Here is a 144,179-nt window from a genome sequence, read left to right on the forward strand (position 1 = left end):
CAGTCCTACAACTAATGTAACATAGGTAATTACAATAGATCAATATTTAATTTATAGATTTCTTTAAGACTTCCCCAGCTATTTAAATATATTTTTTTCCTCTGGATAAGTTAATAGTAACTCCCTTCCCCTGTATAATAGTTTTTATATTCCTCCCTTAAAAACAGCATCCATTCTGGGTACTCTCTATGAGAGCTTTGAGTGACAATGAACAAGACACCTTCAGGGATCACACCCATCCCCTCAGAGTAGCTCTTCACTCACCCCTGGCCCTGAAGGCAAAGGTGGGCACCTTTTGCTGTGTACAGCACCACAAGGGTCAAAATTGTCACTGAAGTGTCTTTATGGATTGGGGAACAGGCCTCTGGGCTGCTTTATCTGAAACCAAAGCTGTTTCATACTGAGCTAAAATAGAGTCAACTTCTGTTATACAGAGACTTTTAATCTGCAAAACCTCTGTGAGCAGAACTTCAGACCACCTCCACAGCAATAGAAATGGCCAACTTTAAGAAAGTAACTTGTTTGGAATGACTGAATAATGTAGGGAATACACATAAATAGAGAAAACATGTGAAAATGAAAGCTAGGTAAAAACTAACTTGTGCTAATCCTAGGTTAAGATATTCTGGAGCGCTTTGATCAACGTAGTTTCAAGTCTTGCATACAAATTACCTATCAACCAAATCACTTGTATACATTTAATCATGAAATTAGTACTAGTCTTTGTACAACACATTTCTTTCCCATGGGCTCAGCATCAGGTATTGCCTACGCATTCAGGCTATACAATGTCCTACCACCAATTAGCACCCATAAATTCAAGTCATACAACTTAGTATTATGGCAGTACTTTTGTACTAGCATAAAGGTGCTTACAAAGGCATTTTGTTTATTCCTGTGTGGGAAGAAGGAGAATCTATTCTGGTATTGACAAGAGATTATCAAAGAATTGTTTAGAGTAAGTGCAACTAAACAAAATAATCTCTCTAATCAAAACAGTTTTACTGCTATAAAACCCATGTGTGGATCAAGACAAATTTTATAACTGTCCCATGAAAGAGAAGTATTTCTTATTTTAGAATGGGAAAAATGCAGTACAAAGGCTAGTACAGGAGCTAAGTATTGCAGGATTTTCCTATCTGGTTCCCTAGAAATGTGTTATATTCCTTCCACAACACACACTGAATACAGTGAATACCTCATCCATCTAGTATTAGAATGCTCTTCTATACCATATCCCAACACTGCTTATCACATGTATGATAGGTATATATATATATTTATTTGTGCATATACATTTTACATGTTTTTTCAGTCATTTCATCTGTTCCAGTCCTGATGTCAAACATTATGTCAGGAATTATTTTAACTAAAGTGTTTTAAGTGTTCCTATTTATATGAGTGACAGAAACCATTATATTTGGAGAGAACACTGTATTTTAGGAAATGTGGATTTCCAGTCAATTCATGCTGTGTAAAATAAAGACATACTGTGCTGATTTGGGATGTGAGATCCAATGCTGTCATATTACCTATTTGCAAAAATAACAGTTATTTCTTAATTAATAACAAGGAAAGGAAGATCTTTATCAAATAGCAGAACCAGTATGAGAGAATGACTTTTCATTTTGATTGTCTCATGGCGTTCATTCTAGTTATCATGAGTTTGGGTTCCAAACTCTTTAGTTTTTGCCGATGCCTGGATCAGCAAGTGGTGCAAACTTATTGGTTTCACTCTTAACTAACCTTATTCCCTTCAGAAGAATCTTCCAAGTGCCCACAACATTCTCTTCCCCTGTTTCTCTATGTAACACTGGAAGGACAGACCTCACTCCAGAAACAATCTTTATTTGCTTTTGAATGGGTGCTGGGGAGGACAACGATTATATATGGAGAGTAAGAGCGGTTCACATGGGACAACTGTACAGCTACCAGTTGTCTGCATGGGGACAGAGACTTTTTAATCTTCCTCCTTCATACTAGTCCCGTTCTAGTTTGTACAATTTAAATAGAAGGGGTCAGAGTTGGACTTTGGGAGGTGTAAGCTTCTTAATGCCAACAGACACACACTATGGAAACAGCAGACACATTCAGGGCTAAGGACCCAGTTATTTCCACTGGTATAAACAGTTTTGTCACAGACTCATTAAAAGGTTCAGGAGAAAGGAAGTCCATATTCCTGATACCTCTCTATAGCTGCATACATTTGCTATAGACCACTCCAGAAAAAAACTCACACTTTTACAGGAGAATGGACACGGTAAGTGCTGTAGTTCCAGAGCAATAGAGTCATTTGTAAGTTTAATGACATCAGGAAAAGCAGAGGCAATTATAAGTTTTGCATGGTCATTTTCAATCTGTGTAAAAAAAATGTAGTATTTGGCAGAGAGACTACAAGGCAATTTTTTTGGACAATGTTCATTAACATTTTAGTATAACATTATTAAAAATGTAGGGAATAAATTCACCTTTCCATTAAAATTGGTAAAGTTATGAAAGTAAAATACAATTTAGGCTGATAGTCACAGGCTGTGTTTAACTATCTGGAAACTACTTACAAAGCCCTTAGAAAAAAAAAAAAAAAAGTAAAATTGCAAAACAGTCATCGATTTCTCTTCACTGAGCTCCCATTTGGAAACAAGCCTTCTGGCAAGTTAAGCCCAGTCTGTATTTCACGTTTAAATCTGCCTCATTGGTATTAGTTTTGGCGAAACCTAGCAAAAGGAGGGAAAAAACACAACAGTTGGCATACAGATATAGCAGTACAACCCACTGTTCACTTCCACCTCTATCAACTATGTGCCACTGAAGATTAGAGACACTGTATTGATTTAAACTGATATATTTGCAGTATTTCAGAGATAAACACTCCCACAACTAAATTTTTTGATGCAGGAATACAACAGCATCCAGCCTCTAAACTTCATTTATTTTGAGATGGCTTATTGATTTAAGAATGCAAGCAGACTGAACTTGGACAGCTGAAACTGTACTTGCCCCTGCTAACTGCATGGTCTTCTCGGATGGCCTCCAATGCCCGCAGAAAGGATAGCTGAACTCAGGTGAAGCAGCTCCTCAATTATACAGCATATAGGATGGTGCATGTACATAACTCAAAAATAGGCTGTGGCTTAGTTAATGCACTGGCCTATAAATGGTCATAGTTTGTGTACAGTGGGGCTACACTCGCCATGAACAGCAATAGGAGAGATAGCTGCAGATGGGCAATGGCTTCAGCCATCACCTTGTAATCCACTTGCATTCATGCATCAATACACTGAATGATGTAGAAGCAACAAAACATTATATTCAATACATGATTGAATCACCACTGCAGTATTAAAACAAGCATGACAAGGAATCTTAAACTGATGATTTCCCTTCTTTGCTCAATAGCCAATTTCATTCTGCTTTTCCTCCCCACCCACCAGGAGATAGGGTCTGTGCAGAAGTAGTCAACTGACTTTTGGAATGTGCATATTAGCAGGGGATATACAATTAAATGTATATTATACACATACTGTACCTATAGTATATGTATACATTTGCTTTCATTATTTGTTTGATGATGATATAATTCTATACTTCTAATTTTACCTATTTTTTAAAAATTTGCCTTCTTCCATTCACATTCATCTGATTTGTTTGATGATGATACAGTTTAATACTTCTAATTTTACCTTTTTTTTCTTTAAACTTGCCTTTTTCCATTCACATTTATTTTTGTGTGAGGACACACTTATGTATTCTATTATTTTAATTCCATATAGTCGTAAAAATCAATTAGTGATATTAAAAGATATCCAGCAGACCAAAATTAAAACACAGTAAGTCTAAATAGGAAACTGGATGAGGAAAGAAGGTGTAAATGGGAACAATACAGAGAAGACTTTGAAGAGTAGCAATGGTTAACATTTGGTTGAACCCTGACTGCAGATCTACACAAATACCCTGAGGAAAAGCTCTCCACAGAAGATCCAAGCCTCTTTAAATATCTTGTTTCCAGCCCTATTTAAGTAGGTGCCCCAGGATAAAGATCAAAAATAACTCATGTGATCTTACTTGTTCAGGATGAAAAACAGTTCCACAGATAATCTGCCTCCTAGTTAATTCATGTGTCCCACTGAAACATCACATACTGCATTCTTTCTGCCTCTTTATCCCATCTTTTTCACTTAACAGTACTGAACAAGCTAACTCATGAAAGAAAGATATATAAGCATTAAAGCATTAACGCCTCTTTCTTTTAGAGGTACAGGGCTGTATTTCCTGTACCAGTTAGATTTCTACGTTATCCTTCCTCCAGCCACAATATATCATCATTTATAACCTTATGAGAATAGCCACCGAGGAAAGCTTAGTTCATGAAGCATGTGTTTACTGTATCAAATGCTAGTGAAATGTTTTCAGTGGATGGAAACTATTCATTGATTTTTCAATGTTCTGTGTGAACTAGGATAATAAATAGATGTAATAGGTACAAGTGTAGAGGAGCTGGAGAAACTCCCTGAGTGCACCAGCATTCCTGGACTAGTTCCAGAAATGTTTCAACATTTCTGACTCCAAGTGCCTATATGCCTTACATAATTTGGGCCCATTTCTGCCTCACCCATTGATGGTTCCATTGAAGTAAAGACAAAAACTGGAGGATGAAGATAGCACCATTAAATTTTGTATTCTGCAAATAATGACAAAAGGCAATTACTGGAGGACATTATTGTTTTTCCACTGTCGTAGATTTTGGTGCCATCAAAACTTCAAGTGTTTTACATTTGAATGAGCATATTACATTAAATGTAGAGTCTGCACATCTGATGCTAACAGCTGTCATTTGTGTGTACCACTATCCGCTTCAGAAAGGGTCTGATCCCCATGAGTGCTGAAGTGCCACAATGCCTGCTGAAGATAACAGAGGTGACGAGAACCCAGCACCACTCAGAACTGGACCCAAATACAACTGTTTGCTCTAAATAAAATGTGATTAAATAAGCAGAAAAATGCTAACATAAAAAAAGGGATAGTTTGGGCTTGGAAAACAAGGAGTAATCAAGTCTGAAATGCAGAAAGCCCCCTGAGTCCACTGCTTTAAATCCCGGTAGAGTCAGCCAATTCAGTAACACCCTGTGCTAACAGCTGTCCTGGTTTTGGCTGGGATAGAGTTAGTTTTCTTTTCAGTAGCTGATATAGTGCTGTGGTTTGGATTTAGTATGAGAATAATGTTGATAACACACTGATAATTTAGTTGTTGCTAAGCAGTGCTTACACTAGTCAAGGACTTTTCATCTTCCCATGTTCTGCCAGGTGCACAAGAAGCTGGGAGGGGGCACAGCCAGGACAGCTGACCCAAACTGCCCAAAGGGCTATTCCGTACCATATGGCGTCATGCTCAGTATAGAAACTGGGGGAGTTGCCCGGGGGGCAGCGATCGCTGCTCGGGGACTGGCTGCGTGTCAGTCAGCAGGTGGTGAGTGGTTGCATCACTTGGTTTTTTTCGTTTTTCCCTCGGTTTTGTTCCTCCTCTCTCCTTCCCTCTCTTGTTATTTCCCTTTTTGTTACAATTTATTCCTATTATTATTATTATTTTATTTTATTTCAATTATTAAACTGTTCTTATCTCAGCCCACAAGTTTTCTTACTTGTGCTCTTCAGATTCTCTCCCCCATCCCACCGGGAGGGGGGGGGCAGTGAGCAAGCGGCTGCGTGGTGCTTAGTTGCCAACGGGGGTTAAACCACGACACAGCACAGCATTTGGTAAGGGCTGAATGTGCTTAATGAAGACTATTTTACAGTACACAGCTGCAGAATTGCTACTTTCTTCCAGTACCTCCTAAGCAACACATTCTTAATATTCTTTCACTTACAGGAAGAACAGCTTATCTTGGAAACTTCATAATACTTTGCTAACATTGAATAGGTAAGAAGGTGTACTGGGAGTTTGCCTGGGCAGTCCTGTACGCAGCCTCTGAACTGGTAAGAGGACACGTGGCCTCAGCGACTCCATGCAATTCAAGATTGTTGCCTTTCTGATTTCCAAGCCCAAACCACCCTTGTCAGCTACACAAAGAGCCCTATGCTTATTTCATTATGTTTCTTTGTAGCAAGCAGTTCTTTCAAGGCCTTATTGTGAATAATGCTGAGCCTTAACAACTTCTAATGACCTTATCAGGTGTGCAAAAGCAAGTTATTGTTAAAAAATGTAAAAACAGCTCTTCAAAAAAAAAAAAAAGACGTCCAGTGTTAGCATATTTGTTAAAATAACAGAAGTTGCTCATCCCTTATTAACTCCTAATTATTTCAAATTGCAGATAAAAGCAAACCACAATTCCAGCATCAGCTTTTGTACAAAAATCTGTTCCTAATGTGACTTTTGCAGTGGGGGTGACTGATCAGGAAAAAACACAACATCCATTTAAAAAATGGACTCAATCCTGCAACAGTCTGTTTCCTCAAAGGGAAATGTACTTCCAGAAAATAAAACCATATCCTCTTTTATTTTGTACTTACTGGCTTGAACTTAGACAGTCAATTTCTTTTTAAACGTACGCTAGTCAATTGCTATTCAACTACCCAATGTTTCCTTGGCAGATGTTATCTTTTAAGATCATTTTGTAAAACTAAGCTTTTACATTAAGAAAAAAAAAAAGGTGGGGGGAGGGCATGGGGAATTTTTACCCAGACAGACTTATCCTGATTATTTTTATAACAAAATACACCTGCAAAAGTATGGTTCTCAGTCTGTTCTCTCATGGTCTCATCAGCAGCATAAGCCAGTACAAGCCCAAACAGATTACCTGCCAAAGTGATCTATATGCTAGGCTACAGCAAATCTGATTTAAGCATGCAAGATAAGCCAACGCTTTGTCTTCACAGCACAGTAAAATGGAGTGCAAATTGCTTATTTTTTATATGATGCCAGTCTATAATCAAGATTGTTGACTCTAAATCATGTTTTCTTTGGCATTTTGTTGTTGCAAATGTCCTTTAGGAGATGTTTTCCCAAATAAGTAAGCAGGCTGTGAAAATGGGACTGTATAATCAAATGTGTCTCAAAGAAAGCCATATAGGCTATAAAGCGCTCCTCTCCAAAAAGAAGTAGCCTGCATGGGGATAGATAGTTATATATAAAGGTACAGCAATCCCTCAAATTCTCACTTGTAATGAACCTAGAAAGATGTTTGGTTTAGTTCAGATCATTCTCTGCGTCCACTGAAAAAAGCTGCTAGAAAAGGGTCAACTCATTTTCCACCTGCTAGTTCTGTTTCAAACTAGCAAAACATATGATGTAAAAAACTGCTTTTACTGTAGCAATACAATATCACTAAAGTTCCTATCACTAATATAAACAAGATGTCTTATTCTGTGAACATAAATAATCACAACCACAACTGTTACTCTTGCAAGGGAGCCTGAGACAGAGTCTTGAAATGTGGAAAAAAGGATCGAAGATACTCCTTTCTGAACAACTGCCTATCACAGTGCTAAAATCTCTATTTTCTGAACTCCCAAACTAAGTGAAGGAGCTGTAGGTGTTCGCCGTGTATGAAAATCAGGCCATCAAGGGTCCAGTATTACGCGACAGTGACCTAGCCCTTCTGTCACAGATGCCAACAGAAGTTTTGGTAAGGACTTCAATGAGAGGAGGACTGGGTCACTGTGGCCCGGAAACATTATTGGGGGGGGTGGGGGGGTGGGGGTGGGAAGGAAGAGCTAGTGCTCTTCCATGCCACAGCTTTAATAAACAAATCATTGTGGTTCATGCTTTCCTCTGTAGTGCTGCAGATGATTTCAGGCACTTTTGGAACTACCAATCAGTAGGTAACGCTGACCCCTGCACATACCTTGGCAGAGATACATGCTTTGCAACCAAGCATTGCTTTGCAAGCATTTATGCAAGCCACATGCTTTCAAGGTAAGTTTATGAAAGTGCATAAACCAAGAAGCATCTACATTTTGCATGCCCACAGCTCCTTTAGTGCAGCTCATGATTTCATGCATGACCACAGCAGCTGTACAGAGCAGACTGTGCTGGAGTTTGCCTTCAGGAGAACTAGGAAATGGTGCCTGTGAAGTGTCCCTTCCTGATCCCAGTGAAAGAGATCCCAGGGACCTAGATGGTGGATTGTTGCAATACCTCTCATCAATTGCTAACTTCAGGCTATCCTAAAGATTCAAAATTTATACCCCTTCTTTGTAACATTTACAGGAAAGCACTAAGGGACAGTGAGTGGTGCTAATCTTTTCTTTGGTCCTAATAGTCTTGCCCTATCATATCCACCATGCTGCTGCAAAGCTTCAATGCATAGCCCATCATTTTAAGCTTATTACTTCTTTCTCTGAATTCTTTGGTTGCTTCTGCTTTCATTGCCTTGAGCATAGGCTGCTGGACTTTACTTGGGTAACACACACTCAATTAAATACATATATATTGGTCACCTGAAGCAAAAGGAAACCAGCTCCTTCCAAACAAGCAGGTTTGGAACACATAAAGACTGGTGTCTTCTGACAATAAAGTCCTTTCCTGTAGTTTCAGTCTATTTAAATGCTTACTAAACATGGCACCTTCAAATTCATCATGAAGTTAATCCCCAAATTAAATACACAAGAACAAAACAAAGTGACTGACTGCAATAGATACAAACCTACAAGGTCATTTTTATGTTTTAATTTTGGATGTTACTGTTTGACAGGCTGATCAGCTGAAGAAAAAAAAGTCCTGACATTATCGAAGTTTTAAAAAATTAATCATTTTTTCCTAAATCACAGTCAGAAGCTGAATGAATAATTTCTTTTGCACACAGAATTGCTGAATATGGAAAGTTGCTTCCACTGTAAATTAAAAAATAATAATGACTTCCATAAAATGTTACATGGAAAAATAATAATGGAGCAAAGCGATTTTGTAGCAGTTTCCTGCACTCTGCAGTTGCAAGTCACTCATCTTTAACCAAACAATTTTTCTCAGATAAAGGAATGTATTTTCAGAAGTGAACAGCTCTTTATTTAAAGTATTTAAAACTCCACAAGAAAAACATACACTATCATATTTGGTTATCAAAAATGCTCTCTTATGGACACAGGGAATGAATGAAATTCCACAGGCTCATTGCTCAGAATGTTTTACTTACTGCCAATAGTATGGTCAAAGCCTTAATAACAAACTCTTTCACATATTAACTCCTCTGCAACCTTTCAGTTACGTGCCCTAGCCCTGCCATGAAACTCTGCAGAGGAAGAGTACTGTACTTCATTACCATATATTCCCCAACTATTTTTACAGCACAATTTGTATACTGTCGTACTTGCTGTCCTCGCCAAAGGAGGGCTGACCTGCCCCAAAAGACTTCACAACACAGAAGAAAAAATTTTGTAATGTGCATGTAGGAGAAGGCCATGAAGAAACTATATGTTATCAACCACACATATGCAATCAATTACAATCTAGTGTGCTACAGGCTTTCCATTAGTAAGCCAGTTTTCTGTTACCATCAAGTAAGACTTAAGAATGAATGTGAAGGTCAAAAGGCAGTGGCTTTCTGGATTAATGCAGAGCATAAGTTTCATTCATACAAGGCAATGGGAGAGAAAAAGCAAAGATATCAACAGTAGAGCATTTAATTGATTGGCACTAGTTAACACAGAGTGGACACATGTAGTCACCCCTGTTGAGAAGACTCACAACCCCACCTAAAGATAGCATGAAAACTTAGCAACAGAGAGTTAGGTAAACTTATACAGTGGAAAAATAAATATTCATCCACCTCTCAGATATGAATCAGCTCCCCTCTTCAAAGCATCATAAAAGTTCCCTTTCCACACTGTCCTTTTACTCTTAGTCATTTTTCCACCTCTTCTGTTTTTCCTAGCTTCTAATGCTTCCAATATAATCATACTAGATTAGCCCTAAATTATCTTCTTATTTTCATTGTAAATCCCACAGGTAATCTACCCAGCCCTCACCTATGAGGAAACTTACTGCATCTACAAGTCTTAATGTGATGAGTATTCATGTAGAATATTTGTTCTGACACCAGACTAACTATATTTGTAAAATGACTTACTGTGAAGTCACAGCCAGTGCTTTTCTTGATATCATCCACTGTCAGTCCTTCCCAGATTTCCACAAGGGTCAACCCCTTCTTCTTGTCCACATCAAACACAGCCTGTCAAATAGCACACAATTAATTTTTTATTATCAAAGCAGAAAATGAGGATGTAATACTCTACAAAATGGTGTGCTGAAGTAGGTAGAGTTCCCTCAGTAACAAAAGATGCCATTATCAATTGGTTTCACTTTTCACTTTCCTGACTGACCAATAAAGATTTCTGCTACATTTATTTGTACCTGAAAGAATCTAAAATATGAGATGTGTTAGTTTTGTGGGAAAAATATGCAACTGTTCTTCATTGCATGAAATGAGGACCACGCCTCTTGCTCCAATCTGGTGAGAATTGGGAGGTCCAAAGGAAAGGGCTGTGATGTTCTTTGCTGCACAACAATGCTCACCAAGAGATCACGAAGGAAAACAGGAAAAGACAATGTCTCCCTTGTTCTTCTAGTTCATTTTGAGGCCAGTGGAGAGGTACAGAGTAGCTGATCACCTTCGTCAGACTATAAGCTTCTCCAACAGCTATTGCACACCCAGTGCAAATTTTAGTATTTTCAGAAACTAGCAATGAAAGACAAGATTTCCTGTTGTATTTTTAATCGAAAGCCTGGGAGGAATTGGCTAAAGGAGCAAAGGCTGTTCTTTCTGATGTCTTCATAAGACATGCTTTCCACTTCCAAAGCTCACAAGCGCATCAAATAAAAACACCTATAAACGATGTGCACTTTAATGGGGCCTACCAGAAGGAGATACACAGGTTGCAAGTTAGTTGCCAGGGAAACCATAAGGTCTATAGTAATTTTCCTTAAAAAAAAAAAAAGTCAGTAGAAAAAGACCAGTGAAGATTGAACTTGAAATGAAAGTGAAGTCTTAAGCTCATCACAGAAGCGTACTAAAGCTCAACTGTCCTCTGGGCACATGAGACTGATTTATGGGACTGAAAAACAATAGCTCCTCCGAGTCTTAAAAGAGAAGCTGGGCATAAGGAACATACACACTAGCTTCCTAGTGTGGAAACAGAATTTGCAACACTACCTAAGTACTGTTGTACATTTTTGTCATCTCCTAATAAAGCAACCAGATCTGACAAGTGGTGACTCAGAGAAATTTCTGCTTCTTGTTTACTTTCTATCAGTCCTTGTTCAGTCTAATTTTTTTGCACCTTACATTTGTACGTGGCCAGTTAGTAGAAGACTGGAAAAACTTCCACATTTTCATTTATTTTCCCTTACTTTGTGGAGGAAAAAACTTCTAAGTTACAGTAGCAATATACCACCAGGAGAAAGCAAATTCTACATCAGCACCTTTGATGCATTTTACTTAGTATGACAGATGGCTCACAGAGGGACTACTCTAAGCCCTTAAAAATGTAAACACTGATAATAAAAGGAGTATGATTACAGCAAAAACCTTAAGTCACTTATCCTTTGCTGAAAAGATCCACTAATGTACTTTGAGCAGCAGCAATATCAGATACTCACATGGACTTGCACTGGAGAGCAAATTGCTTCACAAATGGAATCAAGTAAGGACAGAAGAATTAAAGCCCTGCTACAGCTACAGGTTGTGTTTCTCTGAAAGTCTGTAGTATACACCAAGGATATCTTGTACCAGGATGCCAATTGTCTGACATATATCTGCTACACAGTTGTTGCTCTGCTGGAAAAAAAATGAGCTGTGGTTACAGCTGTATTTGAGGACTTGCATCTCACATGGCGAATTTTCAGAAATACTCTGGGAAAAATAAGGAGTTACACCCTTTGTATACTTCTCATGCATGGCATGTTTGTTCTGAAGGTGTCTCAGAGTACGGTCCAGTATGCTAGATGTCAATGGTGAAAGCTTTAAAAGGAAAAGTATGAGTTCCCAGACCTCTGGAACTGAACTCCAAGGGAATCTTTGCCCTTCATTGGCAACAGATACCGAATATATTCTTCATTTATACTAAGCTTTACTACTTTTACTGAGTGGCACTTCTTAGGGATAGAAGAGGAAAGCATTGACAAGGATTCAAGAAAAGTACTTTACCTTCTCTGTAATTATGTGGTTTACACATTGTTTCCCAGTAAGTGGTAAATTGCACTTTTCCAAGATTTTATGGACATTGCCCTGTGTTTAACAATATATAGACAAACATTAATTTTCAAAAACAACACAGCATACTCAGAATTCAAATATGTACATGAAAATCACAGCTGTAGCCATTCAGTGTTATTGAAACATTCACTGTACTCACAACACTCTTCAAATTCACTTCTATGGCAGATTACATCTCTGGCAATTTTGGACAGTTGTTACTTAAATCCCACATGTAGGGAGATGACTAATAAGAATCTCACTGTACCACTGAGTGGGCTCCTGGGTTTAGAAGTTCTGCATGCTTCTGCTCAATAATTTGTCTTTCCTGCTGCAATGTGAGGATAAGAGACACATGGGACCTCACTGATGACATGTAAAGGACAAAAATTAGAGAAAGACATTGTGGGAATGACATTTCTCTGTCTTATACTTTATCACAAACAGTATGTGCAGGATCAGCCATACAGACAGGCATTTCAAATCCCCAGGGCTCAAGTGCATAGTCATGCTTTGAAAATAGTAAATCCAGTTTCTTTACCCACATTCAATTTCCATTCCCTCCATCTCTCCAGGAAAGCCCAAAAGCAGACTGAGATGACTGCAACATACTCATCTTCAAGTGCTACACAGAAGTTATGTATCTCTGGTTTAGACAGAATAAATTAGCCTGCAAACATAGTAGAAAAGAATGTATATAAAGAAAATAGGATTTACTTTAAGGCACTTCCTTTTCTGGGACATCAAATGCCAGCTACTCTAAATCCTGGGAAAAATATTACCTAATGAGAAGACACAGCTTCTGACATAAAGCTGGGCAGGTAAGGTTTGGGTGGTGAGTTTTTCTGGTTTTTTCCTTCTCTTTTCCCCCCCCCCTTCTTTTTTTTCTTCAGTTTTTTTAATAGGAGTTCACAAATGGCTTTAAATCCTGCTAAATGAATGTAGGCTGCAAAAGCTCTGAATGGATATGAAAGAGATGGATCACTACATTTTTAGTGAGTATTTGTAGGCGTTTTACAGAGGTAGCATTAAGTGCACATTTCTCCCATTATCACATGCTTTTATTTTTTCTCTAATTATCAATTTTCAGTTATGCATTTCAAAACTCTCTAAGTGTTACTTGTCTCATTTAACCATCTGAATGCAATATTTTTTTAACTTACAATCATCAGTTTGCCTTAAGGCTTAATATAAACTCGGGAACTCTCTCTCAGACAGTTTGACTCCTGAGTGATAACAAAATGAGCAATCCATGTGCTTTTGAATTTATCTTTTTCTGTGAAGAACTATTTCTTCATTCTAATTCTAACTATACTGGCAAGATCCACATCTGGTATCAAGGCAACTGCTATGATGAAACTCACTCACTCAATGAAAATAATGACTTGTGACGGAGTGTTACTTTCAATTGATCTACTTATATCTTGTCCATCTCGAGGACCTTCCTGCACGCTTTGCCTAAGAGCCAAGATTAATCTGTGCTATTTGTAATACCTTCAGTAATAGATCAGGTATACTTTTCAGCCATATGAAATGAAGTGTCTCTTCTTGGTACCCAGTTGAGATTGAAATGCATGGGCTTGCAGAGGTGACAGCTTGAATGGCTCCTGTGACCCTGAGAACTGATACATTCCAGCTTCTTAACACTTGAGCTGAAGATTACTGTATTACCAGTTAGCATTAAAGGCAACTTTTGGAAGACATCCATCAGGGCACTATCAGAATAGGAATCCGAATGGAACTGCATGAATCATTACTGTCTGAGTTTATAAGGGATTTGTTCAGACAAAAGAAAATACTGTTGTGTAGATACATAAAATCCTAAGGTGTTTCAGTTTGTTTTAAGCAAAAAATTCTGTTGTTGAAGAACAAAAATGTCCTTAATCTTCCACGACACGTTAAAATCAAAACTATTCACAATGATAGAAAGGAGTTTTCAATTCATTGCTCCATGTTTCAGTCACGTCCAAATCAAGTGCTTAAAACTAGTTTCCATTCTATTTTTTTGAATGGTGTAGACAACTCATTTCACAACATGGAACAATTACCAGCCATTACTTTACTATGTTTTGCAAAACATGTCAATGATGGTATGGGGGTAAGAACTTGACTTTTATTTCTCTTAGGCAGTATTTAGCGGATTAGGCACAGATGCACGGTGACTAGAGATTAAATAACAACCTTTCATTCTATTATTTTTCCTCATGGTTATAAACAAAAAAGTAATTTAGCAAAAAATACATTAAGAAATACCATAACGAATTAGACTTAAGGTCCATTTGCCAAGTGTCTCACAGTGGCCTAAGCATATAGAGGAAAAATTGAGCCACCCTTCCACAGATATGCCCTCCTGGTTCCTGACATGCCGTGATGTATAGATTTCCTGAGCTAGAGACTACTTCTGGGCAATGCTATTTAATTGTCACTGATGAACTTAACCCCATAAAACAGTTTAGTCCCTTTCATATAGACTTAATTCTTTGAGCTCCTCCATCATCCTGCCGATCATCCACAACTTCATTAGCTGGCTGTGAAAAATGTTTCTTCTTGTTTTAAATGTGCTAATTTCAGTTGACTACCCCTAATTCTTTTATAAGGCAGTGACTAGCCATTCTGCATCCATCTTCTTCATGTCCTTATTATGTTGTGTATTTCTATGTTACCCTTCCTCAGTAGTGTTTCTTAAGCTGAAGAGTCTTCTACAAAACTCATTTCATGTTCTTTCATCTTTCTTCTGTACCTTTTGGTTTTCATTACATGTAACATTTTAAGTAATTAAAAATGTAAATAATTTGAGTCAGAGCATATTTAGTTTTATTTGTAATATACTGCATATCAGAGTTTAAAAAGAGGAAAATTCTTTCAGTATTTATTTGAGTGTTAAGACAGATACTAGTTTCACCCTCATAATTAAGTGTAAATTATATTTTGCCTGCACTCTAGGGACTCAGCCTATTGTTACGTTTAAAAACTGCAACATGCGTACTGAAAGGAGAAGGCGCTTTTAAATTCTTAGAAAACTTATTTTAATGTTCAACAAGCCATTACTATTATACAAAAAACTTGAAAAGGATTAAAAGTTTTATTCAGAGAATAAGAACAAAAATGTCCCCTATACTAAAAAGCCAGCAGACACAACAGACTGTCACAGTACAAGCAGACATTTCTTTCACTCAGTAGCACACTGGGCTTTGAGCAGGACAAAAGATTGCTCTTCTGTTGCATAAATACAGATGCAGTAAGTTTGTGAGAAAATCTTTGGTGTAACAAATTAAAAAGCTGTGAATATAAAATCGGCTCTGTAAGAAGCAGTCACCCCAATAAAAGCCTTCTGACTTTCAGAACTGGTCTCACGGGTGCTATATTTGCTTGTGTATAAAAAGAAAAAAAGAAAAAAAAAAAGAGGAGCACCTGAAAACTGTAACAGCAGCTTTTGATTTCCAAACATTAGATTTCTGTATTCATCATCTTCACTTTCAATAAACAAGAAGAAGCAGTATGAAGACGCCCAAAAGAGGCTACGTAACAGGAAAGACTGCCAAGAATACCCTCCATTTAAAAATAAGAATAAAATGAAAAATCATGCACATCGTTTAGTTTTGCAGTGCCTTCTCACAAAAGTAGAAGAAATAATTTATGGAAGCTTATAACTGGCTCTCTAGAAGTGCACAGCAGGCGTCTCATGTATGTAAAAGCCCAAATTATGTATACATATGCCAAAATAAATAAGTCTATGCCTGGACTGTTTGTAACAGTGAACCTATCTGTGTTTCCATCTTTTTCAGGTTTCAGTACTCCTACTGACAAAAAACAACAAGCAAAAAACTTCCAAATACTGTACTGAAAAAAGATTTTGGTAATAGTGCTTTTAAGACAAAAACTGGCATGAATAATTACACTGTGTGTAGATTCTGACCCTTAACCAAATTCCACAGTAACTAGAAATTTAGCATAAATATTTATTCAGATCACATTAATACCTGAAGTATGTGTCTGAACAAATGGATAATTACATATCTAGTTTTTGGGAGGCTGTGATAGGGATGTGAGTCATATAGATGAATTTGTTTTGCACTTTTGTTTACTTATTTACACATCTGCATATGAAAACTATTGGGTCAGATTCAGCCCTGTTACTGAAAATGTGCCCCTTGACATCACAGCTTAGTATAAATTGTGAAACTACTGTATTTTTCAACAATTTTTTTTAAAGTGAAAATTCATTCTTCAAATCACATTTTAAAAAACCACAACTGTTAATATATTTAGCTTTCATATTTACATATTTACTATAGTTTACCACGCAAATTCCTTATGCTTGCCCTTATGTATTGTGACAGGGATATTATCTTGAACAATACACAACTAATTCTTATTGCAGACATACAACAAATTCGGAATAATAGAAACACAGAAATTAAACAAAAAGTTCATTTTTAAACATTCGGTATAGTTCCCTATAGTTTTTAAACATTCTGACAGGGATATTATTTTGAACAATACCAAATAATTCTTATTGCAGACATACAACAAATTTGGAATAACAGAAACACAGAAATAAAACAAAAAGGTGTTTTTAAACATTCGGTACAGTTCCCTGAAAATAGAGATTTTTGTCCTTCAGTCCATTTTTCTCATACTTTGGACAGTCCCATTTTAGAAGTTTCAAATGACAAGTTTCCTATGACCTTCTATGGGAGACTGTTTATATCTATAAACCTCCCCCCACAAAGAATTCTCTAGCTTAACCTCTATCACATAATGATGTAAGCCAGCCTGCATCTCATCATGCAAAAAAGATCTATTCTATTAAGCTGTCAGTACCAATTTGGCAACTTTGAAAGTAAAGATCGTTCCATCATAACAAGTATTTAACCATGGGGAACCTCATTTTTCAAATTATTCTGAGGCAAAGAGTAAAATCTCTGGGGTAGCATCTACTGTAGCTCTGGCAATTGCCATTCTCATTAAATTTGCATGAAGTAACTAAAAAATGTGTGCAGCTTTTAAACATCAAGTTGATATTTTATTTTTTCCATGGTGAATGATTCACTTACAAGAGGAAAGGAACCATACTAACCTAGCTCCCTGTTGCATCTCCATCATAACTAACAGCAAAACTGTCAAATCCTCACAAAGTGGCAGAATGAAAGTAAGATGTCTTTTTTTTTTTCTTTTCTTCTGTTATTGGTACAGCACAAAACACTTATTTAGAAGGAAGCGGCAGAGCCTTACCTTGGCTGAGTGCTCCATGGTGACAACCACTTTGGTCTGCGCACTGGATACCAGGTCCATGGCACCCCCCATTCCTTTCACCATCTTACCCTAAAACGAAATTTTTAATGGAAATGCAACACTTCTACTATTTATATATATATATAAAAAAAGATAGAATATATTGGCTGCAAGGACAGCACAAGATATTCACCTTTTCCTGCCTAAAAAGCCCACCTATTTCATCACCACTGTATTCAAACACTAACAGAGCTTCACCACAGTGAAAACAGCTGTATCATTCTAGGCTCTATATGATGCAAATAGGAGAACAATGATGAGTAGAATAAGGATCCACTGCCATGGCTGGTGCCCTGGGGTGTAAATTAAATCTGAGTAGTACCATTGGCTTAATGGAAGCCCTGACACTGAGGAGCAATGAACTTAGTTCCAATGGTTCTGACAAAGCAAAATGTTCATTCTCCTGTTGATAGAAAATGTCATAACTTCCTCAAAAGAAATCTTTGCTTATGAAATGTAGCAACAAGAACATCGGAGCGCTCTCCACCTGCCAGTTTAGAAAGCCATGGCTCGTATCACTGTATCAGCACAAACCGATCTTTTTGTTCTATTCCAGATGTCTGTGGATGTCATTTCAGAACATGGGCAAATAAATGAACGTGGATTGGTATTCACTTCTGTTTGTCCCTCAAACCAAGCAATGCTTTCTGCCTCTCTGACTCATTCTTCTCTTAAAGAGTGTTAGAATTGCACCTGTTATCACAGCAGCTGTATTATGGCTTGGTGTTCAGCTACCTCTATTTTTACTTTCCGCAATGCTACAGCATTCAACCCCTGCCTGCTTCCACCACCTTAAACTGAACAGATCTAATCTTGGAAGGTAAGAGGTTCAGACTTGGCACACTTCTGACAGGAAATGACCATAAGTACAAAATTCTATCAGTATGAGCAGAGCAGTCATTTTTGGACAACAAGCAGTAGATCCCAAAAAACAAACAAGGCAACCACCTCATACACCACTCCAGCGCTGCTGAGGAGGGCAGAAAGGGGAGTGGAACATCAAGGCACCTGCATGATAGGGGACGTTAGTAGGAAACAAGAGGCAAGGAATTTTACAGATTAAAATAAATTAATTTCTGTCTCAAGTGTTTTGTATTTATTTGCTCTCTTTTGACTGGTTATTATCTGTAATTAAAATAAATTATGGACAGTAATACAATGTATGCTATTTTATATATGAAACCTAAAAGTATATGGTTAAACAACTGGAAAACTTCCTAGTTCTTTTTCTTATGCTTCCTTTTATTAGCTATGTGATTCAGTACCTTACTAGTTTCAGTACCTATGGTCCATGATATAAAATATATGGAAGAGACTTGCCTCATCAAGCTGCCAGGCCAGCAACTTATTGGTATCTTGATCATTATGGTCTCTTGATCATAATGAAGGGAATATACCCCCCCCCCCCCCATCCCCACAATCATATTTTCTTACTGTTTGCACAGTGAAGAATAAATCACATCTTCCTCTATCTACAAACAACCCTTCTGGAATTTCTCAGGTCAGATTAACATTTAATATTAATCACATTAATTAACATTACTACTAAATATTTCTTTGCAAATACAAACCTGAAAGGGATTAGAGGATTTATCTCTGTCCTTAACTTCCTGGCACTGCTCATATCATTCTCCATCCTACCTGGAACTACAGAGCTCTTACAGAGACTGCAGTGACCTCCCACCTGCCTGCCAGAGGCTTGCTGACAAGATAATGCAGAGTAGCTGAAGACGATGGATTACCTCCCCAGTAACTCAGAATATGTTTGCATTGAGGATTACGCTATCAATACACCTGTCCTGACAGTGGCATTAGCTCATTTTCCAGGCCTTCTAGTTCTATTAACTAGTAATGACCTACACCAACTAGGAAATATCTGAAGAAGCAAGTGCCGATGAAGGGCAATGACAAATCTATGGCTGGAGAAGCTGTCATACAGGACTGAGAGAAGAGACTTCATCCCTTTGTGTACGCAGAAGCAGGAAAATGCAAGTTAAGTTGAAGAGAAGGACTGAGGGTCCTTTAAATTGCACCATTTGCTCCTCCTCTTTAGGCAAACATACCCGTCACTGTAGGGTGCTTGGTAAAGCAAATCAATTAAGCATTAACTCCAACTAGCCAAGCAATTACATGCTTTCATTTTGAGGAATATCCAAAGCACAAGAGCCTTACATTGCTCCCAGTGCATCTACCAAACTCCCACAACTTGCACTTTCGCCCACACCATACTGGCATAGGGGACAGCTGCATCCTAAATTTGAATTAAAATGCTCAAGACTAAAAGGTGATTCCCAAAAGACATTTTGTTCCTTTTTGCCTAGGATAAGCACGCAGACCAAAACAGTTCTGATATTTATAAACACTGCACATTTACAAGCAACAAGCAATTTCTCTTCTTTTAAATTTTAATAGCTTATTTAATTGCATCTGACATAAGTCAGACTGTTTTATTTGAATACTTTGCATGTAATATGCAGTCTGTCATAAAAATAAACCTTTTCTCTTCCTGAAGACCGCTTGCAACAGCCACCTCTGCTGTGAAATCTCTGAAAAAATCTAGATTGCGTTTATAGTGCTGGATACTAGCTGAAATGGGAACTATACATTTCACTTCAATAAAATGTTAATTTTTATTTATTTTTGATTGAACAGGGCAAATTGCAGACAGTAAAACTGTTCACTCTTGGTTGCTTGATTAGGCATTTAAGTGTAATGTAATAACCTGTACAAAGCTCAATTGTTTTAAACAATTCAGAAAAAAAAGAAAAAAAAAAGGAGGTATTTCAAATAAGCAACTGCTAAAGTACATTGTCAGGTTTCCTGGTCTTAACATGTTGGTTTTCTTAACATGTTGGTAAGGTCCAGGGTTTGCATGCCCCCCCCAATAATTTATTTAAGATGATTTTTGTTAGTTCCCCATTACATTGGTGCTGCTAGCTTAAGAAACCAGAAGAAAAAACTTAGTTCAGTGCTAGAGCACTGGTAATTTGAAACACTATTATAAAGCCCACTTCATCAGCAAGAGCTTTAAGTGAGAAGAAAAGTTTTTTGAATTAGCCATGTGCTTCCTGGGAGGTCCAATGTTGGCAATATTTATACAGAGGGTTAGGTAGAGGACAGAAACAACCTGACAGTTTCCTTGTAGCTTCTCAGTTACCTTAAAAGATCCATATTGCAGGGAGGAATTCTGCTTTTCCCATTGTGCTTAATCAGCAGTTCTTGCCAAGCCTCAGTCCAAATAATCTCGGGATGCAAGAGGTGGAAATTTATGGACCTGATGGATTTTTTTTATTTTTTTTTAAATTACGATATTCAGCTCTTCTGCTTCTTCACAGCCATAAAACCACACAAAATTAGTGGAACTTCTTATAATGCCTACTTACTGCAAAATAATTTTGTTATGGTGGTGATGGGGCATCTTTAAGAAAATATGAGAGAAGGGTACATATTTTCTCATCTGATATGTTCATACCTGACCATCATTTGACTGGTCAAAATACAACAATAAAGAGCCTGAGAAAGTGATTTAGCCTAATAGTAATTCCTAAACAGAAACCTTCCTGTTGGTTTGGTCACTTGTGGCATCCAAGACAATCTGTGGCATACCAGCAGAAGCTTGTGAGTACCCCGAGGTGGGCAAAACAGTCAAGACATTTTTCAAGAGGATGTGAAGTTTTTCCACAATGGTATTGCAAGGTATAAAGCTGCTATAGCAAGCAGGAAACAATTTATAAGAAAGTCCAAACAGACTAAAAAGAGTTGGCTGAGAGAAAAGAGGAAAACTCAGGAACCTTCAAACACTATTAAGCTCTTGAATCCATGCTGGTGTCTTACACCTTTCCTCTATATTCCCAGGGGGAAGGACTTTTCTTCCATAACTGAATTTTATAGCTACTCCCAGCATCATAGGATAGAATGCATCTGAACTGATCTCCTTATGTTAAAAGAACATAATCTTTTGAGACAAACACATATCACATCAACAGTACAGCAAAGCAGATGCTAATGACATGTTAAAGAAACAGCAAAAACTTACCAGTGGTAAATGCAGAGTTTGAAGGGTTAGAATGCAGATGCAAATGAAAGCTTGAATAATTCCATTTAAAATTTAATATCAAGGGACAGCCAAGGTCAAAATGCATACCCATTTGAAAAGGAACCGAGCTACTTCCCTGTTAAGAGTCCTTGCCCGTCTTGCCAACTGCCCTAATACTGTATTAAATAAATAGCATTTAGTCTGAAATTTCTCTTTCCCTCCATTAAATAAAGAAAACATATGCCTCACACTATGGTCAAAGCTAGTAAAACTACTGCTTCAAAAACTCTTACAGAAGATAACGAATGCTTCTAGTTTACATACAAGCTTCCCATTCAATCTGAATTTTCAGGCATCCCCCTGGAAGACCTTGAACAAGCTACCTAGGATGAGGTAATAAAGATTTCAAGAATGTCAGTATGGTCTCTGAGGGCCACAGACACAGACTAGGTGGCAGGTACAGAATCCATCACCAGTCTTAGCTTCCTTATGAAAAGAAAGAATTATATCGTGCCAGGGACAACTACTAAAATTCAGAGCAACTGGAACAGTATGAACCTCACAGAGAAAAGCAGAAATGAAGGTAATGCAGTGGATACAAGAGACTTTCATCACCACCATTCTGTGATCAGTTGTGCTAATGCTGCAGTCAAAAGGATGATCTTAGGACCCCTTCAAAGTTTTCTGCTCTGCCCCTCTCTGCAGTGGTACATATGCACTACTAACATACATAAGTCACACAGGTCTCCCTCTCCGTATAGGTACTGTCTGTCTTCACAAATGTGCCAGCTTCAAATGACATGCACAGCAAAAGTAAGGAGGTCATCAGAGCCATATATAACTATTTAACAAAAATATCTCGTCAATTGTTGTGAGGTTAGATGTGGTTGGTTTGGGGTTTTTTTGTTTGTTTGGGGGTGTGCATATTAGCACAGACCTTAGCTTTGTACAAAAAAGATACCAATCAGAAAGTAACATTAAAAAAAATACATATACATAAACCTGCTCTAACTACATAAAAATGTAGATTGCAATCCTTTGCTCATTGCTAACTGTCCTGCCCAGTGTTTAAAGGAAAGCTACGTTTATAGTTGATTCTAAAATGAAAGCCACAACTCTTCCAGATTTCACTTTCCATTTCTTCAGTAAAGAAGACTGGATGAAGACTGTCTCAAAAAAGATGCATAAAGCTGAAGATTAAGTGTTGTGAAATATACTTCCTTGTCCCATTTTCCACTGACTGTATGTCCTTATATGGCACAATTACAGAATTATCGTAAGTATACTGTCAACTATAACAGCTAGATTAGATTTTACTCTGAGAATATGACTGAATAAACATTACCAAGAAACACTGGGAAATGGGACTTCTGAATCAGCAGAGTTGATAATGCAGCAAACAACAAAGAGTTAATACTGACTGAATGCAACAAAGCTGAGCACACTCTACATGCACAACAGGGTGAAGATATTTTTTTAAAGGATGTCCAAAATAAAGATGTAGCTGTATGGCTTAGCCATACAGAAAATTACCTGATTTTCAAGAATGCTAACCAGATATCTCCCAACACACACATAATGAAACGCAAAATTAAAAAGTAAATATAAATTTTGAAAGGATGGAACGTAAGTTCTTGAGTGACTGATATTTCTTGGCCAAATTTATTAATAACTCTTCCCTAAAATGCAGCATACACAAATATGTGCACTAACTATATTTATATTTTTACCTTCCATAACCAAAAAATTAAGGCAGCATAAAATATGTGCAAAGGAAGTTGGTCAAATTTTATTCCTTTATTCTCCCATAAAACTAACTTGAAATAACCATTGGCAACAGATTCGAATGACTGAGTGAAATTCAAATGAATACACTGAGAAAACTGCATCTCAGGAGCAACTCAAAACAGTCTGTGACATGCTCCATTGAAATGGATTTGCTTTACAGTGATGAATGTTATTTCAGTGTAATGGGACAGCTAGGCCTTCCATTTACCTTTGCATACCATTTCCAAAACACACAGCATAGCATGCAATAATCAAATATTACTGCCAGCATAATACTAGTCTCACTTGAAAGTGATGGTTCAATACTGTAGTCACAACTGTTACCAGTAATGCACAGATCAGGAGTCTTTTGACATACGCTTGTATTTTTGAGACAGGCAGAATTTCTTCAGCTGCTCTCATTATACAGATGCCTAATGCATAGCTGCCACTTCCCACATTGAAAATTTAAGAAAGTATGAATAAAATACCAACAGTGAGCTCCTACATCCCTTCCATGAAGTCTGAAGAGAAATAAACACAAACAAAATTGCTAGGAAAAGCTCTCAAAAAGGTGGAAGAAGTAGAGCTAACACAATACGCTCCCTTTCTCCTTTGAGGCTCTAGGACTCTTCCAATGGTGGCAATTATGTGCTGCAAGGGCTCTGCAGGGCTTCCAGGCACATTTTTGTTAGGAGAGAAGCACTAAGCTGATATACTACTGTAGGCTTCATTCCAAGACACGTGTCCACAAAATCCTAATATCTCTTCATATTAAAATAATATCCCATTGAAATGCAGATTTCCAAGGAGACTCTAGGTAACTGCAGGTCCCCTCCTCCTTTGTCCAACTACTGCTGTATAAGCCCTTCGCAGTAACGTCCTAGACATCAGACAACTTCACATTACTACTAAGAGAAACCCAGCCACTGAACATAATTAACCTGCATGTTTTCTATTCATATAGAATTTAGCTAATTTGTAGTGCTTAATTCATTCTACGGTTAATAATTAAAATATGTTTCTCAAAAGTTCTTGCAATGCTGTACAACTTGAAACAAAACACTGACAGTTTGATGCACTCAGTGCAACAGAAATACTCGAAGAGAGTTACTAGACAGTGTGTTTGGATTCAAAATTAAAATAAGCCTTGCGCAAAGACACTCCTGTTCAAGCGAAGTGGCAAATAGCCTGCAACAGGGCTCCTTGGAGAAGACCTATGCTCTCAGGTATTCAGGGATTTGTGTCCATTCTCCCATTATTAAAACGATAATTTCAAGTCAGAAAAGGTGTTGCTGTGGAGCCCTCTGCTCTCATGTTTGACACTACAAATAATAAATAAAAACAAAAACAAAAAACCATCCTGCAGTCACATACTCAGCTGGCCTCTGCCAGTTTACTTTCATTTTAAAAATGTCTCTACCAATGAACATGGAGTTCACCTCATGGTCAAAGTGTCCAAAACTGTGCAAAAGATGCACTTTGAAGCTCTACAGAAAAACTACCAATAATGTATAAAATTATATTTCTAATGCCTTAGGTTATACTGACCTCTACAGATGGTAAATTATATGATTTATTACTAAATTGGAATTGGGTTTCCTCATGTTGTCTTCTTTTCAGATAATCTTCTTTGATAAAGCTTAGAATTTTTGTATCATTTTCCTTCAATTTATTTCATTATTAACGCTTTAATCCTTTAGGTTTGGCTACTCCAAGTCAGAGCATTAAAAATTAAGGCTGCTGCTTCTAAAATTCAAGGATTATTTACTTATTTTTTCCAAGAACAATGCAGATTTATGTATCCAAACTGCATCACCCTGCACAAACTACATCACCCTCTTCCTCAGTCCCCTAACTGCATTACCTTCACTATCAAAACATGAATCTTTTCCAGCAGAAGAATATACAAAGCTAGACTTAATTTTCTTGCTCAAAATTGTATTTGGTTTATATTATTTGTAGGGAATAGAGATGTTAAATAGTATCAGTCCCGGTATCATCCCTGAGGCTGCTGCTTGTTAACTGAACTGCTGGCCACCAGGCTTTGAGCCTAGTGGTTTAGGAAATTGCCAGCTTCCTTGGCACCTTTGAACGTATACTGTCTGCTCTCGTGGACTTACACATGTCCAGTTTACTTAATCAGTCCTCAGTCCTCTTCTACGGTGAGTAGTACCCACCCTCCCCCAAATTCTACCACTAAACATAGAGACCATGCCACTAAAGTCTAAGGCAAAGATGTTGAGTACCTCAGCCTTCATCCAGAATCATAGAATCATAGAAACATTTAGGTTGGAAAAGACCTTTAAGATCATTAAGTCCAACCGTAAACCTAACACTGCCAAGTCCACCACTATACCATGTCCCTAAGCACCTCATCCAAACGTCTTTTAAATACTTCCAGGGTTGGTGACTCAACCACTTCCCTGGGCAGCCTGTTCCAATGCTTGATAACCCTTTCAGTGAAGAAATTTTTCTTAACATCCAATCTAAACCTCCCCTGGCACAACTTGAGGCTGTTTCCTCTTGTCCTATGGCTTGCTACTTGGGAGAAGAGACCGACCCCCACCTCTCTACAACCTCCTTTCAGGCAGTTGTAGAGAGCAATAAGGTCTCCCCTCAGCCTCCTTTTCTCCAGGTTAAACAACCCCAGTTCCCTCAGCCGCTCCTCATCAGACTTGTGCTCTAGACCCTTCACCAGCTTCGTTGCCCTTCTCTGGACATGCTCCAGCACCTCAATGTCTTTCTTGTAGTGAGGGGCCCAAAACTGAACACAGTATTCGAGGTGCGGCCTCACCAGTGCCAAGTACAGGGGCACGATCACTTCCCTAGTCCTGCTGGCCACACTATTTCTGATACAAGCCAGGATGCCATTGGCCTTCTTGGCCACCTGAGCACACTGCTGGCTCATATTCAGCCAGCTGTCAACCAACACCCCCAGGTCCTTTTCCACCAGCCAGCTTTCCAGCCACTCTTCCCCAAGCCTGAAGGGTTGCATGGGGTTGTTGTGACTCAAGTGCAGGACCCAACACAGCCTTGTTGAACCTCATACAATTGGGTTCAGCCCATCAATCCAGCCTGTCCAGGTCCCTCTGCAGAGCCTTCCTACCCTCAAGTAGATCAACACTCCCACCCAACTTGGTGTCATCTGCAAACTTACTGAGGGCACATTCGATTTCCTCGTCCAGAACATTGATAAAGATATTAAACAGAACTGGCCCCAATACTGAGCCCTGGGGAACACCACTTGTGACTGGCCACCAACTGGAGTGAACTCCATTCACCACCACTCTTTGGGCCCAGCCATCCAGCCAGTTTTTTTACCCAGCGAAGAATACACTCGTCCAAGCCATGAGCAGCCCGTTTCTCCAGAAGAATGCTGTGGGAAACCATGTCAAAGGCTTTACTGAAATCTAGATAGACAACATCCACAGCCTTTCCCTCATCCACTAAGCAGGTCACCTTGTCATAGAAGGAGATCAGGTTGGTCAAGCAGGACCTGCCTTTCATAAACGCATGCTGGCTGGGCGTGATCACCTGGTTGTCCTGTACATGCCACGTGATGGCACTCAAGATGATCTGCTCCATAACCTTCCCCTACACCGAGGTCAGACTGGCAGGCCTGTAGCTCCCCGGGTCCTCCTTCCGGCCCTTCTTGTAGATGGGCGTCACATTTGCTAACCTCCAGTCAACTGGGACCTCCCCAGTTAGCCAGGACTGCTGATAAAGGACTGAAAGTGGCTTGGTGAGCACTTCTGCCAGCTCCTTCGGTACCCTTGGGTGGATCCCATCCAGCCCCATAGACTTGTGTGTGTCTAAGTGGTGTAGCAGGTCACTAACCATTTCCCCTTGGGTTATGAGGGCTTCATTCTGCTCCCTGTCCCTGTCTTGCAGCTCAGGGGGATGGGTACCCCAAGAACAACTGGTCTTACTAGTAAAGACTGAGGCAAAGAAGGCATGAAGTACCTCAGCCTTTTCCTCACCCTTTGTCACTATGTTTCCACCCGCATCCAATAAAGGATGGAGATTGTCCTTAGCCCTCCTTCTGTTGTTAATCTGTTTATAGAAACATTTTTAATTGTCTTTTACGGCAGTAGCCAGATTAAGTTCTAGTTGGGGTTTGGCTTTTCTAATTTTCTCCCTTCACAACCTCATGACATCCTTGTAGTCCTCCTGAGTATGTTGCCCTCTCATTAATTATATGCTTCATAGTTATATTTTTCACCTGTAATAAGTTTCTGCCTACTGAATGTCTTTCATTCTTTCATTCATGCTGTCATTCAGCACCTTAATGTCTTTCTTGTAGTGAGGGGCCCAAAACTGAACACAGTATTCGAGGTGCAGCCTCACCAGTGCCAAGTGCAGGGGCACGACCACTTCCCTAGTCCTGCTGGCCACACTATTCCTGATACAAGCCAGGATGCCATTGGCTTTCTTGGCCACCTGGGCACACTGCCGGCTCATATTCAGGTGGCTGTCAACCAACACCCCCAGGTCCTTCTCTGCTGGGCAGCTTTCCAGCCACTCTTCCCCAAGCCTGCAGGGTTGCATGGGGTTGTTGTGGCCCATATGCAGGACCTTGCACTTAGCCTTGTTGAACCTCATACAATGTACCTTCCATTAGGAAGGTACCTTCCATTAGGAAGATCTGTAGGTCATGACAGAATCACTGTCATGTACCTTCCATTAGGAAGGCTGTAGAAAATAAAGCAGTACTTCGTAGTAAGGTGTAGCCACCAGAAGGGCAGCAGAAACTGTTTCATAAAATGCTTCTATTCTGAGGTAGAAAAGTCACCGGTAGAAAGGAACGACAAACAAAGCAAGTACAGGCAAGGAGATGTGCAGTCAGTCCCACAACTTTTAAAATCCTAAGTGAGACAATTTAAACTGCCACAGGAGCCAGGACTGCTGCGACAGTGCATGCTTGTGCTGCTGCTCTGTAGATGCAGTGAAGCTGCGCTGCTAGCAGCAATTTCTGTCAGTAGCTTGAGAGACACTGATAGGTCAGATACTGTGTCCTTCACTCACAAAGTGAAACATGGCTCCATCCAGTAGCTCCCAGCATCCATGGGCTCCCATCTGGTCTGGCCTGTCTGCCCTACTCCATGGCAGTGTCCTCACCATTTCTCTTCCACCTCTCTTGCCTACCTTCTCCCAGCTGCACTGTGTTCCCAGGGGCTCCTCAGAAATTTGCCACCTCCTTCTCCTTTCCCTCCCCAGAAACTCTCTTCTTAGTTGGAGAAATACCAAAGGGAAGAAGACAAAAAGCCATTAAGTAGTAGTGCTTAATGGAATAAAACTACCAATAAATGCCAGTGTTTAGGAAGTAACTTCTGCCTAAGCAAACAGCATTGTTTACTGCATGTGCTTAAAATATTCTCACCCTCTTCTTCCTTTACTCACGGGATTTTCCTCTCCATTAGAAATTAGCAGATAAGAGTGAAGAAAGAGCTGTAATTATTGCAATGAGCCTTCCTTAGCTCAGTTATAATTCGGAATATATTCTGAATTATATATATATATTATTATATACATAAATATATAAATGATTTTTCTATATGATATATAACAATATAGTATGAACTATATATAATAAATATATATATAATAGAACAATAACTCAGTTATTATTCCAAGTTAGAATTCAGAATAAGTGCAAGTACATACACACATGCACGCACTAGGTCTCAAGTGTTATCAAGCTCTTATGAGACAGAAAGGATAGCTTCATGATGGTACTTATTCAAAACATGAAATTTAGAGTTATTACTTGCCTCTGAAACAATGGCAAATACCATCAACCCAAGAACCCAAAAGCTACAGCATATAAGAAATACTTAAACCAAACCTAAATGCAAAGCTAAGTGAAAAACGTTACAATAAAATACAGCTTAAAGTTTCCTTACAACATGAGCTTTCAGCAAAGCCGATCTTTGTATGACCCCACACAAAACTTGTGACTAAAAAAAGACGCACGTCGCTCATAATTCAACTTAACTGACGATAACACATCATCTTATTTACAGGAAAAGCAGGAAGATCTGAATGCCTACATGCTGGTTAACACCATTTTAAAAATCTGTACTGTAGAATAGTAATAACACATCAGTAAAGCAGATTAAGAATCATCTGACCAACGGATCTCAAAACAAAGTAACCAAAGGGAAACAATTGCTGATTAGAAAGGCTGCTGGCTGGATTTATGGAGTGACATCAGGCATATTTACTTACAAGTAAATACAAACTCACTGCAAAATAAATTTGTAGACAGCCAAAGGTTAGTAAGAGCAGCAAATGAAGACAGCAAAAAGTCACAGGGGCCCATGTGGTGTATGCTAGTAAAAAGGTACACCTCAAAGGTAACAACAAGACAAATAAAAGCTACCCAAAGTTGTATTTTATACATTGCTGTTTTGAAAATGTACCTGTTATTCATAAATTTGGGGCTGAACAGAATGGAGAGGCATCTTCATAAGCAAAATAAGCAATTCCAGATAAGGAAAATAATGCCCTTGATATGGATGCAAAACTAAAATCAGCATCTTCTAGAGAACATAAGGCACCGAAGGAAGGAATATGTAAGTCTGCACAGTTTTGAGAAAAAACTTAAAATACAATCTAAGCTTCAATGTGTAAGAAATATGTTTGTAAATGAATCTGGTTTATTAATGCAAAATGCTGGTTTCATCTTTTAATAGTTCAGATCTTGAAAGGCAAGTCACAAAAACTGTCAGTGAAAGAATGTCAACTTCAGAAACTTCAGAACTTTCAATTTCAGAAAAATGAGTTTAATTTCTACATGGCAAAAAGTGTTCTGAAAGAAAGGAAAAAGTGCACAAAGCTGATAGAAAAGTTAATATACTTAGTCCCTGAAAGCATTGTGTGGTATTGCAAGTATCATTTGTGCCTGCAGTGTCTGTGAATGCTGTGCTTTTGTTCAGTCTAAGTCTAGGACAAAAGCTAAAGTTGAGTTTTTAAAAGCAGTTTAGACTGTTAAATGTTTTGCTTCAACACAGATGTTACTAGCAAGTTGAAAATACCATAAAAATAACTCTGATAGTCTCCAATTGTGACATATCTTTGGAAACTGATGCTAACAGAAATCAAACAAGTGCTGGGAATATTGGGAATATATCTGTGGAATATATTGGGAAAATATCTGTGGAAAATATCTTGATTTTGAAGTTTGTCTAAATACAGAAAAAGTTGAATTTTCACCTTTTTCTCTAAAGATAACTGTATACATACCCTAAGCAAAAATGTCAATTTTGATTCAATACTTAAACAACATTGAAACATACTTTGTTGTATGAAATACAAATACATATAGTTTATAAAGTTTAGAAAATGCTTGCTAAGCATGACTAATTTTGCCAAACATAGAAAAGACAGAACTGTAAAAAACAACAAAAGTTGGCATGAGAAAATGGCAATACATGTTGATTTTAACTGCAAGCTTTAATTTAAAAAGAAGAAGTCCTGTAACTCTATTTACAAGTACTATAATGAACAGCAACCCCGAACACTGCTTGCTAAAAAGCTTTGGAACATAGCAGGAAAACCCTAGGAAAAGCCAATGGGAGTGGAGGTCAAAATAAAAATAAAAATAAAACTGGAAATATAGCACAATGGGCTATTTTGTAAAAAATGAAAACAAAAAACCCACCCCAAGTAAAATGAAACCAAGCAAGAAAACAAGTGGTGAATTGCTCCGGCTCATGACATTGCTCTTCAAGAATCAATGCTCTAGTGAACAGCTTTTAGATTCAGCACTGCATGAAACTGTATATCCTGAGATACCAATATGGTCAGTTGAAATTACTGGGATTTTTTGGCATTAAAATCTAGCCACTGATGATTCAGAAGTGCCTTTTTTCAAACATTTCAGCTTCGTGAGCTGTCACTAGAGGTGCATTTTTGCTGGTTTACTAGGAATACTTTAGAGCAGGTGCCTTTATTTATTACTTGTTCACTTGGGTATTTTGAAGAATACCTCTCTTGCCGCTTCAATTTACAAAAACAACGAAAAAGCAAACAAAGCAATTCTTCCTACCTGAAATTCAACCCACCCCCTTCTGTTTTTTAATAGGCTTTTCAGAAACAGCTTGAGTAAACAGAAGGCTTTACCAGGTGCAGGAACATTTAACACTGCTTTTGCAGGACCAAAGGATTGTCAAAGAAGAAAATCTCAGGAGTTAAGTAATGTTGAATATAAAGGATAGTCTAGGAACACATTTATATAGTGACTTTCATTTTGCAAAAGTATAAGGAGAATGTCAGTCTAAGGCAACCCAGCTAAACAAAACCTAGAATTTAACTGACAATTGAAATAAAAAGATGTATAGATTAAAATCATCTTGAACTGCGCCTATAAGAAAATATCTAAATACTATTTACAAAAAAAATTGAGTTTATACTATAACAACTTACCTTTAAATATTTTTTCTAGTCTATCTTCAAAATTTTGACAGAGAATGTAATAATCAGAATAATTTTTTAAAGCCACTATGTAAGCAAGTAATTTCTACTTGTATAAGACATCACAGCCACCACAAGTTAATATGAAGGAAATGCTTTCACAAAACCAGAGCTACTTCATCCAGTAAAAGAAAACAGTAGTCCTTAGACTGACATGAAGGAAAAAATATCCCACTCGGCTTCTCAGTGACATATAACTGCAGTACTGGACTGACAGTGTAGTTTCCTTACATTTATTTACGTCAATCATCTCAAAAAAATACAGTTTACTAAAGGTAAGTTTTTTAAGGTTAACTATTTAAAATACATAATTAGAGTTTGGGTAAGTTATCATACCTGTGAGATACAGAGCCAGAGATAAATCAGGTGAACTCCAATTTTAGTTACCTGAGGTTTCAACTCCTTGAAAAATTACACTATCATACTTTTGCCTTGGCTCAAACAACAAACCTAAGGTTAAAAATGTAATTTGATTGATCCCTTATATTTCAAAGTGTGTGTGGTTTCCTCCATCAAGGCTGGTTTCATTATTTTGGATTCTAGTGACAAGTTCTTGTAACTCAAGACAAAAAAAGAAATTGGAATTGGACAACGCAAAGCTAACCAGTATTACCTTAATGCACATCATAATTGGACTCCTACAGTGTATCTGACCATCAGATTATGTTTAAAACACAGAGTTCCATCAAAAGACACAAAACAGCAATAGAAGAGCACACACAGGATCTGAGTGATGCACTAACAGCAGCATTAATTTTCACATTATTAACTGGATGACACCGCAAGTTGAAAAGAGTCTTGATTACGCTAGCACTTTTATCAGTGGGGTCTGAAAAGATCTAGCCAGCACTAGTCCATCTGTTCTCAGTTGTGTGACCATAAAACCAGGTTGTGCAATGAGAACATCTAAGGAAGACTTTTCTTATGGATTTATCTCCTATGTGCCATATTCCAACCTAGCCATAACCCCTTCACATCCCCTACAATCGCTCACACAGACACCTTGAATAGCCCTTCAGATAGCCCTTTCTCCCATGTCTGCCTGTCCAGACCCTGTCTTTGTCCCCTCTCGCTAAAAGCAACTTATGCTCCAGCCACTGCTCCACGACTTGTGCACTCACAGGGCTGCTGGAGAAGTCACGCAAACTGCTGGGCTCAACTAATGCTTCTCCAAGAGGCAGGACATTCATTTGGGTTTTTTTCCTCCTCTACCCATCTTTCAGTTTTCAAAGACTTTCCTGAGACCTTTAGCATTGCTCAGCCAGATAGAAATATGTCTCACTACCTTAAACCAGGCTAAAAAGAAAATTTATTTCTAGACATCTCTGATACAAACCATATCAGAAAGTACCATATTGAAAGCCGTTGAAAATATCAAACTTGTAAACCATGTGAAAGATATGTATGTTGTTTAATGTTAAAACATAAACTGTGTTCAAAGAATGGCTTAATGTTATCAGCTGCTGAAATAATACTGGGATTAGCTTATATTTCTATGGTTGAAACCTGTAGCACTATTCGGGTAAATATAATGCTATTGCTTCCTTCTAGATGTATTCAAAATGGCAATGCTGTGATCCTTTGACAGGAACACTGAGAAAAATAATACAGACTTTTTAAATATTTTTTTTATGAGCTACATGCTATTTTACACCTTCCTTCAAGTTCTTGCTCCAGGTAGAACTATACAAGGGTTCTCACTCTCAAGAAAAAGCATCAGTCCTCAGCAAAAAAAGGTGACATTTGAAAGGCATAGACCCAAGAGGAAGGAAAAAGGCTTACATAAATGATGTTTTGTTTTTCACAACGCTTAGCACAAGCATAATTTTAGAGGGCTGACTCCTGATAATTGATTGCTTGGTGCCAGCAGTATGCAAGAAAACCTGTTAACCTTAAAGCTGCACATATCCCAGTGCTTTGCGCTTCACAACCCCCATTCTGCTTCAGCCCTTTTCTCCTTTGCCTGACCCTCAGCTACATTTATATTTTCCTAAATACAGAGCACTGACAGTAGTACAAACACCTACTTACAGGAATCATCCAGTTGGCCAGGTCACCGTACTTAGACACCTGCATAGCTCCAAGCATTGTCAAATCAACATGGCCTCTGGCAACAGAAAGCGTGTAATTAGCATATCATGTTCAAGTAACAGCCCACAAATCTTAACAAGCTTTTGTTCACATTCTCATTACATCAATATAAAAACAGTGGCATACCACAGAGGTAGCAACCATTTTGTCACACACGTAGTTGGTTTTTTTTCCCCTCTAGATGTATCACTGATGCAAATTTTTCTGTCTGCCTACTGAGCCTCAAAAATGTTATTACTTTTGTCTGGTTTTGGTTAATTGCATGCACAGAGTCAATCAGCTCTGAACTCATACTTTTAAGTGCACTCCTTCACATATTTACGTACACTCATTATCTTTTCAGAGCCATTAGGATTTAGTGTTTGTTTGCATCCAACCTCCTTCCTGAAAAACAAACAAAAACCAGGTGCAGATGGTGAATTTCCATTAGGGAGGTGGAATGAGGATCACAGTTGCAAGCTGAGCAAAGAGAATATACAGAGTGCAAGTACAGATTAGGTACTTGGAAATGACCAAAAAGTAGTTGTTAAAACATAGTTATAAATGTGTTTATATATGGCCAGGTGGTGGTAGACATGAACATCACTATGGTATCTATTAGTTACAGTGGTTTTCTATTTCCAATAGCTATACCTAGTCCTCTGTAAACCATGACTGATTAAGTACATGATCATTCTACAGGTTGTTAAATGCTACCCACATTTCAAATAAATACTAATGAATTCAGTCACTGACTCAGTTCATTCTTTTAATGTTTCAAAAGATCAGGGTTTGTGTTGTTACGTACCCTCTTATCATTGCAAATGATTCATCACTAGAGAAATAGGAAGAACCTGGAAGAACTGTGACTGTCTCCTTACCTGTAAAAGAAATAAGCTATAGTGTGTACATATTTTGTCTCTGACAAATGAAGTCACAGCTATTAAACAAGAAATAAGGTTTTTTTATCAAATTCCTTTGGATTCTGTGCAGCTATGGACCTGATTACACTTACTATTTCACATGTAAACCTAATCAAGCATAATGAATTGTGAAGCAGTTTGTTACAGTTTTTAATGATAGGATTGCCTGCTCTTTGACCACCAGCAGTTCCAGGCAATACATCACTGACACCAGAGGCTAAGAAATATCTGTGGACTTCACCTTTCTGCTCTGCTCACAGAAAAAGTGAGAGGTAACTCTCTTTTGAAACAAAGAAAGAACATCTTCAGGAGACAGGGAGGTTGCAAGGAAGAGTGAGCAGACCAGACTGAACAGTCGAGAGTGATAATGATCTAGAAGACAGAAAAATAAATGACAGATCTAGACTACTCTTGCTTTGTTAAACTGAACAAGAGAATGTGCTTCTATGTGCTGTACTGTTCTCTGCACAGTGCTTGGGTCAAGCAATGGAGCACACATGGAAGCGTCTTATTTTGACTCTGTCCAGAGCCCTCTCTTTCCTCTCCTGCCAGCACTTTGAATCAGTTCAAGCAACAACTATGTGTACAGAGTGCCTCTGGAAAGGCATAAGAAACACAGCCAAAGGTGAAATTATAAACCAAGCATGGGAAAATTCAGAGGGAAAAAAAAACACCAAACTTTAGCACCAGCTGACATTGTGAAGAAAAAGTTAGTGTAACAACTAAGGGAAAGAGGCATGAGACATCATTAAACAATTCCAGAAAACAGGGAAAAAGAGACAATGAGATTAACTAAGATGATGGGAAAAGGCAAGGAAACACTGTAGGAAAGTTAAAATAGAGACCTAAGTTACCTGCTTTAATTTATTGAGTTCACTTCATCTATATTATATGCCAAGACACTGTATGGAAATTAAAAAGTTTGACACACAAAATAGCATAGAAATAAGGTCATACAAGCGGTCTTGCAGTCAGATCACAAGAATTCACCATGCTAACACCCAGATCTGCTGAGACTGCCTGAATTGTCTTTCCCTACCAGGCACCCACCCAAGGCAGTGGGAAAGACAACACGGCCTGCAAGCAGCAACATGGAGCAAGAACCCTGGGATAAAGTGACAAGCTAATGCAATGCTGAGAAGAAAGAGACACAGGCTGGGGACCACAGAATAATGTAACAAGAGCACCATATTACCCACTTCTTGAAAATGCTCTCGGGAAGTCAGTACTTGTAAATATTTCTGCTGTAAGACAGAAGTCTACCGACCAGTGAAGATAAACTTCATGTGAGACATTCAAAAAATGGGACAAACAAAAAAACCCATATGTATTTCAGAGAAATACAATTACATTTGCAGATAAAAATTTGGCAACAGCCCAAACCGAGAGTGTATTTTGAAAATGTGGACTTTGGGGGCTGATATGGGACCATTCCAGCTGATGAACGCTAACAGAATTAAATCCCATTCCTTTGTCATTTAGCTTCTACTTTCTTCACATGGTTCTATAAATTTGGCTGGAAATCATCTAGAATGGTCTTGATCCAATTTAAGTGTCAGTGGGATTTAGCAGCTTCTGAATGTTTCAGGAATGATAACAATAATAATTTTGGTGATAGAGCTGAGGTTCATCTATCCTGTGTCCTGTCTACTGCAGCTTCAGAGGAAGATGTGAAGGTGCTTAACACTGAATTACCAATACTAGACTAATCTGATTTCCATGTTGCATTCTGACCTCTTAAATTAGCTTCATCCTTGCAAGATTATCTCTTCAAAAATATTTATCAACCATAAATAACAATTCAAGATCATCTTGACATCCATATAAAAGCACAATGATTTTGCAGAGTATGTATCAAGTTCTTTGATATTTTTTTCCATCACCACTCTGTTAATGTGTTCATTTCTAATGCATCCATATTAGAACTTAAGTTCTAATGTGCTTGCATATAATTTCACCTTTTTTAGTAAAGGTTTTTTATTCTAAATAATTTTTCCTTCCAGTGACACCTTCAATTTTTTATTTTTATTTTTTTAAAACACATCAATTTCAGTTCAAGCATTAACACAGCTCTCATGTGCCTCTGACATCTTCCTTCATACAGTGTATCACAACAGTTACCTAGCTACTAGTGAAATGCTGGACTCAATTCCGCAATAATTTCTTATTTCAAATCAGAAGACGGCCTTAAATCACTTCTTATTTAAAAGACAATACTGAAACAGGGGCAATAACATAGAAGTATGATAATGGTATCAATTAGTTAAGTCAGGTAGCAAATGCTTCAAGTCAGTGAACAATTGCTGGACTGCACCCTGATATTAAATTAAAAGCTTGTTCGGTGTCAGTGCTTTATCTCCTTTGACTTTTCAGAGTTTAATTGTACTTGCTAACAGCCACTGAGAAAGGTACTGTCTATATAGATATGTACACGCCCCTACATATATGAGTATGTATAGATAAATAAAAAAGATAAAATGGATAGGTTTTCCATATGAAGAAACAACTCTAAGATGTCAGCCATGGGTCTATAACCTATACCATTAAAATCAATGAGAATTTATAAGGTGCCAAGGCCTACTTCTATTTGTCACAATGCAATATATAGGTGTAACTTTACATGGAAACTGGTAATGGACACAGGCACAACTTTCCATGAAGGAAACAGAAATCAGACCAATGCACTAAACTGTAAAAAGCTTAAGTTTTTACATTGCATGGCTGCTTCTGAGGTGAAATGCTCCAAAACAGCTGGGCAAAAACGGTACATGAGGACTGGCATTCCCTCCCTAAAGTGGCAAAAGCAGCTGCCCGTAGCAGAGCCCTCCAGTGTGCCAGGTCTGTCAGTGTGTGTCTGGGGAACTCTTTCCCCCAGACCTGGCTACTGGTCCCTCTCCAAAGGCAAATGAGTTGCATTCCTGGCAACCCACTAGCCAGGAATAAACCAGGCCATTAGACACAGGACGTTTTAAAACATGTGCCAGACATAAATCATTGAAAACCCTTTTCTAGAAGACACAAGGTGAAAAGTAGCAGGAAAACAAATCCATATTCGCATATAGGCTTCACAAAACAATCTCACTTCTGAAAAGGAAGAGTTGACCCTTTACTGCCTGGCCTGGAACAGAGTTTCCTTCAGTAGCTACTAAAATGCCTCAACGCATAAGCTCTCTAACTAGAATATTAAACACCTCCATTGATCAAAACCAACCTTCACTTACAAGAAGACAAATATATTAATAAGTAAATAAAACAGGAGTCTGGGTTCAAATACCAACTCAAAAGAAAATTTTTAGATTAACAATGACTAACCATTTTCCACAAATTAAATTTATTTAAAAGATTTTACCTGCATTAATCAGGTCTGGATCTACTTCATTTTCAAGTGGATAAGGACCCTGACAACAACACAGACATACGTCAGCTTTATATTACAATACCTTTGAGATACAATTCATAACTGCTTTATTATTTCTAAAGTTTATGACTGAAAACAGATCATCACAGACATGTATTTTTTTATCTTTAGCAGAACAACATCACTGATGACATAAGCCAGAATTTACATCAACTAACATATCAGGACTGATGGACATATTGTTAGAGGCTGTTTGAATTATTAAATAACCACGAAGTGGGGGGGGTTGTTTGGTTTGGGTTTTGGGGTTTTTTTTTGTTTTAACCAAAGTGACAGACATTTTTCAGAAAAAGGTATGTAGGTGTAACTTCATAAAGCCATACAACAGTGAAAATAATATTCACTTTAAGCCTTATATAAAATTACATTTGACAAGGCTTACAAGGTTTGGTCTTGCAAACTACTGAAGGTTCTGACTCCTTCCAGCAAAACATGTACTTAAGAACATACTTAACAAAGTAGCACTATAATCCTGAAATAAGCATTTCCTTAAAAACGTCCCTGCACTACAATGAGAATTTTATGATCATGCAATATGGCATATATTTGAATATGATTTTTAGTAAAATTATAATCAAGTTGGGTGTGGGTGAGGAATAAAACCCAGTGTACACTGCAGTAAGTGACCAAGACACACTCTTACCAAACCCAGGACTCCATTTTCACTCTGTAAGTGAACAGTTATGTCTGGACTGATGAAGTTACTGGCCAACAGTGGGATTCCAATACCCAGATTAGCTGAAGAGAATTGGTTAAGGCACAAACAGGAACACACTGACTGCAAACTAGTAAATTAAAAAAAGATATAATTGTACTATGATTAGATTAGAACTGTTCTCTTCACAAACACTTTCATTTTTAGTTAGATGCCTCACATTTGCAATGAATTATTTTGCCATTTGGACTGTCTAATTGCATTCTGTCAAATGCGTTACATGATAAAAAACCCACCATGCAAGTAAGCTTCATTTCCAACATACGTAACTTTTTCAATAAATTCTTGCAAAACATTCAGCTGCTAACAAACTCTCCAGATTTGCCTGGATGAAAACTTCAGGTACCCTATGTCTTAACATCCCATCTATTTCAATAGGGTGTTAACAAATTGAGAGAATCCCAGGCTCTGGGAAAGACAATGAGCATGGTAATTAATATGTCTTAAACAAAACAGCTGTGGTTGTTACTCTAGTGAGTCCAGTCATCACTTTAACCTATAGCACAGCTGAAGGATACCATACATGCCATCCTCAAACTCTAAAGCAGCCCGTCTGATGATCCTCTCCCTCACATTGTCTCCTTGTTTTTGTTTGGCTTTTGAGTCTTCAGGCTTTCGGATTGATAAGCGCTGCAAAAGAAGAAGTAATCATAAGTAAAGATTAGAATCCAGATTCTTGCTTCTCAAGACACAAAAGCCTGATTTGTGATTGCACTGAGATACTTGTCTAAGAATAATGTTATTTATCCATCTTCTACAAAAAATGACCTTTTATTCTATCAGTTCAAGCTTATCTAAGCCAATGCAGTCATCAAATATCCCCAGTGATAGCCTTAGAGCAAAATGTTATTTCTTTGTCTGTACTGCCAAGGCTGAGAGAGTACATGATACATAGACAACTGGTTAAGAAGGCACCAAGCATTAGTGCAGATACTAGCAAGTCTGAGATTCATTACCCCAGAGATACCTAAATAGATTTGTAAAATGTCAGCCTAAAATACAAATGCTGCTCTCCTTCTGCATTCATTCAATTCAGTGGTACTATTCTAGATTTATATGCATGAGACAGACAAATACCAGTCATCTAAAGATACTGGGAGCTAAGCAACTAAGTTTTCAAACATAAATTTGTATAATCTTGCATATATCTGCGTGAAGTTGTTTCCCGAGATTTCCTGGCCTTCAGTTGAAGCTTTCTAAATCACATGTAGGTAAAAATGTCATGACATTCAAGAAGTTTGTAAGACCTTTTCTGTAAATTATTGGGGTTTTTTTGTTTACTTAGATTATGTTCTTTGCATATCTCTCCCATGCATATAAAACTGCTCTGGGCAACAACATGTCCTGCACCCCCACACATCTTCAGATCCTTTCCTCCTTCAGGCCACAATGAACACATCAGGCAAAATTATCTTATGTTCCTTTTTATCACCACAAAAGAATTTTTGCAGTGTCTTTTTTCCCCATGTTGGGAGTCACTTTCCTCTTAGGCAGCCAGAAACAGTCAGTATCAATCCTCTTGAATTTCCCAGCAACTTTCTTTTTATGCCTTGGCTATTTTCTCTAGAATTGCTTTATTTGCGAGTTATGGAAAAAGTAAGAACAATCACAGAGGGTTTCTCTGCAGCTAAGGGAAGGCTGGATAGAAAGTATGACTTGCACTACAGGGACCATGTCTGAGCCAAATTAGGCAGGAACTGCTATTTAAAGTCAGTAAGAATTATGACAGACTAGCTTCTCTTTATTGTCTTTCCTCCTCATCTCTCCTCTTACCACTCATCATACTCAATGCTTTGAAATGTACAGCCACTTCCTTCATATATAATCTTTTAAGGAAGAGTAAATAAATCTGCCATTTCCTTCCTATACTTCCATTAATGAGAGGCACCACTGCCAGAATTACAAAATTACACAAACAAAATTAATCTCAGTTACAACTTTGCTGTGCAGTTTATAGTAGCTTCTCCTCCCCCACCCCCCCTTCCTTTTTTTCTTAAGCATATAGGGAAGGGGGCAGTTGACTAGGTAGGTGTTGAATACACTTATGCAGCCAAGCCAAAGAAAATCAGGTGTTTGTATAAAGGTCTTCCCTGGACAGAGAGTCACCTCTTCATCCACTGCCAAGCTGCAATAAGAACAGCAGTTTAATAAATGCAAAATGGATTTCTCTCATGAAAGGTAAAAGTTTTTCTCTGAGATATTGCATCCATTCAGGACAAGGAAACAGGCCATTAATTGCAGTCTAACACAACATGCCCAGAGAAAGAAAAAATAAGAAAAAAAAAGAAAAAAAAAAGAGGTTTGACACATCTGTTTCCAGTCAACTACTCAACAACATGCAATATGCTTTTGCAGAATGAACAGATGGAAGGGAAAAAAAAAGCTTTTTAACCTTAACTTTCATAAAAGAGTTTACTCAGAAAAAGGGCCTTGTATGACTTTCTAGGACTTTGTGACTTGATTTTAATATTAAAAGTTTATTACAATTTCTTTCAGCACTTTCTTTTTTTAAGATTTTTTTTTCCTGGTGTCATATAGCTCCCCCTCCACCAGCTCTTCTGATGACATTTTGAATAATTCCCACCTCCAGAGTATGGAGACACAGGAGAAATACAGAATTTTCAATTGCACTTTAAGAGCATTGTCACGTCACCAAAATGAATATAGGGACATAGCTTGAGTGAGGCAAAGCCACAGAAACAAAGAACAACAATTACATAATCATCATTTTCTTGGATGTTTTCAGTGATGGAATATTATTGCTGCAATTTTTAATAGCTATTGACATCTTTTATTCAGACCAGAAATGCCACTGGCTAAAAAAGTTCCTGATTAAACAAAAGGTAAGAAAGGTTCCAGGACCTTTGCCATGTAACATAATTCAATACATGGCACAAAAGGGGCTGAGACTGGCCCTACGTGCCCATGTCAAAAGTCTCCAGTAGAAAAGAAAGTATCTAATTGTCAACGTCAGCTCTTAGTCTAGGTGTTCCCCTCGTTGTATCTACAGAAGGTGAACTGAGAGAAAGGAGAATGAAGTAGCATTTTCCATCAAATTTTCAACTGTGTTAAAGCCATCCAGGACTACAGGCAGTTGCTCTAAATTATTCAGGGACTGAATCAGAGAGGCTGAGGTAAAAGAAACAAGGCTCAATTCTCAGGCCCCTGCCTAACTACTAACTACCTAAGTACCTACCTAAGCTCCAGTACTTGGCAAAACTTGACAGGTCTTTCTCACAGTATTTTCTCAGTGCTAAGACTTGGTGGCTAAAGTAAAAACCCTGTAAATCCTAAAATACAGTCCAAGCTGAAATATGTTGTGACCAAGAAGCTCATCTACTTACTTCAATTCTCTTCTCAAACTTCTCTCCTTGTATCAGACGATCAACATAGATTTTGGGAACATGAATGTCTTCTGGGGCAAATGCTCCTATATCAACAATTTCTTCCACCTACACAGAGAGAAGAGGGAAAGTGAAAATATCTAGAAAAAAGTATTCAACAAGAGATTTTATTAGCAATGAAGTTCCAAGTATTAAATATACAGTGGATCAAATCAAGAAAACTAAGGAATGGGACAAAAGAGATATACCCTTTAAAATAGACTATTTTAGATGCTTATCTTTCCTCTTCTCTCAAATAATATTTCTACATACAAATTGAAAGTAGTTTATGTTTTAACAGCCCAATTTGTATGACCACCTTGAAGAAATGTACCATGTACAGTCACATCAGAGTTGTCTGTACCTACAAATAATTTCCATCCAAACAGAAGGAAACAATATGCTGTTAACAAAATGTCAAAGTACAAAGCAGAAGTATGAATTTTAAGGATACAAACACAGAAGCTGTCTTGAAGCTTCTCCATAGTGTACTCAAACATAAAATTGAAAACATTTGAACTGTAAGAATTGATTGCAAGAAAGACGTGAAGATCTAGAAGTCTCTACAGTTAGTGAAACAGATATTCAGCACAAAATGGCACTGATCCACACATAGTACATTTCAAATGTCACCTATTTGGAGCACTACAGACAACAGGGTTTTCCCTCCTTCTACATCTGAGTTGAGAATGGTCTAGCTGGAGACCTCTGCTATGGCCAGATGCCTGCAGCACAGACCCTCAGCCATGTCTGGTGCTTTCCCTGACAAGTCTCAGGTGCAGAGAGTGCACTCACTCTGCTACAAAACAGACACTACTGTTAGAGCTGTACCTGCATCCGACCACAGAGAAAACATATAATGTTAAAGCAACAGGTCAAAGATAACATCTGCAACAATCTACTCAAAAACAAAATAAATAATTTTCCAAACTGCTTTATCACCAGGAACTAGGTAAACTTTCAGGAATGTCCAAAGTCTAAGAACCCCAAAACAAGACCCAGGGTATGACATATCAGTAGGGGTACATCACTTGGCAGCCATCACCAGTGAATAAACATTAAAGAGCTTAAAATTCAGTTTGACATCCTACTGTTACTGCATGATGTGATCAATAACAAAATCTATAGTACATCTGATAGACAATTACCTTCCTACTGTGCCTTGCAGGGTGACAATAAACAAACAAACAAATCCACCCTAAAAGCAGCAGAGGAAGAGGAAAAATTAACAAACTAAAGACCACAGGATCAGTTTCAGATGATCCCTAAAAAAAGCCACCCTGGGGTAAACAGACAGGGAGAGACAAGTTGTGAAATCTGTAAGGCAAAGGTGGTAAGGAAGAGGCAGTAACAGCCACAGCGACACCAACCTCAGTGTTCACAGAGCTGAATGACACATCCAGAAAGTCCTTATCCACAAGATAAGGAGAGACAATCAAATCAATATTTTAAAAATTCAGACTACTGTATTAATGAAAAAACGGTGCAATCACATCCAAGCCCTATCTCACTTGCAGTTTATTATTTTATACATGAATTTTAAAATTAATATGGAGACCAAATCAAACACAGGGTAAAATGAAAAAATCCTGAAGCACACAGCTGAAGAACAATGCACTCGGTGCAGTGACTACTATTAGAACACACTCAAAAGGGAGGAGAAGCAGCAGACAAGACTTTTCAATGAAGCCATACGCAAGCAGATGATCTGCTACCAGCAGAATTCCCAAATTCACCTTTTCTAATTAAATTTGTCTTCACTTATCAGATGGAAAATTAGGCCTGGGGAATACTAATTGCTACCGATTTGAACTTTCTTATAAAAGAACTACATTTATTTGCTGCAGTGAGATTATAAAATCAAAATCCTTGCTGGCACAATTCAACCAACTTCAACAGAATTATGCTGTCAGAAAACTTGACACACTGTATCTCTCCCTCCATAGAATACATAGAATAAATAATTTATCCAACAATAAATTGTTGGATTTTGTTATTAGTCACCCCATTCCCTTAATTGGTTAGTATTTTGTCTCTTTGGAAACAGCAGTCAGCATGATAGCTTTTCCTCACAAGAACCATCAACATAATTATTTATTATTTCCATATATTATCTTAAATGAACCTAACACAGGCAAACTATATTTTGTCCTAGGGATTTCAAATGAGCCTAAGGATCCCTGCAGACTGGAACACCTTTGTGTTCATAGGCAGCCCCCCACTATTCTTACTGGTGTTTCACTATTTCCATGTTCTACCATTATGTGAAATAAGCATCAAAAGTAATTAAGTATGTTAAAATATCCATATAGCAATAAAACGGCATTTTGAACAGGGATTAAAAACATGCATGTAATGTCTGCAAGAATACATATCATCCAGTTCTGCAAGTGAAATTAATCATCATGTTTATATGAAAAAGAAAGAATACGCGCAGGGGAAGTACAAATGTCATCTGATTGCTCCAACTCTCTCTCCCAACCCTGCTCACAGGGAACTGGATGATACTCCAGCTGAGACACCGTAGATGGGCTGCCAGCAGCTTCCATCAGTATTGCCAGCACTGCCACCACAGATGAAGCTGTGCCAACGGAAGTGAAACCGGGAAATCTGATGGCTACGGGAATCAGCAACTTAACTTTCTGTGACCACTGTAAGACATAACCCAAGCATCTTTCCAGATAAGAATGATAATGCAAAAATAAATAGTTCCATAGCTGGGCATATTCACTTCCCTTTCAGGTTTCATATTCCTTTATGAGTCTTTTCTGTAACACGTCCACAGCCTAAGCCTCCATGAGACATGCATGAGAGCATTCATATTAATAATTAAAAGGACATGTGTGAGTTTTCTTCTTGTTCTGCTCTCTGTCTTATTTATCCTTCTGTTCTTTCTTCTCTCTGCTTACCTTGCCTCAGGCTTTATTTTGTCATGTACAGAAGAATCCCTGTAAACATCAAAAAACATGATATGGCATCCCATCCAAAAGACACAAAGTCTAGCAAAGCATAAGGAGGGAACTAATCAGGGCAGACCACCTTCTGCACTTTTTTTAATTAGCAAACCAAAATACTCTGGTGTCATTTAGACTGCCTTGATCACATGTGTTCATTTTAAATCTTGACTTCATCAATGTGCTAGAAGATAGAAAATGTTTACGTCTTTGCTATGCAGGTAAAGAGTAACTTCAAGAGACCATATGGTCTGAGTTCCCTCTTCTGGGAAGGCTCTGATGCATGATTCAAAAATCCTTTCATTGTTTCAAGAGTTTCACACTATTAGTTTTCTTCCTGGGTATAAATGTTCTTGCAAATCTTGTCTGATTGCTGACAATGGCAGCAGAATGAGTAAATTCAATCATTTCTGAATACTGGTTTATCTGCAAGTATGCCCAGAACATAAAAGCTGTTCTCTGCTATGATTCACAAGAGCCTTCTGCCATTCCTTTTGGTATCAGCACTCATAGAATCAATGGTCATTTGTTTCACTTCCTTCTGTAATTTACATCTACTTTTCCCTTTTTAAAGTAGTTTGATTTATTTTTGCTTATGGAAATTCAGCTACTCTTCTATAGTTTTATCTCAGAATTTCTGAAGGCTCCACAGAGAGAAAAGGAACCTCACAGGTTATGGACTTCCAGTAAGAAAGATAAAGAATTCTGGTTCTTGACCAAAAATTGGCAAGGAAATTAGAATGACACAACTATTCATGCCAAAACACTTGAAACTAAAAAAGCCTTTCCTTTGAGTATGTACCCTTTAACCTATTTCTGCAGCCTAATTAGGTCCTTTATGATATGTGAAATGTTTTCTGCTGTTTTAGTTTTAAATCTCAGTTTTCATAAAACTAAGCTATAACCAGAAATGACAATATAATTCCTTATTATGGGAAAAAAAATCAAAAATGTACACGTGTGGGTGGGTGAGAAAGAGACTCAGGGGGAGAGAAAGCTTAAGAAAACCTATGCATTTTTAAGTAGCTTATTTTTACACTGGCTTTATTAAATCTCTCTATCACTATCTTAATTATCTTAGTACACTTCAGTTCTTCAAACTGAAATACTAAAAATACCCAGCAGAAGATAAGTAGAATAAAACGTTACAACTGGTCAAATGTCCAAAACAACAGAAGAATGAAATCAAATTTAGCCCCTTAGATGCTCAAAATAAACTCATTAGAGCACTTCTTCACTTCACTGCTGGAAGAGTCAGGATGTCACTGCAAAATTCATTGTAACATTTATAAAATCATAGGAAGTTTAAAAAATTTAAAAAACACAATAAGGGCTACGAGGAAAAGTTACATGTGTCTGGTTCACTCAAGATCACAGAAACTGTGATCAACCATTTCCCATGGCTAATAACAAAAAAAAAGTCAGTCTTAATTTTAATTGTTTAGACTGAATTTCACAAAAAGCTTTGACATTGTAAAACAGTGGAATACACTCTGAAAACAGGTCACGGGAAATTAAAAACACACCATACAAACTTATTGGCCTACAGGAAAGAGCAAAGCAGGTTACAATTTACTCAGTTCTGCCTGCATGCAGGGGGATGAAACAGACCATCTTCTGAATTCAGTTCTGTCCTTTTCTGACTCTAAGATCAGCCAGACCATGACATTTCTACTCCTGCCAAACTCCTATGGTAATGAAATGACAGTCAGTCAACAGCCATCCTGAAGAAGGGACTTTTACAACAACTTCAAAAAGCAAGCAACTACCAAGTAATCTGATAAAGCCACATCTTGGTCAATAATCACCATGTTATGCTCCCATTAGACTTGGAATAAATGTCTTCATAAGCATACTGAGGGTCAGGGGAACCATAAAAATCTCTAAAGTTCAGATCTGTTAGAGAACCTTTAGCCTAGTGAGACTAATCTGGGTCACACTGAAGGTCCATTTAGTCCAGTAACCCTTCTTCTTGGCAAAGAATAGGAGCTTAAAAGACAGCGTGGTACTTCTGGTTATATTCTCCCAGCTTCTAGCAATGTGCAGTTTTATGATGTCCTCAGTCAGAGGTTGAACATAGACCACCTTGCTTCATAGCTTCTGATGGAACATGAACTTGTCTAATAGTTTTCTTGGAACCCAAAAGACTCTATCATTGCATTTCTACAATTTAACTAGTATGAAAACCATTTTTCATTATCTCTTGTAATTTTGCTGTGTGTTTCTTTCTCTTTGCAATACAGGAATAGCACGCAGCTGTTCTTTATTTGCCCGTTCCATACCAATGAAGATCCTATGTATCTTCGTATTTTTCCCTGGTTTCTAGTAGACTGTTATCCTCTGTGAACACCACAGAGAAAAACAGTGAGGTGTGTTGCCAATATGTCATATCTGATCATTAGGGAAGCAAAGCTGACATAAATATCCTAGGTTTGCCTCCAGGTTTTTCACCATGTGGCTACAGATACTTATAAATTAGGAGCCCCTGCTAGATTACACTCATTTCACTTTTGTTTTCTCTGTTCTAAATCTCAATTACCTCCACTTCTAGTTGCCTCAAGCTTTATCTGTTCTCTCACACTTCTCTGCACCTGCTGCCTGTTTCCTCCAACCACCCCTTTCCATTCCACACATTCAACCTCTTCCTCCATGCTGCATGGTTGGCAGCAAAGAAGAAAACAGACTGCACTAGATTACCTGCTCTAGGTACTCATGCATAGCAGTTCTGGGATAACAACTGCAAAGAAAAGAGGAAGCATACTTGGTTATCTTCAAAAACTATCTATATGTAAAGCTGTGTGCATGCATTAAAGAATATGAGAAATTTAACCACCAGCCTCTGAAAAAGTTCTACCACATACATAGAACTACACTTCTTCAGACATTTTTAAGCTAGTCACATTTTAGCACAGCCAGGATACACGATATTCTTAAGTTTCAAGAACATATTCAAAGTCAGAAGATACTGAAATTTCTCAAAGGAATAATCCTAAGAAAATAACATTCTCAAAACAATGTATTTTCACCTTTTTAAATTTTTTCTGATAACTGGGCAGTCTTACCCAAAATAAAAACTCATTTAGGCAGACTCACTTAAATCACAATAGAAGTGATTTTACGAAAGAGTACCTACTTCAACAATAAATGCCTGCTACAGCTGTGCCTATAACTACATACTGTAAAAATGTATTCTGTAAGTATAAACTGAAACTTGCAGGTTTTTCCTCAAGACATTCGCAAAGTAGATAATGAAGAAAAAAGCAAAGTCTGCTAACTATTATTGGTTACTGAAGTTACTCCATTAACTTGATGGAATTGCTTGTTCGATGATTTGCACAAATATGTCTATATAATTCTGTATGCACCAAAAACTGAAAGTGCTAAATGATAGCTGTTTTCTTGCTTCCTTAAATTCATTCATTTGGATTTTACACTATTTTTCTACTGTGAAATTACCTGAGTTAAAAGTAGGAGAGATTACTTTAAGATCCAGCAACCTACCAGTCCCACTATTACCAATGAACCTCCTGCAGCAGGGACACCTAAGGAGTGATTTCTTCCTAAATCCTTCTTAAAATGTGGTTGTTTTGATATAAGCCATCAGTGAACTCATGCTGGTCATGATCACGTTTTGTGACTTGTGCTTTCTTGATGAAATGAGGTGATTTCATAGTGCTCAGTGCTTATTTTTACTATACTCAACTGGATGATAGTAGTGACAACAAAAATGGGCGCATAATTATGGTCTTACCTTTTAATTATAAAGTGCTCAATTTGTATTCTGTACCTAAGTTTTTAACACAAAATGAAACATAACCACCCAGACGGAATACAATATAAAATTGCCTTATCAGATCTGGAAAAGGGAATTTTGGAAAACATTTTTTTAGATTACATTACATAATTATTTTTCAATCAAATAATTAAAATAATGGGAGAGCCAGAAGAAAACAAACAAAAGCCCCGCAATCAATGAACATAGTCTTCATTTGTTAAGGGCTAGCTAATGGCAAAAGAACCTGCTTAACCTGTACTAGGTACTTCTGCTGAATAAGGTAACTGACCACATCCCAAACCCTTCCACTCCAGAACAGAATAGCTGCTAACTATGTTAACCCTACTGGAATGATATCATTTAACATTTTTGCAAACAAAATGTACATTGCTTTAAATATATTATTCCATACTTCATTGCTTATTTTCAACATACATTAGATTGAAAGCCTTTGAACTGATTAGACGGTAAAAATAAGTAACTGACTTTTTTATTAAAATTATTCACATATTATCAAGAAGAATCGAAATCTAAAAAAAAATTAGCTTTAATCTCAACAAAAGATTTTATTTTCTTACTCATATCAGAGAAATGACAAAAGAAAAGAGACTGAAAGAGATCTCATCTCCTATGCATTCAAAGAAATGTAACTTAAATGTCTAGAGATAAATTTAAGCTTTACTTTCAGAAATTAACTAAGAGGAATTTAAGTACTGAAGGTAGAGGTAGAAAAGTTAAAAAAAAAAATTAAAAAAAAAAAAATCAGAGATTTAATTGCACCATCCAAAAAGGAATTCTTTGTATTTTCTAGGCTATGCAAGTCCAACTAAACCACCCTCAAATTCAAGGAATACCTGTAACTAAGGATCAGACCAGAGCATGCTAAGCAGGAGACATATAGGAAGGTAATCAGGGTAAAACAATATATTAGCAGCTATTTTGTAACAAATTATGTTGCTAGTTCTTTCTGGTAAGAAAAAGAAACCCCGCAAGTATCTCAATAAAGGGGACGAAAAGACACATAATCTTGAAATGGCACTTTATGTGCACACATGTATTAGTTATCCTCCTTCTTTCAGAAGTTCATTGCAGACAGTGGTAATTTACAAAGATTTCTGGAAGCTACTTTACATGCTACCACTTTCTTTCTCAACGAGGGATCAGTGTGGTCCATTTCACCTTCAAAATTATAGCAGATATCCCCAAACCCCAAAATATTCAAGGTCAATAAAACTTCTCCACAGTGTTAAGGAAGAAGGTAGTCAGAGTTTTTTTCAAGGAAAGGATTGAAAGAAAGAAAACAACTGATGGCAGTAAGTCATGTGGCTTAGAGACTTTCAACAGATTAATCAGAAACCACAGGAATGTGGGTATCAAGAGATTTTAAGTAAAAAAGTTAAAGAAAAATAAAACTTTTCTTACACTTAATCATTATCCTTCCTGAAAGCTGCCTGGAAAGGAGAGCACTAGACATGCATGGAAATAAAAAATAAGAATAAAGTGCTCCACAGCCTAATGAGAAAATTCTGATTTCCTTCCCTCTAGCAACAGTGAAAAATTGTCTTTAGCACACCTGATATTCAAGGTCATAACAAGTATGACCGCTAATCTCCTGATCATACCAGGTTTTCTATTCTCTCTGTATTTATTAATCAGGAGGAATAATCACTGAAGCACATCAAGCCAATACCAATTGGCTTAAAATTCCCAATAGAACTCTTACACAACTTATTTAAACTGTTTTTTATATAAACTGTTTGTTTGGTTTTTTACCCCTTCACTTCCCAGCCCCTTCAAAATAGAAATACGTTAATAATAGGTTTCTTTGCTGTCTCTGATTCCTCTGAATTGTTGAAAGAAAAATTCAGTGCTCTCATAAACCTTCACAGTCATTCAGCAATTTTTGTTCTTCTTGTGTCTGAAAGTCTAGACGATGTCTTGAAGTGGGTGGTTCAGTGGCCAACTTCATATAACTCATCTGGTTCTCCCCTTTCCCATAAGCCTCCTGGCAGATGTCTAAATCGGATACATTTGGTTAGCGTATGTTCAACCTTGATGGAATCTGATGGAATCCGTCACAAGCAGCAATTCATTTGTACTTGTATGATGACTCAATTTAGTCCCTTAAATCTGGAGTTTCTTAAAATTCCAAATTATTTCTAATTTTGAATGAATGAAGCACATCTACCATCACATTTCTGTAAAATTTAAGACCAAAACCATGTAAAAATAGCTTTTCTCAATGAAGGAGAAACTGAGTGCATACATAGCTCAGGAAAATCAAGGGATAATCTACTTCGGTGTGCATGAAGGGACAGGAGTCTTTTCTGGTGGCAACGGCAAACAAAATGCACATAACCCTTCCTAAATGCCTTACAGGAGGTGACCAAATACCACAGCATCAAGAAGGTGCTGCTGTCCAAGCTAGGAAGCCTGTTTCTCAGCTGGCCTCATCCCAAGATATTATAAAAGCTACAAGACTTTTCAAAATACACACACACGAAAAAAAAACAACCAAAAAAAAACAACCAAAAAAACCAACAAAAAAAACCCCAACAGCACAAAGTAACAGAAACAAAGGTGCATAAGAACTCACCTAATTCACTTAAAAGAACAAGGGAGAACCATGAGACATCAGTATAACTTCCATAAGCCTGGAATTCAAATAGGCAAAAATTCTGGCATAAAAATGCAAGTATCTATTTTGAAGGTATTGTGGGGAAAAATGGTACCTGAAACTATTTTTATTGAGAAATTTAGTTTCCTTAAAAAATTAATTCCTAGATGTGTTTGTATCTTCATTTGCTGCTCTTGATGCTCAGAGTGTCTGAGAAATTCGGCACGTTGAGAGCCTGGGGGCACAAGTGCTCCTTAGTGCATTGCTTACACAGCCAGTTGGCTACATACCTCCCCCGTTTTGATCAGGAATATATCCCAGCTCTCCTCTTTGCTTTTCCCTGCTTCTTTCAACAAGAAGAAAAAACTGATATAATACATTTGACTTATTCCAAAGGTTAACAAAAAAGAGTAATGTGCCTGTTTTTCTATAATAAAAAAACCAAAACACCTGTTTAAACATGAAGTTGTTTTAAGATTTGTTTAGCTATCGCTTTCTCCAGCTTAATCACAAGTGGCAAACTAAGGAATTTAGTATCTAATTCATGGGAATATCAATGGGACTGCATTTCCACACACCGGACTTCATGAGCGTGGGTTTTCTATAAAGCAATTTAACACCATTTTGGAAAAAAACAGAAGACTAGGCAACTTTCAAAAAAACTCCAGGAAACTGTTTGGGAGACAGAAATAGAAAACTACTCTGTGGTCTTCATCCATTCTTTTACCATCTTCTGCAGCCTGAAAAATCAGCACGATTTGAAGTCAAGACAGTCTGGGTGTCTCAGTCCTTTACTTCTCTTTAAATCCTCACTTTCTTCACTGAATAATTCTATCCTATAGCATTTTCAGGGAAGGATGCTGCAAGAGAAAACTAAAATCTGAGCTATTGATTCAAATGATTACTCCAAAACTCTCACTGCAGCAATACTTACAAGGCTGCAGCTTTTCAAATCTCAGTATTTTGACCACCTGAAAAAATGCATTTGTTTCATGTCAGTAGGCAATTACTCACATTGTGAACTTTTTGTAAGATTCTCAGTCTGAATGTCAAATCTTTCTCATTTTGTACTAGAAATCTCCATCAGACATGTTAATAGCACAGAAAACAAATTATTGCTTTAAGACACATAAATAAAAGTATATATGCATATAAATTCCTTGAATCGTGGCTAAAAATCTCTCTGTACCATCTTTTCAGTGATATAATAATCATGTGTAATTTAAAATGCAAAGACTGATAAATCATTGATTGATTGATTAACACATCTTACACACAAAGCAGGGCATAAGAATTATCATTAATTTATTGTACATATTAGTACATACAATGAAAAGTTAAATCTAGAGTATTTTAAATTCAATTAATTTTCAAATTCTCATGACACAGGACATGAGTACTGTTAATGAAATATACTTCAAAAGCACAGTATATCAGGCTTTCTACAAATTGTTAAGAAAAAAACTAAATTTAGCTTTAGGAGCAAACAGAGGCTTTCCATCAGTTTCCCCAGCACACTGACTTCCTGGCAATCTGCAGTATCTACTGCTCAATCATGGACTTGCTTTAGCTTGTTCTTTTTGAATGTCATATTTGTTCTTAACATATGTGACAAGGATAAAAGGATTTTTTTTCATTGAAGATTATATTCACATCTGCAATGAATTTCTGAAGCTGAATGCTGACAAAGCTAATGATACTCATTCAAGAAAGTATCAGTTTAGAAAAGAATAAAATATAGGAGACAGATAAAAGAAAAACAAATTCAAATCTTCCAGCACAATGTTGTGTGTAGGTCAAACTATCTGAACAGCAGTCAGCAACAGTTTGATCTGATATTAATTTTAACCACTTAACATTCACTACTCCAGCAATGAAGTGCCAAATCTGAACCCACATAATTAGGGGTTATATATATATTTTTATATAAATATATAAATATATATAATAAATAAATAAATAAATAAAATAAAATATAAATATAAAAGAAAAGCAACCATAGGAAAAAAAAGCCACAAAACCACATTGCTAAATTAACAATTAAAGAAGTTTATTCCCCTGAAAATCAGGAGCAAGTTAACTAAAAAGAACTACCTTATGAACTCCCTTCTTGTCCAGTCTATTCCAGTGCTTCTCAAATCATCATAAGATGGTCCGCACAACAGCTGTAAAAATGTTTTGGTTTTCTGTTCTGTCTTTTAATAAATGCACACACAGAAGCAAGGAATCAAATACAATGAAAGGAAATAAAAACAACAAAAGAGCATTCAAGTCTGGGGGTGGGCTTCTTTTTGGCAAACTAAAATTACTGTGGCAATGGTGTGCAAATGTTTCTAGGAGTTGCTTTTCCAAATCAGTACTAATAGTCCCTGGATTTCAGTTCCAATCCTTCTCTGACTTGTTCTTTAACCTTCTATGACTGGTGCCGTAATAGCCACCAAACTGCTTTTTAACATTGCTGAATACTGAAGCAGAAAAGTCACTTCAGCCTTCTTTGTACTCTGCATTGGTAATTTTACTTTCTTCATTGAGTGGTCAAGTATCAACGTTCTTGGTCTCCCAGCCCACTATGTATGTACCTTTAGAAAGATTTCTTGATACTTTCAAGTCTTCTTTATTTTGTACTGGGCTGGAGATTTCTGAGTTTGCTCCTATGAGCTTAAGCTTTTTTGTTTGTTTGAGGGTTGTAATGCTTAGCCTCAGACATCTGACCTTGGTCTCACTTTCCATCACTTTTCTTTTCTGTGTTTGAGATTGCAATGATTGTGATCAAGGTCAAACTCCTACTGCTCTTCCAATGCTTTTTCCATGTTGGAAAAGTTTATTCTCAAGCTCTTAACGCAGTCTTTCCCTAACTTCATTTCTTCTTAGCTATACCTCCCAGAAGCCTTCATCTACCAAGTCTTTGAGCTCATGAAATCAGTCTTCCTAAGAGGCATTCCTGATATTTTGCCATTTTGCCTTCTATGCTTTCTAAGGATTATGAGCTTGCATTTTATAGTTACTCTCCCACAAGTGTTCACTCAAATCTTTCATCTAAGGTTCCTTTGGGAAAGGATATTGTAATGTCTATACTCTATAATTGGGTTATCTAAATTCAGATCCACAAGCATCTCTGATTCAGGATTTCGCCAAAACCTAGGCATGTCAATCCAATCATGCAGTCAAAAGCCCTGACTAACCACCTAGATGTTTAAGATGCAAAGACTGCCATACTTATACTAATAATATATAACATATATATTTTGCATCTTTTATACTAACATATTATGGCAGCTAGAATTCTACTGTCACTTGTGCCAAAAGATGCTGATAAGGTGGCAGGACTAAGCAGCTCAGTGTCCATCTTTTGCCAAATGGCATTCTCAAACAAAACATTCCCCCACTGCAGATCCTTGGGACACCCCCTCAGCAACCATCCCCTGAACGCACATGGAGTGATCACTGAGCATTAAACAACACTGAAAAAGGCTACAGCAACACAACAGCTCAGTGGTTACAGCATTTGCACAGAAGGACCTCAATTCTGTATACTTCTTGGCCTCAAATCCTGATCTGTGGTTTCCCTGAAACACATCCTAATGCAAAGTCTGTGCCCATCCCAAACCCAGAACCACTTCCTGTACCAGGGTTCAGTTTAGAGTTCCATGGCTGGGGCATGCAGGTAAGGAAAAAGATTCTTTTAGATTATTTTTCCACTTTAAAATAGTACTTACGGGCTTTTTCCAGTAAACTGTCACTGTGCAAAAACCTTGAAGAATTCCTCAGAACAGAGCTATGCATCTGAGGAAAGTTTTGCCGTTGTTAAAGCACTTGGAAGAATAGACACCAAAAAAAAAAGGTTCATTTTCCAGTTTCCTCAATAAAACACAATGCCATGATTTAGCACAGATAACAGGATACAAATAGCTTATTTCAGTCTGTTTCTGTCCCTTAGTGCAGTGCAGTTCATTGTACCTGAGATAATGGTGCTCACTGACGTGGCTGTGTTGTTACTAGGCAACCAGAGATAAAATGCAGGGTTTAATGATTTTTATTGAATGCATTTTTATGAGAAAGTACACTCTCTTTTTCCCTCCCTTGATATTATTTGAGGTGGAAATGCTGTTTACACAGGGAGTTATATTTAGCCATCCTCTGCAACCTGAACAAGAAAATTATTCAAACTGGATATTCAGAACAGCCAGTCAATAAATATTTCTAAGCATATTGGCTATTACCACTATCAATCTCTTACATCATGGCAGTGGCTGAGATCTCTAACCACTTCACCAGGGACAAGTATTCAGTAGGTCTCACAGCAGAGAATAACAATGGCAAGAAAACAGACAACAGCTCAGGGACGTTTGGGGCTGTTACGGATGTTTATGTACTCCTCCATGGCAGAGAGCAAGAGCCCAAACCTATATCACCCTTCACGTCTCCCATGCTGTCATGACACCCACACCTGGCAAGGTCACACCATGTTTTTTCCTGTGGCTTTGGGTTTCCTCGATACTCTCCAAAAAAGAGGGGTCATCATGAAAAGCTGTCCCTCCTGGTGGGGTTCTGCTCACAGGAGCCTCTACAGGAGGATGCACATCTTAGGAAGTGTCCTAATACTACAGCCCTTCCCCTAGCAGTCTAGGTACACACTCAGGAGGCCACCATGTAACTTCAAGCTGCTACACATTTCATTTCCCATTACACAATTCAATAGGTCTGTTGAGGGGCCTGACAGCAGTGCTGCCTGCTGAATTCAGCAGACGTGTCCTTCATTCAACAGAGAGTGTTGGAAATGTTGCCACATATATAAGATCACACAAGGCTTCAAGTTTCTTCACATGCCAAGCCCTTCCTCTGCACTGTTACAAGGGCTGGTGGCTCGTATATAACTTGTGACCACTGAGTTCCTTTTAGATCGGCTCATTTCCCAACTCTCCCTCTTTGCAATAGGAGCAGGAAAGTGTTTATAGATCTGAAAATCAACTGAAAGCCTCAGGCTGAGTGCATGTGTGAGGGCTCAGGTCCAAACAAAGCTACAGCTCTGACTGCATAGTTAACTCCTGCAAGTTCTGCACAATGAAGTGAGAAGCAGATGAACAGAGAACTTTTTTTAAATGCAACACTGCAGAAGAACTAAAAAACAAATAAACTCCTGCATCATTTTGCTTTCACATACAGATAAAGCCAAACTAACTAATGCTGCCAATACTGGATTATTTAACATTTTTCTCTGCAAAGGTTACCTTCCAAATAACAGGAATCATGCAATTCAGTTGAAAACTTCTTTTTGACCCTTAATACTGGTCATCTTTAAATTAAAGTAGAAATTCCACTGGACTCAGCACAGTTGGATCTTTACAGGCAGTTATCTGCGCCCCAGCATACATCCTTATTATCATGAATGTTAGCAGGTTCTACTTCCTATCACTTAGATAAACAAAAGAAATGCATGTAACAGTCCAATATAATTGTTCAGGTCAGTAAACACCTCTCGCATTTCATTAGAAGTTTACAATCAATGTATTTCTGATCCCAAAAAGGGTACTGAACAGCTACTCCTGACCATTTGCCTAATCAAAATAAGCAAGACTGAGGGTCAGATGCTTTAATCTGAAATTCGTTCTAGGGGAATTTTAAAAACAAATAACTCTCTGCTGTGTGCCACAGACAGAACTGGTAATGGTACAGGCTGACTTCCTCCTCCTTCAGAAGCCTCTCTATGCACAGCCAGCCATGCCTCTCACAACATGCAACAGCTATCAGTTTGTGGGTTTGTGAGATGGGGTTTTTTTGTCTCTACTCTTATTCTCCACATCCGCAAATGCTGCGAAGTTCTCCCACCTCTGAATTGTTACAAAAATTATGTGTCTGTCTGTACTTCAGCTAAGAGAGTATAAAATGCCACACTGAGTTAAACTAGAGAACAGCAGCTTTAATACATTAAAGAAAAAAGTGTCTTTTACTGTGTATGCATGTCAAGAGATTTCACAGCTCCTTGGGTTAACTCAGAAGGACAAGTTAACAAATGCAGTTGATTCCCAGTGCACTTCCCACTTTCACCAAATTCACAGATACATTCAGATTGGATTTCCAGTAGTTTATATTACCTTTGGTATGGATCTTATTATGCCAAGTGCCATTCTATATTTTTATCAATGATCAGAAACGAAAATAAATCTGGGGAAAGATTTGTGAAATAATAAATCCTAAGAAGGAAGCGGCAGTACCAGACACAACAAGTAAACTGGGTCTATTCAACCATAAAGTTTCATAAGAAAACACAGAGTTAGACATCTGTGATCAATAAGTACCTGCCATACTTACAGAATGCCTGTGGGAAAACACTGATTACACTTTTCCTGAAGTATTCCAGAAATGGATCAACAACGTGTAAGTAACTAACACTGTAGGACCCCCTGTATAACAATCAGCAAAGAGTAAAGGTATGCAAACAAGGAAGTAGCAGGACCAAAGAGTAAATCTACTTTTCAGGTAACATTAATGGCAGCAGTGTTACAATGCTGAAGACACTCCAGTTGGTCACATTTGTAAAGTTTCAGAAAAAAACAGAGCGAGAAGGAGATGGTCATAAAAAGCATAGCAGAGCTGAAGAAAATGTTTTACAGTTAGGATCATTAAGACCTCAATCTGTTCATCATATCAACAGCACTGAGAAGTCACTCGGTGGGAAGGAAATGCCAGCTTCAGAAAGGTTTTTAATTTAGCAGAAGAGGGTAAAAGCATTCGATGGAACCTAAAGCCAAACTAATTACAGGAAAAAGACATATTTATACCAGTAAGGGTGATTAACCACTGGAACAAGCATAAACAGAAGGACAGGTTTTCCATCTCTTGTTTTGTTTGCATCAAGGCAGGATAACTTTCTGATTAAACCTATCTTCCAAAATTCAAGTTGTACTCTGATTGAATGTACGTACTGATCTTAATAGGGATGTAAGTGAACGGCCTGGAACAACAACTCTCTTTTCTCTGTATTTAAAGCATTGGTTTTAAAGGACAAATTTCAGCAACTCAAAAATCAGAAACACAGAGGGATATGCCTCTAATTTTTGCTAGTTACCTGCCTCATCTTGGTGCTTTGTGCTAGACAAGCAGATATTGGCAGCATAAGTCTGGCTGCATAACAGGTACAAAGCTCCATATTCAAAATCAGGATGGGAGCGCCAGACTGAGAAACTACAATCCTGCTAATCCCAATTAATCACTGCATGACCCTGAAGACAAATCTGACCTGTAGCTAGTTTGATGGAAAGGAGCAGGGATGGCGTCAAATCTCTACTTCTAGGACTGTCTGCTTAAATTAAGTTAAATGGTCAGTGGGTGAAAAACAGAAACAGACCTGGGAACAGATACCAGAATTCAGAAATTGCTGCTGCCAAGACAGTATCCAAACTACTACCCTACACAAACTTTTTTCTTCTCCTTGTAAGTGGGATCCAGAATTTCACCCTTCAGCCTTGAACAACGTTAACTAAGGAGTCAGGGAAAACTCTTTTCAGTTGCCTCAGTTCCCTAGTGATTAGCTCTGGACAGCTGCAGGCTGACAATGCTCAGTACTGAGGATGTACTAGACACCATATTGAGATATCTCCTTCCGATTCCCTGTGTTTGAACTCTTAAATCCAAACACAACATTCTGATTTCCACTTTGGAAGAAAGACACTTAAAAGTTCAGCCAATGAGGCATTGCATTTGGCTTAAAATATCTATTTGTCCTAAATCTCTGGTTATGCCTCTTCACCCATTAATTTGTCCATAAAAGACTCGAGTTGTAAAGTAATATTCATGTGCCATCTTGCAAAAAGCTTGTCAGTTTTTAAATGGTATTGAAAATGCAACAAGACTCACGGTGGACACAGTTCACAGCAGATCTACTAAAGACTGTTAAGTGGAATTATAGCAAGAAGGATGTCATATAATTGCAGCTCACTGACAAGAAAATTCTACCTTATCACATGTGGATAGAAGAGCAGAAAGAGAGAATGAGATGGAACGTAGGTGGAAGGCTTTGATCTACTGAAATTCTCTAAACACTAGACTGAAAAAAGTATGAAGGGCAAGTGACTAGAAGGAAAGGGAATGATGAAAGATTCTTTATTTCATTTTTAAATGGAAAAATACTTTAAACCTTTCTTGAAAACCAACTGTGAAAATTCATGTACTTTTGCTGAATTGTTACTGTAAGTCATGTGACAAATTCTATTGTATTTTTTGCCATAGTTCTGTAAAACAAAAAAAACCCCTCAAGTTCCCAAATGTATTATCCAAGATGTTTATATAACAAATATATTTTCCAGATAAGATTTTACAAAAAAAAAAAAAGAACAAAACAAAACCAAACTCCCAAACAAAGAAACAAAACAAAACAAAAACCCTGAAGAAACACAAGCCTCTTCAAGTTATAATATACTAGAAATAGTCTAGAAGAGTTTGTCTTGATCTTACTGTCAAACCATATCTAGCTTTTATTAGACATATGGAAAAACTTACCGGAGAGTGATGAAAAAGCTAATAGAGCAGGCTATCTTTTAGCTATTGCTATGCCTTAGCAATGCTCCAGTCAGAAATATATTTCCAGTGTAGGCTGCTCCATGTTTTTAAACATTATCGTTTCAGGCATCAAGGAAAAAGGACAAAAAGATTGCAAGAAACTTCTAGATCATCTAGTCCATCCTCTTTCTCAAGACATAACCAAATGTCTGTATCTCATTCTGGACTGATATTTATGTAATTTATTAAATTTTAGAGACCACAACTGTGATAGCTCCATGATTTGCCTAATCTATGTTGTTATGTACTTATTATCAGGAAGTTTTGCATAAGGTCTTACATTAATCTTTTCAACCACAGTCTAAGCCTACTGTTTCTTCTTTCATACACATATTATTCTGTTTAACAAATTTGAAGGCTGATCACAGCCAACATGAAGTCCTGGCCAGGATCAGATGAACAGTAATAAACTGAGGAACCATGGTGAACTAACCACTAAAACAGAGCATAGTGTTAGGAGTAGGCAATCCAAGGAGACAGGTTAGACCACTGTCCCTGGTATGAAATCCCCCAATAAGTCAAAAAAAGGAGAACTCTGTCCCCAGAATACCACACAACACAAGGGGGTTTGTTGACTACAGGGGTATAGGGCTTACTATGTTTCGGTTCCCTACCTCTACCACAGTTGTCTTGGCAGCTTTGCACATAGGTTGGTTGAAGTTTCTTGCAGTTTTCCTGCAAAAGAAAAGAAAATTACAATGAAAGACTTTTCAGAGATAAGCTACTACAACTATCTCTGTAATATAAACATCACAAATCTTTTTGCCAAATAGCTAGAGGACTAATAAAAAAATAAGAGGGAGGAAAAAGTATTATGGAATTGTGTAAGATGCATATGAAATGAAATCACATTTTGCTACATTAGAAAATATTTATTACAGTTCTTTTGACTTTTAATCAGCATATTGTTTAATTGAAATTGGGTATGCTACTGATATCTTCATTTATTAGATCCAAGAGCAGCAGCAAGCTGGGCTTTGTACAATGTACCTTCCCATCATTTCATTGCACAAAGAATGAAATTAATCTCCACAGGGGAGCCGGCACAGGGCCTAACAACCTCTCAAGGTCCACATATGCCTTCATAATTCAGACTAGGACTTGGGATAGCACTTTGCACAGGCGTAAATTTAATCCAGTTCTCTTGATTAAAAAAGCTGTGCCAGTTTTGGCACTCACTGCAAGACTCTGGCATTCGTCCTAAGTATTCCCACACAGTATTTCTGTAACAAGGAAAAAGAACCTCTAAGGAATAAAAGTAACACATTACATGTATAACCATGCTGGGATCTGCACCAAGATCCTAGTAGGCACAAGGAAAAACAAGTGACCTGTGTCAGCCCCTCTCTGTATTTTTCATAAAGCAAACAAAACTGTGTGGCATAATATTTAAGAAAAATTATGTATATTTTAGTGGGATTCCACTGAAAGCTTCTCAGCATTTTTCTCTTTTAAAAAGTAAAATTCTTGAACCTTTTTAACCTAAATGCATGAAACTAGGGTTCGAAACAAGTCAAAACCTCCTTCCCCCATCCCCTTTCCACAGAAGCATTTTTTTTCTGACCATTCGTATTTCCCAACGCCTTCTCCTCCTTTCTTCACCCCTTTGCACAATGACTATGCCTACTGCTATAGCCATGCTGAACTCTGGGATGCTGCTGCCACCTCGTGGGTTTGGGGGAGGAAGGGACTTGAAATGGCAAAATCCTGAGACTACCATGCGGTTTTAATAGGATTTCCAGTGCAGACACTTACAGAATCAAACCTATACATGTCTTGGGGAAATCCCTGCTTTACTGCAATATGCAGCAGCTGTGAAGTCTCTAACAGAGGCTACAGAAGGGACAATATCTTTTCTCTGTGGTTCTCCTCTGAGAAAACCATAAAAAAAAAAAAAGACTTGAATTTATATTCTTGTCTTGGTGCACGAATACAATACTAGCTAGTAGTGATTTAGGGAAAATGAGAGGAAAAATAGAGTTACAAAAGCTGAATTAAAATAGCAGGGGAATGGGTACAGATAGCAGATGTGGAAACAAAGAATTCAGTATTTCATCCCAAGCAACTACTTTTCTGAGCCGAAGACTTCCTCAAGATCATAGAGGCTGGTCTGCTAGTAAAGGAAACTGATATAAAATTGGTTTTACATAGGGGAAAAAGTTACAAAAAAACATTTCAATGTCAAAGAAAGAAGAGTTAAAGGGCTTGATACTGACCCTATTTATAAAAGCTTATGCAATTTAGAGTGTTCCTGGATTAGTAAAGTTGTTTCAGAAGCAGCAGTCTTTTACAAGATGGAAGGTCTTATTTCTAAAGAACACATCATCCAGAAGAAGTCAAAACAGAAACACTATACTTATTTTCCAACACAGAATAATGTTCAGGGTTTTGGAGTATGAAATCCAGAAACAAGCTAGCCAAGCTGGACTTTTTATTTTAAGATAGCTTTCTGGACATCTAGACTCAGCACTGTCTACAAAGTCCATTGTTCCAGCGATGGATTCCTAAGCTGACACAAACACCTGACAACAGCTTTTCTCCCAAAGGCAAAAGATAGCTAACTAGTTCACAGTGGACTAAACCAACAAACTACATCCACTACATACCTAATGGTGCAGAGATGAAGGGAAACCTCAGATGAGAGCTGAATTTACATACTGCAGAACCACTTGAAACACGAAGAGATGACCTGACATGACTGTCTGTGACAGCAGGGGCCCTGACTCAGGTTATCCCTCCCAACATTTCTGTTCCTTTGTCAAGAGTGTACTTTCATTGGCACCAAACCACACCTCCGCTTGTAAAGTGGAAGTATATTGGGCTAGAACAATTCCAAAGCAGAACGCGTACCGAATGAAAAGGGGAGGGGAGACAAAGGAGGTAGAATATCCACAAAATCAGTGGCACTCCCTGCTGTTGTCCCTAACGAGCAAAGCTCCAAGGGAGCTTAAGACCTGGAAACACTCTGTTCTGCTAAGTAGAACCAGTACCTGCGTCAGACTAACAAAGTGAAATGCCCATATACGCATCCTTTCAGCTAGCACAGGAACAAGGTGGGGATTATTTCATTATGTTTGAGGGAGTCTTGGATTATTTGTCTTGGTAATGGTGCACTATATCCAAGAAGTATTATGTACTGGGCCAGACACAGGTCTTGTTAGGTAAAAGCTGTGGTGCGGAATAGTCCTCTCAGCATAAAGATGCCCAAAAGAAAAGCAGCCACAGCATGCTGTATGGAACAAAAGAGCTAGGAGACACGAAGTATAATGCAGAAAACCCTGTTTAAAAAAATTGCTTGCTAAAGGTGCTGGTGCCATTCTAGATCCCCAAGAAAACAGTATAGCTTCGTGTATGAGAATAGATTAAAAAAATCTCATGCTGGCCTGCGGTACCAATAAGTCTACCTAAAGTACATCCTTTAGATGTAAAACAGCTCTTAGCTGGAGGGTGATTAACAGTTTGGCAGACACTTACTCCATTCCTATTGGCTCCACAGATAGCAGAGTCATGGGAAACACATTATAAGTAGTACCACACTGCTATGAAAGCAGTGGCAGATGTGAGTAAACACAGACCCTATGTCTATCTAGGCATACCTCAGCAAACAAAACCAGATATCACACAATAAAAGAGTACGGAAGGATCCCACTGGCAGTGAATACATACTCAGTATGGAGCACGATGTCAAAAATACATTTTCCTTTTCATCCTGTAGATCACAGAAATATTGCTGTTATATTCTAATCTATTACAATTTCCTCCTCTGTTGTCTCCCACAGGCTGTGAGATGAGCCTATGTTTCTCTGTTGTAGGCCATGAGGTACTCTGTGTCTCATCCAAAACCAGAATGCATCACTGCTTATTATGAGCAAATTTTTTTAAGCTAGCAATACTCTACATGGAATAAGACACTGGATAATAATGTTTCGATCTTTGATTAGTTACACTTGAAAGAAGGAGTCAAGATTTTTAGGTCTCTACTCCAGATGGAAGTAGTATCTGCTATCAACTGTATTGTGTGAATGTGGGAGACATATTAAGACTTCCGAAAGAAACAGGAGGGAGAGGGCAAGGCATAAAGAGAGATCACAGGACATAAAGGAAGAGGGGGGAAAAGGGAGAACACAACCAGTCTGTTTCCATGGAGAATGAAAGAATTTTTCAGAAGTAAGCAAGCATCAGTAGATAGATACGGGGTAAAAGCACAGAGAGTAGAGGCTCAAGGTCAAACAAAGACAAGCCCAAAGGGGAAGACTGTTTCCTGTATTCCATGTCCCAAAGCCTAAAGAAAGCAGTTTAGCAGCCATCAAATTCATGTGCACACACACAGGCAAGTTCAGTTTTCAATGAGAAACCATCTTGTCTTGCCAGTGGGCAAGCCAGGATGTCAAGAGTTGGGTAAAATAAAAAATTATTTCTCAATTTTCAAGTATTTTAATTTAATATTATTATTATATCTCTAAGATAGATAAAAACTTATCGGAATACATGTGTATATATACACACATACACAAAGAAAAGCATTACTTTACCAGTGTTATTTTATACGCATATTTTTCAGTTGCTTTTTCAACTCCTTGTTTGTTTTAATACACACAAAGACAGACTGCATCATTCAGCATCTTCTTGCAGTAAACTGCAACTGATTACCATAACACTTACCTTTTCATCTGATAGCCATAAAATAAACAAATAAAAACCAACTGTTAAACATAAGCAAACCTCTCCTGCTTCAGTTCAGGACAAACCAGAGCACAAATATAGCAACTCAAATAAATGATGTTATCACTAGTGCAAAGCCCAAACTTTTCACTGCAAAAAATGTTTAAATTCATATGATGCCTCTCCCTGAGATCAAATCGACTTTAAACATACTTTTCTGGGGACAGAATCAAGTTTTCCCATCACTGACTGCCCAGGAGACTGACTCAGCTCCCTTCTGTTCTGACATACATGAACCTGCACTTCTTGGGTCAGCCTTCAATTGTCCAAGGAAAAGGACCCAAACTAACAGGAAAATTGAACAGAATGTCACTACCTTTCTCCACAGTCATCATAATGACTTTGGTCTGTTTTTTAACTACCAATATTTTATGTCACAGCTATGTTTGAATTCTCAAAAGTCATTAGAAAAAGCAATTATATTTTGTTTTTCATACCAGTATAATTTGACAGTAGGGAAAGGCAATATGAAAGAAAGTTAAATCAGTAAAACATTATTTTGCCATCACACAGGAGACAGGATTCTCCTTCTCTTTCATTATCTAAACCATTAAAGAATCTTTTCCCACTGGTAAACAAGTCATACCTGAAAATGATATTTCCTGCACGATCAGCCTTCCATGCCTTCACAAGAGCAAAATCTCCTGTAATCGACTTCTCCAGAATAAAGTGACGGCCATCAAACTCTCTCACCTACAGAGAAAAGTACACTATTGAGATGTAGGTTTCTTCAAACAGATTTCCCACGTAATATTTATTTTACGGGTTTAATTTTACAGACTATTATATTTAGACTTCTTTTTGTACTACATAAAGTTTTATCCAAAAAAATGTAGCTCAACTGTATAATAACAGAGAAGCATTGAAAGGCTGTAAACCCCAGTTTCATCATAGCATCTCTGTTCAGTGAAACAGAATGAGAATCAGATCCATACTCCTGCTGCTCCATCTACTGGTAATAGGCATGCTTTCTCCTGCACATCTACCAGCTAACCAAAAACTGAAGTGCTAAAGCAGAACTGTTGAAAAAGTTCATAATCACTGTCCACTACCAGAAAACCCAAATCTAAAATGAAGTGGATTTGAGACACAGTACTCAAATCACATAATCTGACAGGCTGAATTTCATTTGGTTTTCTCTGCATTTATGATCAATATTTGTAATGATATTGAAGCCAGAATATGTAACTGACAAACAGCTAGTATTTTAATCCTACAGAGAAACATGAAACAGCATTTCTCTTAACAATGTAGAAGGTTAGAGTATACACAAATACTACTTGAGAGCTATTTAAAATTTCTGAGAGGGGGAGGAAGTCCAACAAATGTGTATCAGAAGTCAGTTTTTCGGTCCTGTAAAAGGAAATCTAAGCTTTTATAAAATGACACTTGCATTTGAAATGGATTTGGAGAATGGATTTGATCAAATCATACTAGTCATGCTATTAACCCCCCAAAAGACTGAGAAGAGTAAGAAAGACTTTTCCACAAATGTTAAAATTAGAAGAAAAATGCTATCAAAATTATAAGCTATTTAATAAACAAAACATTCCTTCAAATGGTAAAACATCATAATGACATATTCAGTAAGAAAATTAAGGAAAAAAAAGGCTAAGTTAATGATTAGATACTGAAAATAGCCATGTATAAAATACATTAAAACCATGGGCGGAAGAAATTACCTTTACCCCAGAGACATTCTTGAGGTAGAATTTAATGCTATTTACAGCCTAATTGGAACATACAGCATTAGCCCCATCCATTTCTTCAAGTAGAGTTATGGCACTGAGAACTCTCTTCCCTTCTCCGATTTCTACATCCAATTTCAATATGAAGCCCTGTTTCTCACTCAAAAGCCACACTCTTTTTATTTCTTTGCAATTTCAAATACTCAGACTAAATTGCATTTCAACTGTTGGCAAATGCGTTTCCTAAAAGTTTGTGTCAACTTAGCTCTTCCCTGTTTAACAGCAAAACATTCCAACTCTTCTAATGCTAAAGCTTCATGTATAGCTGCAGAGCTGCTTACTCCATACCACAGTATTTAAGGAGCACCTACCCCACTAATAGGAGGTTGTTCTCAATCCGTACTGTGCAGTGCACTGGCCTGGTACAAGATTTAGTTTGAATACACAGTGAACCTGATCAGAGAACTGTCAAGTGCAAAGCAACTCAGCAAGGTAGGTTTTCACTTGGAGCAGTTCTTGATGCTAAGTCATCCTAAATCTGTAAAAACTTTTCTAACACATCACAGACGACAGAAGTGAGCAGTGGGAGGAAAATTAATGTGTCTGGTTACACAACCATCCTGTTAATCCAATATACCAAGGTTAAACTTGGCCAGGAGATGCTTAAACTACTGTTTATCTGGGAAATATGTAAGAAATCCAGTTTTCAAAGCAGAAGGTTTCCTAATAACAAATTGACATATTACCTCTCTTGGCTGGCTGGCAATGGCAATGGTGCCATCTGTGTTGTATTTGATAGGCGCACCCCCTTCCTGCACCAGCGTCCCATAGCCAGTACTGGTGTAAAATGCTGGGATTCCTGCTCCTCCTGCTCTGATACGTTCAGCAAGCGTACCCTATGGGAAAACACATTTAAGAAGTAGTCATTTGGGAACAACAAATCAAACTTTGATGAATGGCTTCCATGAACTTATTTTTATATCCTGTCATTTGGAGCTTTTCCTTCTGAACTCAGCAGACCATCACATCTATTTCTTCCTCCCTTTTTAGCTCTCCTTTGTGGGATTGGTACTGGATATGGCAAGAAATGCTTCACACACAGCCATAAATTTCTCAAGAGCACACCGTCACTCAACTCACTGTCAACGCCCAAGCCCCAGCACTTTGCTGTGCCTCCCCTCCTTCAGCTTGTTTCCCAATCCATTACTCTGAGAAGAGTACAGAGTTCTTTTTCTCTTTCCCACCTGGCTACATATGCTAGAATGTTTTTCTTTTATATCAGTCCTACATATTTATGTTTCATTCTCCAACATCTTAAGAAAAACTTCATACCTCACTCCAAGTGGAAACAGCCACACATGGCAGATCGAGAAAGGAAGAGGTGGTCCAGTGATCTGGGTTGCCTGTGCTAAGAATACCAAGAAGCTGACAGAACAGCATTTCTATTCTATTTGACCACCCCATCTGCACTCCGCTCTATGTTCAGCTATACCACGGATATTAACAGCCCAAATTCCTCATCAGCCTTAATTATGGACTTATGGCCAAAGACATGTCTGCCTGCTTTTCATTACCATACTTTCCCCTATTTTTTTTGTATTTTTCTGGATTGAAAGCAAGACAAGATCATCATAGTCAATCATCTAGCTTGACAGCCTCCAAAACATAGGTTGCATTTTCCCCAGTTATCCTGGAAGAAACACAATGACTTTTGGTAGGTTTACAAAATGGTAGCAAGAGGCAGATGCAAACCATGCAATGATACGAAGTCCTGTGTTCCAAGCAGCCTTACCATTTCAAGATCTCACCATGACCTCTGTGTAACAAGGACACAATAGTCCCCCATTTTGCCTAAAGTCATACTAAACTTGAAGAGCATTTTCCAAAAGGCTATTTTATCTTGACACAAATATTTCAACTCCCTGCATCTCCTAGCAAATCATTCATTCACCCTACTGTTTACCATTGCACACTGTAAACCCAGTATTTTCATGGCAGATCTACACAGCTTGTCTGTGCAATCCACAAAGCCAATTACATGACTAAGGAGTTCAATGTCTTCTAGATGAAAGCACTGAACATTAAGTAAGAAGAAGGAAAAAACGAATTGTGAGATTTGCAACTTTTGAAACATGAGAAGTGACAAGTGCATGGTTATTTTCATGTCAGCTGACTGGGTATAAAAGGAGCTTTTCTGCCCACTTCTGGGATTCTACAAGACATGCCCAAGACTCTCTTCTCCATAAAAACTTACGACTGTCGCTTTTCCCAGAGACTTAAATGAATAGCTGTTTAAAGCCTAAAGGTTATGTATCACCTTTGGAAATGCCACACACTAACATGCTGTAAGCTTTAAAGTTAGAGTACTAATTTTACAAAACTAGATCTCGATAGAATGCGACTGACGCTCATGATTTTAGGATTTCATTGCATTCAGGCTATTTGGGTAGCTTGGCAGTGCTAAAATAATTTAAAATATGGTGTTAAAAAGTAAAGTTGTAAATATTGGCTCATAACACTATGCAGAGATTAATTTAGTTAAGATTTAATGAACAAGACCAAAAGATTGTGTCTCACAATGAACTGCAATCTCCTAATTTGATTCCTACCCACTAGATGGCAGACACTGCACACGCAACATCCCCAAAAGCACACACGAGCTGCCACCAATACAGGAATTCAGCAAATCCCTGTCTTTTTTCCCCTTATATGGGCCACAGTAGTGAGCATACTTTGTGTGTTTTTCTACAGTCTGAGAGGAACTACCAAAAATCAAACATTGTACAACAAAATATACGTATGTGTATATATACATATATACACACACACACATATATACATTTGAAATGAATACAATGTAACAAACCCTAAAAGGCATTCACATAATACGACCAGTCGGTTCTTAACAGACAAGTTGCAGCCTACAGCCCATGGTCCTAAGAGGGCAAGTGCCATCTGCCTTTATTGCACATCTGCACACAGGCAAAACATTTGGATTGCAATTATAAGAGCACTTAAGCATTATTCTATTCAGTATTTTAGATTAAAAGAAATCCCCAGTCTCCTAGAGACACTCCTTACCTGTGGTGTAAGCTCAACTTCAAGCTCACCAGATAAATACTGGCGTTCAAATTCAGCGTTCTCTCCAACATATGATGACACCATGCGTTTTATCTGCTTAGTCTGAAGCAGAAGACCAAGTCCAAAATTGTCAACACTGTGTAGAAAAAGCCAGAAAATACTCAGCATTTATAACAAAGTTTTGTTGTATTCAAAGCACTTGAGAAACTTCAATGACTTAACAAGGTAGGACAAAGTTATCTTCCCCCACTTTAGACATAAGGAATTGGAGACAAAAATCAAATTCCAGCTTTTAGGAGGGAGAACATCAAAGCTACAATTAAAATTTAGGAGTCCAGTGCTCAGACCTCATCTCTTCCAAGGCACTGAATATATCCAAAACTCCATTTTAAAGACTTTTCACATGTAACAGCTACAGAGACCAGCTTAACAAGTGGTGTTATTTTACAAATCTGCTCCTTTAAAACGCCTTACTAATTAACAAAAAATCACAAATGGCCAACCTGGCTTTGAGTGAACAAAGACTTATTTATTGTTTAAACTCTTGCTCCCCAGGAAAAAGGCGAGTGATTGCTTAGCAGCTCAAGGAGAAAGGCATATTCACAGTTATAGTGCTGGTTTGTATATAAGGTAAGAGAATATCTGTATTTAAATTTTCTTATTACAGTAAATAATTAACTTTCTTATTAAGAAATTGCCTACTCCAGCAAAAGATATTAACACTGTAGTCAAGATTTTCTTGTCTGTGTCATAATATCAGCTTAAACTGAATGCCAAAGATAATATACAACATTTTTCTTGTGCCAGTGCTTCTAAATTCTGATATCCTAAAGACATTACTCTCTATTAGTCTTCAGCATTTTTGTGATGTTTGTCACCCTATATTGTGTACTGATGGGACGTGAACATATTTCAAGAGTTCCTGCAACAAAAGGGCTCTGTACAAAAAGCTATTTCAATTTGAAAAAACATGAGGTTAAAACAAAAAAATGGAAATAAACAGGGATGATACTACAAGGGCATGTTTCTTTCACATTTCCAACACAGTATGCAGGATATTGGCTGACTGGTACACGTGTGCAAAGTTCCTCTACATTTATGTTGGTCTCTGCAACGTATGAGTGCTGAACTCAGACGTTCCACTCCCGCTATGGGAAAGATGCCATGATCCAGAAGCACCTCACAAAAAGTGATGTATATCTGCTACTAGTTGTCTCAATTCAGTATGACTTAATTATCCACACAATGGCTTGAGATTTCAGGGTAAGAAATATTGAAAAATATTAAAAGAATCCTTCAGGAAACCAAACCCAGTATCCAGCATGCTGTAATTAACAAGCAAATGTGCTTACAATATATGCATCCTATTGAAAACACCACTCCTGAAGAAGAGCTCCAAAAACATTGTCTGTATTTTCTAATTCTATTAATTGCTTTAACAAAACATATCCCTTTCCTATATAAATCTCATCCTCTTGGTATTCTTACACCACCATGCCTACAATACTGCTTCCTCCTCTAGGTACTGTCAGAAATGAACTCTCTTTCCCCTAACGACCAGATGGGGAAAGTCATGCATCAGACTGCTTTCCCTCTATTCTCCCTTCTTATACCTTACCCAAATTATTGGTAAGTATATCCCCTAACCCTGGCTTTATAAGCTATGGTGATGGGGAAAAAAAGAATGTAAAGGAGAGGTGTATAAGTACTGTAATATAAATCCATACTCCCCATACAAAAAATACTATCTTACTCAAAAAAGGGGGAAAAAAACAACTTAAAAATCAAGATACGATGTCGAGTGACCTGAGAGGTATCTGTTTTGCACAATAAATCAGTGTAGATCAGAGGAAAGAACCCACTGAGCCCACAACCAAACCTCATTTAAAGTACATTAATACTCCACTACTTCAGGATCCATGTCAGACAACCCAGCTCCGAACTCCTGGCATCCTTTCAAAAGGCCAGATTCAAAAAGTTTACTATCACACAGTATTCATTTTCAAATATAAAAGTGGTAACAATTAACCCACTTTTACAACAGCACCACTATCCTCTTGCTTGCCAGCACCAACATCCCATAGCACATGCTGCGGTGCTGCGAGTGAAGGGAGAGGGGCTGAGCAGGGCAGTACCAGCACCAGCTCTTCGCCTCCCACCACAATACTCACAATAGCTGCATAGACAGACGTGCAGTCAGAAAGACTTCTCAGCTGCATGCATAATGAAGACTACTTTAAGGTTAGCACTATTTTAAGAAGATAGCCCACTTCTGTGCATACCCAGGTGCTTTGGAAACTGCATGATAGGAAGTGAAACAAGCTCCTCTGCTCTGGTTCTCTGAATTTATTCTATGTTCTCTAGATGTAAAGAACTTGACTTACTATAAAAGCTTTCTCCACTCCCCAACTCTGACCTATTAAAAAAAAATTAAAAATCTAACTCTGATGCAATGTTAAAAGTGTTGCAGTGCTAAAGCCTTGCGAACAAAATGTGTGCTGCCTGGAAACAACCTATATTTCTAACTCCCCACAGGAAAAAATTCCAGCAGTTTGAAACTAGAAGAGCTGGGAATAGAGCAGAAAGAGGAGTCCTGTGGGCAAAGAAAGGGATTAAAAAAAAGAATAAAAATACAAATGCCAGAATTTCCTGTATAGGGTCACTCAAAGCAGGACAATCCCTCTCACAAGAAAACCATCAAACCCTGACCTCTTGTTACAAAAGATAATAAGCAAATGTAACAGACCAGCCAATATCTGATGGTAGTTTAATGGGTTTCTATAACTAGAGTACTGTGTAGCAAAAGTATAGAAGTTAAACAAAACTGTGCAGTGCTTTGTAGTGCAAAAGCAAGCAGGGGCAGCTTGAACTGCTTACAAACCAGAGTTTGCTACTTCTGTGTATCGTTCAGGTGGTTAAGACTGCTCTTACCATTGCAAAACTTGCAAGTTATCAAATAGAAACAGGCAGACACAAGATTTTTGCATGCAGACAACAAAATTCTGAGTGCACACTCACATGAGAAAGGGCTGGCAACAGAGGGTCAACAGCAGATTTGTAATTTTTTTCTTCAACAGCAGAAAAGAAATTTCTGCCTCACTTCTCTAAGATCTATAATCCTTCCTCCTACAATCTCAGAAGCTGGACTGGAGCACATTGTCCTTAACAGGATCTTGCATATCAACCTGCAGGATCCCATGCAGGATCCCACAGGAATACACTTGATTCCCTTATCTACTACAGGAAGGCATCTTCTCTCAAACAAAACTTCGTAGTTACAAAGTCCCCTATAGAAATTTAACAGAAAATTGCACATTATTCTCTGTCACACTTATCCTAAGTTGCTCCTCACTTCTTAAGTCCCTCCTTCTCAACTCAAAGGCAGTCAATTTATTCAAAAATAAAACTGCAGTGAGGAACAGTCACTGAGGACACAGGTCATACAATCTTATTTCCCTAGCACAATGAGAAGAGGAATTTTACCTTCAGAAAGTCATGTACCAAGAGGCTCTGCCTGCCTGATAACACAAAATTACTTCAATTAATTTCTTCTTCAGAGCAGCATCACAAAATCCAATTGCTGTTACTCACCTAATATGTTTATTTTAGATGTAAATTTCTTAAAAGAAATATAGTGCTATACATCTTTTTTTAAGGATGAAATCTGCATTCAGGTTTCCAGCTGAAATAACCCTCTTGCTTTCCATGCACATCAGTTTTCATTTCATCTCCCTCCAAAGACTCATTTTGAGCACTTCAGCCTATTCTACTTTTCCTGTGTTTTTTTTCTTATATTTCAATGTCCTAAGAAACCAACATTTCACACAGCAGAGAAAATGCTGTTCTCACTCCTATCCTCCCTGCCTTTTGCTCTTCACTTGGTATGTCTATCCCAGAATAAATAAAAATAAAAAACAACTTCTGGTTTACAGAAATTTCTTTCAATATAATATTTCAATATAACATTTTTAATGTTACTTACTTGTTCTCCCTTTCTATATTTTGCTGCTTTCTTGTTTGTTTTGGTTTAGGTGCAAAAGTTTCCTTGAACTTTTCAGCTTACATTATGTCTATGTTGAAAATGTTAATCCTACAATATCTGTCTTGCAGGCAATGCCCTTCCTATCAAACAGTAACCATAAAAAGAAAAAAAGATCCTTTACTGAGTGTATGGAAAGAATACATCCTGTATACCTATTTTAAAAGCTACGTTCAGTCCTTTAAAAATACAAACAAAGGTGAGCACAATAAAAATGTGTTGCCCTAGATAGGAAAGAAAAAGGCATGGTGGAACTTGGTATAGTTGTTATGTATGCTGTTGGAAAAGTACACATTAGTGCTAGACAAAGAATGCATTCTTTTGCCCTCAAAATTGTTAAGATTTCTAGAAGTTTCCCCGTTCTGTATTAGGGTGAAATCTGAATCAAAAGAATACATGAAACACATATAGGAAAAGAGATCTAACCTGGCAGTCATCAAGAATGTAGGTGACACAAGTTCCCCATTCTACTGATGCAGACAAGAAAAAGTAGTCACAATTAAGGAGGTCTGGTTGTTTAGCAATCATACTCCTTCCTATTGTTTTGTCCCTCTCAGACCTGCAAAACCTTCCTGTCAAAAACTAATGTCTGCCTTTTCTAATTAAAAAATTAGACAATGACTACTCCTAGCCAGATCTAGCCCACGTATCTCAAGTATACTGGAAGCAGTCAAAGGCAACATTTCAGTGTTGCACTCCAGATGAACAGTAATTTGCAGCTCTCAAACCTTTCTCTTTGGTGGCTCAAGCAAAACACATTCTACAGTATCACAGGGAAGAAGAGATTACCTAAATTTCCAAGCTGATAAAAGCTTCACATGCACTAACAAGCCCTACACAGCCTGATGAAGTAGGGCATAGAAATTTGCGTTCTTATGCAGAAAAAGGAGACTTGGAATGTCACACTACTCTGGCAAGAGACGTAAGACAGCTTTTTGGGGTTTTTTTTTAGTAAAAGGAGATAATTACACTCTTATCTCTCTCTGCCTTTGTAAAGACATTTATAGGTGTCTAAGAAAAGTAGGGGTGGTCAGGACAGACTGTCTGCCCTTACTGGGAACACTGGAAACCACTGGTAAGCAGCATCAGTTAGCATGAAGGCTTCATTCTACATCTCTTAAAGAGAAGTCTTCCTCTATACTTGTTCAAAGATTTTCCAGGACCTGCGGTACATATTCCTGGGAGATCCCACCAAGACCACAAGTCACTGGTTATGAAAGATTAACACGAATATTTGAGTTGTGGAGAATTAAAACATGTTGGCCCAAGAGGAGCTAACATGATGCCCTACCTGACCTTTCTCCTCCCATAATTTGGGGACTGGAAGCATGGGAGGGTAACGACATCACCCCTGAAGACTATGGCCTGAGAAAGAAAAGCTTGTAGTAAGAATCCTGGGGCAAGGCTCCACCTCAGGCAGAAACTAGAGTTTCCTACAACTTGCTACTGCTGCAAAAAAGCCTATTTATGGTTGGTCCTACTCCTGGAGAATGCTTTATGTAAAGACATTAGTCAGCTTCTGGAGATACATGAGCAGTCTCTCTAGGCATTTGGCAGGTCCAAGCATTGCACAACTATACATGAAACTTGGTAACAGATGGACTTGTTCCAGAGATAGAAATTTTCCTGGCAAGAAGCTAGGAGTGGGAGGGGGAAAAAATTTCCTCTATCATTCTCCACTTAAAAGAGGCTTCATCTCCTCTGTTTTACTTTAGAACATCAGCTTTTCAGTCCTCAAAATGATCTACTACAAGTTACATGCAATTACGTCTACCGATAGGTCCACACTCCCTAGGGAAGTCCAGATATGCTCCCCAACTAAAAGGAATGCATCAATCACTACCTGTTTGGCACCTCCTAGTAACACAGCCTTAAGCTTTCAGGCTCACAGGGGTGCCTGACTATAGCATGAAACTTTACCAACATGAAAGAAGGTATCTGGTTGAAGATACCATCCGAGTTCTTAGTGATGCACATTCATAGGTCCACAAAAATAATCATGAAGTATAAACCTGGCAGCACCAGAAAGTAATCCTTTACAGCTTTTTTGCAGAAAATTAGTACATGCCTACTAGATGGCGCTTGCCAGAAGACACCAAACAAAACTGCAGGCACACCAAGGGTAAAATAAATGTGGACAATCACTCACATAACAGTTCTTTATCACTCATCTTCTCCAGTCATCTAGCTGGCTCTTAACACTGAGACTACATCCTACAATAATCCCCCATGTGTTACACTGGAAGATTACTAAGGAGCCAGCTCAGATGATATTCTGTTTCTCCTCCTTTTCTGTCTCCCACTTCCAGCAGGGTACACAGAATGAGGGCAAGATGACGAATGGGAGTCAACTAACAGGGAGAGAAGAACAGATTCATCTTATAGGAAGGTAAGTTAGAGAGAGGAATAACATTTATTTGCCCTATTGATTCTTCAGACACTGTCTTCAGCCACCTTTTTTCTTTCCTTTTTCCTAGGACATTTTCCCATCTACCCTAATGGGAACTGCTTAATGGAAAGCAGAAACGAGATGTAGAAGCTCTCTGAGGGAAGGTGACTGAGAAAAGAGAAAGAAGTATAGGTGCTGCCATATGCTAAGGCAGTCCTGGTCAGGAGAAGGAAGAGGTAGGACAGAAAACAGGGCAGTGGGTCACAGCTCCCAGAAACCACAGAAACTGTCTCACTACTTTTTCAGCCCATGGAAAAGGACAAAGGAAACACTGCACTGACTCTCTCTCAGCTCTGCAGCCTGGGACTTCTTCTGCTTTGAGGGGAGGAAGAAGAGAGAAAACAAAGGAGTCCATGGTTGCCAGGAATCACGAAGCCCTCATGCAAGTTGGCATGACTGAGCTGTAAACTCCCTCTGCTCCTTCTCTGCAGTGTTTGCACTGCACTCTTCTCCCTCCACTATTAAAGCCTTCTTAGGGGAACTCTGTCCTCTCTGCTCCAGTAACTTCATCTCAACTCCAGCCTCACAGCAAAATGGCAGTATTCTTCCTCTGCCATCCTCCTCCAAAAACAATGCTCCACTCCTGTAAGAATGACGGCAGCAGGCACATAGCCAAGTCCATCAAAAGACTGTGAAGGCAGATAAGTTTTGAAGAGGACAAGTCTTGTGTATTGCATGGTCACATCAGCAGCAAAGTCTCCTCTTTCCACATTCCCTTCTGCTATTAAATGGCATATTGTGTTTTTATTACAACAAATAAAACAACTATATTCAGAATTTCTAAAATTTACCATATTTTTCCTTCACAGTGAAGTTATACGGTATAGACTTAATCTGATAAATATTCTAATTTCATCATGAATGCATCATGCTTCAAAAGTCTCCTGGCTGAAAGCTAAGTTTAACTTTTATTATCGCTTTTCTAAAACCAGGTTGACACAGTTCCTCGACCACACTGAGTTCTATACCAATTTTGCCTTCCTCATGTGTAATCACAATCAGAAAGCCATCTACACAGCTGATTTCTCAGTAGTTCCATGTAGTGCAAAGTTTAGTACAATTCACCCTGCCAAAATCCTAAATAACCTCCACACTAAAATTAGCAAGATGACCTGGTCAGATTTTCAGGGATTTGCGGATCATACAGTGTCACCAATTTAACAGCTGTAATAAAGCACCTGATTAGATTCTTCACAAAGAATGGAGATGATAAAAAAAAAAAGTAAACTGCTTCAAATAACCACCTTAACACTGAAAATATCTTATATACTTTGCCTCATTATTTTGGCAACTTGCCATGCGCAGAATACCTAACTCCACTCTTATCTCTACACCAAGAGATGAGAGTCATTGGTGACCCTTGTGTTTCACTTCTGAAAGCGTATTTAATTTGGGATGTTTAAAGAATTTCTTATACATATACAAAAATGACACACACAATGTAAGATACTCTGAGCATCACCTTAATCACAGAATCACAGAATCAGAGAATCACAGAATCGTATAGGTTGGAAAAGACCTTTAAGATCATTAAGTCCAACCGTAAACCTAACACTACCAAGTCCACCACTACACCCTGTCCCTCAGCACCTCATCCAAACGTCTTTTAAATACCTCCAGGGATGGTGACTCAACCACTTCCCTGGGCAGCCTGTTCCAGTGCTTGATAACCCTTTCAGTGAAGTAAAATTTCCTAATATCCAATCTGAACCTCCCCTGGCACAACTTGAGGCCATTTCCTCTTGTCCTATCACTTGTTACCTGGGAGAAGAGACCGACCCCCACCTCGATACAACCTCCTTTCAGGTAGTTGTAGAGAGCCATAAGGTCTCCCCTCAGCCTCCTTTTCTCCAGGCTGAACAACCCCACTTCCCTCAGCCGCTCCTCATCAGACTTGTGCTCTAGGCCCTTCACCAGCTTTGTTGCCCTTCTCTGGACACGTTCCAGCACCTCAATGTCTTTCTTGTAGTGAGGGGCCCAAAACTGAACACAGTATTCGAGGTGCAGCTTAATCATACCTTTGTGTACATACAAGCTTTCTTCCCAGTCCCTCATAGACTTTTTCAGTTACATTTTAGCTCTCTGAATCAAGGGATTGTCAAATTCATGCCATTAAAACCACCTGACACCTTATACTATGTGAAAAAATTGCTCAACTTTCTATGAATTTGGAATGCAAATTCCACCCGATGGTATTTTTTAATATATTTTAATATATTTTAATATATATAAGTAATACGAATATATACACAATTATATATAACATACTTATATATATAAAAGTAATAATAAGGATGGAATTAATCCATAGCAGTTACATATGCAAGAACAAACAGGGAGTCTGTGGCAGAGATGGCAGACACATTTTGTTTTTAACAGAAACATAGTTCAAAGCAATGACTGAAAAATGTGATAACCTTAAACTTTAACATACATAACATTTATCAATCCTGCCCTAAATTAAAAATATTTAATTGCTAAGAACATAAAAATACCTTTTGTGCTTTAGAACATGGGATGCAGTAAGTTTACCATTGCATCTGATGCTATAGAGTAGTGCCTTATCCAGAGATTTGGCAACTGCAAATAACCCAGTAGGAAAACAAAGGGTATTATGTTCAACAGAACTAAATAACAGTGCACTCAGGCATCATGACCAACAGTTCAAACGTTTATCTCAAAGCTATTTTCTCCTCACTAATGCGTAACACTGTAACATAAGAACTTCAAAAAGAGCACAGAGACCAAAGGTTTACAAAGCTGGTAATACCTTTTAAGCAGACAGTCTGAATCTGTGATAACCTGACAGCATGCTGTCAATCTCCTTTTAGATGATCACCCAGGTGATAGTAAGTAAGATATTAACTATGACTTCTCTATTTTTACTGTAAGTGAAACCCTACTGTTCAAGACTAATGCATTCAAAAAGAATGCATATTTAAGCCACAGAAGCAGACAAAGCCCAGAGGGAAGTAGCTCATTTGATACAACAATCAGACCACACGTGCAGCTACTACAAGTAACGGACTTCATTTTTACCAAGTACAAATTCAGCCTATTGAGGGGGTAGAGACAGAACGAAAGTGTTGATCTTGGAATGTGATTATACCCAAAATTAGTTATCCACTTTATTAAGCAAAATTAATTAAAAATAATAATAATTTGGTGCCAATTTCTTAAACTTTCATTTTAAATATTTGGCTGTGTTGACAAGAACATAGTTTCTGTGGCAACACAGATCCTGAAACAATAGGTCTGATAGCCTGCATTAGGGAAGTTTTAGCATTAACTGACCTGAAACTTCCAAGTCCACTGTAACTTGAAATCAGTATGCAACGAGATACCACAAAGTCACAAGCAGATGAAAGAATAGCCATGTGCAACAAGGTACTGTATACTAATCACAACTGTTGTGAATGTTGGGAATTTACTGAATCAAGCTTTAAAATAAGGACCTACTGACGTATGTGGAATGAACCAAATTTAAACAATAATGCTGCAAAAGTTTAATAAGATGGATTTTAGTAGCTTAGTGAGACAGAATCCTCTAAATTTAAAGGGCTTATGATAACACAGTGTAAAGAAATACTTAAAATATGAACAACATAGGCAAGACAAGTTATAAGGGAAGGTGTGAGAGGTTGTATTTTAGAAGCACACCCACCCACCATGGTATCTTTCGCTATCTCCCTGGTTCACAAGCTCCAGTTTCCCCCACAGCAAGCTGTGTAAATACCAGAGATACTGGATATTTGTACTGCTTCCCTTTCAAACACTTTGCCTGTTTAGCTTGGCAAAAGACTAACTACTCTTAAAGGCGCCATTTCACCAGCTAGCGCACAGTGTACGCACTAGCATAATGCACAGTAAGTTTAGCAATATGATGTTTCTAACTAGGACACCCCATACACTACTGTACAACCTGTCCTTGGCAAGCCTGTCAAAAGCCAAAACAAGGACTTTACCTGCCAACAACTACGTGATTTGAACAAGGATTTGCAGGAGGAATCTCCTCCCTCTTACACTGCAGCACAGAACAGTAGGGTGTGAACTTGCAAACATCCTACTCCTTTAAAGTTGTTTCCAGACATTGCCAAGCATTTCTGTGCTTTGCTGAACCTTCTTTCCAGCTAAAAGAGAGTTGGTAAGAGTGCTTCAGGACTTCCTAATTACTGCTTTCCCCTGGATGCAAGTGAAGCGCTGTCTCCATTGCTGCTATGTTAGTTATAAACAGATAGCTTTTTTGTGGTTCATGCATATTGAAAGACATGTGACTTAATCCATGTAGCTGCACTGTTCTCCAGAATAGGTTGTATGTCTATGTACTTGGCTCCTTCCCTGCTCCAATTACAAGTTGCTTGCTAACTCCACTGCAGGATAGAAAACCTAACCGCAGCCAATTACCTCCTGTTTGCTGGAAGAGCTGGTGAAGAGAAAGCAGCAGCAGTCAGGAAAATAAACACAGCAGGGCATCAACTGCAGCACAACAGCGCCAAAGCAAAACACACTGAATCCTGAGGCATCTTGGAAAGTGGCAAATTACTCATCCCACAAACTACCTGACATCTCGCGATTACAGGAACAATTCACCCTTTCAATACTATTGCTGCAGAGTACATGACTGCTGTGCTGCTTCAGTTTCCAAATCCATTTATTAGTACTGCAATACTTGATAATATCACTATACTTTTTGACATGGTATCAGAAGATGCTTAAATGGTATCAATCACTGTGATGAGGATTCTGACTTTATTAATGACGACATGTGTGCTTTAACCTGGTTCACAAACCCTACTGAACTATAGCAGGCTAAGTTCCATACAATAATAATACAATAAATAGAAACAATAGATAAGACTGTATTTTACTATGAATTTAATTTCAAATTAAATTGTACTGTTCAAGATGAGAGCAAAACCAGGATTTTTACAACCTAGACTTTATCAAAAGCCTAGATGTCCTCGGACATTTTCAAATCATTACACTGTTCTGTGAGGAGCTTACCAGACTTCCATGAACGTTCATGGAAAACTAGTTTCAAAAAAAAAAAAGGAATTAAATTTTTCTTTCCCACCAGCAACCAAATTTTTACAGTAATCACTCCAGCCTCAAAGAATTTTCAGGGAAGTTAGCATTATTTCAAGCAAAATTAATTCTAACCTGTAACACCATCAACTATATTCAGAATACAATACAAAATATCTCCTTCTCCATTCTATTCCACAATGCTTCTCTTTTCACTTTTCCTCACATTCAAACCTTCATCTCCCTCCCAGGAGCAGCTGTGCAATCTCTTTATCTACATATATGTGTGTCATTCAGAAATAAGAGTAGGAGGAAAGTGAATGATCTCTATTCTAAGTGATTGATCCTTCCACTCAAAATGATTTCTGTCTCTTTCTCTCTCCTTTTTATCATCCAGCAGAAATTGTTTCCCACAAGAGTCTAAAGAGCTTGAGTTTGACTGTGTATGTGCCAAATCCCAATACAAATGGTATCTGTTATCCAATGAATGTGCAACGGCAAGCATGAAGCACTGAAAACAAATGAAGATCAACATATTGTGAACTTCAACCTCAGAAGCCTGGACTACATATATATAGAAAGAGAAACTAAATCTGTGTTTTTTGAATGGTATTCTGGTTTTAACTTATGTTAAATACAGTCAGGGATAAAAACAGATTGGGATACAAATCTATGGACAGAGTATTTGGGAGATGTAATGATGCAGCTGAAAAATCCCACCTAATTCACTTCTTTTGCAAGGCTGGAGGAATTGAAGGAGCAAGGTTTGACATCTATTTTCATTTTGTCTGAAGAACAAAGTTCTTTATACCCAAACAACCTTTCTGGCTCACATAAACTTGTCTCTCTTTTATTCTAACATAGGTACAGAAGAAAACAGTTTCACAGTGATTTTTCTTTTCCTCTACAGCCCTTATTCTGCAATTGGATAACAGCTGAGCTTCCACAGAACAGATGGCAGACTTCCGACCAAGGAAAGGGCTCATAATTGCAAGCATTAATGAAATTCCATTAAAACAATACAAAATTCTCATTATTTCACCTACAGCATTCAAAAGTAAAAAGTTCACAGAAAATGTAGTAACACAGATATTACCACTTGCTGAAAGTAAGCAACATTATAAAAAACGGGAAAAAAAACCAAACCCCAAACTGAAAGAATGCTCACAAACTATCTTCCTTACCAGCTGGGATGTGTAACCCCCGTATATCTAGCTGTAAGAAGACTCTTATTTCACAAGACAATAGAGTTTAGGATGAGCTCCCTAATCAAATAAAATTTACTAAAGAAAGTATAATGCCACTAGGAGACATCAGTCTTGCAAAATTCTTTAAATCTACAACGAACTAAATTACACTGGAACTATTATGTTGCTGAAGGTGACATTTGATAGGATAAGTCACTGCACCAAGGTTAGGGCCCCCTGCAGATGCTAGTCATCCAACAACACTGCAAGGAACAGAGTATCAGTCTTATTGACCAGGCTGATTTCAAATACAAGTCATTATATTCTGCATATCAAGATTTGTATTTAATTTCATTTCTATTTTATCAATGCATTTCAACAGAAGTAGCTGTAGTTATTTCTCTATATGAAGATCATTAGGTATTGTGGAGTCTACTACAACAAACAGCTTGTGTAAAAATTAGCCCTAATGAGAAGCTGAGAAATTGTATGTAAAAGAATTATTCTGTCAACCCCACATGAATTTCTTAATGAGTAAACACTTAAAAAAAAAAATCAAAAATTCCAAGACCCATTAAAGAGGCTCTCCATTCTTTCGTCATAAATATTCTCCACTGTTGTTGTGTTGTTTGGGGTTTTTTTCAAGTAACAGAATTATAATAAGAAGGTCAGAAAGCACTGAACTGTGGTTAAAAAAAAATCCCTATTTAGAACTTCACACACACACACAAAAAAAGTCACTGATACTACATTTAAAGTATCTAAGTCAGAATTTTCAGTTACAGTCAACCATTTAAATATATATAAATATACATAATTGCAACTGTCTACAACAGTGACAAACCTGAGTATACATACAGTACTGTACTTCCTGGGCTCATTCCAAAAATAACACTTTCAAACAAAGCTGTGTGGTTAATATGAAAATTCTTATGATGAAAAGTAAGACCTTTTCATATATATCAGCCTTTTCACATGAACAGAATATTTAGTCTGTATTTATTAAACCACAGACATATGAATACCTACCCTGCATTATTACTGACTGCTGTTATTCCCTTTACTCCAGTCTTCAGTAAACCCCCAATGAGGTTTTCAGGAATCCCACACAATCCAAAACCTATATAAAATAAAATAAAATTGAATATGTAATAAGTGTTTGAAAAAACACAGATTAACCAGAAGTCTGAGAATGTGTACTGTTTAATTAAAAATCTTTTCTGAGTAGAACAAGCTCTTCAGTTGACTAAATAAACCAACACTTCTGGAAAGAGTTGCACCCTAGTACTGTAGTCTCCCAGTCACTAGATGCTTCCCAGTTTGGATTAAAGCCTTTTAACCATGAGAGATCTGCTCACACACAAATGGCCTTTGGAGAAGGGCTCCAGGACCTTGGCTCTCCTGATGTGTGTCCTAACCACTGTATTCATTATTCCTCCTTCTCTTTCTACCCAACTAACCTGCAGTTCTTTGCTGCACATAACAATGTCAAACAGGAGGAGCGAGGAGTTCTCCCATACAGCTTAGCCTATAATTAGGTGATAAAAATCTGGGAATCTTAATGCTCTGCGAAGATGCATCTGGGAAGATGTGTAACTGGAAGCACAGTAACCCAGATCTCTACCCACGCTGAGGTGCCTCGCACTCCTACCTATTATGCACGAGCCCAGTATTCCTAAAATGAAATACCATGCCGCATTTGAGGTGCCTAAGTCTTAGACCAGGCTCTAACACTACAACTGCTACCATTCCCTTCCCAGCCACTTAGCCTCAGATCTTCTTTTGTTCCAACAACAACAAAAAAATACAGTGATTCTTCCTAGAAGGCATTTTGTCTCATTACACGTCTCCAGTGAGGTTTCCCATGTTTTGCAACATTACATTCATTACTTCTTCAATACTAAAAATCTCTTATAACCTAATAGAGAGATCACTTTTATTTCAGTAGATTGAACAGCATGAAATTGTGGAAATCATCTAAAATATTCAAAAGCTCAAGTCACAGTGAATGTCAGTATGACACAACTTCTTGACTCTTCTGGAAATGCTACACATAACCATTTCGTGTAACGTAGGTAAGTATTATCTTCATTTCCTACAGCCAGAAACAGGTTAGGAGATTTGTTCAAGGTCACAGAGACCCAGCGACTAGGCATATACAGAATACAGAGAACGCTACCGTAAATAATCAAACCAAATTTTATTTCTTCACCCTCTGAAATAACAATGCTAACTTGAAAAAGCCCGAGTTGATTTTCTGCATTCAAACTGGTACAAGTAAAGTCTAACACTTCACTAACGGGGGAAAAAAATGAATGATTTTTCTGAGGCTTTCTCCCTCCCCTAAGAAACAAACTGGAATTTTCTCACTGAAAGAGTTTGCCCTCATTAGCAGAGTAGGAAATCACTTGTTTAAAATACCCATACAAGTATATGGATTCTCAAATTAGTTATATATGGATTCTCAAATTAGTTAATATTAAAAGAAACATGGTAAAATGGTAAAAAGTATCTCATTAATAGAACATGTGATTGCATCCATAAAGAATTTAAATATTTACCACCAACAAGTATAGTTGCCCCATTGGGTATATCTTTTACAGCTTCAACAGGATCAGTATAAAATTTGGTGTTGCGATGACAGCTGGTAGAAAAATAGCATCCACAAAGCTGAAACAACATTAAAAGAAACAAGTGAATGAATAAAATGCATTACATAGTAGCTTTATAATGATGACCAACCCTCTGGCTAGATAAGGGAGAAAATATGTAAAAAAAAAGATATTGCTACTGTAAACACTAAACATTGTGGGGGTGGAGGGGAGGAGAGAATGGTTTGGGTCTCCAAAACAAGGACTCTGTTGTCTTTCTATCCCCCACATCACCCATATTTTACGACATTCATACGTATTATGAAGGCTTTAGGCTTAATATGAGCTGCATCAGTTTGACAATATCCAAACAGATTTTAAATTTCTTAAGTCCATCCTAAACTGCTGACAAATTGTGACTTACTGTGAACAGATTCACAAATGCAATTCCTCAACATGAGTTAGAGCAACCCAAAGACTGCTCTCACCTATATGTTGCTACTTGTAGCTTCAAAGATATCCAGACACTAAACATAACCAGAAATTGCTGAAGCAGAGAGCCACAAAATTTGAGTGGAGGCCAAAGAACAATATGAAGTACAGCGCTGTGCTGGCAGTATAGTAAGCAGGGACTCCCTTCAACAGAGTGAAACTTCCCCCAGCTTCCTAACACAGCCCTAGAGCTTTTTGTGTTGTTGAAGAACAGCCCAGAATCAGGGGTACTCCAACAAACTGATGAAACACAGACGGCAAGAGGGAAATCAATACAAATCCCACACCCAAAACTAGACTTCACAGTGCAAAGCCATTACACAGTAACCATTGTAACTCATCTGTTATGAAAATATTTTAAAGAGGCCACATGGTACCTCTTCTTTAGTCTTCACAACTGCCTGTAAGTGGGGAACAACAGAGCAGCATGTGTAACATATACATGCATTCCCAGCTTGGATGTCCTAATGAGGGTATCTGCGCTTCTATACTAAATATGTTCTTTTCAGTCCTTTTCCCACCCACTCTGCCATTTGAGAGCAATGGGCTTTCAGGGAGCCGAGGTGCCAGTTATCACCCACCCTCCCCTGCACACCGGGGCAGTAAGCTAAGACCTCAGGAGCTGGCTGCAATTCTGGCAGCCCACAGTTAAGAGAGAAGTAACATGGGGAGAGATGAGCTCCCAGAATGAATTACAAAACTGAAGTAAATTTTACAGAAGGGCAAAATACAACTTTGCAAAACAAAGACAGAAAGAGCTATGCTTATTTGTCCATAAAGACATCAGGAAGAGTAAGCATAGGCATGAGAGAGAGTAGATGATCTGTTTCAACTAAAATAAAATGAGAAAAGCCACAGAAACAATCCTGGCTGAAGAGACAAAAAAATAACTTGGCTATGGCTACACGTGGGCTGGAAACCATTCCATCAGTGAGGTTTGGCAGAAGCTTCCCCCAGGAAGAGCAAAGGAAGCAAGCGAGCTAGCTGCACTGCTGAACTCCACAGGCTGATGAATGGCAATACACGGCAGGGCTGCGAGGGAGCTGTGCTCACTGACCTGGACTCCCCCTGCCTACACCTGCAGCCTACCTCTAGCAAAGACCGACGTGGTGAGAGCAAGACTGAAACATACAGTGACACACTGTAACTGTGCTGCGATTTCAGATGCAGGGGAAATAAAAAAAATTACACCTCAAAGCCAAACCTCCGGGCCGGTGCCCCAAGGTCACCGCATCCCAACGCGCCGCCGGGGCCAGGCCTGCCCTCCTTCCCGCCGCCCTCCTTCCGCAGCGCCCGCGGGCCTCCCTCGGGCCAAAACCGTCACGTTAACGGCAAACGCAAAACAAAGCCCATCACTTCCTCGCGGGCGCGGGCAACGCCGCCCTCGGGGCAGCGAGGCGGCCGCCTACCCCCGGGGCTCCGGCCTCGCCCGGCTCGCCCGCCCGCAGGAGACGGCCCCGGCAGAGGCGGCCCCGCCGCGGCGGGTACCCCGCCAAGGTCACCGCCGCCCGGGCGAGCGCGGCGGCGGCGAAGGCCCGGCGGGCAGGGGGACGCGGAGGGGGCGCGGGCCGCCGGCGGGGCCGGCCGCTGCGGGGGAGCGCGGCCGTGCGGCGGTCCGGGGGTCTGTCTGCCCCCGCCGCCTCGCCTTACCTCAGCCGCGGCGCCCCGCGCCCGCGCGGCGGGAAGGAGGATGCGGCGGCTGAGCGGCGGCAGGAGGAATTTGTACGCCGCCATCTTCGCGCTGCGCGGCTCTCGGGAAGGGGTGCGGAGGGGCGGCGGGCTGGGCCGAGGCGGCGGCCGCTGCTGTCCAACGCCGGGCGAGGGGAGCGGGAGCGGGCAGGAGGGCGGATCCCGCGGGCGGAGGGAAGGTGGGGGGCTCGGCCCTGACGCCCACTGACGTCGGCTGCGCCCGAGGCGGGGCCGCGGGGAGACGAGGGCCGGCGCCTGAGGGGAGCCGCCAGCCGCCGGGGCCCCGGCGGCTGGCGGCTCCCCTCAGGCGCCGGCCCCCCGCGGCGGCGGCCGAGGCCGGGGCGCGGGGAGAGCTGTCCAGCCGCCCCGCGGCTGCCGAGCCCAGGGAGCCCGGCCCGGGCGCTGTCCCACGGTGGGGCGGCGGCAGGACCAGGCAGGGGGAGCACCCCTGGAGCCTCGGGGAGCTTCTAGAAGCAACCCCCACGTGCTACAGCCCACTGATGCCCCCGACGCAGCAGGCAGCGGCTGTGTTCTTAAAAACCCTCAGACCCACGGAAAACACACGTGGACAAACCTATCAATGTTACAATCGCTTCAGTTGTAAAGGGTGGGGGTTTTCCTGCTTTTCTTCTGATGCTCCACTACTTCCACAGATGGACAACTCAGATGCGCCATCGCAGATGTCTCCCTGTGAAGTTAAGGCGGCTTAAATTTCTCTCCTATCACTTTGTGACCAAGGACTCACATCACGAGAATTAAAGTAAGGACAGAGGCTTTGAAGGGTTAAGTTTCCAATACGTAGCCCTCAGGGTGAGCCAGGCTCCAGTAAGCACATGGTCTCCACAGGGCGCTTGGATGCTATGTTTGGGTGGGAAAATGTTACTAGAATAGATGTATACTTGTTTAAGCAGCCACGTGATGTTAACTGCTGGCATTTCTGCTGCTGCTAGAAGGAAAATTCAAAGCATGCCTCCGCAATTATTTACACTTTCTAAAAATACCCCAAATGATCAGTGCATGCCCTAATAATGCCCAATGGAATAGAAGAATTCACACAAAAAAATGTAAGAAGCTGTTTAGATGCAGGAAAAGAGAAATTCCCCTCATGCACATGACAGGAGTCACACTTCTTGCAGGTCACACTGCTCCTCATCTTGTTTCCAGGGCTGTCTCCAATGCAGCTGCTGGCCTCACTGTACTCAGCCATCGTGGTATGAACACACAGCAGGATAATTTACAACAAGGAAGACAAGGTTTTAAGGGCATGCTGCCAGTCTCCAAAGTGGTTGTGCACACCCAGTCCATTTAGTCAGGGTGCTAGTCCAGCCTTGCAGGTGCTGGTGTGGGGCCCCTGCCATGCCACTCTCTTACGCATTTTGAAAGGTGGTGGTACCTGTAGTTACAGTTCACATAACAGACAAACCTTGCAGATGCCAGTGAAGCGTGGTGGAGACACCTTCACTGTTGGGAAGGTTTTGGGTTGTTTGGTTTTTTTTTTCTAGATATTTACCATATTTAGCTAGTCACTTAAGTCTGAGGCAGTTCCAGGTGTAAACAGCTACAAATTACAGGGGCTTAGTGAACTGAAGAACAAAGTAAAAGCGCAGCTTGTGTTCTTCCAGGGCTAAGCATCAGCAGGAAAGTTTTACAGGACTGGATTTCTGAACCTCGGTTCTACCTAAATTTCATAGACATGTAAATTCCTTAAGTCACGTTTCCTTTCATGAAAAAATTTCCCTAAGCATTGAAAAACTTGTATAAAAGAAGTTTATTCTCTTAAATTCAATAAATATCTTCCTTTAAGCCAACAGTGTGCATTCTCGAACTTATCAAAGTGTTCACACTTGAGTACTTGTTACATACCCAGCTAGCATTTATTTTGCCTGGGGTTTGGACTCTTTGGGACTCCAATAGTGTTCCTCCTTGCAAGCTGGAGGAAGGGGGCTAACTGCATGCAGTAGGTATAATGCATGAGGATTAATACCTCCTTGGAACATCTATTATGCAAAGCTGGTAATTCTGCTTATACAAATTACAGTTTCGGAACTAGGAAACTAGGGGGATATAACTTTTCCTTATCAGGTGCTATGGATTATCCAAAACCAAATTTATTAAAAAAAAATTGTGCAAAGTCCACATGCTTTGGGCTGAAAGCCTCTTATTCTGGCTTAGAAAAGCTCCAAACATAACTGAATGAGTAGATAAAAGAATTTGTTCTGGAGTAGTTTATAAAGGATAGTAGATCATCTGCTTCATCTTAATTTTTAACATGTCTTAAAGCTCTTCACACAACAAGGACTACAACTAAGCAGCCAACATGAAACAAGTCTCTAACATGATCAAGAATATTTTTAATATTATCTTATTTTGTTCATTGAAGGAAATCATGTAACAGTGGTAGCATGCAAGTGAAACTCTTTTCAAGTTCAACAGCATTTACAAAGGAGTAGTGGGAGAGTTTTGAGCCCTTGGTGCCAAAAACAAGTCAGCAGGTAGGCATTCTGGACCTACCACAGGTTAATCATTATATACACTGTATAACACCAGCTCATTTATACTACTACCAACCATAATAAGACATCAAAGTCAGCACTCCAATACACTGAAATAGTATTTCCCAAAGAAGCCACCAAAGAGTTAGCAGATAGGCAGGCTATTTTCATACGTTTGATTTACCTGTACAGGGGGAAGAACCAGAACTCTGAGATGAATAACTTTGTTTCTAGACAAACTTCTTAAAATTTTTTTATACCTGACCCAGATTTTAGCTAATTAAAATTTAGCAATTTACCTTTCTTTCAGATCCATTGGAATTTGGCAAAAAAAATTCAGTTATTGAGGCATGAAAATCAGATATGGAGCCACACAGAAGGGAAAGCCCATTAAACTGTGCAGCAACACACACAAAGAACACCTAAACTTACCTCCGGCATGTTAATGGGTCCCAGTTCTGAAACAAGAGGTTGGTATTCAAGTATTTTTGAGTATTACTCAAAATACTAAAGTATTTTTTTATATTAATCATTTAAGAGCACTTGAAACTCATCTTTGGATAAAGTGGAATGAACCTGATTCCCTTGACATGGGATGGAAAGTCAAAGAAAATTGAAAGATTATTTCATGGCACCTACATCTTCCTGCAAGAATGGGGTACTACAGGGAAAACAAATAAAGGATATAAAACTTCTGATACAGACTTAGACATTAGATAATTATAAATATATTCCAGCTGAGAACATAAAAATAATTACAAGCTCCTGTGCAATACGTTCAACAATTTTAAGATCAACTCATAGCGTTTACAGGAAATATATTTAACTAGGGGAAGACAAAAGGGCTGCCACCTGCATCACCAATAATTACACTAGTAAGCCATGTAAACTTAAATATTCAACTTATTAACAAGGTTCAGGTGAAAGGAAGGTCATTACAAAGAAAAAAATATATTTACAGGTCTAGTGAAAACTATACATGTTAAAAATCAGCAGGGATTTGGCAAATGAAAGTTCATACATAATTAAACATAAATACCGAAGGCAAAATTAATTGGAAAACAAACAAAAAAATCCCAAAAAGCATCTTCTAGACAGCTATGGAAATGTAAAGCAAATGAGAGAACCACAGAGCCAAGATTTTTGAAGGAAACAACCTGTGGAGCTGTTGAGGAATCCCTTTGCTGACTAACTCTGGCAGCATTTTCTCTTCACAGTCCTAAGCTTAAGATCAAAGGGGATACCAAACTATGAAAGGATCCTGAAGATACATAATAAGGAAGAGTTAACAACTCTTTGGCAAGAGCAGTTCTTTATCCCTGAAGGACCTCTTGAGCAGGCAATAGAAAGTCAATAAATATTTTTGTTACAATGAATATCACAGTAGAATACAGGAGCTCACCTAATTAAGAAAATAAAAAAACCTAATTGGATGAGGAAGTTCATATAGTGAAAAACAATCTGGGGGAATTTTTTTTGTTTGTTTCATACTAGTCCAGTTTCCATTACAGCAGTCTCCTATTTTAGGCAGGATGCCCTACTTTCATATAAACAATACAGAAGTTTCTCTATCATGTCAGACTATCATATCGTTATTACAAGCTAAGATAAGAACTATGCAGAACTTCTTAGAAGCCACTGATCATTTTATACTTCATCAAAATTGGAGAATTAAAGTTACCGCAGCAAGTTATTCACTTATTAACCTCAACAGCACTGAGAAATAGCCACTGAAATATCAGCAGTTAAATCAACAGTTTAAAAGTTACTTCAGTTCAGTAGTCTTAGAAATACAAAACTTCAAACTTTCTGACCACTGCAAATGCCATGCCTCAATTCAAAACCACAGTACTTAAAATTAAGGTGTCATTTTTGTTTAAATAGAACCACAAAGTCTGTTACTTAGCATGATCCTTGGCACTTCTATTCATGTTCATATATTGCATATTTAGTAACTGTCATCAACACTATCTAAATTAGTTATGTGTAATAACCTTCAACAGTGACAGTCAGTATGTCGACTAGTTCTGTAGAAAGGATAAGTGACTTATCATTCCTTTACAGCAGCAGTGAGGAAAAAACAAAATGTCTATTCAGCAGATATTTGCAGACATCAGCTGCACAAGTTCCATATGTTTGTGTATTGATATTTATGGAAGCTGGTTTAAATTCTTATTCAGAAAACACTACTAATCTCTTACTCCTCATTTTTGCCAGGAATTTTTTGCTGCAAGAATGCAACAGAACAGGCAAGTCTTTTTTTTCCCCCCTCTGGCCAAGTGGAAAGAATGGGGTTATTTTACACTCCATACCAATAGAGTTGTAAAAGAGTAAAGGTAAACATAAGAAAAGGGGCTACAGAAACAATAAACTGTAAACAGGAATCCTGAGCAGCTGTCACACTGCGAGTCAGTTCATGTTTGGTAGCACTACTGTAACAGGCTTTTCCAGATTCTGCAATGCAGCGTTACATTAATAAGCTGCACAGGGTACTTCCAAACAAACCTCATCAGCAACAGAATGTACTTTAAACTCAGAACCTAGGAGGACTTTGTAAAGCTACTAGTGAAGAAATCTTTTCCTTGTATTTGATACACAACTTACAAAAACAAATATAGAGCCGTAAGACGACAATGCAAAACTTTGTTTGCAGAGGTTGTACACAGTAAACAGATCACACACACACACTGCCCACCCCAAACCTCACTGCAGCTAGTGCTGTACAGTAAGACTACAGGACAGCCACCAGCGTTGGAAATGAAGAAAAGCAACACCTGCCTGGTCTGCAAGTTTTGCCTGTAATTCTGGTTTCCTCTTTGAAAGTTGGACTTTGCCATCCATTTCATGGGTGTGGAGCTTAATTGGCAAGTGCCATTTCTTGGCTAGAAGAGTCTAGCATGCAAACTCACGCATGCAATCCAAGCCCTTGTAATTATTTTATCATCCACTGCCTAGGGAGCCAGTTCCCTGTGTGTGCTGACAAAACCAAGTGCCAATCCATTCTCATCTGAACGGTTTTGCCTAATTCTTCTAGTCCATCAGCGGCTGGAGGAACAGCTGTCTGGAGTTCCGAGCAGCTTCCCCCCTACAGTGGGCAGCTCATCAATGGCTTGGTTAATATTCTCAATGGTCCAAAACTTACACATCTAATAAGGAAAGCAGACAGTAATTTCCTGTGACATTTCATTTCTCAGTCACAATCAAATGAACAGAAGAATTAGTAAGGAAGGTAACTTAACTTTCACATGGAATATATGGCAAAATCTGAAACTTTTGTTGTTAAATTTTTTATAAGGTGATTTAAATTAACCCCTACCATTCACTCGTCCATCTTTTTCAAAGGCCTCTTAGAATCAGTCAGTCTTAGAAGATCAGGTTTTCCTTCAGCTCTCCCCAGGTTTTGGTAAAGTGTATCTGTCTGATTTTAAACCTGGTTCTACAAATACACACTCAAAAGGACCCTGGAAGCCTGCTAAGCCTAAGCAGCAGGTTCCCTGCATTTACAAGCACACAGCTGCTTGTTGCAAAGCTCTTGGGCCTCTTGCTCTCAATTTCACCAGCTCCAAACACCTCGTCAAAAATCTGGATGGTTTGTTTCAGGGGCCAGTTCCCTAACAGTTCACTGAAGACTTCCGTACTCTGCTTTTGGGGTTTTGCAGAGTTTCAGGAAACACAATCATTTCAGATTGACATCACTACCACAAAACAGCCCCGTTAAAAGCTGGACTATTCTGAGCATGCTGGTGACACCCCGTGGCATCCTGCTGAACTCTCAAACAGAAAGGGCTTCAAAGGTATTTGACATTTGTCTTCCTCCAGCACCAGCGCCTGTCCTCACATAAGACTAGCAGGCCCCAGTGAGGTACTACTTCTGTAGCAAGTTTGGCATAGAGATCTTTAAGTACCAAAGGTAACCAGAAAGGCTGGGTTGAAACTAACTACTGTGGGAATGGCAAAAAGGGTCTCAGACTCCCACGTTATTTTAAAGCACCTTTAGAATGTGTAATTCACATGACTCTAAATTATTTAGCCAAGTGATAAATATGATGCTTTTTGGTTGTAGTGCATTTAAATTATTGACAAATTCAAGCAAGCACTTCCAGAATTTCACTCAGGTTGCAATTTATCGACAACAGGAATCAGAAAATTTGCCAACAATCTTGGATTTCCCATTTACCTCACAGGGTAAATCCGTGATTACCATTATCATGATTTGCCACCCCAGCAGTTGTGCATCATAACAGAATAATTACCTGTGACAGGAACAGGTCTTCAAAATCAGTATGCTTACATTTATTTTCTTATGCCTTTGAAACACAGGGTATTTGGTCGGACATAGGTTCAAAAGGGTACTCTTGGCAGTCCCATTCCCAGGCAGCAGCATTCCAGCAAGCCAACCAGAACATCGCAGACACTTCACATTGTACTCCACGCTTAACATACAAGAAACATGGACTTCTTGCCCTAGCAAGGGCAGTACATGCATTTGCATGGTTGAACATTCAACTGTAGTACAGTTGAAAAGGGGTGGGGAGGCTTTTAACACTGATGACCTTCCCAGTCATGTTCATCTGGAAGACACAATTACATGACCACAACTTAAAAGCAGCATCATAAAGAGTGGGAAGAAGGGGCAAGAGAGCAGAGCAGCTGTTTAAACCAGTACTCTTCCAAGAGAAATGCTTCCCAAACTAAGGCATGACACTTCTGTCTTGCATTCTCAAGTACAGGTTGCTTCTATCCATCCCATGATCCTTTCAGGAATGTGAGGTTTTTTTCCTCAAGAGAAACCCCAGAAGAACCAGAAAAGCTTTAATGCTAACTGCTACATAGATTAAAACAATACCCCAATTAGTAGATTTAATTTTGCTATGATCCAAGGGAATTAACTGTATAAAACCTCTTATGGTGGCACAGAGCTTTACGAAAAGCCAGATGAAGGTTCTCTGACAGTATGTTACACATTACAGTTTTAGAAGGAAGTCACAGTCTCAGCTTATAACCATCCAGATCAGCTTGATGATCCAACTGCACACTAGGTCTGTGGAAAAAATGGGCAGCATCCAGTCAGATAAGTGAGCTGACCTTACACACCAAACAGTCACATGACTCTAGGATTAATACAATTAAAGACGGGAACATGCAGTTAGGGACATGAGGCTGGTCACTTGTTTGACCAAATGACATTACTTCTGCGATAGCTAGAAGTCGACTGTGAAGTAATACCCTGAATTACATACACAGTAATCTGTAACAGTTGGAGACTGGGGTGAAGATTGCTGTAAGCAAGTTCTCCCAGACTGACACGTACAGGAGCCCATAAATGAGATGTGGCAGGCAAAAGCATTCTTGTGGATGAAGGCATCTGCAGTCGACACCATTCTTTGATCATTAACCATATAATAGAAAAATGCAGGTTTCCTTGCTTGTTGCAAGTAAAGTGTTTTATTCCATTATAGAAGATTGTATACTTTATACTTGCTTTTTTAAAAATAAACTCCTTCAGCTCTCTCTCAAGCAGCAAGAAGCGGTTCCTATTTGTCAGCCTCTAATGCTCCCTTCTTCTAGGGAGGTCACTTTAGAAGAAAGCTGTCCCAACATCAAGTTCAGTGCATGCCACTTCTAAAAACCAAAAATCAAACTGCTAAATCATCTTGTATGTTCAGAACTTATTTAAATGCAAATCAGGTACTATGTTGTCCCGGTTGCAGGTGACCACATTGTAAGAAAGCAGCTGGTTTATATTTTGTCAGAGCACCACCTGAACTATACACAGAGTAGAAAGCAGGTAGAACAAAGAACAGTCATGCAAGGTTAGGCAAACAAAAATATGACACACCTACAATGTCTACTAATAGTTGACACTCCCATGCATCTCCAGCATGAATATATTTCACATCTATTTACAGAAAGGTAACATTGCATTACAGATCACCCTTATGCCCTGATTTCATGTTTGGCATCAACAGTATGAATATTAAATGCTCTGACTTTGATATATTTCAGACTGAATACACAGCCTTATTTTAAGACAACTGACTGAATTTGATACTTCCTTATTCAATGCCATAACATTAACCACTATGACACAAATTCTGGAAGTCATTTCACAGTGCTTAATCCCATGAACATGGAGGAAATCTTTGGTAACTACCTTCCACTTAGCATTATTCTGAATAAATTCCAGTTTTACACCCCTTCCTTGGTAATTGCAAAGCCACGCAGTGAAAGAGAGAGAGAATGTGCATCTGCTTTTGTGCATCCGAGGAACATTTGAAAGGTGATACCATAATATTGAGCAACTTTCTTACAGATATTATTAGATACAACAAACTCATGAAGCTCACATACAATAAATAAAGACCCACGTTTAATAGTTTCTATGCATAAATACAATTTTTTTTTCTTATTTTCAAGAGCAGAAATATTTGCTTCAAAGAATACAGTGATGAAAGACATGTGAAGGACCAAATATTCTATAACACATTTTAATAAATTCAGTTTCTCTCAAGTATTTATATAAACATTTCTTATAATCCTCAACTAACACAGTTTATGATGCAAGTCCAACATCTAAGACTGAGTGCAACAATCCAGTTGTTACTGAGGCAGCTCTGACCAGGTGAGCAACAAAACAGACTGTGAAGCTGGCACATCCTATCAGTTCACCTTTTTGCTCACTAAAGCTCATCAGCTGTTGCAAAATTAAACAAGATGGACCTGAAGCAAACTTCAGACTTATTTTGAGCAAACTTCAATTACTCAAATCCAAAGGAGACAAGTATGGCTAAATGTCATTAATACATATACATAAGTAAAAATAGCAAGTACCTTGGATTAATTTTAGTAAGGTGCTCCTTAGTTACTTGAGGTACACCATAACAGCAAAGCCTCATTTCTAAGACAGCTAAACCAGCATAATGCCCACCACACGCACACAAATTCTGATTAAATCCTGAATTCACACCCAATAAAATAGAATTTGTCCCTAATTTAGGTAGTTATGCTTTTGTACACTATCAAAGTTTGTAATTTTCTCAAACAAAAAACAACAAAGAAAATAAGTCAGTTCTCATTTCTTTGCTAACAAAAATATACCATTACTACTTAACATTTTACAAATATATCCCTAATTTAAGTAATTTACCAGAGATCAAATACATTTGCGAAATCTATTGCACAGCTGAATAAGCCTATCTCGTCTTTCATAAGTCAATGCACATCTGTCTTAGTTATAATTACTGTATTAAATTCAGAGACAGCTGTCTAACACTTAAATTACCAATAAAAATTTACGAGGAACACACATTATTAGTGCTTTCAAAATAAGGGCATAAATTTATTCTTGAAATCATAGTAATTTAGTGTCATTCTAAGATGCTGTACCAAATACAGTATTATAATTTCTCCCAGGTTCTACAGGACTTGAAGCATGCTGCTATAAACTCAAATTAGCCAAGTACATCTGTATTACTATCCATGATGTCTTCCCTGTTCATTTTGAAGACAAATTTTGACCACAGACTCTAAAACTGTTAGGATCTGGTAGATAAGGGACAATGTCTGACATCTTTAGAGTCTTGTTTGATCAGGTCTAATCTAGTTTTTCCATCTGTCTTTCCATTCAATTTTTCCATTAATAACTACTTCCACCTCCACACATACCCTTTTTTTCCTTTCTTTTTCCCTTTTTTTTTCCTCTTTTTTTACAAACTTTTTTTTTTAAACATTAAGAGTCAGTTCATAACCAAAGCAAGCGATAAGTAATCCAGTAATCATCCCCAGGCTTAGTAACCTCTGGTCAGAGGACTAATTTGCTGAAAGGAAAGCCTCTTTCTTCCAGCTTGCTTTCTAGAGATCAAACCAGAACATAGTCAGGGGGCTGAGGGGTGCCCTCATGGCAGTCTGCACCTTCCTCAGGGGGGCAGCGGAGGGGAGGTGCTGATCTCCTCTCTCTGGTGACCAGCGACAGGACACGAGGAGATGGAGTGGAGCAGCGTGAGGGGAAGTTCAGGTTGGACATTGGAAAAGGTTCTTCACTGAGAGGGTGGCTGGTCACTGGAACAGGCTCCCCAGGGAAGTGGTCATGGCACTAAGCCTGTCAGAGTTCAAGGAGCATCTGGATGACGCTCTTAGTCATGCAGTTTAGTTTTAGGTGGTCCTGCGAGGAACAGGGAGTTGGACTTGATGATCCTGATGGGTCCCTTCCAACTTGAGATATTCTGTGATTCTATAAACATATACAGTTCACTGGAACCCAACAAAATTTCTCTCTTGGCTACTTTCTCCACGAATTAGTATGCGTTCATTATCACCCCACTTAGGTGCCACAGTTCAAAAAAATTGGTGCAAGTTCATTATCACCCCACTTAGGTGCCATAGTTCAAGAAAACTTGCACAACCTGCACACCTTAGAAGTTCTTGAAGCTGCTCATAATGATAAAAGTGTATCAATGATTGCTGTGCAAAGCTGCTTTCTCTAGACAATTCTGTATTTTTAATTAAGGCTAAAAACATTTTCCTAGTTTTGATAATACTAAATATACAGAGGAACAACACACTTGTGTTTAAGTATTGTTTATTTAACTTTCAGAAATAAAATATGTCACAGAACTAAAGCAAGGTAGATTATGTGTATCCATGACAGTAGTTGTTCTAATATGTTCAAAGTTTTCCAGTATTCAGAGATGTCAGGCTAGCCCAGTCTCACAGTTACATATATCAGGACAGTCAGTAAGTGTTGACGGAATACCACAGGACAAAAATAATTCCAAAGTGTATAGTTACAACCAGTCTGTCCTCTAGCAGCATATACATTTACACACACAGATCTCAGAAGGACAGAAAGAGTATGTGGTTTGGAAGGAAAGAAGCAGCAGAATCTACTGCAGCAATCCACAGAATCTACTTTACATTCACACTATATAGACATACATGCACATACACACACAGATATAAATAAGCCCAAAATAACAGGAGAACAGTTGTGGTGATGCCATATTCTTGGCTCTGAAGGACAAAATCGTAACAGCTTTCCCTCTTCCATCAACCACAACTGTTTACACACCACACCACTTTTCCTGTTGTGCTTCCACCAATTTAGGAGCACAGCCTGTCTCTAACGAGCCAACACCTTACGCCTTCCCTTATTAGTAACAGTAGCCTTAAAAACAGGTAGTGCTAGGCACTGAAAGATCACAAATCTCGCACAATCCCTTCACCTGAGCTCATTTTACTGTACTGTAACTATTCCCCAAAGTAACTCTGTGGAGTTAAATGTTTTTTTGCTTCAACATAATTTATGATGTGTCACCCAGAAAGAGTTTTTCTTAAGCACGGAAAATTATCAGAAAAATACTGGATGCAACTTTATCTTTGTGTGAAGCTCTGAGAATTTGAATTTTAAGACTTCCCAGCCCTGAAAAGAACGGTGAGAGGCAGCAAACCCCAAATCAGGTAATTCTCTTTCAAATATCTGGCAGGGATTTTATCTGAATAGGTTCTAAGCAAAAACAAAATATAAGGCAAATTGAGGTCACTGTTCTCTCAAATAATCAGACACCTTGTCTTTCACCAGTCTTCAGACCCAAGCACTTTGCAAGGTGTGAAGAGAAGACTAGCACAGTAGCTACACAAACTACAACATGCACCTTGGGGGTTCAGTGCCAGAGGGAATATGGCTTGAGGAAGGGATGGATGCGGGGCTGTTCAGAGGCCACTCCAGCCAGGAGCGAGGCAGAGCCCAGGGGGAGGCGAGGGCTTGCCCACTGCAGTGAGGCGCAGCACCCCCTCTTCCAGGCTCTGCAGGCTCTCAGGTGTTTGACCAGAAGTCCTGCCACCTCTGCTCCTCACAAACCAGCTCCCAACAGGGAGTATGTAGGGTACAAGACAAGAAAAACACTTGAAAGCCACTAGAGATGTCTTCTGCTCCCTCACACATTTCATGGCAAAATCAGGTGGGGGGGGATAAATAAAAAAAAAACCAAACCACTAAAAATCTTCCAGGTCCTCTTTTCCTCAGAGAAGTGGACATCACCCCCTTTTTTTAACATTTGTAGCAGCTTCTATTTTACCAGCTTGGTATTAACAGAAACGCACCTCTTCCATCTCAGCTGCTGATGGGAAAGGTCAAAACCAGATTTCACTGTATATTTAAAGAAAGAGTGGATAACAATTTCTGGAAAAAAGTAATTGCATCTACATCTAGCTTTCAAAACAGATACAGCTAAAGTAAGCTGCAGCAGCGCCTGAAGCACAGAAGAAAAAAAGATACCACTTCCTTTATCAGATGAGTCAGCACACAACTATTTTGGTTTTGTTTTGGTTTGGTTTTTTTCCTTGGGTTTTTTGGTTTTTTTTGTTTTTTTTTTTACAAGAGACATCTTGAAAGCTGGATGACATCTCCTTCACTATTAAGGGCTGACTCACCTGCCCACTTGACTAGTTATGAAGAAAGCAACTAAGAAAGCAACACAAAATCATAGCTGGGTATTGAAACAGAGAAGTAAGGGCAGGACCAAGCACGCAAAGGACCTCAAGAAGGGAACTTATCAATGCACAGCCATTCTTCAGTCCCAAAACTGACACACAGGAAGTGCTGTATTTCTCTTATGAAGCACCACCTCCTCTCACGTATCATATGGTTAACCACCATAATACTTTTGCTATTGTTAACACAACTGTTCCTTAGATAAAAAATTGTGTCTGGCTATGGACTATGCAGGAATAAATGACAATGCATACCCAACCAAAACATTAAGAGATTTCTTCTAAACAGTGAGCCATTTCTAGAAGCAAACACAATTTTGCCTTTTAGGGGTTTTTTTTTGGTTGTATTCGATCTGTTTGGCAATTCTTTCATAAGACATAACACAGGCAACAGCAAAAACATCTGTGTCTGTAAGTAGACAGTTTTTCATTACCTAAAGTACCCCAGTAAATGGCACTTTTTTCTGGTTTTTTTTTTAAGTACTTCTGTGGGACACAGGCACTAACAGAATGAACGCTGTATACTTGAAAAGGGGAAAATGTCTTCAGTCAATTATTCTTTTAAAATATTCAAGCTAACAAAATGCAGAATATTGTGTGAGCTCATGACACATTACTCCAATGGACACTGAGGTATTAGCTTTTTCCAGCAGGTAGAGAGATGGAGAAAGCTAGAGAAGCAATATAGTGAAATACAGCATTTTTATAACTGCACAACATAAAATATTTCATTTACTGCAGGGTAGTAGCAAGAATTTGTTAAAAATAAAAGGAAAACTTAACTGCTTTCCCCTCATAACACAGAAGCTATTTAGCAGTTCTTAAGTTCATGACGTGTGCTATTTAAAAAATTGGAGCAGAAGTCTCATTCCTCTAACCACAGGTATGCAGTCTGAAGATGGTTTAACTGTACTCGTACAGCTGTACCTCTATGTGTTAAGTAACACAACACTAAAATATAAGTAAAATACCACCAATAAAAATGGGTTTATTGACAAAAAATGTGGGTTTGGTCTTAAAAAACCTTCGCTTATGGGCGAGACCTATTCCGCCGCGAGGCTGGAGAGCACCATTTGACGGGGGCAACGCAGGGACAGGCCAAGGAGTCTCCCTGGGGACCCTGGCGCAGCTCTGCAGAAGCCACGGATGTCCCTTATGAAAGAGCTTTGAAGTCCGCATAAAAATAAACCCGAAGTCCCTGCCTTCAGGGCGCACAAGGGTTGCCCAGCAGGCCCGGCTGCCGTTTCACGGCCTGTCCGCTCAGCCTGAGGCAGTACCGGGGAGGCCGGAGGTGCCCCGGTCCCCCCGCGGCCTCGGCCTGGAGGTCAGACAGGGCCAATTAAGCCCCACCGCCGCTGGGACTGGCAGGCCCAGCCGGCAGCAGAGGGCCGGCGAGCCGCGGCGCCGGCATGCAGCGGCCGCCGCTCCCGCCCCGCCTGCCCCGCGCAGCCTCCCCAGCAGCAGCCGCCCGGCCTCCCGCCCCCGCCCCCGCCCCGGCGGGGCAGGCGCCGCGCACCAGCGGGGAGGCGCGGCCCCTCGGCCCCCGCGGCCCCGGCGCTGCTGCGCCTGCGCGCCTCCCCCCGCCCGCACGGCGCCCCCCCCCGCGCCCCGCCGGAGGCGCCGCGGGCTGGGCCCGTCCTCGCGGCCGCCCCCAGCCGCCGGCGCCTTGCGCGTAGCGGGGCGCAGTGCCGGGCCGGGCCGGGCCGGGCCGGGCGGCGGGGATGGCGGAGGCGGGGGGTGCCGAGGCGGGGGGTGCGGTGTCCGCGCTGCGGCCGCGGCTGGCGGCGCTGGGCCGGCGGCTGGCGGCGCCCAGGGGAGCGGGCGGCGACGGTGAGAGGCCGGAGGAGGGAGGGGACGGGGCTAGGCCCTGCCCGGCGTTCCTGCGGGCCCGCTCCGCCCTCTGCTGCCGTCGCGCGGTGCGGCATCCCGCAGCGCGGGGGGAGCGGGCCGGGGGCGCGGAGCCCTGGCTGCGGGGCAGCTGCTGAGGGCTCCGCTTCTCCCTCCTACGAAAAGAGGCTCGGCCCGGGAGCAGTGCGGCTGGTGCCGGCCCAGGCCTCCGTCTGCAGACGTTCCTGTGGAGCAGGGCTGCCGAGGCCTAAAATGTGTCCCTGCACGTTAGCAAGTTGTGCTTTTGGTGTATGACTTCTTTGCAAATGGAGTGTGTGGAATTGGTTTTGAACATCAGACCGTAACCATGGATGCCCTTAATTTAGTCCTGTACCCTTAGACCAGAGTCTAAGACTCTAGAGTCGTGAACTCTAGAACGTAGCCTAAGAGGACAACAGGCCTGTTTAAATGCTGTGTTATTCAGCTGCTGTTATAGATGGGGCAAGGTGGGATAAAACCATATGACGTGAAAAGGGAGAGTACACAAGGCGCTTGCTGAGTGCTTTTCCGTGCTAAGGAAGCGTTGTGTTCTTCCTTTAGATACCTTCTTAGCAAAGGGCTCTGCTACTCTCGACAAACTGAAGGACCTCTGTAACGAAGGGAAAGAACATCCTTCCACGCTTTTGCAGCTCTATACGCAGGTAGTATATCTAAAGCATTAAGAAGTCCCTTTCAAGAAAATCTACTGTGTAGATTTGGTATGGGAGAGGGTAGGGTGTAGAAAAGAGGTACAGCAGAAAGGGATCTCTCTTGCTTGGTGTGTGAGGTGAACATCCATGAAGTGCAGGGCTGCTTTTGCTTGGATAAGAAGATAACTTAGAGTTGATAATAATTGTGCTGGTACTGTAAGGACAGAAAGGGTTTTGAGTTTATGTTCACTGTCAACAGTCTTACAATACTTTTAACTTGCAGCTTTTGTAAACTAAATGTTAAAAATTACCTTAAAATTGTCATGTGTCATAAACTGTAACAAGTTTGTATGTTACTGCACACCACCATCCGATTATTTTGCTGGTAGTATTTTTACATTGTGTATCTTCTTATTTTTATAGGCTGTCTTAGACATTACATATTTTGAGGAAAACCAGCTTGTGGATGAAGATTTTCCAGAAGAATCTTCCTTGCAAAAAGTTAAAGAACTTATTTGTATTCTTTCAGAACCAGAAGCCCTAGTAAGGGAATGCAACATAAATGAAGAAGTGAGTACTAACGGTATTCAGCCAGAGAATTAATTATTTCATGATTTAAAAATAAAAAATCTGAAACAGGATAGTAGTATTTGTATTTTTGATGGGCAGAATTTAAGATATTTTGAAAAATTTTCAAGTCTTATTTGTATTTAAATAATGATTCCTGAAAATATTTTTTCAAATAACTTGTTGCGTGCTCAGAATTTTTCTTGCTAACATTTCATTTTCCATGTGCTTTTGGCAGTTTAAATCCAAAGTATTAGGCTTATGTCTGTGACTTTATTTCAGCCCATCAACATCCATGGTGCAGAGTTGTTAGAATGCCTTTACTGGAGAAAAGGAGCCCTGATTTACATGTATTGTCATACAGCAAAAGAAAGGAGCGAATGGCTACGAGAAAACATTGCCACATTTAAAAAGGTAAAGGAGATTAAAAAGTTCTATGAACATGTGAATACAGTTTTAAAGTTTTGACTCTTTGCTTTTTAAATACAGCTGCTTTTTTTGTTTCCTTTTAAATAGGGTTTTGGGCAATTCACAGAAGTATTTCTGGCTATCACTAAATTAATCAGAACTTACCTAAAAGTTTTTTTTTTCCTCATTTTTTTAACTGTACTCAGTGTCTTAATGATGGAGTCCATTACTTGATGAAGATGCTTAGCTTTAGATGCCCTCTTCAGCTAAATGAAGATGTCTCACTTCAAGATAAAGACACAGCTAGATTACTTAGTGAAGGTAAAAAAAAAAAAAAACCTCCAAAAACCCCACAACCCACTCCTCTTAATAACTGTTGCACTTTATGAAATGCTTAATTATGCATTTTTGTTGTTTGACCTTGTTTGTATTCAAAAACTGTCACTTTTTAGAACAAAAAAAAAAGATAGATGAGACAGATAAGCAGACAGCAGTGCTCTCCCTTTTCCCCCCTTCTTTTTGACTCGGGGATTGTAGGAGGTGGCAGTGCTCATTTTCTCTATGTTTTTGAGTGCACTGGAGGAAAAGGAACTGAGGCAATTTGTGTTTTATACACAGCATGTGTGTTTTACAACCATCCAATTGTCAGTTGACAAATGGTGAAATCACAAATATGACTGCAGAGGGTGCTATATGTTCCCATGTTGGTCTTCCTGTTTAGATCTAGGACAACACAGATATGAACACAGAATTACTGACTTCACACAGGTAGAAAGTACATGCAGAATTGGTTAGAGTTAGGAAACTTTTATCCTCTCTCTCCACTTTCTGTAGCTTTATGTAAGTTGCATTACTATAGTGCCTTTACATGAGCATCTGAGGCTGCATTAGTGTGATACAGGTAGGGTGATGCAGCAGGAGGAGATTTGTAAGGTAAAACAGCTGATGCTGAGGACATGGTGTCCACATTGTACACACTCAAAACTAGCTGTACTCTGGCTGTGGGGGGATGGAGCACCTTCTTGCTTGGTTTAATCTCAAAGCGGCATTGCTCCAATTCAGCTCCACAATGCAAAGCCAAGTTCAGTAACAGATTTTGTAGATTTATTTAGCAGGATTTTTTTTTTTAATGACCATGGACACGTATGTGACTTTCTATTCAAATACTAAAGCTGCTGCTGGTTAACCTGAGTTAAGATGATGCTCAAACAGCATCTTCTTTTAGGCTTAAATTGTGGGAGCCGCAGAAGTATTCTAAAGTAAATAAGCATAATCATCATGCCTGTGATAGATGGATTGTAAAGAAGTACTGAAATTCTCAAAGTTAAATAGGCAAACACAATTATCAGAATGATATTTATATGGCAGTCTTAAAAAATTTAGTGTTATGGAGGGGCAAAATGGATAGAGTAATGAGCAAGGCCTTGATCCAGGTTATCTTCTGGGTAGTGTCAGTCATCTCATGGTTAAAATTTGTTTTTTTATGTACCTCTTTAATAGGCTTATGCTGCCCTTTTTCTAATTTTTTTCCAGTGTTACTGAAAAAAAACAAAATTGAAGTTAACAAGCTGTGTGCTTGCTTAGAACAATGAAGTATTTGATCTAAATTATCTTTGCAGGTATATTTAGTGACACTCACTTACTGGCGATGATGTACAGTGGAGAAATGTGCTACTGGGGACTGCAACACTGTGGAGAAGGGAAGCAGGAAAGCCTTGAGACGATGGATCCTGTCTCTAACAGTGACCTGGGCTGCAGATCACAGAGCGTGTCGCTGGATTTCCGAGAAACAGGCAAAAACATGTTAACGAAGTATGTGGCTGTATGTGAGGGTCCTTTAAAAGGCCAAGGGTGGAACACAACAACTGCAAAACAAATGTTGTGTTACTTTGTGAAATCCCACAACTAAAACAGGCTGCTTTGGCCGTGCTGGAAGAAACCTCGCATCCGAAGAGTGCGCTTAGGGAGGTGGTCTCTGCTTCAGCGTCTGATCGTTCTTACCAAAATGTATACTTCCGTTGCATTAAAAACGTGCATTGAAAGAACTCCAGGAACACAGGGCTGAAGTCTAATCCGCTATTTCTAGACAAAACTGGCTGTGTCGTAAGCTGGCAGCCAAGGATGACGACATCTCCGCCACGCTGCCACAGCTGCCTGTCCCTCTGCTCTGGCGCCGGCGCTCTAGGGCCGAGGGGCGGTGGCGGGGCTGAGCGGCATGGCGGCCGGCGGAGCGGAGGAGCGGGGCGGCTTGGAGGCCGCTGTGCGGGGTCGCCTCCGCGTCCTCCGGGAGCGCTGGAGGCGGGGGACCCGCGAACGCGGCGGTACCGCCGCGTTCGCGGGTCCCCCGCCTCCAGCGCTCCCGGAGGACACGGAGGAGGTGAGTGCCCTGCAGGCGCTGCCGGTGAGTGGGGCCCAGTCGGGGTGTGCGTGGGAAAGCTCTCCATCCCGCCTCTTGCATCTTCACTGCTTCACTCATGGGTCGTTAAACCGCTGCTCTCGACGGTTTTCAGATCGACGTGCAGCTGAACATCATGTCCTTCCTCTCGCCCCAAGATTTGTGCCGTTTGGGAAGCACGAGTTGCTATTGGAGGGCGGCTGTGCAAGATCCGTTGTTGTGGAGGTATTTCCTCCTGAGGGATCTCCCCTTTTGGACATCTGTTGATTGGAAATCACTTCCGGATGTGGAGATTTTTAATAAAGCCTTTTCAGAGGTCAGCGACAATGCGCTGTATGATTACATGGCAGTGTAAGTATCTTCACATTCTCTCACATAACTTTCAGTCTCTGTACAGCAGTAAGAGTCAGCCCACAGGCGTGCTTCATATTCACAGCAGTAAAGCTGTGCCGTAAGCCACTGCTTAAATTGTGATGTGTCTCAAATCCATTGTTTATTTTGGAAATACAGTTTCCTGTTGTTTGGCAGTTTGGTCAGCTCTTTCTGTTTGGAATTCAAGAAGAATGTAAAACGCTGTAAAAAAGTCAAGCGTTGCAAATTAAAGCTTTTTGTAAACTGCATGTCTACTATGCCACAGAAATACAGTCATCTCAAGCTGTGTGTACTGTTGATCTTGATAAAAGTGTGTTCTTCACTCTCAGTACAATTATTTCTTATTTTAATAAAAGGACTAAGAAGTCTTCAAACAGCAGCAAATGGAATGAGTCTTTTTTTTTTCATCTTACCTGGAAGACCTAAGAAAAAAAAGGGTTTTTTTCATGTGCACAGAATAACAAGTAGTACGGCTTTAGCTTTGGTGGTCAAAGTCCATAAGACAAAGACTATGGTTCCAGCTAGTATATTTGAAGAGCATAGCAACACTCATAACGTGTTTGGATGACTGAGAAGGACTCTTAAGTCAAGCAGATTATTCTATGGGGTTTTTTTAAACTTAATTCAATTCCCTTAATTAATTTGCAGTATTTTTTTAAAAAATTTGCAATTAAATTTTCCAAAGGTGATTTCATTAAGCTATTGCTTCATGATAAATGCACTAACCTCTGCAATCTCTGTGCCCTTCATCCCCACTTTACAGCTGGGAAAGAGGCACCCAGAATTTGAAGTGCAAAATATCCACAGATTTTGAACACTGGATTTAAATCTCTTTAGGTCTGAATACTTCAGAGCATCACATATTTGGAACCATCTGTCACTGATTTCCATTGTGCCTGTGAGCACTTAATGGTTTTGCTGATCTCAACTGAAGTGTCTCAGTTTGGGTGTAGAGGAGCACACATTTAATGTTTCCTTGAAGTGATTTGTCCACCATCAGCCTACCATGACCATAGAAGCAAAGACTGAAGCTGCTTCTCCAGGATATCTGTCACGTCTATGGCTGTTACTTCTTTCCCTTGATTACCGAATTCTTCTCATGCCTTCTAACTTCTGCATCAAACGAGCACATAAGCTTGCAGACACTACCTGTCTCCTTTCACACATGCATTCTGTGTGCCTACAGGGGAAGTGGTCCTTTTCAGGTGGAGTTACCTGTTTCATAGTTAATAAACACAAAAGCGGTCTAAATAAGGTTTGAAAGGCACTCAAAAGTCTCATATGTTTATATTGTATGTGACTCATCAGCTTTGATGTTATTTTACCAATATTGTGTGTTCAGTGAGGGTGGGGGAATTTGTAATTTATTTTATTTTTTAAAGTCAACTAAAAGATCCATAGATAGAGGTGTACTAAGGTCAAAAAGTCAGTATTTGGAGTTTGAAAGGACTGGTGCCTTTACCTGCTTTGTACTGGCGCTTGAAACCATCAGTTTGGAACTTTACCATTTTTGACCTGTGCTTGAGTTGTAACAAAGCATAGGAAGTGTAGGACCTAAATCAATTTATGTTGTTCAATTAATATCTCTTTTGTATTTTGTGTTTAATTTCTAGTTGCGTCTATTTTACACAGATATAAAAAAAGTTGTCCTCAGAGTAGAAGTTTGAAATCAAGCCGTCCCTGGTATGGGGCTGTGACTTCCTTTTTGCAATCACTGGTCACTCAGGCAGAACCTCGCTTTTCTATATTTGGGCTTGGTTTGGCAGAGCTGGACGACTCTTTAGTGCAAAAGATGATGACATGCCCAGAAATTCTTCTAGTAGCTGGCCTACCTCAAAGACAAATTCATGGTAATTCTGGTTTTGGGTTTTGTTTTTTTTATTTTGTAAACAGATATAACACAAAAAACATTGGGGTAGAGAAAAAGGATGCTTTTTTAGTTCTCCTCTTGAAACTCAATAGCATAATGGTAAAAAAAAAAGTATTTTATCTCTTTGTATTTATTCAGAAGGATAAATGCAATGAACTTTTGGGATAAAGCTATAGCTGCAGTGAATTTACAATTAAATTTGCACAACGTCAGAAGGATCATTTTGCTCTTTGTACTTCTATTTTTATTCTGAATTCTGTGTCACACATGCTGTGGTAATGGATAAATGCAGACAGAACTTTCTTTAGGTACTGCTTGCAGTAAGTGGCTAAGAAACACACTTGTGTTTTTATACAGGAAGTCAAGACTGATGCTTTGTATGATTCAGTCTTTTGGTGTCAAGTGGTGTAAATTTAATTTAGAAGAGTTGTAGGAGCAGGTGAAGGATTTTTTTTGATGTTTAAAAACATAGTTTTGAACATCTGTAATTTCACTTCAGTCCAAACCAGAGATAAAAATGTATTACTTTTTCATTAATGTTTATTTCAGCACAGCAGAGTAGGAATAATTAAATTGTATTTATAGAAAGAGTGAAAATACGATTTCTTGGTGTTGTTTCCTTTTTTTCTCTCATGTCCTTTTCAATGCAGCTTGTTGTAAACAGACTAGAGCCTTTGCTATGCCAGTTTCGGCTAATAATCGCAAGTCTAGCTCCTCTCTGACTTAAGTTTCTAGGTTCAAGTCTAAGTATCGGAAACATGGAAATGCCCCCTTGTTTTCTTTTAATACTATTTAATTGATTTTAATTAAATTAATAGTCTGATCAATTTAGAGCATGTGTAAAATTTCATCGTAAAATAGTAAATATGCTACCCCTAACAGCAACACCTAGGCTTGGATATATCCATTTTATAGCATCACTGGAATTTTCAGCCTACCACTTAGTTGTATTCAGTAACCAAATAGCTGTAATCTCATATGTTCATTTTTTTCCCTGTAGGAATTGGATCAGGAGTCAGTTTTCAGTTTAATAACAATCAAAAATTCAATATTCTGACATTGTATTCAACCACCAGGTAAGATTTGTTCTCCACAAAAATACAGTTTCTCAGTTATTTCATACTTTTCCTCATGGTTTTGTGATATGATTTTTATGTGTGTATTCACATGCATGGATATCCGTTATAAACTGAAGCTTCAATGCATATCTTCACTTTTTCTTTCTTTCTCCAACTGATGAATTTTCACATGGAAGTAATAAACCTTCTTTTCCAAACCATATACATAACAAATGTGTATGACAGATACATAATAGGTGCTTCTATCCCTCTTGATACCTTGATTGATTCCCTTTTGAAACACCTGTATAAACTCATCCTGGAGTGTATTTTCATACATGTCTTGCAGATTGCTAACCGTCTGTATATGTACACTAGAAAAGAAGGGGAGGGAGGGGGCAGGGAGAAATGAAACTATTCTGCTGGCTCAGGCCATTTTCCTGTCCCTTTCCTGTGCTGCCTAGACTCTCAAAATTGAGTTTTTGCATTCTCTACTCAATTAACCTGACTACTGAAATATTTTAATATCTTTCAGTGTGGAAAGGAGGAGAGCAAGGGCAGAGCAAGCTGTTGCTGTGAATAAGATGTTCTACCAAGAGAACAGCATAGTAGGGAATCAGCAAGCTGTGCACTACAGTGTAATAGCTCAAGTGAAAAAGGTGTGCGAAGTAGTTGATGGATTCATTTATGTTGCTAATGCAGAAGCTCATAAAAGTAAGGAGTTTCTCTTTATTTTATTTATTCATATTTTGTGAATGATTGAAATGTCATAAAAGGTTGCAAAGAATATGCCATACATCAAAATCCATGTTCTGATTCTTTCAAAATCTGCTTCATTAGTGCTATTTCTTCCTGGCTTATCTAGTCAAAGAGGCCCCCTATCCTAGACACTCTCACTCATCTCCCTGTGAGGGGTTATGGCCGCTTCTTTTGTTTATGGTGGATACTGATATGGTTGCTATCTAAGCTACATGTGGGAAATGATCTGGATTAAAAAAAACACAACCCCCCAAAAAAACCTGGGCGTGGATAGGAGAAGCAGCCTGAAATGCATCGGTGATGGTGTAATAGCCTGGAAACAGAACCTTCACCAGGAAAACTGCAGTAAAAGATGCAATTAGTCCAAATCAAAATAGTCCTATAAGAGGATAATGCAAATACCTGTTATGGTAATTGTCTTTACATTCATCAACTTTAAATGGAGGGAAAGGGCTAGCTCAGGAAAGAAGAGGGTAGAAGAAATGTGAAGGGAGATACTAAAGAGAAAAGTATGCTCAGTATGGAAGGGCTGCTGACTGTACCGTGTGTGAGTATTTGTTAATGGCTTGTTGCAAGTTTGATCTCTGTGAGGTATTTGGAAAATGCTCTGATGTTAAGGAATGGAATAGGCTGCCTGTAGAATCTATGGAGATCTTTAAATAACATCTAAGTGTGACATGAACATCTGTGTGACATGAGTGCGGATGATCCAGCCTTGTGATAAGCAGAACTAGATAATTTGGCCGTGCCCTTTCCAGCCCTGTGTTTCCTCACCTCTGAAATCTTAAATATTTGAAAAGTAGAAAAAAAAAAAAAAGTTCTCCTTGGGATTTGCATATATTTAATACTCATACATTTAAAATTGTTTCTTAGAGCATGATCGTCAAGAGGAACTGGCTCGTATTTTGGCAATGATTGATCCAGCCCTCGGGCCTCCAAACAGACCTCTGCTAGTTTTGTCTTGTGTCTCTCACATTGGTGTGAAAAGAATTCCATGTGTTTACATGGCACATCAGTTGCAACTAAATCTGCTCTGTCAGCCCTGGATGGTACTTACTTTTAAACCTTTATTTTCTATTTCTCTGTGGCTTAAATGTAATTTAGGCTTATGGTAGTTCCTGAACTGTACCTACCTAAGCAAGTGTGCAGCTTTCAACACTGGTACGTGAGCTCTCCACTTAAGTAAAGAATTTAGTTTCTCTGGTCCTCTAAGATGGAAGCATTAGCCTGTCTGAACAGAGAGGAGATAAGTGGCTTGCCCAGGAACACACAAGGAACTTCAGATGGAGCCAGAATGTAAGGAAGGACAAAATGCTGGTCTTGAAGGGAGTAAGGAAGCTTCAGTTAATTTAAATCTGAATTTCCTGAGTCATGACCCAAGGCCTTGGACACAAGGTAGATTTTTCTGCCATTTTCAGGAGACTTGTCACTCGCTTCACATGATTGGTTTTTGACAAACCAGTTTTTTACATAGCATGTGAGGTCCTGAACCTGTTCTTTTATGCTTGTCAAGCACAGTATATATCAGTATGGCTCAGCCACACATGATTTATTTTTGGTGACATTGTGTAGCCAAAGAGTAATACTTAATCAGAAAAAACAAAATCCTCATTTGAGAGAATTTCTTTGTTTTCATAAGGAAAATGTTTACAGGCTTTTTTAAAAACGTACCATTTATAATAGCCACTTTATAATATGTTACAAAATCTGAGAAGTAATAATATGCCTTGAATTCTAAAGCTGGCAGCATTTTTGCTCTAAGAGTTACGAGAAGAATTTTCAAGTAGATTCTCATTTGTAAAGTAAGTATAATGTTCCAGAATAGCGGGTGGAACGATTGAGATAAAATTCACCTTGATACCAAGAATGCAAGGCCTTCCTAATGGGTCTTATAATTCATTCTGTAAAGAATAGTGTTTTCTTTTTGTACCTTATTCTTAAGAAACCTTCTCTGTCTAAGGGACCTTTAAACCAGTGATAAAAATTTAGATTTGATATGAGTATTTCTGACTGTAAGGATAGACATGGAGTGATGCTAAAATGCTGTTAGATCCTGTTACGTTACCACTAATACATTATCTTTTTTTATTTTTACAGGTGCAGGACACTGTAGCTGCAACTTTAGCTGGATTGCTAAGTGGAATTGTGTGGCTTCTGGAAGAAGTGAACTGTAAAAATGCACAGTAATGGAACTGTGTGTTGTTTTACTGTATAGAGACTTTGGTGTTTTGCAGTTCAGATGAAGTGAGAATCTTGTCCTGACACAACAGTGTCAGAAAGGAGATTTAAAAGACAAATCTGCATATATTTCACTGCATATACTTTAATAATTAACATTCTTCCAACTATAGTCCTGAATTAGAAGTACAAGTAGTATTGCCTGGATTCCAGCAGCTGATGAAGAAGTGATTTTGGGGGAAAATCTGGGTGTTTTGTTTTTTTTCTTTCTTTCAAGCTGGTGCCTTTAGGGTGCAATCTTTTCTCAGTATACCTGATAATCTAATCTCTTCTGTAAATATACCTAACGCTAGGTTAGTTTATCAGCACAGCTCTATGGCACGCATAGCACATTTAGTAAGTATATTCAGTGGAGATCTTGACAGTGACGGTTCCCAACCAAAGAAAATATACTGTACGTTGTACAGTAGTAGGTTGACAGAAAGACAATATCTCTTTCAAAAGAGTAAATTCCCCTGTATTTTTTCCAGGAACAATGCCTAGACAAGAAATAGCACCTGTGGGAGAACTGTCAGCCCAGACCAAAATTCTTAGAAGCAAGCAAACAAACTACCATGTATGACTTGGTTGTTTCTTGTTTGTGATCTTATTTATTAACCAACCACAAAAGACTTCAGCATCTTCTGCTTTCTGTTGCAGTGAAATTATTAGCTTAAACTGGACATACCTCTGATGCCATGAACAAATGTTAAATAGAATCCTTAGTATTTCAGGACATTTATCAAATACATAGGACCTATCAGTTACTCAAATACCCGTGGCCATTTGCAGATGTGAAGTGTACCAGGCTTGAAATTTTCTACACAGTTGCAAATATTTTTATAAAAAGAGAACCAACATTTTAGAGCTGGAATTGCATTTTCCATATTGATATCTTTTGTGATAGTCCTAGTCTTCCACCTTTTTAATGTTTTTTAATTATTGGATGAATGGTCAGAAACTTCCCTTGGATTTCTTGCCTATGCAGGTATTTGTTTTGTTCTGGGTTTTTTTGGTTGTCTCCCCTCTCTCTCTCCATGGAAATGCAATAGTCACACAATTTTTTCTTGGTACCTATAGCCATAAATGGCTACATGGTGCACATTCAGCTGTAACTGCCCTCAGTCTGGTATATGTGTGTGATGCTCAACACAGCTATGTCAGAAACATTCCATTTGACAAGGTTTTTTTCCATTTTATGCACAATTAACTCAGCTTTCTAGATGTTTTTGTATGTCTTCTAATCAGGACATATGGGATTTTCAAGGGAAAATCCATGGGAAGCTATACTATGATAATTCTGTATTTTATCCTTTTTTTTTTAATAGGGTATGTGTGCTTTGCCCTTTAAAATCAAGAAGACACAAAAGATTTATGAGTATTTGGGGGAAAATTCCATGCTTTGTGACTGGGTGTATGTGACTCTCCTGCTGGTCATAATAATTCTGTAATGATCTATCGGTAGAAGGTTGAATGCAGCAACCTGTTCCTGTGTTAGCTGCTACAAATACGGTTTTTTTATGCAAGATCCTCGTTCTGCTTTCTTCATAAGGAATAAATTATTTTTTAAAGAATGATATTTACAGTCTTTCTGTGTGTGTTAAGCCCCCCCCACATGTGTGTGCACACACACACACAATGTCTGCAGTCATGCTGTCATAACAGATAACAAATTATCATTGTCATCATTGGTTATTAATGAATAATGTTATTGTATGTTATCTGTTTAATTAACAGATACTAATTCATTGTCATTTTAAAAGGTCAAGATAATGTAGGGAATATATTTTTTCTTAACCTAAAGAACATCAGTTATATTAACTTAAAAATAGGATAACTTAAAACTCCTAGTTCTTAATTCTTTAATGACACAGCCTAGGAAACAAACGGTGGGAATTGGAAGTCCATGCAGTCACAGAGCTCCAGCATCATAGGAATTGTAGAAGTGTTGGTGGGGTAGCTTGCATGATTGAGGACTGGGGTGGATCAATACAGGCAAGGAAGATTGCACAACACAGGTGCGCTGTGCAAAGGAACAGCTTAGAGGAACAGAGGTATGCTAGGGACGAGGCAACCAGCCTGTTGAGAATTTGTATGCCAAATAGTTGCAGAGATGCACTGTGTATTTCCTTTAGCACTACATTTTAAATTTCACCTAAACCACTTCCTACTATTTAAATTCCTGAGTCTGTTGAGTTCAGAAGCATAGTAAGTCGATTAAACTTGGGACTTAAATTGTTACAAATTCAAAATCGGTTGGATATGGAATATTAGAATGTCACTAAAATGTATTTTAATTTTTTTTAATATAAAGAGCATTTTAAAAAATCTATCTGGTTTTGTATTTATCACAGTAAATACAACTGTGATGGGTTTGTGAGAAATAAAACCATCAGGATCTGGATCCCAGAAATCTTGCTCTCCTTGGGATGAAGGATTCAACAGCGCTAGAAAGAAAATCACTTTCCTGCCCACTGAGGCAGGATGTTTATCTAAACAGCAGTCACAAAATAAAAGTAAAAGGTTAAAATGACAATACATGTGATTTATAAGAAAACTCAATTACTGAGGCTTCCCCTGTGCAGCTTTCCCAAAAAGACAGTGGCTGTGGGAATGCTAATGTTCAAGCTTTTGAAATTTAGGATTAAAAAAATGCCTGCTGCCAGCCCCAAGCAGTACGTGAGGGTACCTGCCAAGCTCGCAGGAGAAAGGAGGCAGCACACTGACAGCGTCCCTGTAACTTGCTAGGTGTCTCGCAGGTTCTTCTAAAGGAGTGGCCCTGGGTGGTCGCGGAGGCTGCGGGCGGGAGCGGCAGTGGGGACGGACCCTTGGCTTCCCTGCAGCTCCGGAGGGGAGTTGTGGCTCGCAGTGCGTCCCGCTGGATGGCACTGCTGATCCACATCAGCCACTGATGCTGTCCAGGCGGCATCCCTACACCCTTTGCCAAAATTGTTTCATTTCAAGTAATCAATTTTACTCCCTTCTCAGATATGGCAGCAAGCAGATGCAGTTATAGAAAAGCCTATGAGAAAATCAACATGTTTTTTAATAGCTTATAGACATGGAATATGCTGCCTCTTCTTTTAATCTGGTGGGTATCAATATCAATTTGTATGGAAGAATGAGTATTGCAGCTAAAGAGAATAGCCGGAGTTGCTGTCAGGAGGATGTATGGAAATAATTGCTGGCATCATTGCAAGGTGACTGACGCTTTAGTGTGTGATTTAGTTTGTCTTTTGTGCCATTTTAGCACTAGTGGTTCTGGATAAATTATTTTCCTTATGTACAAGAATAAAGAAATAATATTCTTGGGCCAGTTACAGAAGGTGATATAGCTAGAGCTTGTGCTTAAATCTCAGGCCAGAGGATGTTTGCACACAGGCTGCTCTCAGTTCCCTAGGGAGGATGAAACTACAAATCAAGAATGTAGGTAGGCGTATAGCAGAGATGTTCAACAGGTGAGGCAGAGCAAACAACAAAACACAGTGGGTCTGGATAGAGGGGTATATTTAAGAACCACTGAGAATAGATTATCTCCCATGCTAGCTCACTCCCCCTCCAGCATTACATTCACTATGTCTACCCTTCCCAGCAGGGAGGTCACAGCTGGTCCAGGGTCAAGCAGAAAGTCCTGTCCGTTTGTGCTGTGCAACTGCTCGCAGGTACCTGTCTGGGCACTACCAGCCAAGGTCCCTGGGCAGGTGCTCCAGCCTCTTAACTGCCTTAGTGGCTTAACTGCCTTAGTGGCTTATTCTCTCTGGTTTCTCTCTCACATACTTAAAACTGGACACCCTCCTCCAGATTCAGACCCACAAATCCTGCGCAGAGGGGAATGAGCACTTGCCCTCAATGTGGCCCTTATCACTGCATGGGCACACTGCTGAATCCAGGTTCACCGGTCCACCAGGAGCTCAGGTCCCTTTTGCAGAGCTGCTCCCAAACCAGTTAGTCCCTGACCTGCACTGATGCACACTGTGTCCCCTCCCAGATGCAGGACTTTGTCTTTGTTCAACATCTGGAGGTTCCTGAAGGACCTGCTGGCCCATTGAATGCACACTTGCAATATTTCTGGCTGTCCTTGCACAAGGGGCCTAGTATCTCTGAGAACACTGGCCCTGCACATGACAGCATGCAGAATCAGTCACCTGATGGGAGAGAAAAAAGGTATTCAGTCTTTTCCTGAAGGCTGAAATGAATCAAGCCATCTGCTCCCTCAAAAAACTTGAACAATACTAGTCTCAGAGCCTTAAAATAAATTCCTCCATAATTTGGCAAACTGGTGGGAGATGGGTATGAAAGGCTGATATTGTCCCAGAAGTACATTTCACCAAGCTCTGAAAAGTGTTGCATTGTGAAATGATCCTGGTGACAACCCAGAAACACCTGCTGTATTCATTAAATTATTTAATACTACTCTCTACAAAGTGATAACAATAAAATAAACTCTTTTGTTTGGTCTCAGGAATGACAATCAAGGAACTGAGGTAGGTTGAGAGGGACTGAGGGCTGTATTTCTTAATAGTGTTCTGTTGATAAAGGGATATAATTTTGGTGTGTCATCTTTCATATCTTCTCCACAGACTTGAATTATGAAGGCAATTCCACAGCCCGATGTCAGGGGAGACATGTTCCACAAATGTAAGCACATAAGGGCTACTCGCCAAGAATAAAACCAAGCCTTTTTCTCTACTTTGAAACAAATCTAGCTTGTCTTTTATGAAAGGTTTTTATACAAGTTTCCTAAACAAATGAATCTAGAAACAGCAGTTGCTTAGAACTTTCTCCTGTAAGACTGACAGTATTCACAGTGAATTACCTTTGAAATTCAGCTGGCTTCATCTTAAATTTTGTGGACATTTAAAGAAATGTCCATACCTTTAATTCATATGAAAACAATAGTTTAAATTTGACCTGCATATGTGCTAAACATTAAATTCTGTGGGATAAATTATTTTAAATTTTGTCATGAATCTGAATCATGAGGATTTAAGTAAATGAGTTACCTGGGAATCCTCTTTTTAGAATATAACCTTCATTCATCACATGTGCAAACCTTGCACAGTATAGCATAAGGATGCACTGATACAGCTGCACATTATGCTTCCTTTAAAAAGCACCAGCTATTCGCAAGACAATAAATGCAAATTACAAGTTTAACTAACAAAAATATTAAAATAATTTTATGGTTTTTTACAAGATTAGAGACTCAAATTTTGTAAAAACATAAATTATTGAGAGCAAAGGACCTAATTACCTGATTACTGCTAAGTTCATATAAAATAAGAGGGGCAGCTCTGCGTATAATCAACATGTGGTTGAACTGTGCACTTGAGTTCAAGCACCTTTCAGTCTTTTGTTGAAACAAATTGCTGCTGAGCCAATATCAATATCCTTCATTTCAGCTGATAGACTTGAACTGCTTTTGAACTCACTAAAACCAAAAAACTTCTACCAACTATTTATGGTTTTTAACTTGCTTTTCACCACAGGAAGTGAGTTGATATAAATCAGCTGGTGTACAGACACACAATGAGACCTTTTTCCCCTAGCAGTTCTCTGATCACTTGTTCCAGTCACAAGAAGCTAATAATTTAGAAATAAACTGAATATTAAATAAGTTAAAGGAAGTATTGGTGTAAAGATTTTTAGGAGTGTTTTGGTATGCCTGAGTGTGCCTGAGAGTGAAATAGTTTGAGGGGCCTAACTTAAAAGAAGGCATTGGAAACTGCTGCCACAGTAACCAACAATATTCATGGTAGGCACGCAAGATCACCAATAATGGAAAATTCTGGCTAACATCCAAAATCCCAATATTGATATTTCCAGAGTGCCCATTGTCTATGGGTGTCCTTACTGCCACCTGAGTAACCCCCTCAAGTCTCACGCGCTGAGCACGAGACTCACAGCTCCTCCCTTACTTTTGCCCAGGGGTATACTCCATGCGTCTCTGGTCTCTAAGCAGTACAGCACAGCAGTTTCCTTCCTGCTCTGTTATTGTGCGCACCAAATCCATTTAGTTGGCCTGACCTGTGATTTGCTGAGCAGATTATTCTGAAGTCGGGGTGGAATAAAATGCAGAACTGTACTTCATCTGGAGCCTGTGGCCCACGTGAAACGTGAGATTCTGCACTCAGAGGTGCAGCCACGTGACGGGAACCCTCTCCTAATCCTAGTCTGTCTCCTAATCCCAGGTGTATAAATTTACCCCATATTTGAGCACACAGAATTGCATACAGTGGGAGAAAAGAAGGTCTTAGAATATTTGAGCCGCACTCACAGAGTTTCAATAGTTATGGCGCGATATGCAGTGAAATTCCTGAAGTCTGATCTTGTATTCCTGGTGAAAATGCTGCTTGGATATTTCTGTGCATTTATATGTTGTTAGTTTGATTTCTTTTTGGGCACATCAAAGTGGAATGGACATATTTGGATACTGGAATATCAGCGTTGTCACACCATTCCCTGCAATAGCAGAAAGGTCAGGTTGCTCCAGAGAGGTGCTTGCAACATACCCAGAGATTGTCAGCCTGCATATTTATCTGAGCATAAGCAGAAGCTGGTGTGACAGCTAAGGCACCACTCCTCAGAATGCGTATCTTCTCCTGACACCTTTGTGAAATATCTAAACAGATTGTCTGCATTTGAAAGTTGTCTCCAATTAGAGAGTGAATTCAGGAAAAATCTGCTATTCTTGAACAACTGCAAATAGGGCCGCTCTTATTCCAAAATATGAGCACTTAGGTCATTCAAAGTGTGTTAAACTACACCAGAATGACATACTCCTGTCCTGGGAAAAGAACATCAACACGCCGGATTTATGCTCAGAGATAAAATGTTGTAAACAGTTCCAGAGTAACTTCACAGAAGGTAAGCATTAAATGATAATGTCCTGTAAGATAAACAAATATTGTATTTCCAAAATACAAATGCAGTGAGTTAAATCTTTGAATTAAGTCTTTTTTTTTTTTTCTTTCTGGATCATTTTTTGACACACTGTGATCACAGGGGCTCAGGATCACAGGATGTGAAGCACACACTGGACACTGAAGCAGTAAGCACTGGACCATGCTTACGCATCAAAGAGATGCGCTGCAGCACTGTTTGCACCTTGACAGCCCTGTATGGTTACGTATTGCCAAGACACTGCATTGTGAGTTGTATGTTTGTGGACCCAGGTCCAGAAGGCACAGCTCACACAGTCCATCCAGGGTGACAGCAAACCATAACAAGGAGTAACGTTATGGGTTTATCTCCTCTGAGGTGCCAGTGCACTGGACCTCACCAAAAACCTAAAACTTAGTCCAAGTCATATGGATAGTGAGCTGGAACCAATTCATAAATAGAGCATAGATGTAGCCTGAATCCACTAAAATCACGTTCCTGCTGGCTCAGGTTAAGAGAGGATTGGGATCCTCTAACTCGCTGCTCTAGATCAAGGAATTGCTAAGCAGCCCCTCCTGTTTTTTATCAACAAGGTTTTTAAAGATAGGTTTTCATCATACAATTATTCAAGGGTATTTAAGTAGGGTGTTGTTGAGAGTGTCTAAAGTTAAGGACCCAAAGTCCCTACACAGAGGGAAAGAGAGTGAGAGATATGTTTCCCCAGAGAGCATTTTGGAGATCCTGTGTTACTTTAGCACATTGCAACATCACTGCTCTTAAAGATTTTGGTTTACAATATTTAATTCTTTTTTGTTTTATCTCTTTGAGATAACCTGGAAGTCTTGGATAAAAAAGTGCTGGAGTCTCTCCCTGCTAATACTCTGCTTTTGTCTGGACACTGGCAATGTTGTGCCTTGCTCCTTGCTATCAATCACACACAGAGGTCACAGTGCTGTTCCCTCCGGGAAATTACCCCATTGTTTGCAGAATAATAAGAGCTTCCTGTGCAGACTGCTTATTTTAAAGTCTAGGACATCAGAGTGCATTTCTGCCATAAATCTAATAGGGTCAGTGCTATTACTCCTTTAATATGTTCAATATGCTCTAGAATCTGACTCCAGTTTCAGATCCTTCAAGTACCACATATGTGGCAAGGGTCATGAAAGTCAAGAGTGATTTGATTATTGATTACATGCCTGAAATTTAGCATGTAAGACTTTGCAAAATTAGTGTCTTGCTTTTCCATTAGAAATTATAAAGGAGATATATATATATAGATATAATAATTCATTAAATTTGTTTCTTATTCAGTTGAAGTATTCTAATCAGACTGATTTTGAAGCTCTAGGTTTATTTGATTGTACAGATGTCTTGGCTGATTTCATTGTCAGAAACTGAGGACTGCAATTTCTCTGGTCCTGTGCTTGCCAGTTCCCCTCTGTATAGAGCTAGAATCAGCCTTTTCTTACTTTGGGCTTGCTGCAGTGATCTTCCCTCATTTAGCAACATGCTACAGGCCTGTGGTTCAGTTGGTTACTGGCATAACTCAAACAGTCTACAGCATAGTGAAGAATCTCTCTAACCAGGGGAGGCTAGAAGAACTTGGTTTCATAATTAAACAAAAGTGAATTAGCAGTATAATTTTCTGTCAAAGAAATAGACACCAATCAATGCTAGTGAGGAAAAAAACCTAGTGAGATCACTAGTGACTATTTACTTTGATTCAAGAGCCAAATGCATTTTTATTGATCTGTGCATGGACGCCTTTTCTAGTAACCATCATTCTCCCCTTCCTTCCTTCCAACTCTGCTTGCAAAGGTATTGACCAGAATGGACAGAGATGCATCTCCACATATTCTCCATATCCTCAGCATATGTACCATTCCAGCACTCAACGTCTGTGCATTGCACCTGGCCTCACAACTCCTCTGACCTTCTCCATTCTCCCACCAGACCTAATCCTGGCCTCCCAATCCCAGGGAGGACTTTGGTTCTCCATTCTGATTCTACTCTGTCTCCATACAGAGTCTAGCTGACTTTTCAATACCAAGGTGGGTGAAATCCAGCAGGGCTTGACCTGCCAGTCCCCAATCCCTCTCCCTCCTTTCTCAGATATCCTGGTTGTTTTCCAGTTCTAACAGTTGCATTTTACCTTGAGCTCTCACTTTCTACCATTATCTGTACTTCTCAGAATTGCACCTTCCCTGGGCTTTTCAGACCTTCCTGTCTTCTTTTCTTTCTCTGACTGCTTGCCACATCTCTTTCTGTTTCTTCAGCATCTCTTAGTCATTTATATAAGGTCATCAGAATGGCCATAGTGGGTCAGGCCATCATCTCTAGCAGATAGATATATCATCTACCATGACTGGACATGAAAAGTACTTTCCTGGCCCCCAGCAATTCATTTTTCTGACATTCTGAAGCAGCCATGATATCTTTGCATTTACTAACACTAATAATTTCTCCTCTTTGCCCTTTTTTATGGGTCTGTCTCCTTTCTTTTTACATGTTTTTGAAGCCAAGCTCATCTATCATCTCTTTATTCTAGGTGAATCATAGTATCTCTTTATCAATGTCTCTGGATCCAGATTTTATTTTTATTTCTGCAGCATGCACTTACTGTTCTTAGCCAGAGACATGGGAGAAATTTGTGCAAGGTACTGTTCAAACACAAAGCAGGAAGATAGATCTTACTCCAGTGCACTCACCATTTAATTATAAGATGAGAAACACAGGTGGATAAAAGTAAGTGGGAGTGTTTGGGTATTATGAGAGTGGATGGCTCCCCACAGAGATCCATCACTGTAAAACAAGGTTTTAAAGACATTATTCTTTATTTACCCACTTATTTTCTTATATTGCTTTAGGTAAACAGTCATCTTCCCTGTGTTTCAGGATTGTTCATCTGCTTGTTATCCGCATGGTGGCTTTTTTTCTTGTCTGCAAACCCAGATTCTGTAAACTTTCACTGCTGCTTCTTTCATTTTATTATAAAGAATCAAAGATTTCTTTTCCCGTTCACATCACTAAATCAGGGGGAGGGAAAAGAAGCTGGAAAAACTATCACCTAAAAGAAATAATCTTGCTTATGTTTGATAACTGAAGAATATCTTTAGAAGTGTTCTATCTGAACTACCTGAATAGCCCTTTTACAAATTTCAAGTCCTATTCTTTCGATGATCATCAGTTTCACACACTACATGAGGAGAACCTTGTCATGTACTGCCCTTGAAAAGAGCTTGTGGGTTTCTGGACCATGCAAAAGTCTGCTGGCTAATAGGAAATAATAAAAACTGAAGCTGAAACCTAAACTGAAAACATGAGCTGGATGCTGGTAGAGAAACTGGATGGTCTAGACATGTTTTTTCTGTGGTGCTGCTCTCGGACCCACTGAATTCTTAGAATTTAAAAGGCAAACAAAATCAGATATTTCAATGCATGTCTTAGCAGATTCTTCCCTCTTAGCTCAGAATCAACTCTCATAAAAATATCAGACTGACAATCTGCTACTCTCTGTTTGTTCCATAGGTAAAAAGTCAGGAAATAAATTTGCACTTCCAGAAAAATCTGTGAGCTATTTTTAATAATTGTACCAAATGTGCTGTTTTCATATGAAAATATGCATCTTTAGCTCTTTCTTAAATGCAAGAAAAATACTTTGTACTGTTTAAAATAGCTGTAATACTCCTCATGAAAACTACTCAGTAAAGAAAGTTAGAAATTCCTTCTTATAAGCAAGCACACATGAATTTGTCCTTTTGAATTTTTTCAATTTATTTTGTTAAATTCAGAAAAAGACTGAATAAGTGTTTTTGGTTGTGGTTTTTTTCCCCAAAGCTAACCAAATAGGAAAAAGGTGCAGAAAATCTTGGAAAATTAATTTTAGATATGTGGTAACAATTTCTCCATTGTCTGCAGACATTGTGATGGAAAGAATATGTATTTTCAAAACTATATATGGAAAATGGAGTATGGAAATGTTGGGGCAGTCTGTAATAGCAGACAGCACATCTCAAAGCGAGGGTCAACAGCCAGACATCCACAGGCTTAAAGTTCTACCTAACAGAATTCTACACAAAATCCTCAATATTTCTCTCTTTATGACAATGGGGGAGAATATCACTGCTGCCTATTTAGTTCTCTGTCTGTTGCAGAAATGACAGTGGATGTGCTTGTCACTGAGAAAAGAGCAGAAAGCACTGAACCAAACAGCTGCCGCTGTGGTGACACAGAACCACATTGCAAAGGGAATACTAATAAGCCCAAACAGTACACACTGGAGAAGGGAAGACTTTCTTTGTATTTCATGGGGTACTGTAAAAGACAGCCCCCGCACTTGAAAGGGATCATTAACAGTATGATAAGAGGTAATTCAATATTGGCTCTGCAGTGCTCATACCAACTATTTTCTTCCATTTACCTAGAACGAAAAAAGAAACTTAAACAGTTTGAAATTGGTATGCTTACTACTAAGCATACAAACAGCAGAGAGAGCAGCAACGTCAGGAACATTTTGCATTTTTTTACCCAAGTACAGCTGCTCTTATGTGGCTAGTGGCAGAATTTACCACAAAAATAGATTTAACTACTTTATGCATGCTTGCTGTTTCATGTTGATTACTGGTGGTTTAAGCCAGAAGTTGCACCCGTTCCACCAGACCAATGTGTATCATTAGAGCCTAGAATTAGCTTTGAGTAAAACTTACTACATAGTTCAAAAAAAATAAAGAGAAAGAGGCTTTTTCCCTTTTTTCCTCCCATACAGTCAGATATGTTAGGCAGTGTGTTAATTCCAATTGTTATAATACTGTTTAGGTAATTTGGGAAGGATGCAAATAAGATGAACTGGAAGAAAGAAGGGGGAAAATAAGTTAGTCAACTTTTCTCATGGAGGAGGAAGAACTAAAGGAATATCCTACTTCCAGCAAGATGTTTGTTTGTTTCGGATGTTGTTATTCTGTTATTTTGTTCTTAGCTTTTAGGTATGGAGGTGCCCTGCAGCATTATTAACAGGAAATAAAATGCATACATGCATCAGGCAAGAGGCCTGGTGGCATTCTGCCCTCTCAAGAGCACCATCCTTGTTTTATGTCTTTGAGTCCGTAAAGAAACTCATTACCTGAATGCTAAAACTCAATGCACCAAGAATTGTTGTTACTGATTTCATGTGCATCATTAAATATTTCTCTACATATTTCACAGGTAGCTTTATCCATTCTGTCACTTACATGTCCATGTTCCTCAGTAACTAAGGAGCTGTGACGGATGACTGTGAAATCTAGTGATTCAAGAAGAATACCCAATGTTTCAGTGCTAACTAAATCACACCCGCTGTAAGTTCAGCACATTATATAGGAACACTGCAACAACAACCACCTGTAATTTAATACCAACATTGTAAACAGGCTACTTGACTGCAGACAATGCTGTAAAGTCCATTCACACACTGGTTTCCTGAAGCACAAATGCACCAAACAAACTTAATAATCTGAACAATATAAATTCAATGAATAATCACCTCAATCTATTTCTGGAGGTCTTCATTGCCAGTAGGATGAAAAAGGAAGGGATTAACTGGAAAACATGGGTTTTAGCTGTAAGCCAGGTGAGATCATGAGTCTGCAATGCCTTCTAGGTATAATGTATTTTCAGATTTATTTGAAAAATAAATTCATACTTCTGTCTCCATTTATTTTTTTAAACCTTGGGCAAAGATATGTGTGAAACTGCTGGGTCATGAAATGTGATTGCTAGAATATCAGGGTATGACACAACAGGATCATGTTGCCCTAACAGAATGACAGACTGAGGACCACAAGAGATCTACATCACTGCACCCAGTTGAATCCAGTGGTATTTTCTTCATGCAGTGTCATGTAGGCATCCAAGCTCACTCAGAAGTAGCTGAGGTATTTCTGAAATGGCACTGTATGGCATGACCCTGCATGTCTCCTGCAGTTCTCAGTTCACATACACACCTCTAGGGCTGCCAGTACGGATGGCTATATGACAAGAATTGACAGGACTTGATTAAAGGGTTGAGCCAAACCTCTCTTTTAATGAGAGCTTTGGGCTGTTCTCTCAGGAGGTGGAAATCTCGTCTCAAACCAGGCATTCAGTCAGGCAGAGAAGGACTTGGAATTTCTGTTTCTTCTGAAGACTGGATGAACTTCTTAACATAAGGCCTATACTGTGTAAAAGACAGCAGCACCATTGGTGCAACTGCCTCTTCCTCACCTTCTTTTCTTTAGTTACAGCCTAAACATTTGAAATAGTCTGTTATGGAAATTGTAAATTAATTGTTTTGCCATCCTGGACATTTCTTCTTTGTTTTTTCCTTTGGCAAATACTATTCACTGAATTCAGTCATCATTGAGACTGGGAAAATGGTTGTCAAATAAACTATGCCTAAAACCCAGTTAAAAATAAAAACCAGTTTGTCTAGCCATGCTTGTCTGGCAGCATGAGACACATTTCTCTAAACAAATTGTAGTATTCATAGTGGGTTCACAAACAATTGAAAAAATTGCACATGCATGAAATAAGGTATTTCAGGTGCATCACCAGCATACGTGGCACAAACAGCAGTTCTAAGATCTTTAAAGCAGTGATACTTAGCAACACTGAGAAGGCAGGGAAACACTTTCCAACAGAAAGGGCTAAATGAGACTTCAGAACGAGAGTTGGGGACTCAGAATTTGAGACCTCTTTTGTATATACTGGAGAGGCTTGCAAGGAGAACAATTTCTTCAGTTCAATAGTTTTGTGGTTATGACACATGCCCTGAAACGAGAAAGCACATTGTTGACTCTCAACAACCTGCAAGGACTTTGCCCCCCGGCTCCAGCTTTACAGCAACAAAGTAGCCTGAAGTAGGGCAACTCTCTGCAAAGCTAAGCCAGTGCAAAAGGAATGCAAAACTCATGGCACCAAGGAGAGAATAATCAAGAGAAATTCTGATTTTGCCACTCAGTGGGAAGACTGTCTTGAGTATCGTTTCTTGCTCCCAGCACTCATTTATTCATCAGCTCTTAAGCAGAAAGCACATGTATGGTTCTCCCGGACATCAGAAACAATGTTCTTTCTTTATTCTCCTTACCAGACAAAAAAGTAAGTTGGTCACAGGGTTCTTGCATTTCTGGCTGTGTATTGGTGCTTCCTTGCCTTCATTCTGATGAGGAAACACGCTCTCAGGCACTGTCATGCCAAGCTGAAGGGAGCTTGATGCTTAATCTCCTGTTTCCTTTACATGTCTTTTATCACTAAGCTACTTCGGAAAGGTCCTGCCAACCTCCTTTTTAATTTTTAAGTATTTTGTCCTTGAGCAGGGTATGATCAGATGGCATGTAAGAGGAGATGTGGGTAAAGTATTTCTGAATTGCCACAGAACTTAGACACAATGGATTTCAGGCAACTTTGACAGTGGTTAGTCTGTTTTGCACCTCTTTGAAAGTCCCAGCTGTGACACCTGAGCATGGTCTAAGTTTGCTCCTGGTAGCATAGAAAGTCTGTAGATGAGCAAGATGAGCAATGAATTGAACCCACACTGAAGAGTTCAGTGGCAGTTTTAAATTTTCAGTTGACATTTAGGTAGCTTATTGAACAGTTGGGGACAGTATGTCAAGTAAAAATATGAATGACAAATTGGACTCCCTCCTTGTTGAGAAAGTAGGTATCAACTCATAATTAAACTTTTCTTAGCTGCAAAGGAGATATAAATAGACACAATAAGAATTGCATTACAAGTGTTCGTATTATTCAAAAAGCTGAAGCCAGCTGGTGTTCAAATTACTGAAAAAACATCTTTGTCAGTTCAGAGATAGGGAGATTAGTGTTACGTGAATAGTACATTATGAGTCCAATTCTCTGCTGCCAGCAAGGGTTTTTTCCCTCAGCAGCAGCATCCTTAATTGCCTTTCTATTTGATTTTCTAACCACACTAATTAAACTTCAGAACCTGATTTCATGTCCTCATCTGTGCCGCTACCTTAGCCAAAAGGGGAAATGCTATACTATGTAAATGACAGAAGAAAGAACATTTCACTGAAAGAGGATCTCAACCCTTCTTCTGCATCAGAGGCCCCATGAGAGACAGCCCGGAGCGGGAGCTGGAGCTGGCCGTGGAGAGGAGAGGGACACGGGTGAGCAGCTCAGTGATTCCTGTTTACCAGTTCAAAGGAAACAGTGTTGTGTTGAGACAATCTTTACTGCCTGAACCAAAAGTTAAACAAAACCCCAAAACAACAATTAAAAAAACCCAACAAAACCTGTAACCGCCCCAGTCGCAAAAGGGAAAATCCCCAGCACACTTTCTGTGCTTTGCTATGCCTGTGGCTTCTCTGCCACAGGGACTGGGAAGTGACTCTTATCATCCTCATTTGACTTGCATATTAGGCTACAAAGCTTAATGAGTAAGAAAAAAGCAAATACAGGGGGGGAAAATTTAATAAATTCCTTCTGGCCTATCTATAGAGACAGATGCACAGACGTTTACTGTAAAGACTGATGGCCCCATTCCCATTTACACCACAGGTCTTTGACCATCCCTCTGGCACGGTAATAGCATTACACCGGGTAGAAATGACATTAAATGACTGCTTACAACAGGCCCTTTTAATTCAGCCTACGGAAGACAGCTGCCTCCTGGGCACTCCTGCGAGGGCCCTGAGCCTGGGCCATCTCACAGAGACCCCATGGACCCACCCGCCATGTTCGGTTTGCCTCAGCAAGCCATGGGCTGGCTTTGGTGTCTTGCTGTGGCCTCCCCTCGAGCTGCAGACCCTGCCGCTGAGGGAAGAGGCCACACTTAAAAGACAAAAAGTGTTCCATTTTGGTGGTGAAGGTCCCAGCTGGCTGCTGGGAGTGTTTCGTCAGGCGTTTTCACATGAAGCCTGTGAATGGGTGCCAGATCCAGCTGGCCCATGAGGCAGCTCTCGGCAGTGACAACAGCCAACATGGTGCTCCCCAGGTGAGGTAGCACTGCTGCTGCTGAGCCCTCTGGGGCTTGCACGGAGCACAGGCGCCTTCAGAAAAAGCAAAATATTAGCTGGCTTTGGTGAGTATCAAAGCAATGCAGCTAGAGAGCAGAGTCGTCTGTTTTTCCTGTGTTTTGTCTCCTCCTGACCCACCTCTCTGCTTGCCTTCAGATGGCACCTAAGGAGGGAGAGGGGAATGGAAAGGGAGGGAGGTGGATCTCAGCTCTTTGTACTGACAAGTAATAGCAAAAATTGAAAGATTCAGCTGCACCATTTGATCTCTTTGGCAGTGAGGTTTGTGCAAGACTCACCTCTGGTGGTATTGCTCTTTTCTCCACAGCAGTAGAGGCTGTGGTGCTGTTTGTTGCACACAAAACTAAAATAAGTTGATATGATCTGGAGAAAAGGCTGTATGGGCTCTTCTTTGTCAGCAGTGTGCCCTTGCAGTGAAGAAGGCTGCCTGTATACTGGGCTGCAGCGCAAGACAGGAGCCTGCAGGCTGAGGAGAGTGCTATGTCCCTCCTGTGCCACATTTGGGAGGCCACTTCTGGAGCACCATATCTGGTCTGGGGACACTGGTCCCAGAGGTGACGACAAACTGGGGAGCAGCAAAATCTCATTCAATCGGTTAAGGGACAATCAGAGTCTGAATTTATAGAGCCCTTGTAATTTGCTGTAGTAACAGAGAAGAGCATGGACCCCTCAGTGCAGGTGGTTTAAAATGTACATCATAGATCTTTTACTAACTGCAGTACTTAAAGCCATAATTTTGCTTGCAGGATAGTTCTCAAGGCTGCTCTGCATTTACCTGGTATAAAGCAAGAGGAGAAAGCCAACAAAAAATTCTCACTATGAAGTTGTGAAATACATCTCAGCAATCTCTCAAATCATCCAGACACAATGTTCCCTTCTCCTTCCTTCTTCTCCCACTGAGAGCTGTGTGTCAGGATATGCTTCCCCCATCCTAGCCGAGTGTTTCTGCCACACCACTTACATTGGCTTAAGCCAATCATGAAGGTCTACAGGACAGAGAGCTTAAAGGGGAAGAGCAGTGCCACTTCTGCTCCTTCTCTGCTGCAGCATGTGTCAGACCAGATGCGTGTCAGAAAGCCAGAGGGCTTCCATGAAGCTCTAACTGACATCCAACACAAGTGTGTGAGACTAGGCGACAGAAATCAGCTGACAACCAGCCTGGGAGCAGCTTGGCCCCAGGTGTGCTGCTTTCTGACAAATGTAAATATATTCAGGGTTTGGAGTAGGCTGGGTGGGTAGTGTTGCTTTCTCAGGATGTCTGAGGTCTTGTCAGGTGTGCTAGCAAATAAAATTTATTAGTTCACTAGTTCCTTCATATCATTTAGCTTTAGCATAGCACTGTCTCTGAAATATGTGATGGGGATCAAATATTGGGCTAAGATCTTTGTTGTATGAGCTAATGAGGATGCCTTGTGGGATTACCTAAGTTTAAAAGTATCTCTATACCTGTCAATAAGGTCATAGGAAAGTGTTTCCTGAACCAGAGAAAGCTGTAGTGTCTTAGGGTGCAATCTGGTGCAATCATTGTTACAATAACCAGAAAATCAGTGGTAGTGTTTCTTTCATAGAAACTGTGTACAATGCTTCATTTGGTATTTGTGTCATTGCAGATGGAACTATTCTCCTATACAAAGAAATGTGGTTTTCATTTTCTGAAGTGAAGTAGAAGGTGATATGAACCATTCAATTAAATAAATTGTATACATATACTAATATATTCTCTAAGGCACTTACTGTTTGTGCTTAACAGTCCTATTTGGACAGATATGTACATATGTCAATGTGACTGCTTATTATTTTAGGTACTTGCATAATTTTGATTTTTTTAAATCTTCTTATCTTCTTTTATCTTTCTTTTTAAAGATCTTCTTTAACACTGCAACACCTGCATTTACTGATAATGTAACAGACTATTGAAGGCATAATTGGTGGGTTGCCTCGGAAACCTCCATCTCTAACTGGCATTACTAGGAAACTTTGACATTTAAAATTCAGTATTATCTTCTATGGGGGAAAAAAAAGCTTATGAAGTTGAGAAGGAATCAAAGTAGATGGACAGACTTTTCATCTGTATTCCTGGCTCCAAGAGATTAATTCCTTCAGAACCTCAACTGTGACAAACAACATTTTATTAGTACTAAAGGACTTGTGACATTTTCCACCAGGTAGGAAAGTTGGGTTTGTTTTTTGTTCCTCTCCCTCTAATACAAGGAATCTATTCTCTCTGGATATATTTGTTTTATATTCTGGCACCAGATGGATGTTCAGTCTGTATTATAACCCCACCCTCTTTGTACCCTCTCCTTCAGCATTGAAATCTGAAAGTTATCCACCCTACACTTCACCTCTCATTATCAGTAGGAGCACAAGCTAGCTAGCTAATACCTTTGGAAAATTTCAGGCTCATTTTAGCAACTTCATACAAAATGGGCTATCTTTATGAAATAGCTTTTTTTCTATTGCTTTTTAAATTACAAATCACTGAAAAATATTGGGACTGCATTGCACCAATATAAGTAAATTTCTTCAAAGCCTGTTAGAGATTGCTATAATTAGTGGTGGTGAGAGGATTGTGCTTATTACTTTTCAGCATTTTTTGAAAAAAATATTTACAATACAGGAAGTAAATTCTTTGATGTCTTCACACATTTGTCATCTTTCACAAACAGAAACAGAGGGAGCTTTTGCTTGCAGATCTGCCATTGGACCCAACTTCTGATCCAATGGAAATCATGCAAATGAAAGACATTGAATAGATCTATTCAATCTGTTCTGGATTGAATAGACCCAATCCAGGGTCTATTCAATAAACTAATTGTTCATGTCAGAATTATTTCAATTCTTTAAATATTATTAAGCATGCATGTAACTGTAGGCACATATGGGACACATGCACTAAACTGCTAATGTTAGCATTCTGTATAGATAGCACACCCTCTGAAATAATTCAAAATTATAACTCAAAAAAAAAGGCAGAGAAGACCTGGAGGGAAATATTTGAATACAATAAAAAATGTTCAGTGAAATTCATTGAGCGAATACGTCTTGTTTTGAAAGATTGGATAAACAATAAAAGGATTAGCAAAAAAAACCCAAAACTGGCAGAAGTACATGTAAAAGAGGAAGAGAAAGTACTATGAGAATGAATATTCTATGATAAATATGCTTAGAAGAAAAAAGATAGATTATTTTTTTTAAATGATGTATTTACAGATTATAAGAACACATCAGTAGAAGACCTAATGCAGTAAAATCTTGAGTTTAATTGCTGCTGGCCAGGAAGGAGATTCCAGTTTTATAAAGCTTGAGAATATCACAACTTTATATAAAAATTCATTCTTGTCGTGGTTTAACCCCAGCTGGCAACTAAGCAGCACACAGCCCCTTGTTCACTCCCCCTCCAGTGGGATGGGGAAGAGAATCAGAAGAGTAAAAGTGAGAAAACTCATGGGTTGAGATAAAGACAGTTTAATAGGGAAAGCAAAAGCTGTGCACACAAGCAAAGCAAAGCAAGGAATTCATTCACTGCTTCCCATGGGCAGGCAGGTGTTCAGCCATCTCCAGGAAAGCAGGGCTCCATCACACTTAACAGTTACTTGTGAAGACAAATGCCATCACTCCAAATGTCATGTCATGTTATGTTATGTCATGTCCTGTCCTGTCCTGTCCTGTCCCGTCCCGTCCCGTCCCATCCCGTCCCGTCCCATCCCTTTCCTTCTTCTTCCCCAGCTTTATATACTGAGCATGACGCCATATGGTATGGAATAGCCCTTTGGCCAGTTTGGGTCAGCTGTCCTGGCTGTGCCCCCTCCCAGCTTCTTGTGCACCTGGCAGAGCATGGGAAGCTGAAAAGGCCTTGACTGTGGTTAAGCACTGCTTAGCAACAACTAAAACATCTCTGTATTATCAACACTGTTTTCAGCGCAAATCCAAAACATAGTCCCATACTTGCTACTATAAAGAAAATTAACTCTATCCCAGCCAAAACCAACACAATTCTCTACTTTCAGTTTACATGTGTAAAGAGAGAAGAATTTGCCTTTAATTGTTTTCATAGGAGGAAGTTAGTAGAAATGTAAGCAGAAGTAAAGAGTTCAAAACAAAATAGAAATTTAATTCACTAACGTGTGCAGTCCTTAGTCTTAGTTTTGGGAATGGGCATACATGTATTTAATCAACCAAGACTTCATCACTTCAGTATTTCAGAACCCTCTCTATGTCCATTTCACATTTAGAAGCACTTTTACAATTTATTACACTGTAATAAATTTTGTACTCAGATGCTCATTTTGCCTCTTTTGTGATCACATTTAAGACAGTACATTTATTCTTACTTTAGAAGTCTAGCTCACAATATTCAGCAACCTCTGTGTGGATGTACCATGCTTTATCTAATGCAACATCTAATGAAAATGAGATCCTGTATATTCTGTGTAATAAAGTACTTTGCCTAAATATTTTCAATCAGATATTTTAAATCTGCCAAACTTCCAGGAGGCCCTGGTGAGCCATTATCTTTTCTCTCTATGATGAATTTGCAATGTTACCTCTTTTTTTTTAACACTGGAATGTTAACATCCATATGAACCATGGTGCTTGCTGCCACAATAAATTAATATAATGGTTAATATAATGCTGCCACAATAAATTTATAATCATATATGAATATATTAACCAGTATATTCTTGCTTCAAATAATTGAATATATATAGAAGGAACATTTTACCTAGGGTAATCATAACTGGAGACAAATGTCAGGTCTATGAAGCTCCACATTTCTGATTTTAAACCAGTCTGACAGATTAGAATGAGATTCATGCAGGTTATATTGCTTTCTTAGTTTGAGATTCTTGCAGTCTTTTGGCACGTTAGCTGTTTTCTGCTGATATAGACAGGAAAAGAAACTAGGTGTTTGAATCAGTTCCTGAATGGCAAGTTCAAAATGCAAAAACATCTTTCTTCCTTTAAGATAATGGGAAATTATCTTGAAGTTTAGTGTAGACTTACCTGAGGCAGAACATTTTGTCTAAATCAGCCCTTCTAAGTTCTATGTACTTATGATAAAACCAGTATCCAAGATAGCTAACTTAGGTCAGGAATTTCTCCATTGTTCCATGGTCACTACTTTACCTCCATTTGAGACATACTCAGGTGCCTGGACTCAGATTCATAACCAGGGCGATAAAGAATAAGTAAATAGTTTTAAGGGAAGTTTCCTTCAAACTGTTTCTAACAGAAGTTGAAGCAGCAAATTCTCCAATAAAGGAGATACTTGAAGGTGAGAACAAACTTGGATGGCTTCTGCTTTGAATTAATGTCATTAAAGGAATCGTCAATACTCTAGTTATTGTCGTTAACTTTTTCCTACCCTTTCTTATTGATATTTTTATTTGTCTCCTTCTGGTCGGAGTCTGGAATTACCCCATCTTTCTGTTCCTCTTGAAGATGAAAGATTCTTGTGCTCTTTTTTGAAATTAAATGTTTCTAAACAGTGTAAAAAATAGTTTAAACAGCTCCTTTTTTGTTTCAGCTTACAGGAACCTCTTTATTTTTATTGATGTTGCTCTGAGTCAGATCAAGTAATTCTCTAGAAAAAGAAATAAGGAAGGAAGCTTTTACTATGCAGTGTCTGCCTTCAAAGTCCCCCCTTCTCAGTGAACATTAAAAAGTACTAATTTGAGGATCAATCAGCATGCCTTTTGCTCTTCTCTGACTCATTCTCTGTCTCTTCAGAATGCTTTGGAAAAAAAAGTATAAATTGATGAAGAAGCCTGTGCAGTCTTGGACTGCAATTAGATGCTCTTAATAGAACAGAAGGAGTACCATGCTGTCATGTTAAAAGGCTAGGTACTTACTTTTTGTTTTAAATTTCTTTGATTAATTAGAAGGATTTCAGTGGCAGATCAGATGCTATAATTCAAATGACATGACACATTATCTATTTTTTCATTTCATTGGCATTGCAGTTTGCTCTTTGCATATTAGAAATACAGCAGGTTTTGGGTTGCTTTTCAGTATCTGGTGTGTTTTTGCTCCCTCACCTGGTTCTATTAAAACATTCAGGTTGGGTAATGCATTTGCAGTAGTAGTAGGCTTCCTAACCCTACACCAAGGAACACTACACAGTGTTCTACACAGGCAGCAAAAACGGCGGGTTGAATTGAGTGATAACTTCCGGCAGGATGGCTGCAGTAAGTACTGGACAGGAGCAGCAACCTATTCACCCAGCCTGACAGCAAGCAGAACTGCATGTCTGACTTGAGTCTGAGATTCTTGGGTGACCTACTGTTGTGGTTTAGCCCCGGTCGGCAATTAAGTACCACACAGCCGCTCGCTCACCCTCCCCACCCCGTGGTGGGATGGGGGAGACAATCGGAAGAGCAAAAGTAAGAAAACGCATGGGTTGAGATAAGAACAGTTTAATAATTGGAACAAAATAATAATAATAACAATAGATTGTAATGAGAAGGAAAACAACAAGAGAGCGAGAGAGGAACAAAACCCAAGGGAAAAAAAAAACAAACAGTGATACAATCGCTCACCACCCGCCGACCGATGCCCAGCCAGTCCCTGAGCAGCAACCACTACCCCCCAGCCAACTCCCCCAAGTTTTATATACCGAGCATGATGTCGTATGATAAGGAATAGCCCTTTGGTCAGTTTGGATCAAGTAACCTGGCTGTGCCCCCTCCCAGCTTCTTCTGCACCTGGCAGAGCATGGGAAGCTGAAAAGTCCTTGACCAGTGTAAACACACTTAGCAACAGCCAAAACATCAGCGTGTTATCAATATCATTCTCAAACTAAAATCCAAAACACAGCACTATACCAGCTACTAGGAAGAAAATTAACTCTATCCCAGCCGAAACCAGGACACCTATTATGGAAAATCAAATTAATTGCTCTCTTTCTCACTATCTTCTCCTCATCTCTCATCTACTATGGCTTCAGGGCTTCACCTCTTCAAAAGACCTCAGTTCTGCAAGATGCTGAGCAATCCAGTGCTCTAGCCTAATCTTGCAGAATGCTTGAAGTTGAGTGTCTTCAACAGGACTCTCTGTTGAAGACAGCCTCTCTGGATGCTAAAACTTTAGTCGTGCTTTCAAATGGTAGGTTAGCTTGCAGTGCTCTGAATACAGCAGAAAGGAGCCCAAGCCTTCATTCATGCTTGGTATTGTGATGCTATCCAGCTCACTGCCTAATTAGGCAGCAGAATTTTTGTTTTATTTGCTGTTTTCAGATCAGTACGGTAAGCTGCAATGATTTTCAGTTTTTCTTCAGCTACAGAAAGTACTTACCTAACCCAGCCACAGTAAGAAGCAACCCCCTGTAGAGAGATGGCATTCATCTTACACTTCACAGAATCACAGAATCACAGAATCGTATAGGTTGGAAAAGACCTTTAAGATCATTGAGTCCAACCATAAACCTAACACTGCCAAGACCACCACTATACCATGTCCCTAAGCACCTCGTCCAAACGCCTTTTAAATACTTCCAGGGATGGCGACTCAACCACTTCCCTGGGCAGCCTGTTCCAATGCTTGATAACCCTTTCAGTGAAGTAAAATTTCCTAATATCCAGTCTAAACCTCCCCTGGAACAACTTGAGGCTGTTTCCTCTCGTCCTATCACTTGTCACCTCGGAGAAGAGACCAACCCCCACCTCGCTACAGCCTCCTTTCAGGTAGTTGTAGAGAGCCATAAGGTCTCCCCTCAGCCTCCACTTCTCCAGACTAAACAACCCCAGTTCCCTCAGCCGCTCCTCATCAGACTTGTGCTCCAGACCCTTCACCAGCTTCGTTGCCCTTCTCTGGACACGCTCCAGCACCTCAATGTCTTTCTTGTAGTGAGAGGCCCAAAACTGAACACAGTATTCGAGGTGCAGCCTCACCAGTGCTGAGTACAGGGGCACGATCACTTCCCTAGTCCTGCTGGCCATACTATTTCGGATACAAGCCAGGATGCCACTGGCCTTCTTGGCCACCTGAGCACACTGCTGGCTCATATTCAGCCGGCTGTCAACCAACACCCCCAGGTCCTTTTCTGCCTGGCAGCTCTTCCCCAAGCCTGTAGCGTTGCATGGGGTTGCTGTGGCCCAAGTGCAGGACCTGGCACTTGGCCTTGTTGAACGTCATACAATTGGCCTCGGCCCATCAATCCAGCCTGTCCAGGTCCCTCTGCAGAGCCTTCCTACCCTCAAGCAGATCAACACTCCCGCACAACTTGGTGTCATCTGCAAACTCACTGAGGGTGCACTCGATCGCCTCATCCAGATCATTGATAAAGACATTAAACAGAACTGGCCCCAACACTGAACCCTGGGGAACACCGCTTGTGATCGGCCGCCACCTGGATTTAACTCCATTCACCACCACTCTTGGGGCCCGGCCATCCAGCCAGTTTTTTACCCAGCAAAGAGTACACCCGTCCAAGCCATGAGCAGCCAGTTTCTCCAGGAGAATGCTGTGGGAAACAGTGTCAAAGGCTTTACTGAAGTCTAGATAGACAACATCCACAGCCTTCCCCTCATCCATTAGCTGGGTCACCTTGTTGTAGAAGGAGTTCAGGTTGGTCAAGCAGGACCTGCCTTTCCTGAACCCATGCTGGCTGGGCTTGATCCCTTGGTTATCCTCTACATGCCGTGTGATGGCACTCAGGATGATCTGCTCCACCAGCTTTCCTGGTACCGAGGTCAGGCTGACAGGCCTGTAGTTCCCCGGGTCCTCCTTCCGGCCCTTCTTGTAGATGGGCATCACATCTGCTAATCTCCGGTCAACTGGGACCTCCCCAGTTAGCCAGGACTGCTGGTAAATGATGGAAAGTGGCTTGGTGAGCACTTCTGCCAGCTCCCTCAGTACCCTTGGGTGGATCCCATCCAGCCCCATAGACTTGTGAGTGTCTAAGTGGTGTAGCAGGTCATAAACCATTTCCATCTGGATTATGGGGGCTCCATTCTGGTCCCCGTCCCTATCTTTCAACTCGGAGGGCTGGGTACCCAGAGAACAATTGGCCCTACTTTTTAAGGCCAAATTATTTTCAGCTCAGAGGAATCTTTTAATTCCTGTTACGTGAATGCAGCTTTGCAGGCCTTCACAGAAAATAAGCTCCTCTGATGCGGTGTATTTATTTCATTAAATAGGAAGTCACAGTGCTTTTATACACATTTGTCTGTACTTGATCTTATGGAAGAGCACACCAGAGGTTTCATCTGGTTACATTTTTTTCTTAACGTGGATTATTTGCCAAGAAATGAACAGTGTGAAGGACTAGCGGGTGAGACTACTAAAATGAGTTTGCTCTCCAGGTACTCAGATTTTTCAAGCTAATAAAGAGATGTCTGTTGTGTTAAAAGTTACTGTCTCGTAGGAGCCTGAGGAGTGTCTGGTGGGGGGGAATCCTCCCGTTGAGTCACGAGGTTGAGACAGGACCCCCTTGCTTTCTCAACTCCTTCTCAGAGAGGAGTCTAGGTGCAGCTAAGTTTAGTCTTAGTCTCAGACTTAGTCAACGGTTTATTTTCTAAGGACAGTATATGTAGCCACCCATCAGAGCCAACATTTGCTTGTCAGAGATCTCTCAGGGCTTTCACTGAAACAGCTTCGCAAAGCTGATTAAGGCAACAGAGTTAAAGTAATTTGACAGCATTATAAGTCCAGTCGTGTTCTGTGTACTGAACTATCATGATTACGGATTCACAAATAACGCGATACACCTCCAGTCTAGTCGTGTTGCATGAACTACCACGGCCACACTTAAAGAGTCTGGTCGTGTTCAAGGAGAACTATCATGGCTAGATTAATTAAGAGTGCAGTTTATTAAAGCAACAGATACACAGGTTCTTTTGGATTACTGTCAATAAATTCACTGTCTGCAAAGCACGTGCAAATACCAAGAGTATGAGTAATACCACTGGCTACAAATGCATTAAAAGATATAAAGCAACTCTATAGAGATGTCTAAGTTTCCTGGGGAGGCACTTAGTATAACTAAGTGTTTGAATCTTACCAAAAGGCATCCCGATGGGGAGGAAGAGAGGCTCAGCCCGTCGACTGATCCCAGAAGTCAGAGTGGTACGTGATGGTATCTTCCATAACATTCTCTTCCTCCTAAGATATTTTATACTATTTTTTACCTTTCAGGTGAAGGTTGAGTGACTCTAGTCATACATACCTTTATTATGATTGGTGTAAAGTTTTCTCGCTTCGCTTTTAGAGGTATAAACTAGAAAAATTCAAAGCTCAAGCCCAGTGAGGGGTGGTTGCACCTTGGAGGCAGGTAGCTTTTGGGATGGAGGTGTGTTTTGGTATTATAACAATGTTATAATGAGCAAAGTTCACCAAAAGGACAGCATTTTGTCAAAAACACAACAGACTGTTGGCCCAGGGTAGCAAATGTGCAGCTTATCGATTCCGTGGTACCTTCAAGTTCCCATATTATCACAGAGCCTGGCCGCGGTGTCTCCACACTGCTCCACCCTCCAGGCAGTTCCTCTTAGAGCCAACACACCAAGTTCCCCTGGCGCTGCTGACATCTAAGGTTGCAGGCCTAGGGAACTTCTGTGGAATGGATTCCATGCCTGTCAGCCGCACTCCACCCTGGAAGCTTCTTCAGTGCTGTGCCTTACCTAAAAGTGTGAATATAAATTTAATTTCTAAGTCACATCCAGCAATTATTCCACATAATCCACCCCGTGACTATAGTCACTCAAGCTTCACAATATTTGGAATGCCTTGGGTGTATCACGTATGTTCTTGTGGTGAGGATTATCGAGTACGTATACATCTTGTGGTGATATCAGATGAGATAAATGCTTCATCATAATCCAAAGTTTAACATACAGCGCAATGGTTAGAATGAAGCATAACACAGTAAGCATTAGCAAAACAATAACTGGATGAAGCATCTTATTGAGAATTCTGGTTGCGGTCGGCGACCATCCTAGCAAAGTGTCCCACCAATGGTGTCCTCCATCCTGCTTCACTCATTCTAAGATGTGATGTATCTCTTCTGCATCATGGTGGACCATAATCAGGGTCCTTTGTCCATTGTTTCGGATTTGTTTTAGAAGTTGACGCAGGTCATCACGTTGTAGTAGTTTTCTCACCAATGTGAGATTCATTAGGGGTAGGTATTAAATCTTGATACAGTGCATAGTTAGATTGTAGCAGTTGATAAGATGTAACAGGAGCTGAATAATTGAAGTCACATCCCATAATTTTGGTAAAATTACAAACACAAATATTTGAGTGATTGCTTGTATCTACAGTAATGTAATCTACAAATATAAAATCACAAAGGGTTCTCAGGCAGATACATCCTTTTCCAATACATACAAGTACAGTTTCAGGGGCTTCATCTGGTTGTATTTCAAAATGACAAACATTTTGTTCAGTGTCAAGACAAATGTCTTGGGCTTTGAGGATGTTACTCTCGCAAATAAATCCTTGTTGTTCCCGTACAACGCATGCATTCACATCAATGTTTGCCATTTGTTCCCATTTTGTTGGGCCCATACTCTATGTTCTAATGGATAGAGTATAGTTTCATTGTGATTTGCCATCAGTAGGGTCGTAGGTGAAAGTAACTGGATACCACCAGGATTGGAATTCTTTCTCAAATTCAGTTGCATTACCCCAAATTACCTTTCAAATTTCAGTGAGCAGGGTGCCTTCCTCACCTTCCTGTATACTTGCAGCTACTATAGATTGCATCCACAGTTGAGCTTGGATAAAACTAAGAGCTAAAGAAACATTGTTTTGGGTCACACCAAGTGCATCCACAATCAGCTGGTGGTCTTTCTCATTTACCTCTCCCCATTGAGGCAATATATCCGATAAGAGCCATTGGTTAGCTCCCAGAGCTGAAAGAGGAGATTGTAGGGTGTTTCAAGGCATTTAAGTCACTAGTTACTGTAGCTAATTTATTAGCAAGTACTTCAGCATATATGCTGTTCAGGACTCCCAGTCCCCTTCCTAAGACACCAGTCACATCTCCCTTTGATCGTTTTGGAGAGATGAGAGTCCATTTATGTAACCGTGCTGACCATCCTGGGTAAGATATACTCAGGAATGGTGAACAGGTAGGTTTAATTGCAGAGATACTAGTCTGCATTGCTAATTCCACCCGTTTGAGGGAGTATGATGGATTAAACAGCCTTGTTGCTGACCTGTATTTTTAATTATGTAAGGGCCTGTATTGAAGATGAAAGGAGTTAGACTAATGGGAGGCCGAGTAGGTACATTTTCAGACATTTGTGGGGGCAGAGGTTCCTTATCCTTCCGCAGGTCTTGGTTCTGCATCCAGACAGTCCCAGTCACTATTATCAAATCTCTTCACTTAGTGTTTCAGGACTGGGCATGGTTGTTTTCCTTATATTTTTTTAATTTGTGCAGAAACTTCAGAAAAATTTGCAGGAAGTTAAATTTTCAGAAGAGAATTAAGTGTTAGGGTGATGCATGTCACAACTGTTATTCTTACATACTAACTAATTATAGGTCATCTTATTAAAAAAGCTAATTTTGTAATATAAAGAAGAACCTGTATTTCATGTTGAGAATAATTACAGTTATATGTAGTTAGGTATTCCAAGCTGTTTCTGTATGTTAAATTAAAAATTATAGCCACACAACTATGAGTGTGAATAAAAGCAATAGACTGAATGTCTGGAGAGTTTTGTTTTTACTTTTACTTGTACTGACTTTACTTATGTAATGCAAAGGCCCCAGATGAAGTCAGAGAGGCCAGTTGAAGTGGCTGTTGTGGATTTCCTATCTCAAATAATTTACTATCAGAATAGCTTTCAAAGAGTAGGAAAATTAAAGTATTAGCCTCAGTAACCTTCAAGTGCTCCTTAATCATAAAAATCTGTCAAGCTTCAGATCAAGTGTATTTTGCTGATTGCTGATTCATTAAATTGTGTTGCGCATGAACAAAAATAAAACTTTGAAAACTTTCAATGAGAGGTTAAAATGATCTGGCCAAGTTCGTTACTACCTTAACTAGAATACTCTATATCTGCTTTGTATGTGGATCAGTTTAATTTTTTTTCCTGGCACATGAAACACTGAATATATATCCTACCTATATTTCAAGATTTTTTGTTTTTAGCAAGTAGTAAGGTGCCATATGAACTGTTGTACAGGTATTTAGTTATGTTCATATTCATGACCCTCCTAATGTGATTGTAACTTAAAGCTTGTGTTACTCTTTATTCAGAATAATGGGACACTCAGAGAAGGTAAGACAAAAAACAACAACAAAAAAAAAACCCAAAAAAAGATAAAAACCCCACCCCAACATTTTTTCCTTTCTGTATTGACTGTGTTAGAAGTAGTAGGAAAGTTTACATCAGAATCCTTCTCTAGAGGGACTCACCAGAGAATCTGTCTCAAACTGAAGTGCTGCAGAAAAGGCAATGGACACAGGGACAAAATGAGCAATAAGTAGAAGCCCACAAATAATTTCTCCCAGTTCTAAAAGAATTCAGGATTTAAATGTCTGAATTGCTAACAGTACTGCATGACCTTAAGATTGTCCTGGGACCCAGAGCTGCAATTTGAAGTACGTCACGGAGACTAGATAAGGCTGAGATTGTAAATCAGTGCTGCTCTGACTCCTGTTTTATCAGAGAATAAATACAGAAATTGTACCTTCACTAAAATTATTTAATCAAAAACATTTTGCTATTAAGGAGAAAAAAGAAAGCATACATAAGACTTTGAAAATCTGGTACAGTGCCAGCAGAATCAACTTGTATAACAAAATTACCATAACTGGGGAAATGTACTGATTTACATTGTTACTCCTGTTTTGAACGCTGTGGCAATATTGCATTGTCAGGAAGAACAAAATGTTCCTGAATTTATGTGTTTGGCTTTAACTTACATCTAGCCCTGTGCAAGCAAGTATTTAATTTAACCAGAAAAACAATATATGAAGTGGTTTGTTTATTCAAGGGAAAGAAGTAACATGACCTTTGATGAGGAGAACCTGCATGTCTAATCTGAAAAGCGTATTTGAAAGCTTTAGTTCTTTGCTGGTAAACACCTAGAGAAATGTTAGCTTTTAGGCAAATGCACTTTTTGCCAGTGTTGGGGTCCTAGAGCCATTTAACACATCTGCAGAACCCAGGAGAATCTTTCTGCAAAAGAGGAAAGGAAAAGGGCAGCACTGTGGGCAGTCCTCAGTCTAACACATCCTGAGATAAGACTGCCTTAAGCAGAGCAGAAGGACTTCCAGGGAGAGTCTGTTAGGTGGGTTAGAGTGGCCTGTACCATTTGTTTATTTACAAGAGACAATCTGATGGAAAGGGGGTTTTCTGATGTCTTAGAAGGAAAGGCCTAACTAGATGGGGACCAGATAGCAGAGGTAACACTTCCCCAGTGCTGGTGAGGACTGGCTATTTTAATTATAATACTACGTGTGTTTTTGTAAGGGAGCAACTTATGCCTTTTCTTGTGTGAAAAAGATCAATATTTGTAACATCTTGAGCTGAGCTAGGGCTGGTTTAGAACAAGGTTAGTTGCATGGATATGTGCAAGAAGTTTCTTCAAAATGTGATGTCTGAAAAAGCATGAGTATTGCTTGGAAATAAGTAGGAAGCAATGCTGGCTGCCTCTGCAGGCTGTTTGGAGGAGAGTTAAATTTTCCATAATCAATAAAGTGCAGTAATGTTGGGACAAGGACTGAAAGGTCTTGAAAATTAAGATAGATTATAAGAATCTTGTCTTGCTTGTTGTAGTAGATCTGTATGGGAAGTTCATAGCATTTTCTGCATGTTCTAAAGCCATTTTCCTATCCTCTTGATTTTTTGCTTTACTAGAAGCATTTTGGATAGATATTAGCAGGACAAGAATTGTCTGTCATGGTCAGAAAGGAGTGTATAGCAATAATCAGGGTGTAAGGTGACCACGCACAACCTTCATGTTCATCTAAGCAGCTAAAAGATTTGTCCTTTTTTTAGAGCATAATCCTAAAGTAGCATAGGGAAAGTTTATGTAAATGTTTAATTACCTTGGGGTAAACCTCTGAGTTTTGACTTTCAGTCATGCTAGAGAATGTAATATTTTTGTGGCATTAGTAATAATATTATGAAAAATCAGAGGTATGTGTTATAGTAATTCTAATGTTCCATGTTTTGATGGATCCAGTTCTTGAGAAAACCCACATTCCAGCAGCCAGGAATCAGAAATGAATTTCTGTTTCTTTACAGCTTGTCTGTAGCCCTAAACCCTTCTTCTTTTAGGTAATTTTCCCAAATCAGTAGAAATCAGGCACCTAAGTCAAGAATAAGGCAGTTCATTGCAGGCATAAAGAGACAAATGCATTAAAACTTGCAAAGCGCTCAGCTATGACAGCAGTATGAACCCTTTTGATGTCAAAGATGAAGATATGTCAGTGCTACATTTCTGGCAGCTGGTTACATCTCCCCTTACCCATATCTTTTGTATCATCCATCTTGGAAAAACTGTAGACTTAAAAACAAAGAGGGACCTCAGTAAGCCAACTGTCCACCTGTTTGAATCGTTGCTTGTGTCTCTTGGTTTTTAGTTACTGCCATTGACCTACCTCTAGGTGGCATACTGAAAAACTGACTTTTTCACTTACTCTTTTTTAATATTAGATCAGTATTAAAGCAGCAGGGAAGAACAGATCTTATAGGATTTGAAGTAGTTCACAGAAGATCTATTTTGGCTTCAAATCTCCAGTCTCTGCTCATCCCTTAAACTCACTGATCATATGTGTATTATTTCTTACACTGTTTTAGCTCTTCAGTGTTTTGTCCTCAGTCCTTTGGAATTCTTTTTGGGATACCTTGGATTGTCCCTGGGGTTGTGACTTGCTGAATGAGACACGCAAGATCTTCTGTACACTTCCTTTGGAAGAGAGCAAATTTTTACCCTATCAGATACCTTAGTTTTCATTAAAATAAATTAAAGTTATTGCCAGGGTACAATATGAACCCCAAAACTTTTTCATCAACGTAACTTTCCTGTCCTCCATATTGAAATAGCTCTG

The 144,179-nt window shown here is 39.3% G+C and overlaps 3 protein-coding genes across 4 annotated transcripts; 2 read left to right on the forward strand and 1 right to left on the reverse strand.

Moving 5' to 3' along the window:
- Positions 1-2,463: 2,463 nt before the first annotated feature.
- Positions 2,464-87,332, reverse strand: OXCT1 (3-oxoacid CoA-transferase 1). Its single transcript, XM_072859920.1, has 17 exons — positions 87,094-87,332; positions 84,922-85,030; positions 83,390-83,480; positions 69,661-69,796; positions 67,326-67,475; positions 65,478-65,584; positions 60,784-60,844; positions 42,229-42,336; positions 39,403-39,514; positions 38,813-38,907; positions 38,101-38,149; positions 34,637-34,709; positions 33,790-33,865; positions 17,418-17,507; positions 12,135-12,215; positions 10,059-10,160; positions 2,464-2,714 (listed from the first exon to the last, which is right to left on the reverse strand). The coding sequence occupies exons 1-17, from the start codon at positions 87,175-87,177 to the stop codon at positions 2,679-2,681; spliced, it is 1,560 nt and encodes a 519-aa protein (XP_072716021.1). The 5' UTR covers positions 87,178-87,332; the 3' UTR covers positions 2,464-2,678.
- Positions 87,333-101,707: 14,375 nt separating this feature from the next.
- Positions 101,708-105,794, forward strand: RIMOC1 (RAB7A interacting MON1-CCZ1 complex subunit 1). 2 transcript variants are annotated; one of them, XM_072859834.1, is made up of 6 exons: positions 101,708-101,942; positions 102,540-102,640; positions 103,052-103,198; positions 103,478-103,609; positions 103,810-103,924; positions 105,223-105,794. In XM_072859834.1, the coding sequence occupies exons 1-6, from the start codon at positions 101,834-101,836 to the stop codon at positions 105,510-105,512; spliced, it is 894 nt and encodes a 297-aa protein (XP_072715935.1). In that variant the 5' UTR covers positions 101,708-101,833; the 3' UTR covers positions 105,513-105,794. The 2 variants fall into 2 exon arrangements, with proteins under 2 accessions (XP_072715935.1, XP_072715936.1); XM_072859835.1 differs by lacking the exon at positions 101,708-101,942 and adding an exon at positions 102,289-102,445 and having other exon boundaries at positions 105,223-105,791.
- Positions 105,795-105,818: 24 nt separating this feature from the next.
- Positions 105,819-112,948, forward strand: FBXO4 (F-box protein 4). Its single transcript, XM_072859836.1, has 7 exons — positions 105,819-106,004; positions 106,114-106,349; positions 108,003-108,220; positions 109,241-109,316; positions 109,834-110,012; positions 110,931-111,106; positions 112,155-112,948. The coding sequence occupies exons 1-7, from the start codon at positions 105,819-105,821 to the stop codon at positions 112,242-112,244; spliced, it is 1,161 nt and encodes a 386-aa protein (XP_072715937.1). The 3' UTR covers positions 112,245-112,948.
- Positions 112,949-144,179: the final 31,231 nt, after the last annotated feature.

The sequence above is a fragment of the Ciconia boyciana genome, chromosome 4, assembly GCF_034638445.1.
Source record: "Ciconia boyciana chromosome 4, ASM3463844v1, whole genome shotgun sequence".
NCBI classification, from domain to species: Eukaryota; Metazoa; Chordata; class Aves; order Ciconiiformes; family Ciconiidae; genus Ciconia; species Ciconia boyciana.

What these genes read in the sequence shown, in the direction of transcription:
- OXCT1 (XM_072859920.1), bottom strand. Translation starts at nt 87,177, where the DNA reads ATGGCGGCGTACAAATTCCTCCTGCCGCCGCTCAGCCGCCGCATCCTC. An exon ending in GGCAACTATACTTGTTGGTG is followed by an intron (nt 83,481 to 84,921) that starts GTAAATATTTAA and finishes TATTTTATATAG; the next exon opens with GTTTTGGATTGTGTGGGATT. An exon ending in GCAGTCAGTAATAATGCAGG is followed by an intron (nt 69,797 to 83,389) that starts GTAGGTATTCAT and finishes TTTTCTACACAG; the next exon opens with TGTTGACAATTTTGGACTTG.
- RIMOC1 (XM_072859834.1), top strand. Translation starts at nt 101,834, where the DNA reads ATGGCGGAGGCGGGGGGTGCCGAGGCGGGGGGTGCGGTGTCCGCGCTG. An exon ending in AATGCAACATAAATGAAGAA is followed by an intron (nt 103,199 to 103,477) that starts GTGAGTACTAAC and finishes ACTTTATTTCAG; the next exon opens with CCCATCAACATCCATGGTGC. An exon ending in ACATTGCCACATTTAAAAAG is followed by an intron (nt 103,610 to 103,809) that starts GTAAAGGAGATT and finishes AACTGTACTCAG; the next exon opens with TGTCTTAATGATGGAGTCCA.
- FBXO4 (XM_072859836.1), top strand. Translation starts at nt 105,819, where the DNA reads ATGGCGGCCGGCGGAGCGGAGGAGCGGGGCGGCTTGGAGGCCGCTGTG. An exon ending in GTGCCCTGCAGGCGCTGCCG is followed by an intron (nt 106,005 to 106,113) that starts GTGAGTGGGGCC and finishes GACGGTTTTCAG; the next exon opens with ATCGACGTGCAGCTGAACAT. An exon ending in TAATGCAGAAGCTCATAAAA is followed by an intron (nt 110,013 to 110,930) that starts GTAAGGAGTTTC and finishes ATTGTTTCTTAG; the next exon opens with AGCATGATCGTCAAGAGGAA.